Raw genomic sequence first — 113,792 nt, forward strand, 5'->3', positions numbered from 1 at the left:
TGCACCTGCCCACCTCCCAGACTTTCAGATAAGCCTGTCTTGCCGCTCTGAACAACGTGGTAAGGGGGCGGGGATCGGGGGAGTTGGATAAGGGGCAGGAGGTCCTGGGGGGCTGTCAGGGAGCAGTTGGATGGGGCAGAGGTTCGGGGGGGGGGGGTGGTCAGGAGACAGGGAGCGGGGGGTTGGATAGAGGAGGAGGTCCCGGGGGGGGGGGGGACAACAGTTGGGGCGGGGGGTCCCGGGAGGGGGCGGTCAGGGAACAAGGAACAGGGGAGTTGGAGGGGTAGGGGGTTCTGCGGGGGGCAGTCGGGGGCCAGGCTGTTTGCGGAGGCACAGCCTTCCCTACGCAGCCCACCATACCATTTCACAACCCCGATGTGGCCCCCGGGACAAAAGGTTTGCCCACCCCTGATCTAGGAAGAAAGACTGTAGGCCATACTTACGCAGTGAGGACTATTAATCTCTATCAGAAAGAATAGTACCAATGGTGCAGCAGCTTTGGTGGGAACTAGTGGTGTAAGTGCTAGTGTAAGGACCTTAAGACTGATCTACACTAGTACAATTGCACAGTTTCTGCCTATTGCTGTAATATAGGTACTGCGGTTTCTAGTGTAGGCACAGTTCAAAAACTAGGGAGTGAACTTAATGGATGCAGCTGTAATTGTTACTTGTGTGTGTGGTTTAATCCATATAAAGCCACTTTGTTAATAAAGGGACATTGTGGCTTTGGGAATGACTGGAGACCTAACAAAAATTGCCTTTGCTTTTTTAAATTTTCGGTTTTGGCCCCAGGTCATACAACGTCCTTGGGTATTTTCTTTTACAAATAGCTCCTCAAGTCTAGTCTAGGGCAGTCATCCTATTTCTCATCACTTAGCCCTGGCCTACACTACAAGTTTAGGTCGAATTTAGCAGCGTTAGATCGATTTAACCCTGCACCCATCCGCACAAAGAAGCCATTTTTGTCAACTTAATAGGCTCTTAAAATCGATTTCTGTACTCCTCCCTGATGAGGGGATTAGCGCTGAAATCGACATCGCTGGGTCGAATTTGGGTTAGTGTGGACGCAATTCAACGGTATTGGCCTCCGGGAGCTATCCCACAGTGCTCCATTGTGACCGCTCTGGACAGCACTCTGAACTCGGATGCACTGGCCAGGTAGACAGGAAAAGCCCCGCAAACTTTTGAATTTCATTTCCTGTTTGGCCAGTGTGGCAAGCTGATCAGCACAGGTGACCGTGCAGCTCTCATCAGCAGAGATGACCATGGAGTCCCAGAATTGCAAAAGAGCTCCAGCATGGACCGAACGGGAGGTAGTGGATCTGACCGTTGCATGGGGAGATGAATCCAAGCTATCAGAACTCAGTTCCAAAAGACGAAATGCCAAAATATTTGAAAAAATATCCATGAAGGTCAGAGGCTATCACAGGGACCCACAGCAGTGCCGTGTGAAACTTAAGGAGCTTAGGCAAGCCTACCAAAAAACCCAAGAGGTAAACGCCCGCTCGGGGTCAGAGCCCCGGACATGCCACATCTATGATGAGCTGCATGCAATTCTAGGGGGTGCCTCTACCACTGCCCCACCCCTGTACATTGACTCCTGCAAGGAGGGAGTCTCACACAACAAGGATGAGGATTTTGGGGACGAGGAAGATGATAGCGCACACCAGGCAAGCGGAAAAACCGTTCTCCCTGCTAGCCAGGAACTGTTTATCACCCTGGATCCAATACCCTCCCAACCCAGGCTCCTGGACCTTGAGGGCAGAGAAGGCGGCTCTGGTGAGTGTACCTTTGTAAATATAATACACGGTTTAAAAGCAAGCGTGTTTAATATTACTTTGCCCTGAAGATTTGGGATGCATTCACGGCCAGTACAGCTACTGGAAAAGCCTGTTAACGTGTCTTGGGATGGGACGGAAATCCTCCAGGGACATCTCCATGAAGCTCTCCTGGAGGTACTCCCAAAGTCTTTTGCAAAAGATTTCTGGGGAGGGCAGCCTTACTGCATCCTCCATGGTAGGACACTTTACCATGGCAGGCCAGTAGCATGTAGTCTGGAATCATTGCATAAGAAAGCATGGCAGCGTGTGGTCCCGGTGTTTGCTGGCATTCAAACAACATCTGTTCTTTATTTCTCTGTGTTGTCCTCAGGAGAGTGATATCAATCATGGTCACCTGGTTGAAAGAGGGGAATTTTATTCAGGGGACATTCAGAGGTGGCTGTTCCTGCTGGGCTGTTTGCGTGTGGCTGAAAAGAAATCATCCCTGCTGTTAGCCATGCGGTGGGGGGAGGGGTGAAGCGATCATCCCAGAGAATTGCGGGGGGGGGTTAGTTAGGTTTGTGCTGCACATTAACCCGAAAACATCAGCCCCTCCTTTTAAATGGCCAATGTGTCTTTTTCAATTTTAATCTCCCTTTTTTTCCTCCCGCAGCTGCAAATGTTTCAATGCTGCAACTAGCATCTCTGTCCTAGAGGCTAGCGCAGATAAGAAGGAGAAAAAAACACACTCGTGATGAAATGTTCTCTGAGCTCATGAAGTCCACCCAAACTGAAAGAGCCCAGCAGAATGCATGGAGGCAGTCAATGGCAGAGTCCAGGAAAGCACAAAATGAACGCGAGGACAGGAAGGACACACGAGAGGATAGATGGCTGGAGCAACAGAAGAGGTGGCAGTAGCATGATGAAAGGAGGCGGAATGCAATATTGAGGCTGCTGGAGGATCAAACGGATATGCTACGGCATATGGCTGAGGTGCAGGAAAGGCTCAGACCACCACTGCAGCCCCTGTGTAATCAACCGCCCTCCTCCCCGAGTTCCATAGCCTCCTCACCCAGATGCCCAAGAAGCCTCCGGGCACCCAACCACTCCACCCCAGAGGACTGCCCAAGCAGCAGAAGGCTGGCATTCAAGAAGTTTAGAAGTGCGGTGTGGCCTTCTCCTTCCCTCCTCCCCCACCCCACCAGGTGCTTCCCTCCTCCCCCCCCCCCCCGGGCTACCTTGGCAGTTATCCCCCTATTTGTGTGACGAATTAATAAAGAATGCATGAATTTGAAACAACAATGACTTTATTGCCTCTGCAAGCGGTGATGGAAGGGGGGAGGGGAGGGCGGTTGGCTTACAGGGAAGTAGAGTAACCAAGGGGGTGGGTTTTCATCAAGGAGAAACAAATAGAACTGTCACATCGTAGCCTGGTCAGCCATGAAACTGGTTTTCAAAGCTTCTCTGATTCTCAGCACGCCCTGCTGTGCTCTTCTAACCTGGTGTCTGGTTGCGTGTAATCAGCGGCCAGGCGATTTGCCTCAACTTCCCACCCCGCCATAAACGTCTTCCCCCTTACTCTCACAGATATTGTGGAGCACACAGCAAGCAGTAATAACAATTGGAATATTGGTTTCATTGAGGTCTAACCGAGTCAGTAAACTGCACCAGCGTGCTTTTAAATGTCCAAATGCACATTCTACCACCATTCTGCACTTGCTCAGCCTATAGTTGAACAGCTCCTGACTACTGTCCAGGCTGCCTGTGTACAGCTTCATGAGCCATGGCATTAAGGGGTAGGCTGGGTCCTCAAGGATAACTGTAGGCATTTCAACATCCCCAACGGTTATTTTCTGGTCTGGAAAGTAAGTCCCTTGCTGCAGCTGTTCAAACAGACCAGAGTTCCAGAAGATGCAGGTGTCATGTACCTTTCCCAGCCATCCCACGTTGATATTGGTGAAACGTCCCTTGTGATCCACCAATGCTTGCAGCACCATTGAAAAGTACCCCTTGCAGTTTATGTACTGGCTGCCTTGGTGGTCCGGTCCCAAGATAGGGATACGCATTCCGTCTATGGCCCCACCACAGTTAGGGAATCCCATTGCAGCAAAGCCATCCACTATGACCTGCACATTTCCCAGACTCACTACCCTTGATAGCAGCAGCTTAGTAATTACATTGATTAGTTGGATCACAGCAGCCCCCACAGTAGATTTGCCCACTCCAAATTGATTCCCGACTGACTGGTAGCTGTCTGGCTTTGCAAGCTTCCAGAGGGCTACCACCACTCGCTTGTGAACTGTGAGGGCTGCTCTCATCTTGGTATTCTTGTGCTTCAGGGCAGGGGAAAGCGAGTCACAAAGTTCTATGGAAGTGCCCTTACGCATGCGAAAGTTTCGCAGCCACTGGGAATCATCCCAGACCTACAACACTATGCTGTCGCACCAGTCTGTGCTTGTTTCACGGGCCCAGAATCGGTGTCCACGGCATAAGCCTGCCCCATTGCCACCAGGATGGCCAAATTGCCGGGGTCCATGCTTTGAGAGAAGTCTGTGTCTGTGTCCATGTCCTCATCATCTTGTCACCGCGCTGCCATCGTCTCCTCGCCTGCTTTTGCAGGTTCTGGTTATGCATATACTGCATGATAATGCACAAGATGTTTACAATGCTCATAACTGCCGTGGTGATCTGAGCGGGCTCCATGCTTGCTGTGGTATGGCGTCTGCAGGAGAGCAGAGTGGCAGCGGAAGCGGTCGTTCAGTAACGATGGTTTGGAGACCTACTGCACTGTCTGCTGCCAGGACACAACAGCTGAGTGGGCTGCACACTTGCCGTGTTATGGCGAGACAAGAGCAGCCGAGCAAAGTTGCAGCGGAAACGGCCCTGCAAGACCACTAGGAGAGCAGAGTGGCAGCGGAAGCGGTGGCTGATATCCAGCAAGGTGGATTCATGAGAGCAGGAGAGCAGAGTTGCAGCGGAAGCGGGCACCCATGAGAGACAACATGGAGAAATTCGCTATCGAGACAAGAGCAGAGTGGCAGCAGAAGCGATGGTTCAATGATGACGGTTAGCAGCCCTACTCCACTGTCTGCTGAAAGCAGTATGGCGCCTGCACGGAAAAGAGGCGCAAAACGATTGTCTGCCTTTGCTTTCATGGAGGGAGGGGTGACTGATGACACGTACCCAAAACCACCCGCGACAATGTTTTTGCCCCATCAGGCATTTGGAGCTTAACCCAGAAATCCAATGGGCGGCGGAGATTGCGGGAACTGTGGGATAGCTACCCACAGGGCAACTCTCCGAAAGTCAACACTAGCCTTGGTATGCACTCCGCCGACTTAATGCTCTTAGTGGGGACACACACAATCGACTGTATAAAATCGCTTTCTAAAAATCGACTTCTATAAATTCAACCTTCTTTCGTAGTGTAGACATACCCTTAGATTCCAAGGGTTGCTCTGACTGAGGTTCTGCTTCCCCTGGCAGCTCAGGAGCCTGTTTGCATTTGCAAAAACCCCTTGCTCTCTGTAGACTCTGTTGTAACCACCCTCCCAGCTTCTGTTACCTACCAACTGTGTCCTCTTCAACTGTGGTGTGAGAGCCTTCTTCTGTGCAGCGCCGGCCACTTTTAACAGTCTTCCCGTCTCCTCTCCATGTTCTTTTCATTTCAATTTTAAATCTCATCTGAGAACTTTCACTTCTCAGCCCCAATCCCTTCCCTTTATTACTTACTTTCTTTCTCCCTCTGCAGCTCTTTGTATCTGCACTGTACAGTTCATTTTAAGATACATTTGCACAGACAAAATGGAGCATAGGTATGTGCAAATGCTGAACAAAGTACAGTGAAACAAACCAGCAAGTTGGTAATAATGGGGTCATCTGGGCATCCCTGAATGTGCTGAGTTCCTCTTTATTCCCCGTTGTTGCTTGCTGAGGACGCAATCCTGGAAACACGTTGTCCTTGTGGCTTCTTGTCACCATGGAAAACGCATTATTTCTCATGCCCCTTTTTGAGTAGTGTGGCTATGTGACGGTGCAGGACAGCCCAGCTGGGGTTAGGGAAGAGCCAGCAACTCCCAGTCCCAGCTCGCTCCCTGTTAGTGTCTCAAGCTTGTCCTGACAAACACTCCCAAGTTGTCCTGTCTGTCTTCTGGTTGATTTGTTGAATGAAGTGGTAATTCTAACTAATACAATCAGGACTCTCTTGGGTAAGGGTAGCCTTGCACCTGTTTCATAGCCCCATCTGGAACTCCTGTGTCTTTGTGGGCTCAATTCCACGAGAGGGCTATGGGCTCTGCTGGCAGAATACTACTGAAGTCAGTGGAGTTACACCAGCAAAGAATCTGGCCTGGGATTTTCACAAATAGTAATATGTTCCATGAACTGTTCCATGTCTGTCAACAATGGTGGAGCCTGAAATGGGTCTTTGTGAGCTTATCTCTTCTAAGGGTGAAACTCTGCCCCATTGAAGTCAATGGAAGTTGTGCCTTGGACTGCAAATCTTGCTTCACTGAAATCGAAGAATTCAGTTAGGGCCAATCCAATACCCACTGATGGCACTATCAAGACTTCCATTGACATCTGTGGACATCGGCCGAGTCCTTAATGGTTAGAGCCTTTTATATGGGTTTTCAAGATTGCCTCCTTTAAAGAAAGTGGTCTCTTTCTATCAGTAACAGGTTGGCTTTTTCTTCCATTCTGCTGATGAAAGCAGATTGAGTCTTCCAAATGTCTTACCTTTTCCAAACGTGTATTGCTAATTGCTACTATTGCTTCTGCTTTTAAATATGGTGCAATTTCCTTGTTTTTGTCCCAGCCTACCAGGTATATCTTAACTGATGGATGTGTTGTGAAGTGCTTACCTCTTGGTGCTCTACAGTCTGTAATTCTGTTACGTTGTCACAGGTTATTTGGTAGTGGGGGGGAGGCTAGAATAGGTGACCTCTGCAGCATGCTGCTATGTTCACCTTGCCATGAATAGTCTTGCAGGGGACAGTTATTTCCTTTTACTGGTTTTGTTGTGTGTTAGGCAAAGGATGGAGATTATTTTGTTAAACTGATATTTTCCTATATCTTTATTGAATTAGTATGGAAAACTGTATATGTTCCATATCCCATTTTTGTTCTGTAAGGTGGTGTGGTCCAGATCTGGATGACTGTGTTGATCTAGGTCAGTGGTCTCCAAAGTGGGGTGCGCGCACCCGAGGGGGTGCACCGGAGGATCCCAGGGGGTGCGTGGCAGAAGGAGCGCCGCTGGACAGCACTCTGCCATTTTTTTTTTTTCTTCGGCGGCAGCTCTGCACGCCTGCAGCAGGTCTTCCCATCTTCTTTCTTTGGCGGCACCATGTGGGTGCGTGATCCAAAAACTTTGGAGACCACTGATCTAGATGATAGTGTGGTATCGACTTGTCAAATATTCAGCCGGCATTAGCAGTGGCTGTTGAAATGGGATTTGTCCGCCAAATTTGCAGATGAAAACTTCTAATTTGGCTCAGTTTCTCTTTCGTATGCAGAGCACCATAGAATAAATGGAATCCACTTAGCCTGCAGTGTGTGGTATCGTTAATCTCTGCACATACCAATGTTGAGGAAGAAGACATGCGACACTCAGAAACAGGATGTACACTGTGAAAGGAGATCTGAGACTGGAGTGCCCTGTAGATAATCTATAGGTGACAAATGTCTGTAAACAGCTAACTGGCAACAGTCTTCTTCTGGCACCATTTATCTCAATGGCTTGTATTAGGCTTCTTTAAGAAGCCCATTGGCATAGCTGAAAAGCGCAGCATACACAAGAAGGCAGCTCCTCTAGTAGCCAACTTTCCAAAAGGAGCAGTGGTTTCATGCATAACTAGGCTAATAAGAGCTTCATTTTCACACAAGTCTTCCCCCAAACTGGTTTATTTAAAAGAAAAAAAAATCCCAGAAGAAAGCAGGCTCCTCTGTAAAGAAAAGGTAAAATAACTTGAAGGTAATAGCTTACAGTACTTTAGAGTCTAGCCTTATAACACTTATGCGCGTGAGTAATCCTTATTCCTGCAAGTTCTCCTATTTGTCGTCTGTTGGACTACTTCCCTGAGTAAGAATTGAGCCCTTAAGCCTTCTTTACACAGGTGGTTATTTGTACACCCTTGTTCAAACCCTTGAATAAACTGGTAATTTGAGTTCTGAGCAGATTAGCCTGGAGGGCGGGGTGGAGGTAATTCAGTTGTGCATACACAATACAAATTATAACACACGGCAAACAGTCAAGTCGCAAAAGGCACAGGAGCAATTAAAAGCTCTCCAGCATGATCCAGGACCATAGAGGATCTAAACGTACTTTAGCATGGCACTTAAGATTACAAATATATTCCCTTCAAGTCACAACAGTTTATTAACCCTCTAAGCATAAAAATGCTTCAGAGAAAGTTAGGTGTTTGGCCTCTCCCCCTTTTTTTTTTTGGTCCTGGGATTTTGAGCTGGTGTGTGGGGCATACCAATTATGTCTGCTCAGTGCCATTGGTTACAGAGAGATAGCAGGGCTAATTGGAGGAAAGTTAATTGATTGCTGATTTTTGGACCAGATCCTCAGCTAGTATACATGGGCACAGCTCCATTGAACTTGAGACAGAAGCTACTGCAGTGAAGGTTGCAGCCAGCCTGGAAGGATGGCCCTAAGGAAGGAGGAGTGTGACAGTAGACATATCAGATAGCCGCCTCCATGTTGGTCACGCTCTACTTAACTTGTGGGGTTTCTGTGGACCTGAAAACAGACTATTCCAATTTGACCTCTTTGGATTTCTCTGCACAACAAACCTTCCTCGTGTTGATCTTTCTAGGAGGTTCTTCTTCAGAGATTTTCCTATCAAGGTAATTAGATGTAAAAGATGCTTTTGAACATCTAATACGTTCCCTTTATCAATGCAGGGATGGGCCTTGTTGTTACTGAATAGGGGAACATTACAACATATTGTCACCCTTCTCCCATAGCAGATTTGGGAGGAGAGAGGACTACTTCCAATATAGAAAAGTATTTTAATGAGAGAGAGAGAGAGAACAAATGAGACCTAGGACATCTATGGTAAGAAATGTTATGGAAGCGGTATATGTTACAGAATGCAGTGTTCCTGCCTGATAACATACAGTTGATGTCAGTTGATCTTATTCCTGTTTATTGTGCCTCTAGATACTAGTAAACAAATTACACACTATTGCCCTTATCTTAAAATACTGTGGTGAATAACTGCAGGTTTTCCTGTTTCAGGCCTGAGTCCACAGCAACAGAGGTGTAGTAATATGCAGAGCAAACATCAAGAAATGCTTTGGCTAAAATCATAAAGGTGACAGTTTTGCTTAGCGCCTATGCAAATAATTTCTGTTTACTTCTGCATGGCTGGTCCCAATGGCTTAGCAGCATTGAAGTCAGCTACCTAAACAGCAGGTGGAGATTTCTCACAATTTAAAAACAAAACAACTTTTCCACAGTAAACGCTTCAGGTAGTTTGGGGGGGGTTTTAAACCTGTTTTCCAAAAAGAGGGTGTTGGCAGTTTGTTTGTGGTGGGCTTTAACTTCCTTTTTTGACCTCCTATACCATAATGAAATAATTTACTAAAATACAATCTCCAGAGGGTAAAACAGGACACTTTAATTAGTAGATGCTTTGTTTATATATGTAGGTAATTTTTTGTTCGTAGTTTATTAGGTTGCTGAGTAAACGTGAGTCATTGCTGGAGAGATTCTCAAGTAATTTTGGCTGAAATTTCAGGTTTTGTTAAAAATTAAATAAAAGTTTTGACAAAATAAAGAGTAACAAATATTTCATGGTGCATTTTATTTGAACTTAAACATGTCCTGGAAATGTTGGTTAAACTCATCATTGTGATAGTGCATGAGAACCAGTAGGGGAAAGTGACTGGAAACAAACATGAAATTGCTCTGTGCAGTTTCATACCAAGCTGCTGATTAAATGTACATTTCATGCAGAAATGGTGAATTTTTTTTGAAGTATTTCTGTTTTAATCCTCTAAAGTGCTACTGGTAACACAGGTAAGAAAATATGATGTTGGTCAGACAAAAACGGTATTGGCAATCCCAAATATACATAAAACTTGAGTCAGCCCTCTTTCTCCCCCCTTCCCCTCCAAATTATGAGATTGAGTGTGGTTTTTTTAGGACAGGGAATTTTAAAAACTATACCTTTTTGAGTTCATTTTATGGCTTTTGAACCTTTACGTTTCTTTTTTTTTTTCTTCTCCCCAGGTTTTTCTTTCTAACCATGAGGGCTAGAAATCTTTTTTTTTTTTTTCCTTTTCTTTTAAATGACAGCTGAGTTGCTCCCATTAGCACCTGACTTCAAAAGCTGAGGCTTTAAGAAATGACAAATATCACAAAATTCATGATCAAATCGCAAGGGTTGGCAACACTGGGAAAAGTGCTCTTGTTCCATGTGGTTCTGTGAGCTGCCTGTTTAAATATAAAGCACGTTAAAGGACTAGAGTAGAAATCACCATATTCCATGGATAGACAGGTTTTTGTTTTTTTCATGTGTGCAAAGCAGGTGATTCTGTGCTGGAGGTAATATCCACCGAGCATCTTTCATCACTACCTGGAGACCACCTTTAACTTCCCTTACTGCTGCTTCATTGTGACCTTCCATTTGAAAGAACCTGGAGGTAACTCCCTCTACAGGTGATCAGGGACCTCTTTACCCTCAAATTGGCTAGAGCGTGGGGCACACTGTAACAGAGCAATATGTGATCTGCTCTCCCTCCCCACTTCTGTGCTCAGTGCCTGCTGGACCACAGAATGATTTAAGAATCCTACTGTTTGAATAGCAAATACAAATGCAGTGTAAGGAGACCTGCACACACATTACTAAATGAGCAGCATTAAAGTTCTTTTTGTAGATTAACCAGCGATAACAGTTAGCACTTACAAACCATTTTTTGGATCTCTTAAGTGTCTGACATTCACCTCCTTCTACAGGTGGGGAAATGGAGGTGATGTGAATTAATACCTTGCCTGTGTTTCTTACCTGTTCGTTTTAGAAGCAGTTTGCTAGGGAAGCTGTTTACCAGTACCCATGAAGCTGACTAAAATAAGCTTGTGTCATGGTTAGACTGATACCGTATCGAGAGCTGTCAGAGATGGGAAGAAAGACAGAACAGCTTGCTATGGGACTTGTGCTTAAGAACAAATAAACACCCCGAATGTACACATTCAGTCACCATATGTCATGTTTATCTATAAAGGCATCTCTGTGCTATTTCTTTGCAGGGACAATTGAACTGCTCTTGAGATGACTTCTATACTGAGGAGGACACATGCCAGAAGTTCTGGTGATTGATGTCTAATGTCGGAGTCGGTCCTTATCCCTTCTGAGGCAGCTAAAGCCAGTGGGAAGCTCTCATCTCTATATTTGGATATTTGATTGACTGTGTGTGAGGCAAAGGAAGGAACATAACTGTGGAGAGAGGTTTTGCGGGTTTTTTTTTCCCTTGGCACAAGCAGGCATTCTGTATAGAAAACCATGCCAGAGAACTGCTTAGTGCCTTGAAGTACGAGTCAAAATCTTAATGCAACTTCCCTCCAAGCCATGCTTTCAAGCTCTAATACTGTTTGGCACACTGAGCCCCTCTGCTCAGGGAGCTGCTGATGGCACCCTCACAATCGGCTCTCAAATAGGTTCTGGTCTGTCGGTGCTCCAGCTGGCTGGAGATCATTACAGAAAAGATGCTGGACCTAAGCTTTCTGACAGAAGAGGAGTATGAGAAGCTTATGAAGGTTCTGCAGAGAGATGCAGAGTTGAAGAAAAAAGACAGTGATCGTATCAGGTAAGAGAGCTTGAGTGCACACAAATGCTGATCTGTGAGGCTCATCAGCCTAGGATCTCCCCACCACCCCACTTCCCAGCAGTGTGCATGTGTGAGGACTGTAGGCTACAGTGGTTCTTTTTTCCCCCGTTCACTGTCAGAGCCTGAAGAATCCTTCTATTTCCCCTCTTGCCTTTTCTACCACGCTGCTGTGGCCACCAGAAGAGCTGGGCACAACTGTTTCTGATTCCGACAATAACTCTCACATGCTTGGAGTCATGTTTGAGTGATGGGAGTGAAAATACAGGAGCAGCAATTGAAGTGAGTCTTCCCCCTTGGAGTGTAGATGTTTCCTAGGATTTATTTAAATGGAAGTTTAAATCTCTATCTTGTTCACTTACAAGGCTTTTCCATGATGCTTCTCACTGTGGTACCTGAGTGCCAATGCACATTAATGACCACATCCTCCCAGCAGCCCTGTGAGGGAGGGCAATATACGATCTCTATTTTATAGACGGGGAGCTGAGGCAGAGAGGCTAAGTGATTTGTCCAAGGCTACACACAGAGCTGTGGCAGAACCAGGAAGAGACACCAGATCTGCAATGCCCTAACCAGAACACCATCCTTCTGCTGTTTTGATTTTTCATTTGCATTCTGGCTGGTTTGTTAGTTGTTGCTGCTGCCACTTCTAAAATACCAGCCATTAAGCTATTCTGACTGGCAATAAGCACAAGGCTTAAAAATTTGGGGCAACCAGCCTGGCTCTATGAAAGTCAATGGAATTATGCCAGTTTACACTAGTGATATGACCTTTTGATATTTTGCTGATGTCCTGCCCTCCAGCTAGAGGAAATTTGCTCCAGAGACCAGATAGTGGTGGGGTGGGAATGTCAGAAAGCATGACTGGAGTCCAGTCTAATCTTTTTCTAGCATAGCAATCTTGGCTAGGGTTGTGATTTTTGTTTTCACTGTGATTCTATACTGGCAGAAGCTCTAGTGTAGAGGCTGTTATACCAGCCTAGCATCATTTGTGCAGGGAACCAGTGTAAGCAATACCAAATGCAATTTTTTTCTGGCATAAGCTGCATCTGCGTGAGGAGAGTTGAAGGGAATATACTAACAAACCTTTTCTAGTGTAGACTAGGATTTAGGCAGAAAGAACATGTGACTGCAAAAGCCACGGTTGGCACTAATCCAAATTATGGTTTTAATATCATGATTGCCCTCCTAAAATGCAAAATAAATTGGCCATGTTGTTTAGTTTGTGGTATTCTTTCTTTCTTTGCTAAAATTTGGCAATGCTTCCATTTGCAGTGGTGGTGGGGTTTTTTTTATGCACATTTAAACTCCCAGTGCATAAGATCTTAGTTTGGAAAGGTTTCAGAGTAACAGCCATGTTAGTCTGTTTCCACGGTATGCATCCGATGAAGTGAGCTGTAGCTCACGAAAGCTCATGCTCAAATAAATTGGTTAGTCTCTAAGGTGCCACAAGTACTCCTTTAATTTGGAAAGAGTAACAGATTTTTAACTGTGGTGATATTCGTGGGCCTACTCTAATACAATTGACCTGGTTCAGTGCTTTTCTGTAGGGGATGTCCGTGGTTGATTTCACTGTCTGACCTGCTTTTGAGCAAAACTCTGGTGGTAGTTGGGAGAAGCTGAGTAAAGTCAGAGGCGATACGGTGGATTTCCACTACTGTCAGTGAATTCAAAATACATCTCCTAGTTTTTATGTACTATTACTTCTCTACTAGTCCTTGGTCCAAAATTTTCTCCATTGTACGTACCAAAGTGGGGGAGAAAAGGAATGGAAATTAGGCCACAAAATGCCCTAGATCCTAAGTGGGGGAGCGGTGGATTTAATATTGTGTGTTCTCCCAAGCATGCTACTCCATGTGTTCTGGGATCCACAGGCTTTCAGGGGACATATTAGCATTGAGTCCAGAGGATTCCACTCTCAATGGACTCTGCTTTATACTACAGGGTGGAGTGAGAGGCCAGCTAACTAAATGCAGGGCAAGGCCCTTCAGAGGGGTGATCTGGGCTGTTCTCTGAGTTTGTGGCCCTTGTCCCTCTCCTCCTACCTGATGGGAATTTTGGATGTGAGCTCCCAACTCTTCGAGTTTGGATAAAGCATTACCTTCCCTGGATTTGTTGCAGGAAAAGTAGCAATGTAGGAGAACCCAGGTATACCCCTAGTGCTGGGGAACTCTGCTAGCTGTGCTGGTGGTTAGGGGATAATAGGGAGTCTGTAATATTGACAGAAGCACTAAATTCTAATGACATTTTGTTAGGAAGCAACGTACTGCAGCAAGTAGGGTCTGCACCCTCTACCCACCACACCTGCTCTGAAACAAGAGGTCAAATTTGACCCTTCATATCTTTGTATCGGTATCCTCTGGGTTTTTAACACCCCCCGTTGTTGGTAATTTGATCTTGGTGGCTCTTTTTCCTCTGGCACCCTCAGCAATCTCCATAGGGTTGGAAAACCTTTTCCTTGAATTGTATTGAATACCGGGAGGTAGAGCCAGCTAACTCTGCAAAGTTTCTGTCCTGTAAATGTACAGGTTAGCAAACAAAAAACTTACTAGCTGGGGTGCCAAAAAAGTCAGCTGGGTGTGCCAGGGCCAGTTAAAGTACAGAGGAGTGCTCAGGAAGAACAGCTAAGTACTTGTATTCCAAAAATCTGCTTGGTGTGGTGGCCAGGAGAAAAAGAGCTGTCCAGAGAGGACGTTGAGGGGCCAAATTAATCCCTCGTGTGTAACTTCAACGGGGGATGCATTTGACTCAAGACGTTCCGGAGCTCATGAAAGATACTTGTGGGATTGACAGACAAAGGTAAAAGAAAAGTGCAGAGCCTGTAAAACCTACCCTAAACAGGCTCCCCCAAAGCAAACTGCCAAAATGCAGTGACCAGTGCCTCCAGCTTGGATTTGCATATGTGGAGACAGCTGAAGACCCATGTTCCCCATGTACCCTTCACTGTGATTTCCTGTCCAGTTAATGCATGAAGCTATCTTAATTTTCTTGCTGTTCTGACCTAACCTTTGTAGCACTAGGCAGGTAAATTGCCCACTCTGTGGGCAGGAAGTTATAAAAGTATCATGAAGAAGGACACAGGTGCTGTGATCTTTGTGTTTGGCATTCGTTGATATTATCCAAGTAGGAGTGCCTTTTACTAACTTTCCTCTTTCAGCTGTCAGGGGAATGGTTTCAAACTCCTGCCGCATGATTCGGCTACTTGCTGCATTAATAATGAGGGAGTGCAGCTGTTTGATACTGTAATGAACTGGCTAGTGCATATCCCTCAAAGCCTGCTAGTGGATGGGATCACAACTGCTCATCTGTGTGTCATGGGCACTATACTGTTAAGAGCTAAGGAGATTCTCCTTTATCTCAAGTCCTGGAGCAGGAAGATAAGGGTTTTTTCCCCATTGTCATCATGAAGTTCCCAATGGCCATGGTGTGCAACACTGATAACCATACAACTCTTGGGTGACCACAGGTTTGTTACAATACATAGGATTTTTATAGGGCCCTCAGTCTGAGTCAGAAACATTCATGGATTTAGCCTCACAGTGGCCCCATAAGGAAAATATTACGATGCCATTTTGCAGATAGGAACCAAGGCTCAGAGAGTTGAAAGAGTTTGCTCAAGTTCCTGAAGGATTTATTTGGGCAGAGCTTAAAGTAGATCCCAGTTCTTTGATCTCACTACAAGAGTTCACTCCCTCCTTCTTGTCTATGACCATCTATATTTGCATTTGAGTGGGGAAGGAACTGAAGTAGTCAATGGGGGAAGTACAATGCTGGGATTTTCTAACCTGAGCAGGGGAAATAGCCACTGGGTTTCCCTTAATTTTATTGGCAGCTCTGAAAATCTGAGGCCCATTGTCTGCTTTCTTCAGTCTCATGTTCTGAGCTATTTCCACTTAGACCAATATATACTGGGAGGATGTGACTGGCCATGCTGCATAGGAATGTTCAGTCACGGAACGTTTGCAATGCCTGGGAAGCATAGCAGCCCCATGGAGCATGCTCAGTCAGTCTCTCATCCAGTTCATACCATAGAATATTTGATAGTGAGAAAGAGCTTGGGTGAGCCAATCAATTCCTCAGAGAGCCCTTTTGAGAGGTAAATTGCAGCCCTAGCTCTTCGTACCAGCTCTTATCTCTGTGCACTTCAGAGTGTCGAAACTCATGGCGGGAAAGGCCTCACATATAATGTTCATCTATCAGGGGAGCTCACACGTTCATGGTGACTGCATCTCCCCTGGGACAAATACTCCTGTTTGCGTCTGACTTACCAGGCCAACCGACCAAGGTGATCCCCTCCCGCCCCCTTACTGCCTAGCTGACTGGCACAAATCAAGTGAGCTGTCCAGTTTCTTATAGTTGTGGCAGCTATTCATTAGCAGACATGAAAAGAGAGACTTGGCTAAGTCTTGGTTGAAAATTTGGGCCACTCAATGGAAAAGGATTGTCATACAGGGAGTTTGGATCTGCAGTGCCTTTCTGGGCCAGCTGTCACCATGCACTAGCTTGTCACATATGGTTGGAGCAGGGGCGGCTCATCAGCCCAGCAAGTGAGGCACAGCCTAACCAAGGATTCCCAGAAGTTACAAAATACATTTTACATAGTTTTTTTTTTTTTAATTTAACAGATAAATATATGCAGATTTGAGGACCAATTGTGATTTGATTTAAATGTCACAACTCTCACTTTCCGGTAGCAGAATACAACGTTAGAAAGTATGAAGAGTGTAGTGTTGCGTGAGGCTCAAATCTTGGTATAGCTAGTGCCTCGCAAAGCTGCCTTGTCACTATGGCAGCTCACCATGCCTAGGAGTCCCTTTATAAGGGCGTTGCTGTGGTTACCACTGTTTGATGAGGCCACTGCAGGATTGTAGCAGTTAGGCCCCATCCCTGCCCTCTGCAGCCCAGGCTTGTGCCCTCTGGCTCCCTCCCCATGGGGTGGGGCCACATGTATGTGCCTGAGGAACCAACACGGGTGGTTCCAGCTTCCAGGTCCACCTGCTGCTGCTTCACTGTAAATAAGGCAAGCTGTTCATAGCTATTAAATAATACATCGTGCAGCCGTGGAAATAACTATTTTTTTGTGATTTGTGCTTCCCTGGTCAAGGGTCACCATCCATCACTGGGCTGGAGATTTTTGTTTAAGGTGCGAAACTACAAAGTTGCTACACCATCCTTCACCCTCTTAGACATCTCCTAGGATAAAGAGAGTAGCTTCAGTTGACCGAAAGAGACCTCAAAGTTCTGCTGTTTGTTTAAGCCTTTATACCCCATCCCTTTGTGTCCGGAGGGTGTTTGCACCAAACACCATATTCAAACTCAATAGTGTTTCCATGCAGGGTCATGGCCTGTGTACCTAAGAGCAGGCACCTCCAGCCCTTTAGTGTTTGTTTAATAACATCTTAAATCTCATTCATAAATAGTCATTGTTGCTCATATTGTGAGCATCACACTTTGACTTTCTGTTTGTAACACAGTGATTTTTAGTCTTTGAAGGTAGTTATGCAGGCTTCCACAAAAGCAAGACAAAAGTATCAGATTTTTAGTCTGGTGTTTTGTTTATAAAAGTATAAAAGTATTTATTGTGTTTCTGTCCTCTTTCCAGTATTAAAGAAACTACCATAAGGAAACAGAGTTTCACTGTCGATTGTATTTTAAAAAATGGTGTGCAGAAGTGTCACCCAATATGGGTCCAGCTTCTGCCACCCTTGCTCTGCAGATAATCCTATTGAAATGAATGGGACAACTCAAGAAGTAAAGGTTTACTCACTGTGAGTACGAACGGCAACAGCTGGTCCATAATTGTTCTCCTGCTGCCTATGTATATAAGTTACCCTGCTGCCTACAAAGGTTTTATTAAAATATGCATTTCCTGATGGAAGGGATGGTAATCTTGGTCTTAACTAGTTATGGACAGGCACTACTGAATAGTCACCAGTTGGCTGGGCCAGACAGCTATAAAATTGGAGAGAGAGTAGATTACAGCGTGTTCCAGTGAGTAAAATACTGATTGGGTGAGTTTTAAACAGGAAACACAGAAGCCTACAGTATTAGAACATCTAAATGTGATGTACCTGCAGCTGTATTCCCTTGGGCTGTGATCTCAATTAATCCACAATTTAAGCAGGAATAGGGTGGGTCTGTAACTGAATGGGAGACCATCTAGGATAATGCACTTGCTGCAGAAAATGTTTTTGGTGATTCAGTGAATGGCACTCTTCCCTCTCGACCAGAACTGAACCAGTGCCCTGGCTAGGCAGGTGGAAGCAGCTGAGTTGTAAAACCAGGTTCCTGTCCCCTTGCAATCACGCATGATACTGTAGCACATTTAGTAAGAGCAGAGGTTTTTTTTAAGCCCAGTGTCTTTCCTGAATTCCCTCATAAATAATTATATTCAGCCCACCTAAATTCCCCTGCTTGTTCATCTGGGTGTGGTATTCTTCACCTCCTGTCCTTAATTTTTAAATCAGCTGCTGTGATCCATCCTCGCCACATTTCAGTGGGGTTGAAGTGATTTCTACCTCACAGGAAAGGTTTTTTTGGGGTGGGGTGCGGTGCGGTGGGAATAACGTTTGTAAAGGAGCCCTGGAGATCCTCCATATGGAAGGCGAAAAGTATTAGTATTATCAGCAGGTTTCCATTTTGGAAATATATTAAAAAAAATCCCATGTTAGGCTGGGTTTTAAATAAATTTAAAAAACCCTCTAAGAATATCTGACTTTCACATGCAGAGTGTTTTGGATACTGTGTGAGGTTTTGGATACTTTGTTGAGAAAAAAATTTTTTTTTTCTCCTGCTGATAATAGCTCATCTTAATTAATTAGCCTCTTACTCCACTTTTTCATGTTCTCTGTATGTATATATATATCTTCTTACTATATGTTCCATTCTATGCATCCGATGAAGTGGGCTGTAGCCCACGAAAGCTTATGTTCAAATAAATTTGTTAGTCTCTAAGGTGCCACAGTTACTCCTGTTCTTTTTGTGGATACAGACTAACACGGCTGCTGCTCTGAAACCGGTGTTGAGAATACTTTGTGAGGCTTTGTAAAGTCTCAGTGAGCTCAGTCGGCTGGAGTCAGGGTTCCTACATGACTTCTGGCCAGCATCAGTAAAATATTTGTAAATATAGTGTATTTTTAGTGCATCACTTGTTTGGGGGTTGTTTTTTTTTTTTTCTTTGTTTGATTTTTAGACGATTACAAGGCTCTCTCAAGGATGAAAAGAAGAAAAAGTTTGTGACTGGTGAATGGTTTAATGAAGTGAAGGCAAAACGTTTTCAAGAGGAATTAGAGGGGCCAGACCTGCTTCGAGCATCCATTAGAAAGAAAAAGGAGAAACCGGAAAGTAAGTACATTACTGCGCATCACTGTGCAATCTGCTGGTAACCAGAAAAAGGTGAGCCCCAGACACTGCATGGTGTGATTCCTAGGTGCCATGCCTTTGGGGTACTAGCCTTTGTATACTTGACATTTACATTCCAACAGGGGTTTTGTGAACTGTTTTCAGTACTAGGAAATACAACGATCTGCATTAGGGCTTACAGGTGAGATTTACGCTGCTGCAGAGATCAAGAGCACTTGATCCCTGTTTTGGGGAAGTAGCTAGGACTAAATGGTCCATAGTACCTGACTTGGATCCTCAGCACTGGGCTGCTGTTAATCATAAAAACGCAGCCTCAATAAACTGGGTCCAAAGGCCCCACAGGAAATCCATTTAGAAATGGCTTAGTTAGTGTGCCTTCTCCAGACACAGCTAGTGGGGACCAGAGGCAGGTGGCTTGTGCTGAAGACCTTCTGTTTTACCACAACCTGAAAATGTGCTTTACTGTTTCTGGTGTGATTTCACTTTGACTGAGTAGTGAGAATGGGAATAATGTACTGTATTCTGTTTGTTAGATAGACCGAGGAAACCCAAGATTAGTGGCATGGTTTCTCCACATCTCCCCACCTCACCATCCCTGCTTATTAAATTATAGATTTTTGTAAGGTATTTATTCCTCTAGTGGCATTTATGGGTCCCAGCTGAGATCAGGGCACCATAACACAATGCATATCAAGAGACAGTCCCTGCCCTGAAGAGTTTACAGTCTAAATCTACAGTTATGTATGCAGTAAATGTAATGTCAGTGTGAGTTAGGACCAGCTTATCCTCTCCACTTCCCCAAGTAGAGGGGACAGAGTCCTGGTGCTTCTCGGCTCAGTAGAGATGAGTGCTTCCTCCTTGGCATCATTCCTCTCTTTCCCTCAACCCTGAAGACACTCTGGTGCCCGGCAGGGCTCAGATGTGTGAGGGGTGGGCTGGAAGTGATGGCTGCTCTTCATGGCATTGTTCCCTCCCACTTCAGTCCCGTGGGACTCTACAGAGCACAGTAAGTCAGCACTGTGGCCATCACTATTACCTTGCTAAGGTTCCTCCTCCAGTTTGTGAACCATCCCTCAGAGGGATTTGTGGGGTTCAGATGGGAGGGAGCTGGAAGGGAGTTGCCTCAGGGCTTCCATATGGATGGCTGCCTCCTTCCTCGTGCTCTCTGCCACTTCTGCTGGAGGGAGAATCCTTGCCCCTCTAACAAGAGAATGACAAGGCAACTTTGCAGGTCTAGTCACTTACAAGGGAACAACAAAGTATGCTGAGGCAGTGCTGAAAATGTCTGACTAGCACCAAGGCAAGGGTGTGTCTGGGACCATGCACTAATTCCAAGATGCACTGTAGTTCATATGACACGCATGTATAACTTCATCATTGTATATGGAACAGAACAAATCTCCTATGACTGCTAAGGGCAGTGAAGAGAATAGTGTGGCCCTTTGTGAGATGGGTAGGGCTGTGCATTGAGTCCAAATATAACCAGCCTGCATTTGGCACTTTTTACTGAACACTTGTGGGAAAATAATACTGGGGATGATTCACATCCAGTTCTGATGAATATGAGCCAAGTAAGACTAGGCAGAAACGCTGTGGGACTGTATGCCAGTCTTGTGCAATCTGCAAATTTAATTATTTTGCTAGGGTGGGAAATCACAGATATACAGACATGCCTGATTAATTATTGGCTCCAGCAGATTCCAGGAAGCCATGGTCCTGATGGCAATCTTTGATTAGAGCTGTCAAGGTCTTCAGTGATATACTTGTGCTTTGCTCTTTTGCAGAACCCAGGTTGTCACCTTCCAATTTTTCGAAATTATCTATAGTGTTGCTCCATCTGACTTCATATCCACCTACTCTCCATACTGGGCTCCTTATGCATTTCCTTCTTGATACACTCCAGGAGAGGGGGTTGCTCTTTCCTTTGCACTATTCCAACATCCCTAGCACCAAGGATGTTTGGACCCCAAAGGAAAAGTGCCATAGACTACATATGTCTTGTATTTTTCCAAGTCGAGGTTCTCTCGTCTCACTTCATAACAATGCTCAGAGCTTTACAACAGGATTCAGAGCCCTAGACTCATGGAAGCATTGCACTAATCTTGTTAAATGAACACCTACCTCTTCCAATCAGACTTAAGAACTGACGGCAGGGTGAGCAGTTCTGATCTCCAGAGGCAAAGGATAAAGGTTGGCAAGACAGCAATTGAATGCCCTTATCTCACCGATTTCAGACTCCACAAAGGTTGTGTCTTTGCTTGTGTGTTTTGAGCAGTGTGATCAATATTTGTTTAAACAGGACATTGCAAATGCTGCTAAACTTTCATATTGTGTATTATTGTGGTTAGACTTTGCCCTTTCTTCCTTCTCCCATTTTCTTTCTTCCCCTTCCTCCTTGTTTCTCTTTCTAATCTGCGACTGATTTCAAATCACTGGAGCAGCATATGACTTTATTATTTCCAAATAGAATTTCTCCTATTAACCTTCCCACTGCCATTCTATAGGTTATGGGTCAGGCACTGGAGCCATTATTTCTACTAAAGGCTTCTTTTAGTAGTAGCCAGATGCTAAATTCCCCTCTCAGATTACTGTGTATTAATGTATTAGCCAATTGCTCTCAGCTGTAAGTGGCAAACAGTGATCTCACCAACACTGGTGTGATCCCGTTGTCGATGAAGTTACACCAGAATAACTCTGGTGTCATTGAGAGCAGAACCTGGCCCGTGCAAGTAAGTAGGACTAGACTTTCTCAGAATGGGACATACCCTACGGCTTATGTGGAGTCTGAAATCAGTGAGATAAGGGCATTCAATTGCTGTCTTGCCAACCTTTATTCTTCTCTCTGGAGATCAGAATTGTTCACCCTGCTGTCAGTTCTTAAGTCTGATTGGAAGAGGTAGGTGTTCATTTAACAAGATTAGTGCAATGCTTCTATGAGTCTAGGGCTCTGAATTCTGATTTAAAGCTCTGAGCATTGTTTATTAAGAGAGAACCTCTACTTGGAAAGGTCCTACCCAGCTGGACACTGAAGTCCCTTCTATCCTTAGCTGCTACCAAAGACTTTTTAAAGTCTAAAAAATTCCTAACAGCCCTACTACAAGCAGAGTTTGGACTCCAAAGGAAAAGTGCCAGAGACTCTCAGTATTACTGTTCGACATGGAAGATGCTCTGATACTGTGGTGATTGGCAGCAGCATAAAGCCCTAAAGGAGACAGACTATATATAGCTATATATATTATAGCTTGGCATTTAGTGAATTTCCCAGGTCCTGGAGATAACAACTAGTTTTTAAATCCTGGGAGGAATGTGATGGTAAGTGTGTGCCTACAGTCAGCTGTTTTAGCTTATTCTCAGACTAGGGAATTTCATTAATTTATTGATAATTTCTTTGTTCTTTATCCTGTGACAATCAATATATGACAAACAAACAAAACACCTACTTGAGCAGCCAGTTCTTTTCCCTGCCAATGCAGGATGGTTCCCTATAGTACAATTTCATCTTGTGTCAAATGCAGGTCTGTATTTTAACACAATAAGGAAAGGATAGCTGATGTAACAGTTGAAGCATTAGAGCCATATGATTAAGCCATACCTATGTATTTTTCTTTTAAAGAAATAGCTAGGCAAGCTAAACTGGTTGAACAACTGTTAATTCAGGGTGCAACTTGCCTCTCACTGTATCTGTTCTTAAAGTTACCAAGGCCACTTTACTGGCTTTCATGGGTTATAATACCCTAACAACCTGTTTGTAATTAAAAAAAAACAATTATGACTGTTGATTTGAGGGAGAAATCTAGATGGTCGGTATGAGAATACATGAAGACCTCAGAGTCCTCAGCTGGCAACAGTGCGAATATAATGCGATGGGTTTCATTGTGAGTTGCAAAATGAATGCAACTGTAGTTGTCGAGGCCTCTCATGGCTTGAATAGGCCAAGTATAAATGTGAGAGGTTTTTGTGTTTGCCCCCTCTCCTTCTGGTTCCAGAACAGTAACCTGTTTGTGTCTTGCTATCTCACGTGCAAGAATTTTAGGGTGGAGGAGGAGGAAGCTCTTGCTTCTGCCCATCGGCCTGGTTTTACATACACTGCTTGTCATTTGCCAGTTCTCAGCATGTGCCCAGCCAACAGGAGACTTCTTACCACGTCACAGCTCTGTGGCTTTTCTTGGTACATTTAAATGCTACTACTTGTGCCGTTCTCTGAAAAAAGATTATGTAAAAATGGAGAGACACGTTGGGTGAGGCTACACGGCACTGCATGTGTAAAAATGGCACATTCTTACCTACAGGGAGCAGGCCACTGAATGTGGGTTATATCTGCTCACGCCATTCCTGTAAGAATGGCAGAACCACATCCTCTCTAGGAAAGTTCTGGTTTGCACATCACCAACAGAACTGTTGTTTAAATTCCAATTGCGGGGGCCATATTCTGCCCTCATTTACACCTGTGCAACCCAGATGAAGACAACAGAGTTACATAGATGCAGGTGAGGATAGAATTTGGCCTGCAGAATCTTTGACATGTGATAATGCACAGATTTTTCAGATCTTAGGAATGTAGGTGTTGCCATATTGGCTTGGATAGTCATCTGCCTGGTCCAGTAATTGGTCTGACAGTGAACAGCACCAAATGCTTCCAAGGAAGGTGCAATAATCCCAGTGGATGCAGTAAGCAGCTGTATCATAACCTGTCCATAGAGAGTTTTTCTGCTGTTTGACCCATGTCTTTGCAAACCAATAGCTGAACAGCCAGGGATACCACATTTTGTAATGTGGTATATCGGGCCTTTGAACAGGAACCCTTGCATGGTCTGTTTCATACAATATAATCTAAAGAGTGCTGGCAGGTTTAGTAACAGGTACATTGTCTCTGTGCAATAGACCTTGCTGGCTGGTGAATAAATATATTAAGATACCAAGTAGCTTCTATTGCTCAGAACAAGTTGACTTTTTCATCCCTGTTTGAGAGTTTAACCCTTTTTGTTGTACAGTAGATATATTTGACAGTTGAGTTTCTAAGGCAGCTTTTGTACCCTGACATGTTGCTTTAAATGTTACTGTCTTCTCTTGTTTTTTTTCCTGTCGGTTGGTTCAGTAAAACTCAGAAGACACAGTTTAGCCCTGTGCCAGTACAAACAATAGGGATCTCCTTTTATTAACTCGATTGGCCGCCTCCTCTGTTTGCCAAGAACAGATGACTTTGAGTCAAAACAGGAAATAGCTGAATTCAAATCCTGGAATGGATTAACTTTATTGACCACCACTGCAGTGTCCTGTTAAGGTTTATAGCTGGTTTGACTGCTTCTGTCATTAGTAGAGTTGTTAGCCAGGTCTGTTTACGCTGACAAATCACAGGGGACTGGGACATGCTTTTGACAATGCTGCTTTTGAAAGGGGTGTGTGTGTGTGTGTGTGTCCACCCCCATTGAAACCGGCAGATCTTTTGAGCGAGAGTGTGGGAGTGGAGAGTGGGAGTGGAGAGCCGGCCAGCCTGCCTCTCTATCAATTACCCTGAGTTAATTTCACGGTTTAGCTCTGGTATGAATCATTTAACAAGTGTTTGCTTGCACCAAAATAAAACATAGCGGCTGTCACAGTTTTAATTAAATGTCATTTCCCAATCCCCTCTGTTATATAATAGATGAACCTAATGAACACATCCGGCAGAGCCTGGAAGGCAGAGCAGCTTCACTGCCATCAGACGCAACCAGTCCTCTCTTCCCTGAACTCACTCCTGACTTGGGAGCCGAGAGGTAACTGACAAAGGACAACAGTTTCAGTGCTGCATATTGGCTGCACAGACTTTCCATTATTGTTCATGAAAATTAAACGTAACAAGCAAGATCCCGGTTCTTTAACTGAACTTTTGGTTACTAAGGGATATCTTTAACAATTCTTTGAAAAGTATTTTGATATAACCTCCCTTAATAAATGTCTGGTAATGTGTTTATTCCATCAAGGCTTTTCCTGCATGATTTGATAGGGGGCCAGCAAAAAGGCAGCAATAGCCAATCTCAGAATATTATTGATAACTTTTCAGATAAATGGTGGTTTTATATTTGTTTAACTTTTTTCAGCTGAGCATCATTAACAAAAGAAGCTGTTTTGGGAACATTGCTCATTTCTTGGCAGTTCCTTGCCACCCCTTTTAACAATTCAGTATGCCTCATCGAAGCTTGATTGGGCAAAAATGCTCCATCAAAGTACAAGCAAAGTGGTGACTGCCTTTAGTATTAATAAACTCTGGATAAACATTAAAATATTTGCATTTCTGTTTGGTGCTCCCATCTCATTTGCATTTCGGTCAGCAAAATAAGAAATCATTCTCAGAAACAGGAAGGCAATGAATTGTTAAACATGTGGTACAACGATGCAGCCATGCTCAATTCAGTTTATCAGGGGGATTGTTTAATAAAGGACACAGTCTAAAAGCATTTCCTTGCAGAAGGATGTTCTCTGTGTACTTTCTTTGCCAGTACAGGAGTTCTTTAAATTTCATTTGGGCCAAATCCTCAGGGTTTTACTCTGTTTTTCCTGGTCCTCATTTGGGCAAAAGTCCCCTGGGAGTCAAACCTGAACACTGGAATTGCTGTATTGGATCTGACTAGCAGTCAGGAAGTTCACTGTGCTGTCTTTGATGTTGGCCAGAACTGTCCAAGAAAGGGGCAAGCAATCACATAGCCTGGTCATGGGGAAGCTTCTTCCTAACCTGCAGGCAGTTAGCAATTGACTTATTCCTTGAAGCATTTGTATTCCATAGGATTTGTTTTTATCCTGTCCAATATAATTGTGGCTGTTCCCATTGTCTGTATAAATGTCTAAACCCCACTAAGCTTTTGGACTGAAATGAGGAAGAGCTGGGGGCCCAATCATAGCCAGTGCCTCCCAGAACCAGGTCTAGAAGGGCCTCCCTCTCCTGTGCAGAAAAGGTCATCTGCCTCTCTGGCAGCATTATGTCTGGAGAGCCATGTCTGAGCAGCAGATTGCACTGGCTGGGCTGGGAAGGAGTGGGCATTGAGGGGTGGGAGGAAATACACATTGATGCATCCATTTAAGATGAGGTTTCAGGAAAGTTTTCAGCTAGGAAAGGCACGGCAGAGTGACTCCATTGAAGTCTCAGTGCCAGGTGGTAGGGAGGGACGGAGGGCTAGCTGACAAAGACCAGTGCAGTGGCATTAGGCCTTCTCACAGATGGCTCTGGTCTCCTGCGACTCCTTAGGACACAGCTAGGAAATATGAGGGTCTTAGGAGATGGACCCACCATCTGTTCTGCATCAGTGCCAATCCTACCCCTCCGATGGAACATATCGGGAAGGAGATTCCACTGGAGGAATCTCCATAATTTTTTATTCCCTCAGGTTTTCCTGCAGAAGGGGAAAATCTGAGCCCATGGAAACCTGGGGATTTGTCCCTCTATTTTTATTGAGAAACATCTCTAGAGGCCCTATTGACTGGAATGGGAGAGTTGTCAGTATAACCCAGAGTCGAGGGTCAGGCACCATGCACCAAGTCATTCCAAATGCTTATGAAGGAAATAAATGAAGCCACTGATTCTGGATAATCTGAGCAGAGAGGTGTCAGCATAAGCAGACACACTATGAAAGTAACAAAAGTAGCTCAACAGAACTGAGCAGGCGTGAAAGAAAGTTAGGTGACCCTGAAAAATCTCCCCACAAAATGTGCCTTCACATTAGGTGTTGGAATCTACATCTTTGCTAAGGCATTTCTCATCTTCTGCAGATCCAGTACAACTGCTTTGGATTCTTCAGAGGAACATAAAACCTGGCCAAAGCCAAAACCAAGACATGTCATACTGCCACCCTCATCAAATGAGGTAGTGTACACGCAACCTATATATTTTGCTTGATTATCCTTGGGGTCGGTACGTAGCCTATGCCAATTGCTACTGGCTTAGTGAGAGACCTGAAGGGCTCCGAAGGCTGCGTGGTGTTTATGCTGAGATACAAGACAATGTCTTTCCAGTTTTTATAGTGTTTAAGGCCAGAAGGGACCACCCAATCATCTAGTCTGACCTTGTATCACAAATTACTAAGCCGCACCCAGCTTTCCCTGTATTGAGCCCAATAACCTAGACTAGACTAAAGTATTAAAGCCCTCTGGAGACTAAACGATTATGTGCCATAAGCAGAGAACAGGATGTACTAAGGTGCACCAATGCCTGACCCCTCTACAATGGCAGAAAATTGATCTGGTGAGAGAGACCCAGATGTTTCGCCAGTTCATATACACTGATGGGGTTTATTTTCCCTGCAGAGATGGAGTGTAAATGATGTCTCGCCAGGAGAGAGCAACGCTGGAGTAAGTACAACAGACAACTGGCAGCTGTCTGAAAAAGGTAGGGTTTTTTGTTGTTTATTCAGCAATATGACTTTTATTATGCAGCATAGAAGGCATCTAGGTACAAAGCATTGTTTGGTATGTATGATGAAGGGCAGTTCTTACCTCAGCACCTAGGAAAGGGTTTCCTGAAACTCACAAACATTAACCCTCTAGCACATTATGTCAAAGACAGGAAGCAGGGAGAGAAACCCTATGACTAAATCTTCTTTTGGATCCCCCAATGTGTCATATGTTGTCTGTTTGGCTTGTAAACTCCTCAGGGTAAGGACCGGTCTTCTGTCTCTTGAACAGCACTAAGCACACTGTTAGGGCATCACAAATAGTGCATATGAATAATATGTAAATAGGGTCAAAGCTGTGATAGCAGTGCTGCTTACCTTGCCTCACGGGGACAAACTAGAGCTGGGTGGGTTTTTGAATATTTTTGTTTTTGAAACTTCAAAATTTGAGGGCAGGGGAAAGGGGGGGGAAGGAATGCTGGGCACTTCTCCAAAATTTTCTCCCTTTCTTTTTAATCAGCTGTAGCACAAACCTTCTGGTGAGGTTTTGTTCGAGCTCTTGGAATAGGCTGTGAATGTTTGTTTTTGTAGGTCATGATGTACCTCCATTGCCTGCCAAGCTCTCAGAAGAGGATATGGTTCAGTCCAGTTATTCTTCTGGGGTGGAGGTTCCTGATGTGCTCAGTGGCACCCCAGCAATGCAGAAAGCTCCCCCCATAGACACTAATATTGCCAGCAAGATACCAGTCAAGAGGAAAGCAAGCAAAGGCCCGTTCAGGTCAGAGACTCTTGTGAATCCCACAGAGCAGACTGAGGGCAGTCACGCAAAGAGAGAGTCACTTAAAAGCTCAAAATCTCTGTCTGGAGAGGAAGACAACAATCTGGTTCTGAAGCAAGGAGCCAACTATACCATCTTTTCCATGAGCCATAAAGATGAGGAAATCGGCCTAGATCATGAACATTTCAAGAACCTGAGGAACTTTTGGGAGAAAGGTGCTGATACCATAGTAGCAGGTAATGTTTCAGAGGAGTCCTTTGAAAAGCCCAGCGTGGTAGAGTCAAATGGGAGACCGTTCATATTGAGTCGCTCTCTCTCTGTACAGTCTAATCAAAGCCAAAATGGTGAAGAAAAGTCCAATGTCTCCATGAAAACCAGAATTCCCTACAAAAGAACAGTAACCTTCTCTTCTAGTGAAGATGAACCGTGCTACATAGCCCATTCAAGGAAGGTCTCGGCCTCTTCTATGGCCAGATCTACGTATGGCAAGAGCAAAGGGGCTGTGGTTGCTAGAAATAATTCATTGACTGAAAGTAATGGGAGGCAGGAGGAGGAGAGAAAGGTACAACGCTGCTTGAGGAGATCCAAACTGCCTGTGCGAGTGCCTTCAATCAAAATAGAATCGCCCACGAAAGAGGGGCCCAGCAGCACATTTGAACCAGAAACGCCTGCCGATGAGTATGTCATGCCTGAAGAAAGCAGGCGCAAAGTGGACTCATTGGCGAGTAGGATTCAGATATTAATAGAACCTGTACATTCAGACAGTGATAGTGATAGGGATAAAAGGTCTGATTTGGGCATTCAAGAAAACATGGAAACTAATGGAGAGCTGCCTGAGGCTAAGACACGTGAGCCTGCAGAAAACCTAATGTCCAAGGAACCAGCCACGGAGAGAGAAGCGATTCAAGGAACTGACTCAGCTGTATTCTCAGGTATTGAGAACTCCAACTACATCCCCAATGAACAAGTAGTTTTTTTCCTACTTCCCTGCATATTCTCTTCCTGAAGGCCCTTTTTCCCTCCCCCTTTACTTCCTGCATAAAGTTTTTGTGCTTATGAAATGTGCCAGGATAACAGCTTTGGAGACTCACAAGTCCTCTGTTTGGCCACAGGTTTGTTGTAGAATGGACAATAGTACTGAACAATTCCCTCACATCACCCCACCAATGGACCTAATCTCTGACTTGGAGTCACCTAATCTGTGGATGAGGACAGTTCAGTCTGTCTGCTCACTCCACTCCCTCTCTCTCTCTGGAGGCTGCCATTAGAGAGCTTTTACCCAGAGATTTCATGTTAATTCGGTACCCAGCGGGATGCATGTCCTTGTGTAAGGCCTTTGGGTTTATTACAGGAAACTTTTGTTCTTCCCATTGAAGTGTTGCTAGAAATATCAGACACCAGGCGCCTAATTTAATGCGGTGGTTATTTGGAGTTTTTGCTTTGGTGATATGGAGACCTCTCCATCAGGAATTGGATTGAGGCCACCAAAGAGTGTTCAGATGCTAATGACTTTTGGGCATTTCTCAGGCCTCCAAGATTTTATCCACAATTAAACTTGTGCACAAAATTGCAGCCACAACTAATTGCACTGCCATTCTTCATCTCTCTGGATTTTTATACCCTGCTCCTCCTCATGGTAATGTTGCTTTGCTATACCTAACTGCCTGAGGTGTGAGTTTGCCCCCCAGCAGCACCCATTGAGGCATGTAAGGAAAATGAATTGTGCCAGCGTGTAATGGAAGGTGGAAAAACAATACTTGAGCTGTTTTTCTTAAAACGTGGGCTGGCTTCCTATGGACAGAAGTGGAAGGCTCCCTAGCCACCTTCTACTTTTATCATGGCCTAGAACAGTACCAAGTTAGGATCTAGTTAAAAACATTTTCTTTAAACTTCACCTACCCTTATTTGCAAGTATTGTTGCTACGTCATGGCTTAGTCCCTATTTCTCCCAACATAGAAATACCAAATTGCACTTTCAGTTAATAGAAGTGTTCTATGTAGGTACCAGGCAATTTTTCAAAGATATATTTAAATTTCTTTGTCTACATGTTGTTGTCACAGGAATGAGCCTGCCAGGTGGTGTGAGTTGTGTGGGAAGCTTTGTGCCTTTGATGGTCTATTTTGGGGACTAGATTAATCTTTTATCGTTTGCCTTTTCCATGATGGAGATACATTTTTGTTTTGTTTTGGGGGAGATTTTTCAAAGGCACAAATGGCTGTTAGATGCCTGCCTCCCACTGAAAGTCAATGAGAGTCAGATGCCTAAACTGCCATGTGTGCTTTTCAATCTCCTCCTTTATTTGATCCAGTTAGTGTCCTAGTTATTTAATTAACATGCTGACGGTGAGACCCACAAGCCCTGGATCTATTTTTTATTTTTATTCATTTGCTTATTTTGGTGCTTTGGTGTTTAATTTTATTTCAGAAGAAGGCGGGGATCAATCCCCTGTTGCCATGGCTCTGGCACGAGCGAATAGCATTAATCTAGCCAAGAGCATGGTGAACATTTACACAACCAGTGAGAGTGAGTAATGTCTGTCTTTCCTCTTTTTTTTACGTTTTCATAAGCTCATACTTTCGGCCTGGATCTTGCAGCCATTGGGTTCTTGTACAGGGACTAAGCAAAGAATGTTTCATCATCAAATTAGAAAGCTGATTCACACCCAGTAAACTTCTAACCAAATTGATGTTTATCTTTGGCTTGTCATACATTCTTCTAGGTGAAACCTTGGGAGCTTCAGGGGGTTGGTGAAAAGGCCATAACTTGGCTGTCTGTGCACTGCAGTCCAGTCAGTTGCATAATGGGGTTGGGACTATGGCAGAATACGGATCTGCTGGCTGCAGTTTCTGTGTTGGGAGAGGCTGGAAGAGGTGATGCTGCAGTAGTGGTTCTAGACTGGCTGCACCAGGTCCCTACACGCTGCACAACTCAGTTATTTGGCCTTTGCACAGAGGATCAGGTTTTCAGCCTCTATTTTAAGATTGCTATGGAGTTTTGTTCAGAGCCATAAGCCCTGAAGGTAGCAAAACCAACTATGTAGTGTTGTTTTGATGTAATTTGTTTGCAAAATAATAAACCTGGAGGGAGGGTTGGAATCAGCAGCTTATTGTGTTTACTCCAGTTTAGAGGTAAAAATGACATGTAGGTTTCTATACTACTGAGAGGGTGCTTGGGCCCTTTGATCATTGTAGCTTGGTGGGGTGCATTGGCCTTCGTGACTGAAATGTTTTGTGTGAGTATAATCTTAAAATCAAGCCCATTGTTTTAGAAAGGGGTTAGTTATTGGAAAGAGAAGTTAAGGATCAAATGATTTTATTTAACTTGGTTGTTTAAATGCCTAACTCTCTTTTTAATGTGGTACATTTTTAAAACACAACAGGCTTCCCCCCGCCCCCCCTTGTTTGTTTAATTTTGGAGTTTGGATCTTCCCCATGAGATGTTGCCACATATTCTGAAAAACCAGCTAGTCAGTGCCAACGCTGTAACTGTGGGGGTTTTTTAATGTGAATAAGAATCTGTGCATACCATGTATTTGAAGACTGACCAAAATCTCAGGACCAAGTTTTGCTCCAAGTTACACCGATGTAAAGCAGGAGGAACTGAGTAAAGTCAGTGGAGTTTCCCTGATTTACACTCGTTGACTGGGAGCAGAACTTGTCGTTAGATGTTCGTGACCAACATCACTCTTCTTAACAATAATTAAGAAGTGAGATGACTTTTCCCCCATATCTCATGCAGCATCAAGATCAAATTAGATCATAATAATGAATTTGATAACTTATGATCTGATTCAAAGCCCACTGAAATCAATGGGATTCTTCCCATGGATTTCAGTGGGCTTTGGATCAGGTACCTACATAATTACAAAGAGAAAGCTGGATTCAAAATAAACATCTGTCTGTTTTTATCAAAAGTATTGGAAGGAGAGCGTATACAACTCCTAAATTGTAGGCACAAACACTTAGTGATTTTTTGCAAACCGTGAATACTGTATGCAATTCACTGAGATGAAAATATCAGTAATTTTGTTTTTGTGTTTATATTCTATCCTAAATTAACAAGGAGATAAACTGTTGTTGTTCAGACTGAAGACAGTAAGTGACACACAATTCTTTAGGCTAATATTTAAATTAAATTAGCCACTAGAGGGAGTTTACACACTCTCTGAAAAATATAATGAAAACTCATTGAAATACATTTTAGCTAACTTTTCTGAGCTATTTTCAGGGATACAATTCAATTTTATAGGGCTAAATTTAGATGTGAAGTAAGTGGGTAGAACTCCAGTGACTTCCAAGATCATTTCCCTGGGTCATCCCAAGCCCTATGTACAGTATATGCCACAGTTAATGGAAACTGGTTCTGTCTTCATTATGTTTTCCTGCCTCAGCCTATAGGACAACTTGTTGCCTTTTTTCCCCCATTTGTGCCTACAGCGTACAATAAGCCGCAAATGATAACTCATCAACTTCTTGAGCCCCAACGAACCAAAGAGCTGAGCAGATCTTCCCCCGTCCTTCTATCTGAGGTAGGGGTGTGTGTGTAACCCAAACTCCACCAACTTTAACATGACTAACATGTTTAACATCTCAGTAAAATACATGGTTGCAAATGCTCTCTTTAAGTGTTGATTGAACCATAAACTCTGGAGATGACATTGGAGCACTCCCAGGGCTGGCCTTAAGGGGCGCTGTGGTCCGTGGGGCACTGTGGTTGAGAAGCAAGGAGCAGGGCAGGCCCAGGGTGCGAGGCCTCAGAAGGAAGCTTGGGGCAACGGGGTGGGGAAGGCAGCGAGTGCCGGGTGGGGAGCCTGGGGAGGCAGTGAGGATAGGGGGTGAGGTGGGGTAGGGAGGCAGTGGGGGCTGGGGTTGGGGGGAGCCTGGGGAGGGAGTGGGGCCCTGGGATGACAAAATGCAAGTTTGCTCAGGGTGCCATTTTCCCTAAAGCCAGCCCTGAATAATCCTAAACTAGGCCTTAGGTTTGAGAGATTGAATCAAAAATCCTTTTTAACAGAACTAGTCCTGAAGGATACCCAGGACTTCTCCTTGGTCATTGTCCCCCAAGCCATAATGTTGTGGTGATCTCTTCAGCAAGGGAGATTGCATGCCGCTCCATTGGTCGTCAATTAATGATGATCTTTCAGTCGGACACAAGGAATATCCCTGAGGAGACTCCCTGCACTACATTCCTTTTAAATCTTCTTCTAACCTGCGTCTAATGGGAGTCTGCTGAGCTATTGGTTTTTGTGCATAGTGCTTCAGAGTGCTCGCACCGCAGTGTTTAAAGATGCCTGTTACTTTCTGCACAGACGGAATCGGACACTGCTTCAGAAATCAGCTTCCAGTTTAACAGACACAAAAAGACTCCTAGCATTGGCAGCCACTCCTCTGACATGGCATCAGTCTCTTCGGTAGGTACTTAATGGGCTCATCGTGCTAAAAAGCGGTTTTGCGGTAGGATGCAGTGACGCTGCATTTAGCTCTGGTGCTATGGCACCTGGAGTCTCCCATTATTTCTGGGCATTGTGTTACTGTGAAGAGGAGGATTACTATAGCGATTGTATTTTCTTTTTATTATTTATGCATGTATGTTATAGTTTGTGCCTAGAGGCCCCATCCAAGATCAAGAAGATCAAGGTCCCATTGTGCTAGGTGTTACGCAAACACAGAATAAGAAACAATCTCTGCTCCAAGCTATTTACAGTCTAAATAGAGAAAACTGACGATGTGGTGAGAAAGGAAGGATTATTACCCTGGTTTTATGGCTGGAGATCTGAGGCACAGATTAAGTGACTTGCTCATGGACACACAGGACATATGTGACAGAGCTGGGAACCAAACTCCGATCTCCTGAGTCCCAGTCCAGTGCCCCAACAGCAAGACCATCTTTCCATTGTCAACAAATTGAAGGGAGTTCAGAGAAGCACAATAAAAGTGGGACTAAGGGAACTGATCTGAGGGAAGATTACATGATCTAAATATATTTAGCTAGGTGAAGAGAGGAGTATGCGGAAGGTATGTTGGGTGGGATTTTTAAAAACTGACCAACTGAGTTCAGGAGCTTTCAACAGGTCTTGTGTGTCTAACTCACTAAGGTGCTTTAGAAAATCCAACTCTAAACTCTCTCCTGGGGTAAGCCAGTGCAGCACTTTATTAGGGCAGTGAATTTGGCTCCAAAAACTGAGAGGAAATATTTAGGGGATTCCTGAGGGGTAATGAAATGAAGTCAAGAAGGAAGAAAGGACAGGCTGAATAACAGGGAAAACTCCCTATAAAATGGGAGTGAAATATTGCCCAGGGGTGTTGGGAAGGTTAATGACTTGCTTTGTATCCTGAAATGCCATCAACATATGCCTTCAATGAATCGAAGTAATTGGTGTAATAGAACTTACACCTTTGCTTGTGTTTTATTTCTGCCTAATCACTTGCTCCTACTGAAGGCAATGGGATGGGCTGTGGGGGTTTTTTTGTTTGTTTTTTGTTTTTTAAATGGAGGCCCAAAGCCAGTGAGCATTTGCACAGCAGTGTTTGTGAGTGCAGAAGACTATGTAGGTGTCTAGCTATCCATTTCTCTGTGCAGATGCACAATTTGTACGTGCAGTCCTGGCAACCAGGCACACAAAGGAATGTATCTCATGGTACATCAGCTCCTCAGGGCAGGGGTTTTGTTTGCCTCTCTTTTGTACAGCACCATGCACATTGAGAGTGCTTCAACAATGTAATAACAATGGGGCTAATCCTGAGGTTCTTGCTCAGTTTTTCATCAGTCCTTACTCAGGTAGGGCATTCCCTGGCATCAGTGGGAATCAACCTGAATGAAAAACTGTATAACCGTTGAATAAGGAACTTTGGGATTTGGCCCAATAACTGTAGATTTACATGCAAGGAGTTCTGGTAGTCTCAGCTTATTTCTTTTCTGAAAAACCCAATTGTGATATTGGGTTAGAATAATAGACAGCTGTCCTGTTGTGTGCTGGGGTAAAATGGCTCATTCGGTCCGCCATGGTCAGGAGACCCAGCTACCCTCATTCTCACAGAGCGCTTTGAGGTCTCAGGAAGAAAAAAAATTCTGTGTCATTTGGTGAATTCAGACATCCAGTACTTAATAGCATGGCCCTGAAAGAGTATTCCCATCTGCACCTTGCCCGCACTCCACAAGGACTTGATCCCACAGCCCTTAGTCACATGAATTGGGCCAGTGTTATGTTGGTACCCAGGAGCCAGCTAAGATCAAGTACAGAGTTTTTACAGTGTGTTTTGCTGTGAAAGTACTTTAATTGTTGCTTTTCCCAGCATAATGAGGCTGCCTACCTTATTAGCACTAACCTTGTTCTTCTACCTGGACAGGTAAGTGGTAGCGTTCTCAGCGTCTACAGTGGTGATTTTGGGAGCGTGGATGCACAAGGGACTGTTCAGTTTGCTCTGGATTATGATGAGAAAAACCGAGAATTCCAGATTTATGTTTCCCAGTGCAAGGACCTGGCTGTTGTGGATGAGAAGAAAGGCAGATCTGACCCGTGAGTGAGGCTTATTTGTTCTGGTTTTATTTCTAAATTGCCTGATTATTTTCCCTAGGGGATTCTTGCTTTACCTGTTTAATGTTTTGTGTTTAGAAATGTATTGGTTTCCTCCCTCCCTCCTCCAGATTTCTCCCATTGGCTTGGCAGTACTGCCTTACTGGCTGCCAGCCCTGCACTCACTGGAATCGATACGGGATTTGCCACTGACTTAAATTTGAATGGGATTTTGAAACTTCAGGCCCTGGTCATGACCAGGGCCTGAGCACCTGGAATTCCTGTTGAAGACAATAGGGGATATGGGTGCCAAAGTTCCCTCTAATTTTTTACATCCATGTGCGGAATGAATTTTGCTATGTGCACCGATATGGTGGTGATGTGTGGGAGGGGTGGGGCTGAGGAGTTTGGAGTGTGGGAGGGGGCTCAGGGCTGTGGCAGAGGGTTGAGGTGCGGCAGGGGATGAGGGTTCCAGCTGGGAGTGTGGGCTCTGGGGTGGGGCCAGGGATAAGGTGTTTGGGGTGCAAGCTGCCCCAGGGCTGCGGCAGGGAGAGAGGACTCCCCCCAGCCCTCTCTCGCCGCAGCAGCTCTGAGGCTGGGTCTGGGGGAGAGGTGCCTCTCCTCACCTGCTTGATAGACTGTTGTGCAGCTTAGAGGGAACTTAGATGGGTGCATGATACTCCTTATGATCAGAATCTTGTTTATTTTGGCTCCTAGAGACCTTTGGCATGTAGTGGCAAAAACTCCATCACAACATTGCAAACACATATTTGTGGATGTCCGTGATGGTTCTCCATCATGTGAAGCTGAAAAGGATAATCTCCCTTTTAACCTTTATAGGACCTTCAGTGGATGTCTTCTGGATCTACAGCGTAGGACAAAACCCACAGTACAATTTTGGGGGAGGGGGAAATTTTAAGAAACACTTTTGGTGTGATGCACAAGTAATACTCTGCAGTAGCAAATTTTGAACCTAGTGTACGTTCCTTCTGGTGTAGAGGTGCCCCATACACTGAAAGGAAATCTATCTGCATATGTGGCCCCATTGCCATAGTATCTGAATGACTTGCAAACATTAATAAATTATCCTGTGAGGCAGGCAAGGATTATTAATCTCCATTTCACTGATGGGGAGCTGCGGCACAGAGTCGGAATGACTTCACCAGGAGTTTGAAGCAGAGCTGGGAATTGAACCCAAGTCCGTTAATCCAGTACCCTATCTGTGCAATCATCCTCTGTCACCCAAGCAATAATTTACAAATTTCCCTCACACCTATGTGCCTGACCTGGAGGTATTACTTCTGGGAGCAAAAGGGTAGTTCCTTTCTCAGGCAAATTCCAAACACTGTATTGGCATGACAAGCTAGACAGGCATTTCCAAAGCATAAAGCATTCAGAAGACCTTACATCCCTCACCTTAAGCCTGCTGGAGATCAATACAGATAATAGAGCATTTGTCTAGGATGGAACTTCACAGTATATTTGGGGTATATTCTCCTGTGTCCATTTTGTGCCTTATCAATCCTTGGCCTCTCTATGGAGAATCCCTAAAAAAGAGCACTTTGGTCCTAATTGTAATGGTGGTTCTTCTGAGGTGGATGCTTCTCCACTAGCAATTGGATGGTTTCAGACGGTGATAGCTTCTGATTACCACCAACACAGTTCGGACTCAAACATGGTGACAGGCTCAGTCCCCTTGAGACATCCCACCTCTCCTGCTCTCTTCTCTTATTTCACCCTTGCACAATGTCACTGCGATCTTGCACATACAGAAATCTTATGGTATGACAGCTGATCCACTACCCCATTTACTGTTACAGAAAATGGTCTTTAATGCTTTCTAAATGATTACCAGTTTTACATATTGGCTGGGGAGCCACCTTCTTCTGGTTTCATTAGAGTTCATCCATCTCCACTGAACGATTTATAACTTCATGCAGAAGCCAAGTTAATATTCTAACCGGTTTCTTAGTTTTGGTTCCAGATTGTCAACTACAGGTCTTTTGTTAGCATAAATTCCATGTAACCATTCAGAAATCTCCCGTTTGTTGGAGCATGGCAGTGTGGAATGTTACTCAGCTGGAGTTCTTTTTTTTCCAGGTATGTCAAAACTTACCTGCTCCCAGACAAAGCTAGAATGGGCAAGAGAAAAACCTCGGTGAAGAAGAGAACAGTGAATCCCATTTACAACGAAGTGTTAAGAGTAAGGACATTTTTGACGAGCTTTATTCTAGCACACCTGGATCTTGCTGGCAACACCAGGGTCTGATCCTTAGAAGTGCCAAGCACTTGCAAGCCCCTGTTGACTTCACTCAGAATTGTGGGTACTCCTAACCCCTTTGGATGTGGCCCTCAAGCTTGGTGTTCCCTGCAATGTCACCCAGCCCTGGTCTAAGCAGGCTATCTCCATTACTAGACTAGATGATCATAATGGTCCCTTCTGACCTTAGTATCTATGAATCTATGACTGAGAAGATAACCCAGCCACCATGCGCATTCATGCTTTGACCTCTAGGGTGAGGCTGCCAGCAAGGATACTATATTGGGTTTTGTGGTGTGGATAGATAACTAGAAGGCCTATACAGCTCACAAAAGCAACATTGGATAAAACTAACTCTCTGTGTGCATTCTGGTGAATGTTAGTTCTTTATAAACGGTAACTACTGAAGTGACACATCCACTTTTATGAGGTGGATAATTATTATTAAACCCTCATGGACTGAGGAAATTAAGACAGGTTAAGTGACTTGACCAAGACCACAGAGTGAGACCTGTCAAAACTGGGATGAGAACTCTAGTCATTAGCTGTCAGGCTTGTGTGTCCACTAGACCAGGCTATCAACAGCCCCTCCTCATCTCACCTAATCATTTCCCTGCTATTACAGGAGCCTCAGGCACTGGTGCACCTCGGTCCCTCCTATCCTCTGCTTGTGGCACGTAACAGACTAGTCTCCTGTGGGCTATCACATTTTGGTCTCATTGCAGTGGTTGGGTTTTGTGCGGGGGTGCTGGCTGGTGCTGTTGGCCTGTGATATACAGGAAAGCAGACTAGATCTGTTGGTTCCCTTCTGCTCTTAACACTGGCAGCTTAGCAAAGGACCCTGTTCATGCGTAGGTACTGGCCTGGAGGGAGCTTGTGGTAGTGACCTTTGTGCCATCAGTAATGTCCAGGGTGGCACTGTTCCCACTGCATAAATAGGTCTGGGATCCTCCAAAATTTCAAGGGACTTGTGCGTGAGTGTTTTACAGACTGCAAAGTCTGGGGAGGAGCGGGATAGGGAAGGAGAAGGGGTGGCTTGCAGATAACCTCAGATCTTTTGGAAAAATCAGTGGCCAGTATCGAGCCCCGTTGTTTGGGTTACACTTTCAAGGCTTTTTGCAAGAACAAGAGGCTACAAACTTACTTTAAACAAATGCAAAAAAAGTGGCAATTAGCTAAAACCTTTCTTAATCCCCAAAATCAGAGAATTGAGATGTTGCCAACCCTCACGACTTTATCATGAGACTCATGATAATTTGGTGGGTTTCTTAAAGCCACAGGTGCTGGAGGCCTGTGATAACACGAGAATCTCTGCTTTCTCTGAAAGGCAAAAAACTCTAGCTGGTTGCGAAGGAAAATTTGAAAATATAAAAGCAGAGGGCCAAGAAAAAGACCCCCAAATGTATATTCTCTCTACAAATCCCATGGCTTTTAAAGCTAATCTTATATTTATTGGGAGGGCTGACTCATGATTTTTGAATGTTTAGGGTTGGCAATACTGGGATTGGAAGAGGGAGTTTTAATGAGTTCTGAGAGCCCCTATGACCAGGCTGTGCCTGAGCTATGTATTTCCTCTACCCTGCACTGGCTACCATTCATAACGTAGGAATATGTGGCATTCACCACTATGATCTTACTGATGAGCGCTTGAAGGATTAATTAAAATAAAAAATGCTGTATAATAATTCTTGTAAATGTATTGGGGCATCCTTATAAAAACAGAAGTCATTGTTTCCCTGCTCCCAGAAAAAGGCATTAGCAATATCTGAATCAAGTATGAAGCAGCACAAAGCTAGGCTGACATGGGATTTATAATTTTCCAAAGAAGGGGGCCCAGTCCTTTGAAATAAGCATTGAGCGGGTGTCTTTTGGATTGTTTTCTATAGATTCTTTCTTTGGGCTGGACTGAGACAGGTTATTACTTTGCGTTTGCAATGATAAAAAACTAGGTCTATCTTAAAATTATATTTAACATTCAGACAAAAGCAAAATATTTTGAGCAGTCCAACCCTCTTTTTCTCCTCTCTAGTATAAAATAGAGAAAATGGTGTTGCTGATCCAAAAATTAAATCTTTCCGTGTGGCACAATGACCCACTAGGACGTAACAGCTTCTTGGGAGAGATAGAAATAGACCTAGCTAGCTGGGATTGGAGCAACAAGAAACTCAACTGGTACATGCTGAAGCCACGGGTAAGTATGTCTCAGCTGGTATCCTACTAATTTGTTAATTATGACAAAGCAAAAAGTGTCATTCCATTTCTCTGTTTTCTTCATATACTGCATGGAGGAGAAAGTTATTGGAACATCTCAAGGCTACAGCCTCTTCTATAACTAGGCATTGCAACACACCCTGACAGTCAGATAACTTGGATATCAAGTGACAATGGATTTGTTGGTGCCGCCATGTTGAGATGCCCAGTTTGAGATCCCTTTCAAGAGACCTGATTTTCAGAAAGTGATGAACACCTGCCCTCTGAAAAATCAAGCCCCTTTAGTGTGTCTCAAACTGGTTTAATAAAATCACAAACCAATTTTGGGCCTTTGGGTTCTCACACTCCAAGTGAGGAAGCAAAGCCTCAGAGTGAAGAGCCCTCCCCTGAGAACAGACTGCCCCAGCCATGAATACCTAGGACTATCTGTATGAACATCCCGACTGCTCTTAAATGCTGCAGTGTATTTTAGGCTAAACATGCGCTTGTATTAGCACATCTTGGATCTTTCTTTTTCAGACCCTCTCTGCCATTAATGGTGTGGATCATCGAGGCGTGATGAATCTGTCTATTAAATACGTCCCACCAGGAAGCTTAGGTAAAATATATTTTATACATTAAGAAGAAATATTGCCATGCCTACAGGGCATGCAGCTTGCAACCCAGTCTATTTCAGGCATGATTAAAGGATAATCTCATTAGAGCAAGAGATGGTCTTTGTGATTTGCGTGAATGAAGAGCCGCAGGTGCTGTGTACTTCAGTATGCAGGTTGTGTATGGTTTGTGCTCAGCTCCGGGTTAGACAGGAGCCTTGGTCTTACTCATCAGTGCACTCTGCCCACAGTTTTAAGACAGCCGTGCTGGCAAGCTCTGAATGGAGCCCAGTTTAGACTTCCTCCACCATGGGAGCTGGTCGCTGCAACGTGGGGTGTTATGGAGGGAAAGGGAACGGAAATCCTTCTGTGTTAGTTTTGGGTGGAGATGAACTCCCAGGAGAGGGGCGCTTGCAGACTGAAACATTGTACAGGGGCTCTGTAACAAAAGGAAACATTCATTAGCCAGGGGACTACAGTCTGCTTGGACCTCTGATAAGGTCCAAAGGAAATCTTTCTCTGATGTGGGAAGAAGCGGTGTGGGTGAGCACTAGGACAACAGCAGATTTAGGATGAAATGAGCAGAAAAGAGGATAGAACATACCCTTGTACTCTTTGCTATCTCCCCTCAATCAGGTGTCTCCTCTCTCTTCCATGCTGCAGAGAGCTTTTTAGTCCTGCCAGTGCCTCTGCCTCTGGCTGTGAGCACATACTGTCTCCACCTCCCAAGCTGCTACACAGCCAGACTGTCCTGATAAAATGGCTTTTCTGGGGGTGTAGCACCTTCTGTTGGCCCATGAGAGGAAGTGCTGTTTTAATGTCTCTAGTAGGAGTGTTTCATTGGGACTAACAAGCTGATAAGCGGCTGCACACCAGCAGAACTGGTATCTAGCTGTTCTGTGTTGTGGGAAGTAGGGGGCAGAGTTGGGCCCTGGATCCACCCCTTCACACTTTAGTGAAGGAAGCTGCTCCTCTGCTTGCTGACTACTATTAGGACTTGATTGAAAACAGTTCTATTTTCTGAAATGGCAGGTCCAAAGAATCCTTCATCTGGGGAAGTTCATATCTGGGTCAAAGACAGCAAGGACCTCCCACAGTTGCGCCCTTCTGGAATTGACTCCTTTGTGAAATGGTAATTGTATGAGCTTTTTCCCATATACACAAGTGGGGAAGAACTTAGTTTAGATGCAGGGCTCACACACACACCTTCCTGGAGACGTCTTTTTGGAGGCGTGTTTTCTTCTAACGGTCATACCTAGCAGTGCATCAGTTCTTTGCACTTATAAATAGCTGCACGCTATCTTAGGTGCAGTGCTCTGTTCTCTAGGATCATCTGGAGTGAATTGCCTTTTGTTGTTCACCATAGAGCATATCCAGAAGTCCCTACTCTGGCAAAATTCCCACTGAACTCAATGGGAGTTTTGCCTAAGTGAGGATTGAGTAAAAATGGAGGGAGGGCCTCTGGGTCTGACTTTGTGCGTTCAGGCGAAATTGAGAATTTTGTGTATCAAAGTGCACACACGCACACACACACACGGAGGTAAGGGAGGTTTGTCTTTGTATGCTCCTTTTTGTGTGAAAGATTGATATACTTAAACAGCGTGGCTGCACCACTCTAATCATCACATAAGCATGTAAAGTACAGAACCATAGTTTCAGTCTTGGTGTCAGCAAAACGTGTTCAAGTTTATAAAGGCAGCTGAGATGGGGATGAGTCAAGTGTTGTGTTTTCTCGGGGGGGGGGGGGGGCGGTCATGTTGGATAGTCAGCAGAACATGAGCTCTCAGTGCAGTTCTGTGGCCAAAAGGGCTAATGTGATCCTTGGATGTATAAACAAGAGAGTGTAGAGTCAGAGTAGAGAGGCTATATTTACCTCTGTATTTGGCACTGGTGCAATCTCTACTGGGATACTGCATCAGTTCTGGTGTCTACATTTTAAGAAGGATGTTGAAAAATTGGGGAGAGTTCAGAGAAGAGCCCTGATTAAAGAATTAGAAAACCTGCCTTATTGTGAAAGATTCAAGGAGCTCAATCTATTTAGCTTAATAAACAGAAGGTTAAGTGGTGACTTGATTACAGATTAGAAGTACTTCTATGGGGAACAGAAATTTGATAATAGAGGGCTTTTCAGTCTGTAATAAGATAGACAAATTTAGACTAGAAATAAATTGCAATTTTTAACAGTGAAGGTAACTAACCATTGGAACAACTTACCAAAGATTGTGGTGGGTTCTATGCCATTGGCAATTTTTAAATTAAGATGAGATGTTTTTCTAAAAGAATGCTCCATTTCAAACACAACTGTGGGACTTGAAACAGTAACTAATACAGGGAAGTTCTCTGCCTGTATTACATAGATGGCTAGACTAGATAATCACAGTGGTCCCCTCTGAGCTTAACAATCTACAGATCTATTAAATATGTCCAAAATATTGTCGGCTTTTCAAATTTTATCTGTTTTATGGAAAAAAGAGCATTTCTCAACATTTCCCTTCAAACTGTTCTGACAAGTCTATGGGCTAGGGTTACAGTTGGGGCCAGTTGTAGCCCAGGGATAGGTGAGTGTTGGGACATGTAGTGGGCCCCAGGTAAGGTTGGAGTTAGGACTAATAGTGGCCCTTAGGCCAGGGTTACAATTGGAACAAGTTGGAGTAGCCAGGGTAGTAGTTAAATGTGTTGTGACCAGTGCTGGCCTTGAGCTATAGGGTGAGAATTGGGGCCTGTAGAGTTCTCTGGACTAGGGTTAGGCCTGGAGCTGTTAGGTACCCAGGATTAGTGTTATGGGTGAATGGTTACCATGGGAACTGGTGGTGGTTGCTGGGTTGGGTTTGACTTGGGGCCTAATTCAAGACCCTGGGTAAGGGCAAAACTGGGGGGCTCAAGCTATGGTTTGAGTGTGGAGAGGTTAATGTTGTCATATAGGATTTCTGTCTCTGAACTGTGTTTAAGGTTGGAGCCTGTAAGTGGCCTTCAAGTAAGGTATGGGGTACTGTAGACAGTAGAGTTAGGGATAGGGCTGGTTGAGGACCACAGACTAGATTTAAGGTTTGAAATCATAAGTGTCATTCAACTAGGGGTTGGTCCCCTAGGTTCATGGTGGGTAGGGCACCTTGGATGTGGATGTGAGTTGCCATTAAGGGACTCTGGGGCAAGCGTTTGAGCTGATGTGGATTGGAGTGCTGCCAAAACACACAATTTTAAATGTTTTCTATAGAGCCCTAGCTCCTGAATAAAAGTGATTACACTGAATTTTACCTTGCTTTTTTCTTAATGAAAGATTTTTAGCCTGCTTGTTGGGGAGACAAGTGTGAACACATGAACGTTAAAATCCCAAACAAGATGACAAATAGAAAAAAACAAATATATATTTTTTAAATTTCATGAATTTAAGTCCAATGTCACAATTTTTCGAGCTTAAATAATGACTTTTGAATGGTTGAAGGGAGAGCTGATGGAATGGTAAGGATATGATCCCCAAATGGGGGTTAAAGTTGAGGAAAGGGATAGATTTGAGGGTCAGCAATGGGGCCAGCAGAGGGCCTCAGGCTAGGGTTAAGGTTAGGACTTGCAGGGCTCGCCCAGCTACAGTTAGGCCAGAAAAGGTTTCTCTATCCTAAACCTTCTTTAATGTTGGACAATGACAAGGTCCTTAACACCTTTGACCCTTTGGGCCCATATGTTCCATCTAAATTAATACAAGGCCCTGGGCTAGGATTAGGGGTGGGGCCTTTGACTGACTGCAACACAAACCCTGGCCTGGCTAGCCCTAATCACCCCAGCATAGGTTGAGGTTTGCAGCCAGTAGGATTCCCTAGGCTCAGGTTAGGGTTGGGGCCAGCAGAGGGCCCTGGGCTCACGTTACGGTTGGGGCTGGTAGGTCTTGCTAGTCTAAGGCCAGGGGTGCGGACTGTATGACTCACTGGGCCAGAGTTGGAGCTAGTAGGGCTTGCTGGCCTAGGTTTGGAGCTGGTAGGGCTTGCCAGGCTAGGATTAGAGTTTGGGGCTGGTTGGGCTCTCCGGGATATGGTTAGGGTTTGGATCGGTAGAGCTTTCCAGGCTGGGGTTTGGATTAGAGCCATTAGGATTGGGACTGGAAGAGATCTGTGATCTAAGGTTGTGGCTGGAACAGGGCCCAACCTCGGGTAGGGCTGTGGCCAATGGGGAACCTCTAACCATGGTACGTTTCACCATGCTAGGTGTAGGGTTGGGACCAGTAGGTGTTCATTTTGGGTTAAGGTCAATAATTGTACCAATGCTACCCTTGGGTGTATTTCTTGTAGGAATCTTTGGGTTTGTGTTAGGGTTGGATCCTGTAGGACTTTCAGTCTTGTTTAGAATTTGTGCTGAGATGTGGTCCAGAACTATTATTAGGATTGGTACTGGATTATTGTTAAGTATCACAGTAATTGGGTTCTTGTGCTAATGTCCGTTCAAGATATTGTTTATTTTAAAAAATCAAATTTATTTTTATAAATATAAACTGAAAATGAATAATTTTTATAAATGCTCACCAAATCTTTGCCAAAACCATCAAATTTTAAAATAGAGAAAACTCTTCATGAAAACTTTCACTTTTAAGATGGAATCTTATGACAAAAAATCTTTCATTTAAATCTTTTGACTATTCTAATGTCTCTAGAGACTAGTTGTTAAATTGAGACCAAATTTCCCCTAAGCTCACAATTGAGGAGTCTGTGGACCCAGAAATTTGGTTAAGATCCATCCTTTCCAAAAAACAAAACCAGAAAATAGTTTTAAAAATTGTTTAACTCTGCATTACATGATGATTTTTTTCTCCTCTCTAAGCTATGTGCTTCCAGACACCAGTAAGAAGAGTTACCAGAAGACCAGAGTTATTAAAAGAGACCCAAACCCTGTTTTTAATCACACTATTGTGTATGATGGGTTCCACACAGAAGATCTGAAAGATGCCTGTGTTGAGCTGACTGTGTGGGATCATGAAAAACTAACCAATCACTTCCTCGGAGGGATCAGGCTGGGCCTTGGGACAGGTAATTGGATCCTTATTTGAGTCAGGAGAATTTTTTTTTCTTTAAACTAAATTTTGTTCAATATTGTCGCCACATAGAACATGATGGGGCCGTCCAGGTCTGCTTCATGTTGGAGGAGATGTCAGTGACAAGGAGTGTGGGTGTATTCCAAGTGTAACTTGGATTTACATGCACACACCAGTCCTAGGTCAGAGGCGGTCACAAATGAAACCCTTCTTTCAGGAATCTCAGCCCAAACACCAATATCCCTCCCAATGTTCTCATGGGCTAAAGTGGGATGGACCTGCCCCCAGAGAGTGGGAGAGTTGCAGAGAGAGCTCATCCTGCCCTGATGCAGCAACTCCTGTCGTGAGGGGCTAGCTGGGCTCCGCTCCGACATTCTGAGCATGTGCCAGGCTCGGACAGGGGCCAGGAAAGGCCCATGGGGAGGCATACATGGTCTCAGAGCAAGGAGCACATTAGAGAGCACAGGAAGAGGAGAAGCAGGTTGCAATGCCTGGAGCAGGGAGTCAAACCCAGCCAGCCCTGCAAGCCAAGAGCCATTTCAACCAGGACAGGGGGTTTTATAGGTGAAAGCAGGACAGTCTTGCAAAACCTGGGACTGTTGGGAGGTCTGCACGAATACCTGGATCCTAGGAAGCAACTCCACCCCAAGAACTGGCTCTAGTTTGAGAAAGAGAGGAAACGCTCCTTCTGTTTGCAACCGCTCCCCCAAATAAAGTACAGCACTTCTTCATTGACTGAATAGTGCTTACACAAGTCCTTTTTCTTAATGTGCATCAGCACTACCGGGTAACTCCCTCTGAAACAATATATTGAAATTTACAAGACAGACCAATAATGAATACCTTACAATGGCGTTGGATGCATACTGGGTACTCATGGTGCACAGTCAGTTCTGAGATTATGGTAGCTAGAAATAAAGCACAAAATGGAAAAGTATAGTCTGCTGGACATAAATATTGTTAGATTTATTTTGATCACAGAAGTGCCGACAACCTCCCATTGAGATTGGCACCCCATTTTGCTTGGTGCTGTATAGACATATTAAGAGACAGTCAAAGTTTACAGTCTAAGGTCCCAATTCAGGCAAGCATTTACACATGTGCCCAACTTCAAGTGTGTTATTTCAGCAGGATTATGACCCTTAAGGTCAGGGATATGCTTATATATTCTGCCAGTGGGGCTCCTAAATAGACCAGATACCCACAGGGTGAGATATAGATGATGTCAGAGTTTCTGTAGCAAGATTTCTATATGGATGTCCATTAGAAATTGTGTTTTCTGACACACTGCTTCGATGCCCTTCACTTGGATAGTCATCCTTTGTTGCCTCTTTGCTTCTGTTCCAGTCTTACTTCCCCCAGCTCCTTTTTGAGGAGAGATCTTCACAGAATCTTAGACATGAATGGCTGGAAGGGACCTTGAGAGCCATCAGTCCAGCCTCCTGCTCTGAGGCAGGACCAAGTTGATCTAGACCATCCCTGACAGGTGTTTGTCCAACAGATTCTAAAAAACTTCCAGTGTTGGGGATTCTACAACCTCCCTTGGAAGTGCGTATTAGAGCTTAACTGCCCATACTGTTAGGTTTTTTCCCCCCCTCATATCCAACATAAATATCCCTTGTTGCAGATTAAGCCCATTTTACTTCTTGTCCTCCCTTCAATGGACATGGAGAATAACTGATCACTGTCTTCTGTATAACAGCCCTTCACATGTTTTGAAGACTCTGATCAGGTCACCCCCTCAGTCTTCTTTTCTCAAGACTAAATATGCCCAGATGTTTTTAATCTTTCCTCATAGGTCAGGTTTTCTAACCTATTATCATTTTTGTTGCTTTCTTCTGGATTCTGTCCAATCCCCCATCTTTCCTGAAGTGTGGTGCCCTGAACTGGGCACAGTACTCCAGCTGAGGCCTTGCCAGTGCCAAGTAGAGTTGCCTGTATCTTACATATGTCACTCCTGTTCATAGGCCCCAGAATGACATGAGCCTTTTTTGCAACTTTGTCACACTGTTGACTCGTATTCAATTTGTGATCCCCAGATCCTTTTTCAGCAGCACAGCCAGCTAGCAGTTAGTCCCCATTTTTTAATTGTGCATTTGTTTGCAGGGGGTTCCTTCCTAAGTGAAGTATTTTACACTTGTCTCTATTGAATTTATCCTGTTGATTTCAGACAGATTTTTCTAATCTGTCAAGGTCATTTTGAATTCCAATCCTGTTCTCCAAAGTGCGTATGGCTCCTCACAGCTTGGTGTCATCTGCATATTTTATAAGCACACTCTCCCCTCTATTATCCCAGTCCTCCTGCCTTTAATACAAATAGTTGACTTAAACAATGGTGCCTCCTAATGCAGAGATTATAATCAACATTGACACTAAAGAAATGAATTCCATTCTGCTGAAATCTGTTCTATGCCTCTTTCTGATGGTGCTCATTGTGAGTTAGCTTGCAGCATGTCCTACATTTAGGCATTGGCAGATTGTATTTTTCTACATGAAACTGTCTAAGTGCAACAAGTATAACTCAAATCTAAACTGCATTCATTTATGATTAGACCAGGAAATTGTTACAGGAGGCCTTGCTGAGAGGGAAGAGGCAGAGGAAGTCTCAATGGGTTATAATACAGGATGAACAGTCCCCAGGGGTTGTTTGGAAAACATTTGTAGCAGTTGAAAAGATCTTCCTCTCAGACGTACTTAACAGTGTGGGACTTGCCAGCACACCCTCTGTTTTCTGTCTCTTAACATGTCACCAAGAGAGTTATGAAGTTCCCAACTGTGAAATAGCAGCTCCAAGCAGCTAATAAACGAGATATAAAAATATCACATTCAGGCTTCATTGTTGCTAATATGATCTGGTCCAAATTCAGACATTTATCTGGTTGGCAGTGTTATAGAATATAGGACTGGAAGGGCTCTCAAGAGGCCATCTAGTCCATTTCAACCCCACCCCCATGCTGAGGCAGGACCAAGTATGTTTAGACCATCCCTGACAGTCATATGTCTAACTGTTTTTTTTAAAAACCTCTAGTGACAAGGACTCTACAGTCTCCCTTGATAACCTATTCCAGTACTTACCTATTCTTATAGTTAGAACATTTTTCTTATTATCTAACCTAAATCTCCCTTGCTGCAGATTAAGCCCATTCCATCATGTCCTACCTTCAGTGGACATGGAGAATAATTGTTCACCATCCTCTTTATAAACAGCCTTTGACATATTTGAAGACTGTTAATCAGGTCCCCTCTGAGGCTTGTCTCAGGACTAAACATACCAAGCTTTTTTAAACCTTTCCTCAGAGGTCAGGTTTTCTTAACATCTTATCACTTTTGTTGCCCTCTCTCCAGTTTGCCCACATCTCTCTCAAAGTATGGCACCAAGAACTGGACACTGTATTCCAGCTAAGGCTTCACATTTACCTCCATTAACCTTTTTTTGCACTTGTATTATGCTTATAAGAAGCTCATGGGATTTTTTTTGGGGGGTGGGGTGGGAGGGGTACACTGCATTTATTGAAGATACAACAATTAGCATATGCATTTAATTACATATACACATACTGTTCTGCTAGTTTGTTATAGTTATTGGTTTAGACTTGTAATCAACCTAGCTGGCCACTATTTTAATCCATGGTAGGAAGGAGCCAGGTTTTGTAGGTTGCAACATGATGCTTTGGGGAAGTCTTGGCAGGACAAACCCAAAGTTTTATGGCAAGGCACTTTATTCATATAATTTTTAAATTGGGACCAATGAGTTTTGCATTGTTATGCTGTAATAAGTTGGAGTGCTTGGGGTTTTTTATTAATTTTTAGGGAGTTATTTTATGCTTGGTTTTTATTGATAGATGCTTGTTTTATTTTTAGAGTTGTTAATTTGCCTTTTTTTAAATGCTTTAATAGGGGCACGTTAGAGCTTTTTGGCACTTTTGAGTTTGTTTTGGGGGGGTTGTATATTTATTTATATAAAAACAAATATTTTACACAACATTTTGAACAGGAAAATTAAATTGCAATGCAAAAGAAAATTATGGATTTTTTTAATACTTATGCTAAACCTACAAATAAATAATCCTCAAAAGTCTAGTACTGCTTTAAAAATCAATCCAGACAAATTCTGGCTAATATATTTTTACCCATTAGGCCATTCCTTTTTATTATTTAAGGAATAGCTAGCAAAAAATATCAAATCATACACCAGTACATTTAATACATGCTACATTTATTTTAATGTATATTAAATACAAACATAAAATGAAGGACTAGATTACATGCAAGAATTTAGTAGAAACCTCTTCTGCAGCTCTTGCTATGATCATGTCCTTGTTCTTTCCAAGGCACTAGCTACGGTATCTCTGTAGACTGGATGGACTCCACGCAGGAGGAAGTGGCCTTTTGGCAGGAAATGATGTCAGCCTCCAATGAATGGATTGAAGGATCACTGCCGCTGCGCTCACTGGCAGGGAGGAGGAAACTGAAATGAAACTTCTGTTGTACAATTAAAAGTATGAGCATATTCATTAGAATTGGGAAGCTCCCCATGAGCAGGGAATGAAGCCCCTCCCCTACCTGCACAGGTGTCTGGTTAATTAGATAATGATTGCATTGTGCTTTAAAGATGGCAGGTGCTAAGTGGTGTTAATCTCCCAGTAGAGGACTTAAAAGATGCTAAACTGATGCTATGCTTGATTTTAGCAAAAAGCCAAGAAAACACATTGGTTACTTTTGTTAATCATTTATATACTCTTAGATTTCATTAGAGTCTCAGTACATTGGCAGGGAAGAAGTGTAAATATTTTTTTTTAATACAGGGTTTATTTTGTTACTGGATTTTGTGCTGTTTTTCTGTGCAGTGAGACAGTTGTAATAAAGCTGCAGCTTAGCATTATCCATATTCCATTTCAAGTGGTACGCTTCATACTGGATGCAGCATTGAAAGCATCTCAAAATGGGACCTTGCCATCTGTCACTGATAATGTGGCTATGACTCAGGGGGAAAAAACAAAAAACTACACTTTAGATTGCTTTGAGATCCAAGGTGAACCTGCAGAAAGAGGACTGTTTGGAGCAGACAACGTAGCAACATGACTAAGCTATCCAAGAAGAATTCAACAAATTTAATTCCATACTACTTTTATTCGGAAGTGAAGAATGATGGTCTTGCAGCTAATGTACCAGCCCAGGACTCAGTAGATAAAGGTTCTATTCCCAGCCTTGCCACAAACTTCCTCTGTGACCTTGGGCAAGTCACTTACTTAAAGTGAAACTGCAGTGGAATATAAATTAGGTTGCACTCAGCCAAATACAAAATATGATTAAATCACTGCTGGGCCAAATCAGTTCTTTCAAATGCCTTGTGTATATAAAACATTAAGTATGAAATTATATGTAGCAAGCAGTCTGTGTGTCAGCCTGATGTGTATTGAGAGGTCAAAACTGCAGCCACAAAACGAGGAAAGGAGAGAGATTTTGGAACTGATGGGAAAGGTAAGTATTCCATGACCTTACTTTGGTTCAGTATGTACAAACAAGTTACATAGTAAAAAGAGCTGGCAAAGTCTCCCACTGCTCCTTGTACTTCTGGCTACTACTTTGATCTTCCTCTCTCTCAACTGATGTCAACAAGTTGTGATCTATGTTGGAGTTATCATTAAATAGTAGCTTTTGGGGATTTTGCATCTATCCAGTGCACATCAGTAGAGATTTTGCAACCATTTTAAATGCAGCTTTGTAATTTCCTCTTTAAATGTACATGTTCTGATTAAATAGAATGATTTCCCTCAGATACCAAATGATCTCCTTATACCTATCATTAGCATGGTCTGAGTAGCCATCTATACATACATATCCTGTAAGTTAGAGGCAATGCCGCACTAAAAAGAATCCTACTTGCTTAGTCTAGAGTGGTTACTCTTGGCGAAATTTCTTCTCTAGATATCTGACCTTTAAAAGCGATTTGCAAGGCTGAGTAGAGCTTGTTGAGAAATGTGGGGGGAATCATGAAAACATTTGAAGTTTGTTTTCCTTTTTGAAGAGTTCAAAAAGGATTTTTTGGGTTTTTGTGGCTCTTAATTTCCTTTTTTAAATTTGTTTACCAAAACACCCGTCTTAGATTACCACAGACGGTCAGCTTACCAAAAAAAAAGTGTAAGTGATAGACACTTTTTCCCAAACCCTGAAAAGTTAAGTTGATGTTGGTAGCTTTTTCCATTAAAAAATTCATTTTAGTAAAACAATCATTTTTTGACAGTGTTAGAAAAATGTTGGCCAACTGTAGTGTTGAAGCACTAAGAAATAGCTCATAGGAAAACAAGATCAAATGAAGAGATACACATTGTCTGAGTCCCAATCTGGTTCACTTTGCTCACACAGATTATCCCATTCACTGTCTCTGAAGTGTGAGCAAAAGGAGTAGATTGGCCCCACAGTGGCATTTGCTCAATTTAAAATCTTAAGGCTACTCACAGTAGTAAAGTTGTTGGTTTCAATGAAGTTTTCAGACTGGATTCAGATACTTTTACATGGAGTAATGCTTTACTCCATGGATAGTGCCATCAAAGTTGAGATGATCACTCCTTGGCTAAGGTGCTACTAAACCTGAGGACGGGTATGAAAATCTGGCCTATAACATACCGATTTTCTGCTTACATAGAGTAAGGTACTATTCAAATAGTAAGAGCATCAGAATCTGCTCCCGAGTCCCACAGTCAGTGGGACTACTGTCTGTGGAGTGAAGTGCTATTTATTGTGAATAAGGGGTATCAACATTTTGGGCCATAATGCAAATGCATATCTATTTTTTCCTTTCAGTGATTTAGTGTCTGTACATTTGTGGTGAATGTGCCAAAACTGCTGTTTACACACACAAAAAGTAATTTGAAAAGTTCAAGTATTTATTTCATATTAGCATTAGCGCCACACCTAAGATTCAGTTATTTCCTAATATGGTGCCAACAAAGTTAAATAATCATCGTTACAGGGCCAAGTTCATCCCTGGTGTTGAAGTTTGGCCCAAGGTATTGTGATCTGGATATTTTTGTTTTAAGGTTGCATTGGTTTTTGGTGGGTTTTTTTGGTAAATTAAGCCCTGATTAATTTCAGAAGCTTTTAGTATTTATTAGCGCATCAGAGTAAAAGATTACACTGCCAAGCATAATAAAGTGGTAGCATAGTCACGTGTTATGTAGGAGGTCATATCTGCTTCACTTAACAGAAAAAGCACTTTATCTGCAAAAATGCAAGGCACTTTGTCACATGTCAGTGTCATACATAGGAGTGGAGGAACCTGTAGCAAATAAAAAGTTAATGGCCTTTGGTATGTGTCTTACATTGACATTTGTAGTCTGTGAATGCTACCTGCAAGAGGTAAAAGTATCTAAATGTTATAGGCTGCTATAGCACAGGTCCATGTTAACATGTGCTGCAGATTAATTTGGAAACAACATACCAAAAGGATTCTGTTGTATTTATTATTTTTTGTATAATGGACTAAACAAACTCCCTTCACGAGACAGGGCTTTTCCTATATATAGTAAATATATTTAGGTCCATAACTCCCCTGGATATAAACATGCAACTTTGTTGAAGTCAGGTATGTCTTGGAGGGGAGGGACAGCTCAGTGGTTTGAGCATTGGCCTGCTAAACCCAGGGTTGTGAGTTCAATCCTTGAGGGGGCCATTTAGGGATCTGGGGCAAAAATTGCGGATTGGTCCTGCTTTGAGCAGGGAGTTGGACTAGATGACCTCCTGAGGTCCCTTCCAACTCTGATAGTCTATGATTCTATGTCTTTGTATGCAGCTGAAACCAAAATTATTGTCCTTAGGGCTAGATCCTGCAGCCACCAATTACTGGTGGGACACAAGTAATCCTATTGTCCGGAGTAGGCCTACCTGGGTTACAGGATCTGGCCTGTTTTTTAAATGGAAAAAGTTAGTGTGAGTAGAGCTGGGCAAATTCTGCAGGGAAAAGCTTCCCATGACCATTCTTCTGCACTCATGAGTGCATGTGCTTTCCTTGTGCTCATGCCCCTTTCATATCTGCTTTTTGCAGATATCTTGCGAGTGAATTTACAAGCAGGAGTGTTTTGCTCAAATAGCAAATTTCTAATTCACCAGTAGCAGGATGTGTATAAGAAGCCAGCTTATAAGAAGCTCTGCTCCTCCAGGCAGGAAACAGAAGCATACCATGTGACCTGTGTCTAATCAGACCTGCTCAGATTGTTCCAAGTAGTTGGTTAACAAACAGCTCGTGAACAATCTTTGGACAAATTATTCACCAAATTAATGTTGGTAATCTTGAAGAGTATCCATGGTTACTGTCTGTACTTGGAAAAGTCAACGTTGGTGAAGTAAAGTATCTATTACGATGTGTTTGTCCAGCTCTACTCTTGACCAAGACAGAGAGAAAAGCAAAACTGATCTTATTGTGAAACTCATAAGCTGCAGAGAGAAATATTAGTAGACCCCCCGTCACAGGACGCAGACTCACCGGCAGCACCTCCTGCTGGTCATCTGAGGAAATTAGCTCACCAGCCTCCAGAGCACCCTCTTCACGCTGGTGTCTCCCCTTGCTGCTGGCTCCTGTGTCCCTCCCAGAACCCCAGTGCCCCTTTCACTGGGTGCTGCCTCCTGACAGTACCCCACAGTTCTAGGTCTCCCCCTCCCAGGGGAACCCCCCACTCACTATCCCTACCTCACATCAGTCATAGGCTCCTGCCAGTCACCAGATAGCCCCTGTGCCCTGGGGCATACTGCAGTATGAGCCACTCATCACAGGCAAGGTTGGGTTTGGACCCACTGCCTCTGCCTACCCGTGGCTGCCCCGCAACCCCCATACCTAATAGGCTTTCTCAGGCCTGCAGCCTGGGGCTTTCCTAGGCCAGAGCTCTCTAGCTCCCTTGGCCTTTCCCCAGCCCTGCTCCCAACTAGGTCCTCTATTCCAGTCTCTACAGCCAGGTCCCTCCCTCTCAGAGCTAGAGAGAGAGTGTTCTTCTGTTCCTGGCTTCCCTGGCTTTTATAAGGCCTGCTGGGTCTGTTTGGGGTGTGGCCTGCAGCTGCGGCTGCTCTGCCAATCAGCCCAGCTCTTCCCCTGCCCCAGCCCTCTCCCAGGGCTATCTTAAACCCCTCTGGGCCCAAGCGGGTGTCCACCCAACAACATAAATCTATGTAATAAGATGTTCTTAAAGAAGAAATACTGTATTTTGTGAGCTGGTTAAATAAACCAAAAGGAATTTGTAAAACTGACCTGTGTGTAAGAAACAAAATCAATAAACCACACTTCAGTTTCTGATAAGTGTATATTCAGTGTAATTGTTCTTAGGGCTTGGCTACACTTGCGAGTTACAGCACAATAAAGGAGCCCCGGGTGCACTAGCTCACTCCCAATCCACACTGGCAAGGTACGTAGAGCACTCTGACTCTGCGACTACAGCGCTGCTGGTACTCCACTTCGGCGAGTGGAATAACGTTCGCTGTGCCCCAGCTGGAGCGCCATGGCGCCAGTGTGAACGAGGTGGTGCTTTACTGCGCTCTGATCAGCCTCCGGAAACATCCCATAATCCCCTCAAGTCAAGTGGCCACTCTTGTCATTGTTGTGAAATTGGCTACAGGAATGCGGAAATGCCCTTTCAAAGCTCAGTTTTGGAGAAGCCGGCTGCTTATCAGCTCCAAGAAAAAGCAAACATTTACTGTTCGCTTTGAGTGAATGGGGGGAGAAAGGGGGTCTGAACTTACAAGACAGCATGCTGACACACACTCAGCACCCCAAAAACCCACTCTCTCTCCCCCCACATACACACAACACACTCTCTGTCACACTCCACCCCCCATTTGAAAAGCACATTGCAGTCACTTGCATGCTGGGATAGCTGCCCATAATGCACCCCTCCCAACACCGCTGCAAGTGCCGCAAATGTGGCCGCCCTAGTGTGCTGTCAGCTGTCAGTGTGGCCAAACTGCAGTGCTTTCCCTACTGCGCGCTCCGAAGGTGGGTTTAACACACAGCGCTCTACAGCTGCAAGTGTAGCCACACCCTTAGTTACTAACTTCTCCCCTAGTTATTTACATTTTGGTATCTTAGTCATGTTTGGTTTTCCTGCCAATGTTCAGATACAGGGTTCTAACAGTGAGCCTGATTCTGGATCTTATGGCAAGTAGCTCCACTGACGTTTATACCAGCATAAAAGTGGTGTGAGATCAGGCCCAACACGTGAACGATTCCTGCTTCAAAAGTACCAAGAAGGCAAAAATCTTACTGAATGATGGAACCATTTCTGAAATGGAGATTGCATCTAGATGTGGTCTGGGCTCCTGCATGATGTGCTCTTATATGTCTAGAAAGCATCAGGCCTCAGGGCCCTTGCATGATGAAATTCATCCTAAAATACTTAAGGAATTAACTGAAGCAATCTTGGCACCATTAGCAATTATCTTTGAGAACTCTTGGGGAGTGCCAGAGGATTGGAGAAGGGCAAACAACGTACTTACCTTTAAAAAGGGGAACAAAGAGAACCCAGGAAATCATAGACCAGTAAGCCTAATTTCAATACCAGGAAAAGGTACTAGAGCAAATTATTGAACAACCAATTCCTAAGCACCTAGAGGATAATAAGGTTATAAGGACTAGCCAGCATGCCTTGATCAAAACCAAACCATGCTAAACCAACCTAATTTCCCTTTTTGACAAGGCTACTCGCTTAGTGGATGGGGAAAAGGAGTAGATGTAATAATCTTGATTTTTAGTAAGGTTTTGATACAATCCCACATGCCATTCCCCTAAGCAAACAAGGGAAATGTGGTCTAGGTTAAATTACTATAAAGTAGATGCACAATTTATTGAAAGATCGTACTCAAAGACCAGTTCTCAATTGTTCGCTCTCAAACTGGGAGGGTGTATATAGTGGGATCCTCAGAGGTCAGTCCTGGGTCTGCTATTTGTTCAATATGTTCGTTAATGACTTGAATAAGAGAGAGACGAGTATGCTTATAAAACTTGCAAATGACACCAAGCTGGGAGGGGTTGCAAGCACTGTGGAGAACAGGATTAGAACTCAAAACAACCTTAACAAATTGGAGAACTGGTCTGAAATCAACAAGATGAAATTCAATACAGACAAATTCCAAGAACTATGCTTAGGAAGGAAAAATCATATGCACAATTAGAAAATGGGGAATAACTGACTAGCAAAGAAGGATGGGGGGGTTAGAGTGGATCACAGATTGAATAGGAATCAACAATGTGATACAGCTGCAAAAAAGGATAATCTCATTGTGGGGGTGTATTAACAGGAGTGTTGCATGTAAGACATGGGATGTAATTGTCCCACCCTCCTCAGTACGGGGTGAGGCCTCAGCTGGCGTATTGTGTCTAATTCTGCATGCTACACTTTAGGAAAGATGTGGACAAAGAATGCAAAAAAGAGCAACAAAAATAATAAAAGGCTAGAAAACCTGATAGATGAGGAAAGGTTAAAAAAACTGGCTATGTTTAATCTTGGGAAAAGATGACTGAGGAGGAACCTGATAACAGTCGTCAAATATGCCAAAGGCTGTTATAAAGGGGATGGGGATCAACTGGTCTCCATGACCACTGCAGATAGGACAAGAAATTATGGGGTTAATCTGCAGCCAGGGAAATTTAGGGTAGACATTAGGAAAAACTTTTTAACATTAGGGTAGTTAAGCTGTGAAAGAGGCTCCTAAGGGAGGCTGTGGAATCCCCAACCCTGGAAGTTTTTCAGAACAGGTTGGACATACACCTGTCACGGATGGTTTAGGGTCACTTGGCTCTGCCACAGTGCAGGACCTTGGACTTGATGACTGTGCAAGGTCCCTTCGCATCCGCCATGTCTATGATTCCATATTGTGCACGCTCCCATAAACAATACAGCCAGATTCTTATTCCCCTCCTCACCTCACTCCACGAACAGTCCCCCTGAAGCCAGGGGACTGCTGGGGCATATGTGGTTAACCAATATTTAGGTATACGTAGCTGGCCCTTGGTAAATAGTAACAATTAATAATTGACCTGGGGAGAAGAGATGCCAGAGAGAGCTGCATACAGCTGACCTCTCAGCTTGGCTGCGCAGATCTTCTACAAGGTTTGTCACACTTCTCATTTTCCCTTTCAATCATCCTGATTATTCTCCCACGGCCAGCCCATAGTGGTATTGTAGCTCATGGATTTATCACAGCATTGCTAAAGCCAAGCCTGCTCCTCCACCCTTCCCCAGCACAAATGAATATTTACTGCTAGTCAGAGCCTCGGGATGAACACCAAACTAACCAGGGTGCTAGGCAGAACTGTATTCCTAGGGAGGAAAAATCACCTATGCAGGGTGGATATATGATCTCATTACGCTGCTGAGGGGCACAGGCCAGGCCTGGCAGAGCTCCTGAGGTGGCTGGTACAACAGACTTGTTTAATATCCCTGGGTCACAGCCTTTTTTGGCTTCTATTTAATGTTCATGCAGGTGAACTTCCCCCTGGATTCAATTGGTAAAATCTAACCAGGGTCTGGGTGGCAGGTGCCCAGCGAAGGTGAACATTTGGAATGAGACAAGCAGTGATTCTGCTGGGCACCCTCCCCTCCCACTGGCACCTCACAGACCCATGGGCTGAGGGCCTGAATCAGTCCACTGAGGCCAATGGGAGCTTTGCCATGGACTTTAGTGAGCAGTGGATCAGACTCTGAGCTTGGTTTAGCACTGTTGCACGTGCATCGGGAAGTTAGGAGACTGAACAATAAGCCAAGCAATAAGGGCCCTATCCAGGGAGGTGATGAATTTCTTCCCCTCCTAGTAAAGTCAGGATCAGGCCCTAAGGGGGGGGGGGGGTGTCAACATTTATTATTTGGTGCCCCTTCACGCTACCACAATACAATCAGGTTAATCAAAAATGTAACAAGGAGCCAGTGAAGGCTCATTTCTTTGCTGGCTTACTTAGCACATCTGCAATCTGTGGCACAGTCATTGAGCTAGGAAATGGGTTTAAATAAGCAGGCAAATATTTTCTTCTATTAAAATGGAAAATTGTGCAGCTGGATCTGCCACGCCTTTATGGCAATGAAATCCCTCTCATGGTTCAGAATTACGCCTGCCTGCTGTGTTTTAATGGCCTGTCCAAAGGCAAAAGGTGGGAGACCAAAGTACAAAGCTCTGCTGGCTATCCTCAGGGCATTTTTTTCAGGCCTTCTGTTGTAATTCATTATTTACAACACCATTTGTAAAATGGAAAAATATTAATAATACAGCCACAAAACCCCCAATACTGTGTCTAACCAAGTAGTTGAGCTTCCGATAAAAGTGTAGCTGATGGACTAGTCATGTGTTGTGTTTAGTCTCAGACCAGGATTTCAAAACACATGCTAGCTTCCTTGTCCCTTAGCCCATGGTAGGGCCTATTCACAGCTCATTGCAATACTGCCGTTGACTTCAGTAGAACAAAAGCAGACTCTGTATGTGCAGCATCCCTAAACCGACCTTGCAGGCTACCAGCAAGTCAAAGTCATGTTCCAGCTGTAAACAAGTGATCGATGGCAAGTCTCAAGGGGGGAAACCACAGAACCATTTTCTAACAATGGCAGTAGCTAAAGGCAGGCTGCATTGAGAAAAATTGCTACACCCTCCCGTCCCTTCATTATTAATTCTTCCTGATGTATGGGGCATGAAGAGATTCTGTGCTCTCACTGGAAAGACCTGTAGGGCTACAAGGGCATAAAGTTCCTGCTGGAGGATCTGCTCTTGGCTTTAATCTGAGTTTTGGCTGCTCAGCTGGAATGCTTGAATGGGAAAACTGCCATGTAGCCCAATCAGCCTGTGCCCTTTTGAAGTGTAGCATACTCTGAAATAAGGCCCCTGAGCACACACCTACAATACACTGAGCAATGGTTGTTAATTCATTTTCAGGGACACCAGTGTTTTGCTAGGGAGCCTGGGGCTCTTTCTGAGAAAACATACAACGAGTCCTTCCTTTATTTGACGAATGGGGCTAGACTAAAATGCAGGCTGCACTCGGTATGTCAGGGTGCCATACGATAAGTTACAGTACTAAAAAAGAGACAGGGCCAAACTGACACCTTGTGTAATGCTACCGCTGTCAATCGCGTTATACCTGTCCTGGGATGGTGTGAGCCCGTCAGGCTCCAGGGCCGTCACTCTGGCACCTTCAACCATCGTAAAATGCTCTTTAAAAAAAACAGTAAGTTTAGTGGAGTCTGTGGGCTCAATTCTCAGTTGCTTTAGGGCGCCATTGTACCTTTGTCTTCAGACTTGTCAGTAAAGGCCCTGCAAACTGCTGGTGTTGTCGAAATAATAATCCTCTTAACGTCTTCCTGCTGCTTCTGGCTTTCACAATAGTATGCAACAGTTAGAGCTTCTCGTATATGACCATTTGCAGTACTGTAATCGGTCTTGGATTCACAGCTGCCAGGACATGTCTAATTTAACAGGGGATTTACTTGTGTAACTAGCTAATAAATGGTCCATTGCATATAGTTAATTTTAATCAAATCCATCATGTTGATCTATTTGTCTATAATGCACCACCAGACGGTCAGTCATTATCTACATAGGGCCCGATTCTGCTGTGATTTGCACCAGTGTACACGAGGATGAAATCCCATAGAGTTTAGTGTAAGTGCAAGGAGCATCAGCGTCCAAATTCAGAGCCGGTGGAAGGTGCAGCTTGAGCAGCCTGACTGCTTAGTGGGTGTAATCCGAGTGGGTGTAACTGACTATCCCAGGCAGTGGAGAATAGAGGATAGCCTCACCACAGCTTTTCCCTGTAGGCCCGACTCTGAACTCTCAGCAGTGTGAATCAGCTGTAACTCCACGGATGGCAATGGCGTTACACTGGTGTAAAAGAGATCAAAATCAGGTCCTGTGTTTCCCGGTTGTGGAATCTGGTTATTCTATTCCTTAGACCATTGAAAGCAACATTGAATTATAAAGTTGGACTTTTCCAGGCGGCGTTGGGAGCAGAGGAGCAGGGTGCCGTGCTGTGAGGCTCATGCACAAACAGCGCTGCAGAAATGTATGCTTGATTGATTTTATTTTTTAGTATCCTTGGAAACCGAAAGGGCATTAAAATTGCATGGCGTGTACGGTGCTGAGCAGGGTTTTATGTATTCCTGTTGTAGTTCTACCATCAGACTGGAGATGGCTTAAATCTCCAGCTGCCAATTAGTGGGTGTAAAAAGCACTGGCTGTTTCTGAGGGCCATAAATCATGGCTCATTGGTACAATATTTGGAGCAAAGGGCCCTAGTAAATATCAGTGCTGGGGCCCTGGCTTTTAGCCATTGCTGCCCATGGTTCAGTAGCGCCTCCGCTTGCAGTGAAGGGGTTTTACCGCACTGCCACAATGCACCGTGCTGTAACGGAGTCAAAGAAAGTGGTTTCCTTCGAAAAGGAAACTCTCATTTCAAACGATCACAGTGCTAACAACAGTGCTCAGGGTGGCACTGCCCTTTCAGTGAGAGACGGGTTCTCATTACTCCAGAGGCCAAGCAAGCCACAACACCATAGGTACCACGAGGATATCATGGCCCCACTGGAGCAAAACTCTCCTTTCGGGGGAGCCAGGATTTCACTCCCAGCTTTTTGACCGGGGTGATTAAATTTGTGCGCCTCCCCCACAATGAAGCATGGCGCCTTCCCATCTCTGCTGTCAAAGGACCCAACCCACATACCTTTACTCACCTAAATGATCCCACTGGAGTAAGCACTAATCTCAGGAGCAGACTCCATGCACGCTCCTTGAGGGCTAACCCTGGGAAGATGCCCTCTCTCCGCCCCGGCATTCACTGGGGTCCAGACACCACCCTCACATGTTACTAGTGTAATTAACAAATTTAAAAGCAAACCGATGTAAAATAGTGCTCAGAAATGAGCTCCCTCACCCTTGCAGCTCTTTGCTGTGCCCCTCGTTTTCATAGACAGCCTAGCACAGGTCTGCCTAGAGTGTCTGATGTCAGTGTGACATCTCCCCGCATTCTTGTGTTTATGCTCAAATTTCTGCAAAAAAAATATAAAACCTGTTTTTCCAGTGCTCTTTTTAAAAAGTGTGTCATCAATCAAGTTTTGTCAATTTAGCAGCTGCAATTAATTATAACTCTGCCTTTTTATTAATCAACCTTTTAAATTAATTTTCAAATACCACTTCCAAATACTGTAAATGTTATTAAACAAAAGCATTAAACTCAGACATTAATAGTGTCTCAGCAGCATCATAAACTGATAGCAGATCTTGGGTTCTCAAGCTGGGAACTGTGACTCCCAGGGCACCACAAACAGGTTTTGGGGGGCAGGGAGAGGGGGGTCATGCGACCCTCCTATTCTCACTGGCTAGATGTTGTATTAGGTGTCGGGGGGGGGGTCACAAAATGGAAAAGCTTCAGAAACACAGTAGCTGCTCATGCCGTGAATCACAAGGTTCTGAGCCTGCAAAGCTCTACACACCTGTTTGTTTCTGCTCCCCGGAGTAGGCCCTTTGAAGACAATGGAACTACTCATGTGACCGAGGTATGCATGTGTGAAAGCATCCTATCCCTTGCTCTGCCTCACCTAGAGAAACCAGCTTCCTTTCAGAAAACGGGGGTTTCCCCTCAGCACTGGCCACAGGAAGAGTAGCACAGGCACCGATTCTGGCCATTGCCTGAGCTAACTTGCAGCTCAGCAGCCGCTGGGGAAGACACAGCACGTTATCTACAGAACGGTGGGGACACGCTTGCTGGACTCATTAACGTACGTACGGTGTTCCTAAATCGGAGAGAATTCTCCTTTGCCATAGGGCTGCGAGGGCTGAGGAGAACTGCTGCAGCACGGCTGCTTGCTCCCCTCACAGCGAGCCATCTGAGAGACAAGGTGGGTGAGGTCATATCTATTGGACCATCTGCTGTCGGTGAGAGAGACAGGCTTTCGAGCTTACACAGAGCTCTTCCTCTTCTGGAGACCTGAAGAAGAGCTCTGTGCGGCTTGAAAGCGCGTCTCTCTCTCATCAAAGGACGTTGGTCCAATAAATGCTATGACCTCACCCACCTTGTCTCCCTAATAACCGGGGCCCCGCACAGTAGCAGCAAGAGGCGTTCCGAATGGGCCTGTGTACAGTTTCAGCGCAAATACCTTCCCTGTAAACGAGTCCCCATCGTGCTCACCGTGTGCCATCTCCGCAGGGTAATCTGGCCTCTCCAGAGCACCTCTGCCAGCTGTTTGGCTCTCTGGAACGCTGGGAGTTGAGCGGTGGCATGCCACACTGGCACATGGCTGGACACTCGCAGGATGAGTGTGCTTAATGATGTGACAACAGCCAACCTTCCACTGCTGGGAGGTTGGGGGATTTATTTGGTTGCAATGAGAAATGTTCATTTGGGGTGCCGGGGGGCATTTTCATTTACAGGTGAGTAGTGGGCCCCCTTGTTATGCCCCATTTTGGTTCTTTCTTCTGAGCAGGAAATGTTCACTCCTTATTTACTTGTAAGATGTCTTCTTCAGCCGTGGTGCCCCAGACCTGCTCCTGCTCCCATGAAGGCCAAGGAGAGCAGGATTGGGACCTGAGTGGACAGGCAGATCTGGGATGGTCCCTGTGCCAAAAAGGAGCCCTCATTCCCTGTCCCCCGAGAGCAGTTTGAGACAAGCACTGCACCCCAGCTGCTCAAAGCTGCTCCTGAAATGGCCGAGCTGCGTGACCCTTGTTCGCTGCAAGAATACTGCAAGACAGCAAGTGTGCATTTTCCCCCGTTGCCTGTTTCATTTGGCTCAGCCCCTGCCCCTCTGCTGCACTGACCCATGCCCAGAGGCAACTGGGCTGGGTTTTCAGACAGGCTCGTTGTCTGTAGACCATCTAAAGACAACGTTACAAGAAGCGTAGCCTGAAGATGGCTGCAGGCGCCAGATGCAGGGTGGGACGTAGAGAAGCCTGCCCCTTCGTGACATCCTCTCTCAGGGCTACACTGAATAGCAATGCATAGCACTGCACCATCGTGGCCAGGTCTTTGCCCCAGAGCAATAGCAGGGCCAGCAACAAAGGAGCCATCCGCCAAGGAGCTCTGTGCAGCTACGTACCAACTGATCAAACGGTCCCACCACTACACTGAAATGAGCGGCAGAGTTGGATGAATTTTGAAATGGGAGGGAGACCAGCCCCAGGGGGGCAGGCTGGTCAATCAGCAGCGTGAGGGGCTTCCAGGCTGTTGGAGTGCATGGTCCAGGAGCTCCAGTTCATGCCTTGCAAAGCTGCCCAGTGAGCAGAGGGAAGAGCAGAAGCAACCCCCAGTGTTTGGTGTTTACCCCGTTGCATGGTCGAGGAGCGGAAAGGATGTACACGCACACACACACCCTTCAATGACTGGCTAGTTACTCACAATTCGCTTCTGCTATTTTCAGTCTTTGGGTGATTCAGCTCATTAGTGTTGAGCGAGGCAGAGGAAAGCTCACTCAGCTCTCAGGGCAGGAGTGATTCCCAATGTCCTACCTGCCTGCCATAGAGCGCAGGGGCTGTGTGTGTGTTGTGGGGGAACACAGAAAACTCTGTCAGGTTCACGTCACAGCGTTTCCTCTGCATGTGCCCCTCAGGGAGGGAGTTTGGGGCCCAGCGAGGAGCCTGAGCAGGCAGCCTCCAAACCCAATGCATGCCAGTCTTCGGCAGGAAAAAGGAATGATTCAGCCCTGCCGTGCACCAGCCCCTCTGCAGAGATGGCAGCTCATGCACAACTCCCTCAGCCCCGCTCCCGTGAAAAGACCCCTCCCCAAAGTCGGCACAGTGTTAGAGCTGCCTGGCACGGTGTTAATTCCCGTGGGGCTATCCATTGGGATCAGAGTAGAGCAGGCCCTGCCCCTGGAGCAGAGGGGCATGTGCAGGATCTGGGGGAAGGAGACTATAACATGGAACTACTGCTCCCCTCCCCTCTGTACCCCACACTCCGTTCCAAGGCACTAGGCGTGCAGGGCAGCTGGTAGACCCTACACAGGAAGGCAGACCTACCATACACACAGGTGTTAGCACTGTACAGACCGATGCAGAGTAATTCCTGCAAACTCCTGCCGGCAGGGACAACTTGCCCAGAAGATAGACAGCTTAGCCCTGCCACAATGGGGAAGAACAGATGACAGCACATCTTGCTGTAGGAGATACGGCAAGTCCTGCTACCGCACTCTGGCTTTATTTCCTTGTCTGCAACATGGGGATAATAAAGCAATCTATGCGTGAACAATGCAGTGTAAGAGTTAAGGATTAGGGCGGAAAGTTTCAGTGGTGCCTATGGGCTTTGGATGCACGCTTCCCATTGTAACTGACCTCATGTGTTTAAACTGGCTTTGAAACTAGCTCTCAGTGCTTCATTTCACTGAAGTGCAGCTGCCTCTGGAGTGGCACAGAGATTCAGTGCACAGCAACACTAGCCCAGCCCAGATTGGAAATGGGGCTAGAATTGTAAGAATTAAAATTAAAAAATTAAATTTTAGAATTAAAAGCCCTCCGCCTGCAAAATACTCTTAAAGCCTCAGCCATCGTATGACAATAACAGCAGTCATGCTGCAGCATAGACAGGAAAAGGGCCTCTCCTCAGGCCCTTGGATTTTCCTGCTTTAAAACAAGTTACTGACTAAGGCACGTCCTCTGTAGTCTAAAGTCACTAAACAAATGTATGCTTTAATGGCATCCAGGCCTACACTGACTACATAGCAAGCCCCATCCACCCGACAGAGAGGCCTTGAACTTAGGCTGCACTCCATAATTGTTCAGCTCTGCCAGCACTGGAGTGGCGCCTGCAAGGGGCTAACTGTCAGCCCAATTCCGAGGCTAACAGCAGTTAGTTCGAGCCAAATGCTGGCCTTGTTTCTACCCTTTGATTTCAGCGGGCTGCCAGGGCAAAAGTGAGGGACGGAGCTAGACCCTTGTTTGCCAACATGCTAAGCTCGTTTCAGGAATGTGGCTTAAGGCCATTTTCAAAGCTGGCGTGAGGCTTTCCAGGCTCGGGTTAAAGAGATAGCGTGTGGGACATGAAGGGCGCTAGCAAGGCAACCTGAATCACACTGGTGGTTAGCTTATTGCCAAAGGGTTCTCCAGGTGTGCTGAAGTGAATGGTGCCTCAGGGCAGCCTCGAAACTTTCTGCCATAGGCTGTCCCATGCAGTTCACCAATCTTCCGCTGACCTATAGAACAGGATTTTTTAAAAGAACTCCTTAAGTACTCTGTCATTACAGCAATGGGAAAGAGTCCTTAAGGGTTATTTTTAATCCACAGATCATTGATACGCTACGTGGCATTGTTAAGATCTCTCCTGTCCATTTATGCTCTCTGCAGATTACTGACCCGACTGCAAACGTTCACATCCTCTAGATAGCTCGTCGGAGTATGTATGTTGCATTAAATATAGGTTATGTTTCTTTTAGGCACCAGCTTTACCACATTCTAAAATTGCCACAGAACAAAATTTCTCGGAGGCTCTCATTGTCTTCTGCTTTCTCGGTTGCTACTAATTAACGTCTGGGCTGCCTAGTCATGCCGTTTATGGTCATCTATATTCATGTGTCTGAAGGAAATAAAAATAAGGATATTTCCTGTGACCCTATGGGTTCGTCTGGCCCTGATGCTCAGGGAATTCCTCGGGATTCAGTCCCACGGCGTCAAAGAAAGTCACACTGGAGCTCAGTGATCAGACTGTGAGCTCAGCCCTGGCTCACACCCCTGGGTCTTTTGCTGTCACCTGCCACACCCACGATATCAGGCCTGGGAACTCTTTGTTAGCTTCACCCACCTTCACAATTGTGCCTCTTTCTGCAGTGAGTCCACTAGTGGAGCATCCTCCCAGTCCCAGTTCGTGATGCCACCTCTTCCTTCTTCATAGCTCTCCTAGGTACATTTCTTCTTGTTTCACGTACAGGAAATAAGTTAATACAGGCACACCCTAGCAACCTTAGAGCTGTGCATTTGCTTGCAGCTGAGTAACCAAGTGGTTTTATTATTGTAACCCTTGCCCTAGCTCATCCCTTCTCGTTTGTTTGCCATGTCCTTCAACTGCTGTGTGCTAGGAATCCTGTAAGGACAGAGGCAAGGTCTTTGTCTTTTAGGACTGCTTTAACCTGGCTAATACACTGTGTAGTGCTCTACAATAATGACTAATAATAACTGTAACATTAGATTCACTAAAAGAAAAGGAGTACTTGTGGCACCTTAGAGACTAACCAATTTATTTGAGCATGAGCTTTCGTGAGCTACAGCTCACTTCATCGGATGCATACCGTGGAAACTGCAGCAGACTTTATATATACACAGAGAATATGAAACAATACCTCCTCCCACCCCACTGTCCGTTTATTATTATTATTATTTATTTATTATTAGCACTACAGTGCTAATAAACAATGGTCACATAAACACCACCCTATACCGGAAACCTACTGACCGCTATTCCTACCTGCATGCCTCCAGCTTTCACCCTGACCACACCACACGATCCATCGTCTACAGCCAAGCTCTGCGATACAACCGCATTTGCTCCAACCCCTCAGACAGAGACAAACACCTACAAGATCTCTGTCAAGCTTTCTTACAACTACAATACCCACCTGCAGAAGTAAAGAAACAGATTGATAGAGCCAGAAGAGTTCCCAGAAGTTACCTACTACAGGACAGGCCTAACAAAGAAAATAACAGAACGCCACTAGCCGTCACCTTCAGCCCCCAACTAAAACCCCTCCAACGCATTATTAAGGATCTACAACCTATCCTAAAGGATGACCCAACACTCTCACAAATCTTGGGAGACAGGCCAGTCCTTGCCTACAGACAGCCCCGCAACCTGAAGCAAATACTCACCAACAACCACATACCACACAACAGAACCACTAACCCAGGAACTTATCCTTGCAACAAAGCCCGTTGCCAATTGTGCCCACATATGTATTCAGGGGACACCATCACAGGGCCTAATAACATCAGCCACACTATCAGAGGCTCGTTCACCTGCACATCCACCAATGTGATATATGCCATCATGTGCCAGCAATGCCCCTCTGCCATGTACATTGGTCAAACTGGACAGTCTCTACGTAAAAGAATAAATGGACACAAATCAGATGTCAAGAATTATAACATTCATAAACCAGTCGGAGAACACTTCAATCTCTCTGGTCACGCAATCACAGACATGAAGGTCGCTATCTTAAAACAAAAAAACTTCAAATCCAGACTCCAGCGAGAAACTGCTGAATTGGAATTCATTTGCAAATTGGATACTATTAATTTAGGCTTAAATAGAGACTGGGAGTGGCTAAGTCATTATGCAAGGTAGCCTATTTCCTCTTGTTTTTTCCTACCCCCCCCCCCAGATGTTCTGGTTTAACTTGGATTTAAACTTGGAGAGTGGTCAGTTTGGATGAGCTATTACCAGCAGGAGAGTGAGTTTGTGTGTGTATGGGGGTGGGTTTTTGGAGGGGGGTGAGGGAGTGAGAGAACCTGGATTTGTGCAGGAAATGGCCTAACTTGATTATCATGCACATTGTGTAAAGAGTTGTCACTTTGGATGGGCCATCACCAGCAGGAGAGTGAATTTGTGTGTGGGGGTGGAGGGTGAGAAAACCTGGATTTGTGCTGGAAATGGCCTAACCTGATGATTACTTTAGATAAGCTATTACCAGCAGGACAGTGGGGTGGGAGGAGGTATTGTTTCATATTCTCTGTGTATATATAAAGTCTGCTGCAGTTTCCACGGTATGCATCCGATGAAGTGAGCTGTAGCTCACGAAAGCTCATGCTCAAATAAATTGGTTAGTCTCTAAGGTGCCACAAGTACTCCTTTTCTTTTTGCGAATACAGACTAACACGGCTGTTACTCTGAAACCTGTCATTAGATTCACTAGCCTTCTGTAATGTCCAAATGAAAGACGAGCATGGCGGGGGGGTGGGAGTGTGAAAAACCAGTGATAAACAGCAAGCTCTGTTGTGAGCCTTAATTCACATTTGCAAAATGCTTTGAAATTGTTGGGTAAAATACAATTGATATGTGCCGAGTATTACTGTTAACAATGCTCTGGTTAATTTAAAGCTAACTTTGATGAATGTTTTTAATATCTCTCTGTTGCCCTATTTCTGTAGCTACTTGAAGCATCCTTTCCCCCATTCCCAAGATATTACTGAAATGAGAACTTCCTGGGTAAATATTTCAAATTAATAAATTATATTCTAAAGTCCATTAAAAATCGCTTGACATTTTTCACAGGAATAAAAACACTAAAGTAAGTATCCTGGTAAAATTTCAAGTTAGGAAATTCACTTCTGCCAAAATAAATGCCCTTGCAGTGTCACGTGGATATAGTTGTTCTTCCCTTATCATTATTTATTACCTGGTCAGTGTTAGAGTTAGTAGGAATTTTTTGAACACAAGTACTCCTTTTCTTTTTGCAAATACAGACTAACACGGCTGCTACTCTGAAACTTGAACAAAAAGAAATCTTTTTGTCAAAAAAGTCCCTTTTTCTTTGTCAAAACTATTCACCAATTGTCTATACTTTCAAAATTTGATTTTTTTATGATTTGCTACATTAAAAATTTCAATCAACATTTTTGTTGTCATTTTCAGTACACTGTTTTTCCATTTTAAAGGGTTCAGTCAAGCTCAACGTGCCATTGTACTAGGTACAAACACCGGAGTTAACGATAGTCTCCGCCCTGAGTTTATAATCTAATTAGCTTGTCCTAAGTGGCTCTGATGTATGATGCAGTTATGAGGTGTTAAAGAGCTGCCATGTTCCACTCCAGAGATGGCTGCATTGCAAGTGATGGGTGGATCTACTTCTAAATGTGTAAAATGCTGTGTGCAACTTCAGGATGAAAGCTATGAGATACAATGTAAGATGCTTGTTTCTGTAGTTTTGTTTGGACAGCATTAAGCACGCTGATGTTGCTCAAAAGAGTATTGTTTGTTGCTTCTAGGGCCTCACTATGCTCAGCACTGTGTAACAGACAGGAATGCTCATTCAAAACATTGCTAAAATAAAAGTGGTCACATTTAATCAATGAGTTGGCTAAGTTTTGTGATATTTAAATGTTTTTCATTAGCCACTTGGTTTAGGGGTGAACATTTGCAAAGATAGACCTGTATAGCTATTTTATTTCAAGTACAAAGTGTTCCATTAGTCACCCAGTTAAAATCATCATTATCCAGATTGTGAGCTCTTTGGGCCAGGGACAGTGGCTTCTACACGAGGACAGCCCCTAGCACATTATGGGCATTCCCAAGACAGAAATAATAAATCATGATACCGTTAGATGTTCACTGCCAGCATTTCTAGGTGGCTGAGCCTTGCACAACGTGTCTCCTTATTTTACCAGGTTGATCCATTTGCTAATTTCCTTTGTGTTCAGCTAAAATCTGGATCTTTGCTGTGTTCGGGTTGGGTTTGTTTGTTTGTTTGTTTTGTTTTTTTGGGTGAGTAGCTTCTTTTCTAGTCAATGTGGTAGAGTAAGACAGAAGGCGGTTGCTCCTCTATCCTGGGGATTACAGTAGCTGCTGATGCCAATGATGAGTCAGAGTGTTTGGTGCTGATGTTGCTGCCATTTCATCAGCTCTGTGATCCCCAGCATCCCCTATTCGCCAGCTCTCCATCTTTACAACCCTGGGCATCTCTGCGACTAAAGTCCACACTGGAGGAAGGGCTACAATTCTTCTGGCTGCAGGGAAATGAAACCTCTTCTCTGGAGCTAGTCAGGTGCCCTTGAGGACCATCCCCTTGGTAATGCCTGCTTGGAGGCACAGAATAATAGAGCCTAGGAAGCCTTCTAGCATCGGGTTGTTTTTTTGTTTTAATCAAGATCGGACTTCCTGAGCCTGGAGGCTTTGATCTTCCTGTATGCAGGGTGGAGTCTGTTTTGGTGAGGGGTAACGAAGGGGGGGATCAGAGCCTTTTCTTGGCGTCCTTCGTTGCTGACCTGGATTTAGGCTGCTGAGTTATAGCTCTAGATATTTGTGTAAACACTGCGGGGGGAGCGGGGGGGGGGGGAAGGTTGGAGCCCTTGAATGAGAGCTGGAAATTCAATCCAACCCCTTTTCTGCTTTTGTATCTAGGCCAGCCACTGCCAAGTTCTTTTCAGTGAATTACAAACGCATTTCTCTGCAGTTGCAAAAGGAAATACGGATCAGTAGCAAAATGCATGTCGGATCCTGATTTAAAAAGCAAAACAACAAGCTGGCGAAGGGGGAAATCTAGACTGGCTTGGGGCAAAATGGAGACCATCTGACCTTTGCATTTCCAGCAGAGACATCTTGCATGTGTGTTGCAGAACTGGAGGCAGAGGGAGGGGGAGGGGGTGCATTCCTGCCACCCGCCTCTCCCCCAAGAAGATTTCCCAGCAGCCAGAAACCATGACTGGACAGGGGAAGACGGATCCCATGCATTCTGAAGGCATCCCTGATCTCCACCTTCCACGCAGACCTGCCCTTGCAGCGCTTGTATTTCTCTCCTAAATCAGAGCTCCAGAACCCAGCAGCAGCGGTGAGACTGGGCCGCCCTCTGGTGGGCAGTGCGGGCGAGGCAGCGCGCCCTCTGGTGGGCAGCGTCCCTCCAGCGCCCTCTGCTGGGTGCCTCCCTTGGAGCCGGCTGCAGGACTGGGAGCAGAACCGCGGGGCACCTGCTGGCCGCAGAGCCTCCATCGCATCCGCTCCGGGCTCGGCATGGGCTGTGAGGTGCGTGCCTTGTGCTAGGCGCTTGGCAGAGGCTGCATTGCACCGGGCGAGGCCAGAGCGGGGCGAGCCGCGGGGGGAAGCATGGAAGCGATTTGGCTCTACCAGTTCCGCCTGATCGTGATCGGAGACTCCACTGTGGGCAAATCCTGCCTGATCCGCCGCTTCACCGAGGGGCGCTTCGCCCAGGTCTCGGACCCCACGGTGGGCGTGGATTTCTTCTCGCGGCTGGTGGAGATCGAGCCGGGGAAGAGGATCAAGCTGCAGATCTGGGACACGGCCGGGCAGGAGCGATTCAGGTGAGAGGAGCGGGAGGGAAGGAGGGAGGGCCGGTGGGATCTGGTCGGCAGCCCGCCCGCCGGGAACCAGCCTGCAGATCTGCCGAGGGAAGCCCCGCCAGCCAGCGCCGCCTCCTTGCTCTGCCCTGGCCGGGCGGCGGAGCCTGGCCGCGGGGTGCACGGGCGGCCCGGGGGAGAGCAGCCGGCCCGCGCCAGGCGAGACCGCAAAGCTGGAGCCCACCCGCGGGCCTGGCTCAGGGCCCTTCGCCGCACCCTGGCCGCGGCCTCCGTGGGGCTGAGCTGGAGGGGATGGAAGCAGCTAGCCTGGGAGCCACCAGCGCCTGTGGGCAAGGCAGCGCCCACAAATGCAGGGGCCGCATCCCAGGCCTCCCTCTTTCCCTGTGACCCTAGGCGGGCCTGGGCAACCCTCTGACACTGGAGCAGGGAAGGCCGCAAGCCCCGCCCGGGCTAGAGCAAATCTAACTGGCCTGGCTGCCCCAGGGCTCGCCCCTAACGCAACCCTCGGACACCTGGACACTCGGAGAAAATGCTGGTCCCTGGTTGTTGGGCCGGAGACCAGAGCTGGCTTTTTAGGTGGAGGGAATCTGTAGATTTTCCCCTTTGGCCGGGGGCTTGCCCAGCCCAGAGGGAATGAAATTAGCTAGCAGCTGTTCACCTTTTTCTACGAGGCCTTTGCCTTTTGCACAAAGAACTGGGTGGGTTTCCATTCAGTGAGCCTGCTCTGGTTTTTGACGCAACAGAACAATACGTTCAAACCTCAGGGGTGGAATGAATGAAATAGAAAGAGTTAGTACAATTCCGATTAGAAAAGCCAGCATTGTTCATATGTGAGGGGTGAGAAATCAGGCCCTTGGAAGCCAGGAAATGCAGTTAATGCCTCTGCCTTGAAATATGGTCCCTTGGTGTCATTATGAATTATTTGTCCATTGATACTATTTTATGCAAACTGGAATTCTTAAACAGTATATCCAGCAGCAAGATGTAGCACCGAACATACCATCTTCAGACTTGATTTGTAAGTATCTGTGCAATATACTGAGCAAGCCAAAATTATAAATTGTAACACAGAGACTCAGATGTAGTTCCATTTAGAGCCAAATCCTGCTTGCTTTGTTCACGTCTGACTCCCACTGAAGTCAATGGCACAGAGAAGGTTTCGTCTTTAATTTTCTGCTGAGCCCAAAAAGATGTAGTGGGCAAAATACGCATTCTGAGCGTGTATTAACGTTTGCCCAAGTTATACAGAAGCATGCAGCCTCTCTCTGTACTGCGGAGGATGAATGGAAGATTTTGAAACATAACAAGGCTTGTTTGCCTCCACTGGCCCAAGTGAAAATAAATCAAAACAGATCTCTGCATGTTAGCTATGGGAACAGACATAAATGTTCACCAAGCACAGAAAGTCAAGGCAAATTCAGTGCAGATTGTTACCTTCTTCACATCAAAAACGCAGTTTAAGCAGGAAGGTGAAGGAAGAACATGGAACAGGCTGGTGTAAAGAAACAGCAGCCAAGCGTTTCTAACATGGTTGCCTAAAGTTAGGTTCCTATGGCCTTAGCTGAGGCATCTAAATATGCAACTGGATTGTCAAAAGTGCAGCAGCTCCAGTGAAGGCTCTAGACTATGGGATGGAGATCAACCAGGCCAGTTCAAGGATTTTAGGCTGACTGTGAGTAACAGTTTCCTTCCTACATTTAGGGAGAGTACTGTGGTAGCATGCCTTGCAGCCTCGAGCACTGAATACTGAATGGGGACTAGTAATTTAAGAGACTAATTGGTAGCAAATGTGACTTCATTAGCAAAGAAAAGAACTATATGGGGGGATATCCACGGGATTCACTGCAGAACCATATGGTAAATTGCAGCCATGTGATAACTGTATTTATCATACCTCTTTCAACTGCACTCTGCTCACTCATCCAACTTCCTGTGGGCCACTTCCAGCCTCCCAGACCTCTGAGCAGCTTCAAAAAGCTGCCGTTTTTTGTTAACCTGACTCAAACATTTCAGTGGCTGAATCCCTCCCTCCATTTGCTTACATGACACTGGTTGTGGCCCGGGATAGACAATGTTCAGTCCTTAGCAAGTGACATGTTTAAGGTCTGATACCTTGCATCCATTCAGGGCTAGAAACACCAGATTTATACCATTGGGAGAGGGCAGTTCCCAGCCTTCAGTTGATACAGACTCTGTCCTTACAGCTTGGAATGTAAAGGTGACCTGTTAAGGAATTTTTTAAAAATGAGCTTATGCCACTGCCCCCCCCCACCCCCCACGCTGCATAAAGAAGGCTTGAAAGATTTTCCCCCTACAATAATTTTTCCTTGCTTTAAAACCTTAGAAATAGTGGGAATACTGAGGCTGCTTACCCTTTGTTTTATGCACAACTCGAATGCTAAATGGGGGCAAATTACACCACTCAGCTACTTGTCCCCTAGCCCATTTACAGCTACTGCTGTTCTAGCCCATTTACAGCTACTGCTGATTCACCCATTTGGCCCACCGATTCTTGAATCTTGATTAGCTTCTCTGCCTGTTCTGCTCTACACCTGAGCAGGAGACTCCCAGCTGGAGGCCATCGCTGATTGAAGCTTTCCCGTCTCCTGTAAGTGGCTGGAAGGCTACCTGATGGAATTAGACAGCTGGGCTGCAGATGGCCGCACAAATCTTCACATAACACAGGTTGCAAAGTCTTTTGTTCTTGTTAATGGTACACAATCGCTTAGCCTTCAACAATACCTTCAAGGCAAAAAGACATGAAATCACAGAATTACAGACATTTGGGCTAGCAAACCAGCTAGGTCCACGCTGGGTAAGACTTCTCCACAGCATATTGTGCATCTCAAAAGTTGGCCCCATACGGCTTTCCAAGCAGCCAGCCTGAGTCAGTGCTTTCCCACAGACCATGTTGTTTTGGGCCCTGATTTAGCAAAGCACTCAAGCATGTGCTTAACTTTGACTGAGCCACTGACTTCAGTGGAGTTGCTCCTGATTTACACCAGAATAACTGAGATCAGAATCAGGTCCAGGAAGAGCATTCCAGGATGCTGGAAGTATCCCTAACTCTAACCCTAATCCAGGTCCATGAGCAGCACAGCTACAAAACCAGAGGAAATAACCCAGCAGCCATAGCCATGAGATCAGAATGATCTTATTTTCACCTGTGTCTTTAATACTACCCTAAAAATTACTTTTCCCACGTATGCAAACAATGGAGTTGCTGTAGCGAAGACATGGAAGCTGGGGTTGGCAGGGGGTGTGTCCATGAAAGGGAATCTGAGCCAGAGACTTGAGAGGGCATTGATTATCTATAGCATAGGCAAGAAATCCTCCTTCTTCTCAGTTCTCTTCTCTCTCTGCCCCTGTGGCTCTTCTCCCATCACGCTACAGCAGTGCTGCTTGCTGTTGATAAAGCAAAACTTGGAAGCCCCAAATAGTCATTTGTGGGGTAGTTTCTCTGGATACACGAAGATTTTGCAGGACCCACTGACTCCTCACTATGATTCTGGTTGCTCTAGATTAAGAAATCAGTGCCTGTCCCACGATAAAAGAGCAGCAATACGTTCCGTCATGAAATAGGACGATCCCACAAAGGAAAGAGCGTTCAGGAGCATGACCTTCTCCAGGGAGAAGTGTATACTTGCTTCCTGATTGACAGCGGATCCCTTAATCTGCACAGAAAGCAGCAGTCAGCAATCATTCTACAGCTTCTTTGGCATTTACTCAAGTTTAGTTGTCATCAAAATGTAAATCTGCTCGGGCTAAATTTCACGGGCTGGTTTTGTAGTAGTTCCGTTTACAGCATGAATACTACACAGATTGGCTTGCTCTCACGTCACAGTTCTAGCTGCACGTGCAGTTGCCCTGACTCACAAAGCTCTTGTAAGGTGCCTCACGGTTCCCAGCATGTTGTTTTTTGCAGCAGTGAGAACAGAGAACCTGTGAATGGTCAGACCTCAGGCATGTAAGGACACAAGTCCATTGGCATTTGATATTTTCCACTAGATGCCTAATAGCAAAAGCACTGAAGCAAAAGCAGGTGCTCGACTGAATTGGGGCCTAAATCAGTAGAAGGTTCAAGTACCTATGCCGTAATTCAGTGGAGCTGGAAACAAAAGTAAGAGGCCTAATGCCAATCAAAGTGCCCTTCTTACACTTCGTTGTAAGCTTGGGCTTGTTCCATCAGGCAAATCAGCCCACATGAGTGTTAATGTAGGAGCCATTCTTTGTGGGACTGCCTGAGCCAAGTTCTTTTGAAGGCAATGGAGAGGCTCCTATTTGACAGGAAAGGGAGTTGGGTCAGACTCTTGTATGCCATATATTGTACAGAAAAGAAAAACAACACATTTTAGTAATGCCTGGGGATTGTAAAACATTTATAGGGGCCTTCATTTTTCATCCTCCACCTGAAAATCCAGGTGCTTCAGTTACCATGGGCCAGATCCACACAGGGGACTTAGGCTTAGCATTGCAATGCCTAACTTTAGGTGCCCTGCTGCCCACTGGAGTCCTCAGTCCCCAAGCTCCCTAGACAATGCAGATGGAGAGTCAGGAGCCTAAGAATGGGAGCCAGAAGCCAACACGCTGAGCAGGGAGCCACCTAAGCTACCCAATAGGAGGAGGCCTAAGCCCTGCCCCGACAAAGGTGGCTAGATGCCTCCCTCCACTCAGGATTCACAGCCAGGAACCCTCTCCTGCAGTAGGTGCTTAAAGCAGGTTAGTCCTTTCTCATGAACATGTGAGGGGAAGAAAGTGACCCCCTTTTACCCTACAGTCCACTAGTTAGAGCACTCAGCCAGGGTGTGGGAAACCCTGCTTCTGCCCCCACTCTGTCTGATCAAGAGCAGGGACCTGACCCCAGGTGAGTGCCCTAATCACCAGGCTAAAGTATTCTGGGGGGCGGTTGTCCCACTTCAGGGCAACTCCATCTCTATTTCCCCATCATGGTGCACCAAGGGCACCCACTGTAGGCTTCCAGCTCCTCAGCCATCACCTCTCTTGGGCAGAGACCACATCTCTGACTATGGCCCTCCTGACTGGGATTTTTCCAGGCTGCACAGTTCCCTATCTGCCCTGTGATATCACCAGACTGCTTAACCAGACCAACATCTGCACATTCCATTGTCTTCAAAGCCCATGAACGGCTGTAATGGTCAACAGTTACAAGTTACCCCATAGCTCTTTCTAAGCAAGCACATTTATTCTTAAGGTAAAAGCATTACAGAGAAAACATTAACAACAATACAGTTTATTAGCATGCTTGTAGGTTCTTTATTAACAATCACTACCCCAGTGCCAACAAGGGCTCTGGTAGGTGCCAGTCCTTCCAAACCCATCAAGGGGTTTTTCTTTGGTTACAAGTTCATAACCACCTTAGCTCAGAACCAGAACAACCATGAATAGTTCCAGCATTCCTGTGTCCAGCTTGGCCCTTTGATCTGGGAACATGTAATCAGCAGACAACAGTCCTCTCCTCAGGGCAGAGCTTCAAACGGCTGGGTTTTTGCATAACTGGACCTGGGGACTTTGCCTTCTCTTCCCCCTAGTGATTCCCCAGGAAATCCATGTCATACCTATTGTCTCAAAAGCCTATTCTTGTCTGCCACATTGTTCAATGTAGCCCCGAATAATATTCACCTTTGCATGTAATACAATGGACTCCAAAGACACAAACTTAATTCAATAAGGTTTGCTGAGGATATTGCAGGAAGGGGCCATACACATCAGACATCTCTTCTGTTGAAACTGTTCCGCGTTGTATAAAATACCTAGCTAGTCCTTGGAGCAGGGGACTGGAACCTGGGGCTAGGGGGAGAATGCACCAACCCCACGGCTATAGAGTCATTCATTCTCTGGCCCAATGACTATTTAAGTATTTTATACAAAGTGAAACAGCTGCAACACAAAAGATCGAGTGAGCCCACCCCAGAATACCCGACAGCCCTGTGGTTCGGGCACTCGCTCCCCCCTTAGGCAGACTGAGGATTTTTATTCGGGTCTTCCACCTCCCAGGTGAGTGTTCTAATCACTCCATCTCTGTCAGCAGTGGCAGAGCTTCGATGGATTTGCATATGCCTACGGGCAGAGACTTTAGCAGTGGAAACTTGGGTGCCCAGGAACTTGGGCTGCCTCAAGGGTTAGGCAACAACTGAGCAGGGGGTTGAGGGGCTACATTTTGAACTTAGGTGCCAAAAGTGGCAGTTAGGAGCGTAAAGTCTTCTGTGGCTCTAGCCCCGGGAGTTCAAGTCTTGCAGGGCAACAAAAATTATAACGAACAAATAGTGCTGGTACCAGTATACGGAAAAAATTAACATTTTTGACCAAAAAAAAAGTGGAATTTGTTCCCCATATTTTCAACCAGCATTATTATTAAACTGTATCATTGCTAACAATCAATAATATCCCTGTCCCCAAGTTGCTTCAAGTAGATGTGGCCCCAGAGAGCGGCTTGAATGTTCCTTAGCAATGTGTTGGCGCTTATAGCAGCCGTAAGAGGACAAAAGCGTGCCTGTGCGTGCAGATGATGCCTCTGATTTTTCACAATGTTTCTAGGCTCCAGCTTCCAAGTCTACTGCAGGCCATTGAAAACGCCCTCTTTGCCTTACAAAAAGCTAAAACCTGCTGAGTGCTTGGTTCCAAGACGACCCCTTTTAGGGAAGGTACATGGTGTATGGTACAGTGTCTCTTAACATGAAGTGACTTGATCGTGGAGTAGCTGGGGAAAAGACTTCTGAGATGGCAGACAAAGGCACAGCAGGAGCCAATGACTGAAAGCTGAAGCTAGACAAATTCAGAGGAGAAATAAGGCAGTAATTTTAACGGTGAGGGAGACTAATCATTGGAACAACCTATCAAAGGAAGTGGTGCATTCTCTGTCATTTGAAGTCTTTAAGTCAAGATGGGCTGTCTTTCTAAAAGAGATGCTATAGCTCAAACAGAAGTTGTGGGTTTGAAGCAGAAATTATCAGGTGAAATTCTTTGGCCTGTTATGCAGGAGGTCAGACTACATGATCATAATGACCCCTTTTTCACTATAAATCTTCAAACCCGACTACCTGCTAACAAATAGAGCTGGTCAAAAACGTTTGGGAAAAGGAAAATTTCAGCCACCACCAACAAAAGGACAAAACTTGCCCCCAGAATGTTCAACTTCTAAAATGATCTTTACTTTCTTGTTGGGCGGGGGGGTTCTTTTTCAGATCCATCACCAGAGCCTACTACAGAAACTCAGTAGGCGGGCTCCTCTTATTTGACATTACAAACCGCAGGTCCTTCCAGAACGTCCATGAGTGGCTCGAAGAGACAAAGGTGCACGTCCAGCCATACCAGATTGTCTTTGTTTTGGTAGGTCACAAATGCGACCTTGACACACAGCGGCAAGTCACTAGACACGAGGCTGAGAAACTAGCTGCTGCATACGGCATGAAGTACATTGAGACATCTGCTCGGGATGCCATTAACGTGGAGAAGGCCTTCACCGACCTGACTCGAGATATATATGAGCTTGTTAAAAGGGGGGAAATTTCGATCCAGGAAGGCTGGGAAGGGGTAAAGAGTGGGTTTGTACCGAACGTAGTGCACTCTTCAGAAGAGGTGGTGAAATCAGATAGGAGATGCTTGTGCTAATCACTTCTAGTGAGAAAAGCTATGATGAACTCTACTAATCAAACATACTCTACTAAGTGAACTCAGTGTGACGGAAAGGGATTGTAACTCTAGCATGGTGAATGGCCTCACACGTTGTTTTGGACACCAGAGGAACAGAACCAGGAAAGCAATGGTTCGTTCCAAATAACCTCTTTCAGAATTGGGGGGCTACAAACCTATGTGAGAATGAACAAAGGTGCATGTTTATGTTGTAGGAGACAGGAGGCATAAGAACAAGAGAGGATCTGAATGAGCTGGTACAGAACAGGGAATTTTACATGTACTGTTTTTGTGTGCCATGTGTTGAAGCCACAGTCTGAAAAGTCTATTAATACAATACACATGAGAGGAGAGAGAAAATCTTGGTTTGCATCAACAATTTATTTCCAGGAAGATTAGAATATAGCATGGTTGCCATTCATGAATGTTACTTCCAGGGTTAACTCAAAAGAAATATATTTTACAGATATGGCACGCACACTTTTGGGGCTTCATGTTCTTGTACCTCGTTAAAACATAGACTAAGACTATAGTATGGTACTTTAACAGGAAAATAAGGGTTATTTTATTGATAACTAAAACTTAACCATCACCATCCCCCTAAAGAGGGGTGTTTTCCTTGCCCTGCCTAGCTGAGACTAAGGGCTAAGTCCAGCATGAGAGCTCCAATTATAATTATCAGATGACTTTATAAATACTTATCTCTCTCCATGATTTTAGTAGAAGTACCTCGACTATATGGATTTCCAATATAATTAACAGATCATGAGTATAAAGCTTCCTAAGTGTATCCTCACATCCAGTATCTCACAGCTGGGTCAAGGTAACCAGTGATTAGCAGCCAGGTGGGGAATGCAGATATTTCTGTCTTACTGTCAGAAGTAGGGTGATGTTGGCAGCATTTCAGTGTAAACTTACATTGCTCCTTAGGAAAAAAGGAAAGAACAAAAGAAAACTAAAAAGATTTAAAGCAAGAGCATCATACATCCCTGAAGGTGGAGTTTTCTTTTAAAGAACAAGGGAAAGAGCTGGGTCCAGTACTGAAAGCAGGGGCTAGGGGCAGCAGTCTCTGCTCTTATTGTGTTGCTTTCTTTACTGGCATCTGGGGAAGAAGAGAAATAGGAAGTGGAAGGAGGGTTATAGAGCTAAAGTGTCTGAGAGGGTGAAAAGGGAAGAAGAGAAAAGCATAGGAGAAAAAGTCTTCTCTTTGTTTTATTTATATTCTACCCAAGATGGGGCCTACACTGGGCAGGTAGCTGACTTTAAAAGGCTATAATTAAGTGTCTGTTTTCTGGGAACACCATCTACCATTTCAGCTTTGCTTCGTGTAAGTACTGTATTAACTAAAGCTTTTGGAATGCAGAAGGGTAACAATGCGCCTGCATTGTGCCGAGGAGGATCAACATGTTAGCAAAACGTAAAGTGACATTTATTCAAGTTTGTGAGTTTTACAAGCCAAACTGTTAATTTGGTTATGAGGGATTAGGCAAACCACATAAGAGATCCAGCATTTGAATACAGGCCTCCAGGTAGACAAGAATAAAGTACTTCTAATTGCTCCTCTAAAGGTACCATGTTCCATAAGAGTATGATTTCTGACAAGTTGAATCTGTCTCTCTTCAGATCCGTTCTTGTAGTTTGTACCATTTGAGCCCAATAGTATAATAAAAATAACAAGACCACTGCTTAAGTATAAAAGCTGTAAACAAATTAAAATGAATAATATTTTACCTTTAAATTTTCTAGTAACATTTGCAATCCTTGAGCTCAGCAGGTGAGAGCCAACATGGTATGCCACTGTGAATTCATAGGCAGCGAACGTAGATCTAGAGGATATTGAAATGGGGGTTGGCTGCGGGAAATGATACAGCCTTTTACTTCTGAATACCAATGGTCAATCTTGATTAGGTCATAACTGTACTCAGTTTGCTGACCTAACTCTAAGACCCCCATTCAACTTCCACTGAAGTCCATGGAAGCCTTTCCAATGATTTCAAGAGAAGGTAGATCTGGCCCTCAGTCTGCAGCGTGCATTACAAAACCTCTTTCTTGAATGGTCCAGTTTGGCATGATTGGGAGTCTTGGCTCAGGAGAGACCTACAACAACATGGGTATTGCAGGCTATCCCCTCCTCAGCTTGCACTGATGTCAGCGAGAACTGAGGGGCATTGGTGGAGCATGGTGAGGCACATACAGCATTTACCCAGAGTGGTCAGGCTCTCACATGCACGAACAAGAGCAGACATATTTCAACGGGTCCAATGTATTTATGTACCTTTATTTACTGAATGGAAAATATGCCAAGCTACCATTTTAGCCTTTCAAGGCAGAGTCAGCTCTAAAGTGGTCTCAGATTTTCTAGTTTAAACAACAATCTGTCTTAAATATAGAGACTTTGGTTTAATCAAGTAATACTCTGTGAACATCGAAGGAAGTAAAACTTTTGGGGCCTATCATGTTTCCTGTATCAAAGTCTCATGAGCCAGCATAGCAGGATCTCACTAATGGGGAAAATGATTGAGCTTTTCACTGCATTTCCTTTTCTTTTTTTTTTTAAATGATAAAAAAAATCTACATTTCGGTAAGTGGGGTTGGGTTTTTAGTATTTAAATATAAAATTTAGAAAAGTCATAAAAAAGCTTGTCCAGGCTTTGAGTAAGCCTTGAATTTGTATTGTAAGTATAGTTCAAAAAAGGTACAGTCTGAGGACAAAAATCTGTGCTATCTGAAACTAACTACTTAAAAATAAAGAAACAAAAGGAAATGGTTAATATTGAATAAAAGAGCATTGTGTTCACCTGTTTTCTAATTCCTTGCATTTTCTAGGCAGCTTATAAAAACAATAGACAACGTAATACAGTCATGTGTACAAGTCTGGGCTGTTTTTTCTTTTTCTGAAATGAAAAACCTTATAGGCTTTGATAAACATTCTTTTCTAACAACTGGTTTTAGTGCTTTGACTACTGCAAGAGGCATTAGAGAAATCAGATGGTGGTATCATTCAAAAAAAACATCCAGGAGTTTTTACTCTAGGACAAAGGAAAACAAAAACTTTTTGTGGCACAGGTCACAGATTTAAAACAATCTGCATGTTGGACTGGAATTTCGCAGAACCTCCAGAATAAAGTATACTGTACACTTTTCCTTGCTTTCTGTTATGCACTGTAATGAAATGTGGAAAAAAAACCCTCGCTGTATTTAGCTGTATGTGAATGAAACATGCTTGTATTTAGCAAAATTGTTAATGTGATTATGTGAAATTCAAATCTTGTAAAGAAAAACTTGTGTTTTTTTCCTTCCCCCGCACTCCCATTCTTCATCAGTAAGCCATCTAGTAACTCCGTACTTCTACACGGCAACCAGGACTGAAAATCCAATACAAAATAATAAACAACATGCACTCTGTTTACAACAAATCTACCATGCATTTTCTCTTAACAATGTGTCTTTCGGTAGCCAATATTTAAGATGCGCTCATTGTCCTTGTGGAAAAAAAAGTCCATAGGGGTCTATCAAAAGTCAATACAGCTCTACAGGATTTATTAAAAAAAATCCATTGGGTTTTTATAATTCATTGGTTCACAGCCAGTGACAGTTACAGTAGTTATCCACAATATTAAAGCACCATATGCCAGGTCCTCAGCTGGTGTAACTTGTCCTAGCTCCCCTGACTTCAGTGAAGCTAGAACACATTCTACCAGCTGCTGATTTGTCCCCATATAAAGCAAAGAAAACTTGACTATAAATATAAGAATGAGACTAAATAGCCAGAATCTGCAGTGTTAGACCATCTGTAGGTATTTTCCTTCAAAGCACCATTATTTAATATCTAGGATTTGCAATCAAATCCTAAAGAACAGTTTAAAAACAAAAAACAGAGCAACGTTATCATTGTCTGTAGGCTGTATGCATAAGGATATATTCCACCGTTCAGAGACCAGTTAGCCTGGAATGGGGAGCAGTTCAGAAACCCCTTAGCAGGTCTATGTTTAGTGGAGAGACATTTTATAAGTTTACGTAAAGGTTTCAATCTCTTTTCAGGGTGGCCCCCACTGCTTGCACCATGAACAGAATGGCTCTGCTTGCTCCTTATGCTTAAAACAAATTCTCAGGATTGTGTGTTAGGTGCAACCGGTGGGGATACTGTTTGGGTTTTATTGCTGATCCCTCTCTACTCCAAAGCACTAGCTAATAATAGGTTTGCTGGCTTGTAAATGTTTAGCTTGACTTTTTACTGGGCATGGTGGAGAAGTGCAATCACTGCCTTGAAGCCATCCAAAAAGAGAGCAGCTTTACAAGAGGCAGAAATTCCCGATGTGAGACTCATACTAATCCACTGTGTGGGAGAGGATGCTGGGGCAGAACAGTGGAAAACTGCATGGGCCTGCAGTTGCCCCTCACTTCACCAGAAACATCATGTGATTCCTTCTCATCTTTTGGGCCGTTCCACTACCTATGGCTGCCAGCTTAAGCAAGAATCCACTAACCCCTTTCTTGTCTACTGCTGCATTCAGCATAGAGAAGGAGCAAACAGTCTGGCACAGAGAGATGAGCCAAGCCTGAGCATGCTGCAGCTGGCAGTGACTGGGGGCAATGGGGCTAGGAAAGCAGAACAAACAGCAGAAGCTTCCTAATCCCATTAGCGATAATTACCCCATTCCAATGGCCAACACACTCCCACTCTGCGTACTCACTTCCTCTCTTGCATCTCTTAGCTTCTTAAAGCTAGAGGTAGGCAACTAATTCCTAGCAAAAAGAAAAGGAGTCCTTGTGGCACAAGGACTCCTTTTCTTTTTGCGAATACAGACTAACACGGCTGTTACTCTGAAACCTCTAATTCCTAGCAGTTTATCCAATGAATTTTGCCCCATCTCTGCTAATTAGATCACCATGCCCCAACAGACATAGTCTGCAAATGCTGTGCACCAAATTCCTGCAGGTAATTCTTGGGAGATGGCTTGTAGGGGACCAGCCTGGCACAAGCGTTCACAAGTCACGCTAGGAGGGTAGTTCTGAATGGACATGTATATAAAATCCATCTGGGGAGAGAGTCAAGGAGGGTGGGTAAACCACAAGATTCCTTCCCCCGGCTCCCAGCCCCTGAAGAGGCAGTCACTTACTAGGAGGTTGGAGTCAGGAAGCAGAGTGAGGGCAGTGGCACCTAAGCTGTCTGCACCATTTGGCATCACGTGCTCTTCTCCAGGATCACATAGGTAGTGCAGACCACCACAAAATCCTTGCTACTGTGTCCCTGTCCCAGTGCCACCGCTGATACGGATCTCCCTGGTAAGTACAAGGGAGAAATGCTAAGCAGAATAGCCACCAGTACTCCCGGTTTGACTGCCAGCTTTTGAACCCAAGCCAAGAAACTGCTGCCCCTGGCCTAGACAGCAAGCTAATCAGCAACTTCCTGCCCCCAGGGCATGGGCTGCTTCTCTCCATCAGAGGCAGTTTGCTCCCAACTCTGGTCCTCTGCGGATTGTTCTAGAGCCACACTCCGGCTACTCAGCTTATCAGCAGCCTGAAGCTGGGAGCACTGGAGAAAGTTAATTAGCAGTCAGCAGAGAAGCCTGCATTCTGGGGACAAATATCAGCCAACATGATGGGCCAAGCATGACAGAGGAAGCTGGGGGGAAGAGGAACACCAAGGGAGAAACGAGAGCCAAAGGTTAACTGAAGAAAGGGAAGGAGTGGAGAGAATTAGGAGGGAGCTGGAAGAGAAATGAGAAACTGCTTCCTTTACAGTACAGAAGGAAGTCAGCTGAGGTGAAGCAAAAAACATCAGGTACAGAGAAAAGAAAAAAAGGACAAGAAACAGGTAAGATGCAACAACTGCAATAGCTATGGCATGCCCAGGTACAGATCATAAATATGGGTCTTGATCTCAGAAAGGTTAGGAACTAGTAGATAATTTAAATCAGACTCTCACTGGAAACCCTGGGTATATATATTTAACTTTTGTGCTCTTTTAGTAAGAAAGTAGGATCTCTTATCAGTGACCTAGAGAGTGTCACTTCTTTGTTAAGATTGCAGTCTACTTGCCTATCCTCATCTCCTTGTGGATGGTCCACTGATTTGTTGAAATGTGATAAACACTGAACTCTTCACTTGCTTCTCCTAATCTGTCTCCCCAGCTCTCAAACTTGAGATCATGGAATTAGCTTGGACTACTCCCAATCAGGAGACTGCCAAATTGTAGCTGGGGCCTCTAACATTAATACCTATCCCTTCTACATATTCAGTCCTCAAATCCTGCTTCCCACCATGGAAGTGTCTCCTCGGGGCTACAAGTAACCTCCTCCTGTTGGGGGGAGGGATAGCTCAGTGGTTTGAGCATTGGCCTGCTAAACCCAGGGTTGTGAGTTCAATCCTTGAGAGGGCCATCTAGGGATCTGGGGCACAAAATTGGGGATTGGTCCTGTTTTGAGCAGGGGGTTGGACTAGATGACCTCCTGAGGTCCCTTCCAATCCTGGTATTCTATGATTCTATGACACATCTCTCCCCTCTTCAGTCTAGCCAATTTCTTTACCTGTTGCTTCACCCAAGTTTCTCTTCCCCCTCCAAGGGACTGAAGAGTTATACGAGTTTAGGTGCAAGACTTGTAATCTTACACTGAAAAAGAAAGATTCACAGAAGAGATGTTTGCCACAAGTGTTTAGTTTCACTATTTTAATATCATGAAATAAAAGTACAAAAACTTTACAGGTATATTGTTTATTACATGAAGATAGAACAGTTAACATTTGCATTTATTTTCTAGCAAAACCTGTATTACCAGTCACTCAGCAGTGTAAATACTAACCACTAATTTCACCACCATGTGTGCATTTTGTTTTAGGAGGAAACTGCAGAGGTAAAGGCAACAATCTTGTGAGGCTTCATTATAACTGAAAAAAATATTCAGCCTGTTTACAACAGAAGCTGTGCTCAAACAGACCGTCCATATTTAATACAGGTTTCACCTAGGAGGCTTTGCAAAAGTGTTAAGACATTTGAACTAGTCATCTTGTCTCAGGGCTGTAAGTGGGGATTTTCTTGTATTATAGGATATTAGCATTTTGAAGTCCTAGTTCTATATATTTGCAAAGATAAACAGTGTGCGTGTATGTGAACGGGGCCTGGGGTGAGACGATGTGCAGTCTTGACATAGCTTGTGCTGTTTATTGAATGAAATCCATGAATTGTTCTCGTCTGAAGACAGATCATGAACTGTTGTATGTAAAGTGCAGAAAATTCAGTAGCTATCAGTTGGCTAACCCAAACGTGATTAAAATCAAGTTTATCCAAAGTGGATCTCTGGGAATGCTTATAGGTTGATGTTGCCAAAGCAGTAGTTGACTAAGAAACAAAACCCAGGATTTCACTGTATTTTCTCTGTTTGCTAAAATATCAGCCACATGTCTTCCCCACCCTCAAGTTATTTTTAACCTCATCAAGTGTATACAACACATCAGCAAACATGAAACAAGTAAACCCTTACATTACAATAACCTTATAAAATGTCCTAAACTCAATTTCATACATGCACCTCACATTTTTAGACAAACCTTCAGGTAAAGAATTTACTTATGACAAACAGATTGAACTGGTCAAAAATGCTATGTCCCTTGTTGGATCATGTGGTTTCCTTTCAAATAATTCATAATTTCATGAAGCATGCATGAAACCAAATTGTGAGTTTACAAATAAATAAAATGGCGCTCACCATTATTACTGATTTTATATATTTTATCATTTATCGAAATGATTAACTTAACTCAGTCCCTTAAGGATGAATTTTGGGGGTGTTTAAAATAAAAGTATTTGGAAATCGTAAGCACATTTAAAATTGTTAGAACTATGCTTTGTTTTTGGAAGGGTCATCCTTGTTTCTTCTCTTTACGTCCCAATTATAAACTCTAGCCATATCTGAGGGTATAGTTAAGGAAGCTGCTATAATGCAAAAAGAGATAACTAATTGCAGAACCACCCATGTATGTTCAATCCAAGTTAATCTTGCTTGTTTCACTGACGCATGACAGACAATATAGAAACCGATTAACAGAACAGTTGACTGTAGTGCAGAACCTTGATGCTGTGGAAATTGTGACAACTGACAGGGCAGCTATACATGGTCACTACTCATGGTCACTCCCCTGTTCAGAGGATCTACATGCTAACAATTACATATTTTTTGCACATACATTTCTCCCTTCATATTTACTTCCACTCCTATGTGCCAAAGCTAAAACTGCTTCCAGTTACAACTTATCCCTTTTTGGTTGCAACGTTTACCTATTTCAGCCATTCATGACTTTATTCAGCACTGAATGTCCTTTAACATTGGCAACATTTGAAACCCTAATAGCTCCCCTCCAGTACTAATAAATAGCTAAAGTATCAGTCTTCAACTAGGTAAATAATCTGTGCTCATTGCTAAAGGCAGGTTTGAAGCAGACAATCCAAAAACATAATGCAAAATGAATGTGATACTATCAAGACTCCCCAGAAAGGTTCGTTAACATGGTTCCAGCACTGGCTTTCTTGCTCACAAGAGCATCAAGGTGGCAGCTGAATTAGGTATTCTGCTGGTGGAGAACACAAAGAACACCACTTGTGTACTATCCAGAGTCGTGCCAAGGAACCATTTTGCTCTGAAGCGTCAATAAATCCAATTGGCTACCAACTCTAAGTACTAGTCTATGTCCTCAAGTTACCCACTTAGAACTGCAGTGCCCATCACAACAAGTTGCATTCGTAGCCCATTTTCCAGCTCTGTCTGTTAAGAGATGGAATTCCAACAGGGACTAGCTGTGTTACATTAAACTGTCCCTTCCCTTGCTCAGAATTTGAGACACAAAGTCCACCGTTACCATTCAAGACAGCTACTTGCTAATCCTCCATCCACTACTCTGGTTAGGGAAAGCAAATAAACAGAGCTGAATAATGCATTTCTCTTTCTAAAAATATATTTATCTGTGGAAAGGTGAGAAAAATTTGTACCAGTGTTTAAATTAAAAGTTTTTTTTTTCCTCCAAAAGGATATTAACTTCTGTGGTGGTGAACTGATCTCTAAGAAAATCCAGGTCTTCCTCTAGAGACTCAAGATTTCTTGTGGCTGTAGACAAATTCTTTTCTAACAGAGCCTGGGCTTCATCAATATCATATTCAAGCATCACATTGGCCTAAAAGAAAAGATATTTAATTTTAATATAGCTTTTACTCTAGGTTGAGCATCTTAAGGAAAACATTAACTCTTTCCAAGGGGAATGTTACAAACGTTTCAGACTGATTCTAACCTACTACGTAGACAGACACTCACAGATATACACCGAAGCTAGCTATGTAAACAAAAAGGAAGTGCAATGCAGGGACCTATGTGTGGCCTTTATCACCTCAGTATTTAAGTAAAACCCACAAAAGGCTTGCAAATATTTCTCCCCATGTCATTTTAAGCAACAAATGGATGCTTGCTGCATTTGTGGACAGCAGTCAAAAACAAAAGCAAGACTTTAGTGTTTTCAGAATTACATACATTTTAATTAACACAATTCTAACATTTCTTTTCAAAATGGAAGAGGGCTCCCTCAGCAAGTGTTTCTCCAAAATATCTTTAAAATGTTAAAAATATACTACTTTTAATAAAGTCTTCTGGAAACATCCAGATGCAACAGCAGAATGCTCTTACCCTAGTATCCCCAACAACAAATCAACAAAACCATCTGATGCAATTTAGGACAAAATTCTTTTTTGACATATACATGGCAGATCTTATCACTAATAAGTTGTTCTCTCGGTGCATGAGTTCCCATGTCGAAAGACCAACAATGTCAAGTGAAAGTGCTGAAGACCCCAGAGAAGTTTTGTCCTTTGTGAGTACTGAGTAAGAGTTATATACAGTTTGTCAACATTATTTTCTTTATTTGGAGATCGGTGCTTACAATTTCACATCTATGTAGCAACTAGCATCAGTCGTCAAGTGCATTGTCATTCAGTGGAATTTCACAGAATCAGAGTTAGAGATATAACAGAGCTCTTCTATCTTCCAGACTATTAAATTAGTTCTGGGAGTGATTTTCAAAGGCATAAATGGCAGGTTGGCACTTAATAGTGGAAGACAACATTAACATACATTCTTGAAGGATTATGGGGCAAAAAAAGGAACCACCAACATTGAGCAAACATTCCACAGAAAAACATGTCAGCATTGGTTTGGATCAGTGTATGTTACTTCTTATGACTCTGGAATAAGAACTCCTACAGGTAGCCTCCATGAGACCGAGGATGCACTATATTAGTAATTATTTTTTCCTTGACAAAGAAAGCCTTAACTTTTCATGAAAGCAATTAGAAATAGAGCATACACAGCCCAATACAAACCAATATATGCTGTAAGCCATGAGGAGGCAGTAAGGTCAAGACATGCCCACAAACTGCATAAAACCTGTCATAAAATGCATTGTTAGCATGACTAATTTTTTGTGGCAGGTTTATTTTTGTGTGAATACAAGTTAATGGCAACAAATATTCAATGCAAAAAAGCCACTGGCCCCATATTTTGACAGTTGTAAATGAATGTGAATACACCACACCCAAAAGCCCGCAACAGCTTTCATGGAGCCAAAGCTATATGAATTCTGCAGGCAGGCTCTTACACTGATGGGGACCAGGGAGAAATCCTTCAGAAAAGCTGACATTTAATAAAGGATGCTCAGGTTGGAATGAAGTTCTAAACGTTTCCAAAACTTCCGTACTTCAAGCCCTCACTAAGTGCTTGTCTTCATAAGGATAAAGCCTAAAATAGCTAGTGTGCACTAACTGCCCCCGTGGACACTCTTATTCCATACTAAGAGTGCCTTTGTGCAGATAACTTGAGTAAGAGAGCATCATATAGCTCTGTGTGCAGACCATGTTTTTGTCCTAACCAAGAGACTCAGCTCTGGCATGGGGAGTTCAGGGACTTAGTGGTCTCAAAATAAACATTAGTAAGTTAGTTATCTTTGCAGTTAAGGAAAGGTATGAACACAGAATATCCCTGCTTGATACCGCTTAAGTACTTAGAGGTCTCTTTTGTTTAAAACCTTTGACCCAGCCAACCCGTTATCTGGGCTTAGATACAAAGTTGATAAGTGCCCTATAAATATGTAAGATACAAGACAAATCCTTTCCTCATTTGAAATACAATGTAGATACTTCGTGAATAGGGTAGTAAGAGGCTATATATGGCTAAACATACAGAAGACAAATAGAAAAATATTAACAGACCTAATTGTCAAAACAAACTGTTTTACTGGGCATGTGCCTTCAAGGCAGTGGTGGAGTGGTATTCTGAACCACAGTGCAATAATGAAATACCTATAATCAATCATTCTGATTAATTTAATCTTAAAGAAAAGCCAGATTGGAATTTATGGCTCATCAGAAAAAAGTGTGAGCGTTAAATAAAACAGATTAAATTAAGTCCCTAACATGTTGAAATTGCCCTGTAAGGTTTACTTCACAGACAAAGCAGTTTTTATTGTTGCAAGCAGCAGAGTCAATGTAAACTGCAGACTAGCTACATCATGTTCTGCTGCAAACATAATCAACAAGATTGCGAGATAAATATTCACAGCTCCGAATTTATTGACAGTTGTTGGTCATTATACATAAAGTAAGAAAAAGCAAACTGAAAATGTACAATTATGGTTAGAAAAAGTCACCATATAAAAATGCCAGCTTCTTCCTTAACAGTTTTAGCCCATTTGACTTTACCTCTCGAAAAAGTGTGTCACTACTTGGGACTCCCGTTACCCCTGCAGAGCCAACAGCTAGGGAGGAGAGAGAGTTGGAGTCTGTTCTGGTTTGTGCTTTGACATACCAGTCGGCCCTCCACCTGGAACTTAGCTAAGCTGTGCCAAGTCAAAGACAATGGGGCTGCACAGGGGTAGCTGAAGAATCTTAATTACTGATGCAAAAGCCAAAAAGAATACAGCTTGATTTTCAGACCCAAAGTTGAATCTAAAGGGTTCTCTCAGATATTTTTAAAATGTCTATTACTGCAGTATTAATTTGTATTACCATAGTGACTATGAGCCCCAGTCATGAACCAAAACCCCATTGAGCTAGATGCTGTATAAACACAGAACAAAAAACCTGTCCATACTCCAAAGAGCTTACAAGTGGTAAGGCATAAGTTAGAAATGGAAGAGATGGGAAAAGAAACAAAGACACTGCTTTTCAAAAACAAACACCACAGTGTCTCCCTTCAGCGTATAACTGCATAAATTATTGCACTAAAAATTTTACAGCATTTTCTTAGCCTTGTGGTGTCTTGTAAATTAAGACTATAGTTATGCAAGTTACTTGTCCAGAATCTAGTACCTACTATTCCATGAAGACCTTTTTGCACTGAACTCCCACTGGAGGCTGGAGTAGGGACCAATTACTTGATCACCTAAATGTGCTGTTTTTCTAGTTTTGACCATAATTATACTTTTAGAAATTACACCAGGTACTTAACTTTCCTTATACTTCATACAATTCCATTAAACTCAATGATTGCACAGAATTTTGTCCTTCTGAGTGGTAGAGATAAACAATTATTTAAAAATATTTTAGAGGCATTCTGTAGTTACTTACCCCCAACCACAAACAGACTTTATCCGTAGGAGGAACTGATGCTTTACAGTAGAGGTTATCTGCCAATAAAAATCTGGTCTCCATTGGGTTTGTGGATTCCTTAAGATAGATCACAGAACTTGAAGTTGCTACTTGCATTGCAAATGGTTAAGACAGCATACAGAAACTAGAGTAAAGAACACACTTTTCAGCTTTTTTTTTTTTTAAAGTAATATGTGACTATTAAACTTTCGGGGGTCTACTGTAAACTTTTACTTCAAAATAGAAGTTAAAACCCCAAATTTGAGGACAGCGTGTTATAAGGTGGTGATTTTATACACAAATTAGAAATGGCTACAAAGACTAACAGTCCATGGAGCCCAAGCTTAGTGCATCATTTGCAGCTATTAAAAGTGAAGTTTACAGCGGGAATGTTAACTTTCTGAAAGCTAGTAAATAAAGTTATATGCCTTAAGAATAATTCCACTGTAACTTATAGAAGTGAATTATGTATGCTCTCCAAAACATTTATTGAAATGTTTTCTGCTAGTATGGAAAAGCTGTTAGCTTTATTTATTCATACCCCATTAAATAATCAAAATAGTTTACCTTTTTCTTCTGCATATATTTTAAAATGTCTAATGTCTGTTTAATTTCAGGAATCTGACTTTTTAGCCTGTGAATTAACAAGAATCATAATTTAGTATTTTGCACATACAGATAAGATTCCCCAAACAATTAGCTATTATATAATCCAACCTTTTCTTTTTAATTTTAGAAACTCAAGTTCTACAGACCTTCTCTATTCATTTGAATCAGCTGTTAAAGTCATAATTAGGCCTAGAATTTAACACAAATACTTCACTTCTAAATATATAAGATATCTAGCAAGTACACTTAACTAGGGAGGCTGGATGTACCTGGCATGTTCCAACATTCTAATCAATACAATGAATACAAGGCAAATTCTGATGGAACAAGCATGTTACTCTGAGCGAAGAATTAAAATTAGAGCTGGTCAGAAATTCTCATGGAACATTCATCAGAAAATGCTGATTAATCAAAATTGAAAAGTTCTGCGGGAATGTGGCAATTTAGGCAAATCCTTTAATAGAAACTTGCTTGGTTTACTGCCAGCTCCCCCACTCGTGCCTCCATCTCTTTGGCAACCCAGACTCCACAGCAGCTTGCCAGGTTGGCTGCAAAGGCAGGCAGTGGAGTTATTCATAGATAAGGATCCCCCTCAATAAAAGCAAGCCCCAGTTTCTGCCTCTGTTATTGCTCACAGCTTTCTCCAAAAGTAGCAGCTGAGTAAAATTAATAAAGCCTGGTCAGTTCACAGTGCTATTCAGTGGTAGGGAGCAGTGGATCTGACAATCATTTCAATTTCAGTCAACTCTTTAGGTTCACAAGCAACTGGGCAGCCAAGCAGGCAAGCTGCCACAATGCAGTTCCCAGATCCTAGGGCATCTTATTTCATTTTAGTAACACCAAAAAGTTGTGAAAGTATTTAAATCAAGACTTGATGTCTTTCTAAAAAGATAACTTGCTAAAGCAGAAGTTATGGGTTTTCACACATTCTCTATACCTGTCAAAAAATGCATGTGTTCTGAAACACCATAGTCAGTGCGCTCTCAAAAACAAAGTGATGCTCTCTTTCTTTCTCCAAGCTTATGAATTTTAAGGGTGCTGGATGAGTTGGTACTACCAGTTAACATTAAGAAATGGACTGCAGTAACTATTTTAGTGGCCACAAGACTTATTTTGAAAAAATGGGAAATCTGCAATTCCTCCCTCATATACAGACTGGTATAGGGAACACTCTACTATTGTATTAATGGAAAAAATGACTGTAATAGAAACACTTGGAAAAATTGAGGATGTCTGATCATACATGAAACTATTGCATACTTTTGCAGTTTAGTATATGCTAGTCCCAACACTTGTAGGTTATGTTCTCACTTATCTATTTAGTGACTTTAATAACTGATGCCTGGCATGACCTCTGCAGGTTTGGGGTTTTTTCTTTGCTTTTTCCAGGTTTTGCAAACAATGAATGTTAAATTTTGTTATATTTATGCTATTTCTATCTTGAGCCTATATTTATATATGTTTTGTTTTATTATGTGTTTATATTTTATATAAAAATAAAAAGTAAACAAAAGTTACTAGCTTGGTGTAAAAGTGCCTTGGTGAAATTTTATGACCTGTGTTATACAGGCGGTCAGACTAGACAATCACAGTAGTCATTTCTGGCCTTAAAGTCTATCAAGCTATAAGCTCAGGCTTACTGACACTGCTGATCAGTCTGTGGGGAAAAAAAACGTGGAGTTGCACCTTTCTAAATTTATTGCATTATTGGCACTGCTAATACTTCCTGTCACTTCTTAAGGCAGTTGGAAATACTAAACAAAATATAACCTTTTTTTGAAGTCTTATTTTCAATTTCAAAACTTTGAAAAAAAAATTTAACTCACCTCCTTTTCTTCTGAGCAAGGTTAAGTTCCATAAATTTATATTTCTGATATTGTTCATCCAGCTTCTTAAGCACTACATCTGCAGTTTCATTTCCAGGCTGTTTCATAAAAGAATCTACATCCTCCTTTAAGAAAAAGATAAAATTAAGAATTTTACAGAAACCCAAGATCTAATTATGTGATCAGAAAGATTAGGTAGACAAAAGTTATTTTGCACTAAAAGTGATTTTATACCTTCAATCGTTATTTTCCCTTGACACATCACTCAGATCTTTGCTTGCCTAGAACCTAGATCATGTCCAGTGGACACAGAAGCTATTTCACAATGCTAGAGTTGTTGGTGCATATACCTTACAGTTTCAGCCACATGCAACATGAAATTGTATCTTCTTTTCCATTCGAAAGTGTAGTATCACCTAACCTCTTTGTATTTCAGTTTCCCCATCTATAAAATAGAGATCATACTTCCTTTTCACACTCTTTGGCTATTCAAGTTGTAAGCTCTTTGGGACAGAGACCATCTTACTATACATAAATAAAGTGCCTAGGGCAAAAGGGCCATGATCTTTGTTGGGACTTCTACGCACTTTTGCAATACAAAGAATTAATCTTTCTAGGGCCACTACTTTTAGATTTCTTATTGAGTATTTTGTCAGGAAAGTAGTGACATTCATGTTAAAGAAATGTGATTACAGTTCATTCACAAGCTATTGGTTTGACAGAGTTTGTTTATACATATATCCTGCTACATGACCAAAAAAAAAGGCCCTTTCTCAATTTACTCTTTTATATCTAGAGGCTTCCATTTTTTACTAATGCAAAAAAACCCCAACAATTCCATTAATATAGACTGTGTATGTTTATGGCGCTTTATTGCAGTGATATTTATTTAAATAGGCAGGTTGGTTTTATTATAGTTTACTATGCCACTGACAGCATAAATCCCCTTGGGCTATGGAGACTCACTGTGCACTTGCCCAAATAGGCAAGTGCAGTCAACCTGCTTTCTCAGCATAGAGCCAACAACCAAACGTGAATTCCAAGCTTCATCTGAAGTAGGAGTTCACATTGCTGCCTCCTGATACATAATCTACAAAGTCTCATGGACAAGACACTAGACTGGGAGTCAAGAGACTGCATTTCAAAGACTCTATTTATGTAGCACCTTTTGGATGCAAGGCACCATATAAGCATGATCTATAATCACAAAAACTTCATCTTCCCAGACTAATTCCTTAACTAATTCCTTAACTTAACTAATTCCTTCGTGCCTCTGGAAGACAGCTTGCAAAAGTGTATTAGGACCAACTTGTAAAACTGTTTCACAAAACCCCACAACAGACTTCAAGCAGCTTTCTCAGGTAAATAGTTTACAAAGAGATTCCAGCTGTGGCACCCAACTCATGGGGCTGCATTAACTGTGCTAGTTCTTACTCTTACTTTCACTTGCGAATTTCAGCAGCTCACTAAAGGCATCTTACCTTCTCCTTCTGGAGATGACAAAATATGATCATCGTTTTTCCAGTTGTCAAACAATCCCCTACTGTGTTACAATTTGGCTCTCTGATGGTCTTTTAATTGGCAATGAGGTGTTATACATTCAGTCAAGTCAAAAAGCGTGTGCATTTATCATCATTACCAACATATCTATTGAACAGGAGTGCCATACTCCATACTGAATCAATCTCTTTTTAGACACGGATTCATACACAACATTCTCAACAGTGTACAAAGTCACCAACACCTTCATTAACACTTTTCAATCAACCGACACATCAGAGAATTGGTTGCCTACATGAGATGGTCTTCCAGACACTGCAGACGCATCAATAATTTCAAGGCACTTCAAGAATATATCATTAGAAGAAGAATTCACAATAAGAATAGCCATAAAACAGGAAAGACTCAAGACGGCACCCCCAATGGAACACCATTAAAAACTACTTGTAATACAATGAGACTTGACACCTCATTCATTTGAAAAAATATCTCCAGATCCCTTCTGTACCAAGTTAATATCAATTTCCAAGTACTGTAGCAAGACACTGTAAGTAGGAGCGGTTCTGTAGGCGTATGTGAAAAGGTCAGTTTCCCACACTGAGAAACATAACTTTTTAATCTTTGTAAAACCTAATCACTACTTTTGATCTGGTACACAAAGCCAGAAATCAAAATAGAAGCAAAGAATTAAGAGACTACATAGCAATATCTACCTTGACTACTCTTCAAGTAATAAAAAGGAGACTCTTTCAGAGACTGAAGTGTCAAAAGAGAATGAGCTGAACAAATTATACAGCAACTAGTCAATAGGATCAATAGCACTCATTCAGGAGTTCTGAAGGAACTCAAGAAGGAGGTGGAAAAGTTACTAACAAAATATGCAATCTCTCATTAAGATCAGCTACTGTGCCAGAGGACTAGACACTAGCAAGCTGCAAGAATGATCCTGGATATTGCAAACCTTACTTTACTGCTAAGTTAGCACCTTACTTTACTGCCAAGTGAATTGATGGCAATAATGCGAATTATAAAACACCTAAATTCACATAATATAATAGTCAGATCAGCATGGCTTCTGTAGAGGAAAAAGTCATGATTCTTCAGTCTCCTAGAGTTCTCTGGTGAAGCAACAAGATATTGGGGGAAAGAGCCGATGAACATAATGGATTTGGACTTTCAAGAAGTCTTTCACAAAATCCCTCACCAAGAAGTAGTAAGGATTAAAGGAACCTAAACTAAGTAATCATGGCATAGAGGTCGTTCTGTCATATATTTGAAAGTGACTAATGAAATCATTGGGAGTTTGGTGCATAGGTACTTTTGAAAATCCCATTAGGCACTTATCTACATCTCTAGGAGCCTAAATACCCTTGAAAATGTGTGGAAGAGACTAAAAGCAAAGAGTGGAAAATAAACGGTAACTTTTTATTGTAGCAAAAGCTGTATAATGAAATATACCCTAAGGGTCCATACTGGGGTGTTTAATATTCTCATTAATATTGGAATGGGAGACAAGAGAAAGAGCAACATGGTTTAAGGTTTTCCAATGACATTGTTTAGGACATAAGAAATACAAGATAGGCAAGGTAATATCTTTTTATTGGACCAATTTCTGTTGGTGGAAGGGACAAGCTTTCGAGCTTCCTGGAGCTCTTCCTTAGGTCTGAAAAAAGCTCTGTGAATCTCAGAAGCTTGTCTCTTCTTAAATGCTAGATAGTTGAATAGATAATGGCAAATGAAATTTATTGCTAGAAAACGCAAGGCAATAACATGGGGGAAAATAACTTAAAATATATATACACATTCTGGGTTTCAAATTAACTACAGCACTCAAGAAGAGATCTAGAGGTCATCACCGACAGCTCAATAAAAACTTCTGTTCAACGTGCAGTAGCAGTCAAAACACCAAAATGATAAGCTATAGAAAGGTTTCAGAGTAGCAGCTGTGTTAGTCTGTATTGGCAAAAAGAAAAGGAGGACTTGTGGCACTTTAGAGACTAACCAATTTATTTGAGCATAAGCTTTCGTGAGCTACAGCTCATGCATCCGATGAAGTGAGCTGTAGCTCACGAAAGCTTATGCTCAAGCTATAGAAAGAACTAGTTCGTGAAATAATTCTGAAATTGTATTGCCTTTATACAAGTTGATGGACTACCTTCTCTTGAATAACAGCCAACAATTTTTAAACTGTTGAGTGATTGTGCACCCAACTTCTCAGCACTTTCTGAAAATCAAGTCACACTTAAGAAGTGTCAAACCGAGCACCTAAAGTCACCTCTGAAAATCCTGACCAGTGTTCAGTTCTGCCCATGCTGCAAAATGTATAAAAAAAAATCGAAGGGGTGAGGAAAATGATTAGAGGCATGGGAAGAGCTCTATATGAGGAGAGATGGAAAAGAGCTCACTGCTTACTTTAAAAAGGATGTGAATAAGAAGGAACATGACTTAATTTAATGAATGGTAAAGAAGGTCATTCAGGCATTCCTCTTAATAAACAAAGTTTCTCAAAACACAAGAATGAGGGGACAGCCAATTAATTTGAAAGGTAAGTTTAAAACTTAAAAATAAAATGCATGTGAATCTTTTTGCCAATATCAAACTCAGTCTTAGGCGTCAAAAAGGATTAGCCATTTGTATGGATACAAAGGACATTCATAGTAAAATTATACAGAACTAGGAAAGTTATGATAAATATAAACCCTCATGCTTTGGGTCGCAAGTATTAACTGACTAGAAGCTTCCCAAATAAGTAGATTATTCTGTAAATAAATATCCGTTACAGGGATTCTAGCAATTTTCTGTGAAACATTTAGTAGTGGCCACTCTTGAAGACTAGACACCAAACTAGACAGCATGCTTCTCGGAGCCATTAATGCAACTTCTTTCTTCCTAAAATGATTTTAAATATTAAAAAATGTCCTATAACAACATCACAATACACAATATTCAGTCCTTCCAGTAAGGTTTTTCAAATTCACTTTTCCTTTTTTAAATACCGGGTTGCCTTTACAAGTTCGTTAGTATACTGACTAAACAACATATAGTCAGTGGTCATGTCAGTTTTCAGTCTAAACTCTGTCATCAAGGCAAGTTGATCATAGTGCAGATTTATTTTCCCCCCCTCAGACTTTTGAAGGAAATTCAATATAGCAAAAAAGCACACTTTGTTTCAAAGATACGTGATGCTGTTTAATTTTCCGAGAGGAAAAAAAGATGGCTCACCACCTTAGAGTCAAATTAATTTCTCTGTACAGGACAACACCAGTTTTCCCGAAGAGCTCTGGAGATATCAAGGCACCTTAAGGGAAAGCAAGGTTTCAGATAGATAAAGACAGAGCATTTCGCACCGAGTATTGTTGCTTTGGATGCAGATGACAATAGGCTAACCAGGGATCACTGAGTTGTACGATACAAGACTCTAGTCTGCTCAGTTTGACCTCACAGAACTTTACACAAAAGAAAACCTCAGATTTCGGATACCGACCCGCTCCCTAAACGCACACTCACATCCACCATAAACTGCACCAGTATCCGAGTCTGGGGCACACAGATGACACGACCTAGGTTGCGACAGCGCTGAATCCAGAACTGCATCCACGAGGGTTACCTCCCAGCCCCGCAAAGCGCCCCCCACCACTGCGGTTGTGAGTCACAGCAGCCCAGCCCGCTATCAGCGCAGCCGGGGGAGCAGGACCCGCGCCCTGACCAAGGCCCGCGCCGAGCGGGCGGCTCCAGCAGGAGCGACCCTCCCGACCCCGCCGAGCGCAGCCTCCCTGCTCATCACCAACCCCTACCCCCGCCGCACGCAAACGGGGCCCAGCAGCGCCCCAGCGGAAAAGAACCCGCGAGCCCGGGGGAGCTGCGGGCCACCCCCAGGACCCCCCGTCCCGAGCCGCAGGTGGGGGGAGAGCCAACCACGCCCTGGCAGGGACCCCGGGGCGTGGCCGAAGGGATGGGCGAGGTGCCGCCTTCCCACCCCGGGACCCCAGCGCCAGGACCGGACCCGGGCCCATCTCCCTCACGACGGCGCCGCCGGCTCGGCGCCGCCCGCTGCCCCCCTAGCGGGCCGGGAGCGGCTCTCACCACGAACACGGCCTCGGGGATGCCCAGGTGGCCCCGTTTTCCGCCCGCGGGCGCCTCGCCGCAACAAATCTCGCCGCTGGTGGCCGCCGCCATCTTGGGGAACCGACGGCGCTGCGTGCCCTGCGTCCGCGCGGCCTCCCTCCGCCGCGCCACACGATTCCTACGTCACTGCGTCAGCGTGAAACCCACCTCCCCTTCGCGCCCATTGGCTGCAGCGCTTTGACTGACAGGGGAGGGTGGGACCGGAGAGGGGTGGGGCTTAGCTGAGTGGGCGGGGTAGGTGCGTGTTAGTGGGCGTGGCGCAGCGGTGGGCTGGGAGAGTGCGAGGAGTCGGAGTTGGGGGCGCTGTCGCTGCAGGGGGCTGCAGAGGGAACGCGGGGAGCGGTTTGATCCCAGCCGCCTGCTGTCTCCTTGCTCCCCCACTGCTGGGTTGCCAGCCAGGGAGGGGCTTTCTCCCTGCCTGTGCGGCCTCCATGGAAAATATGGTACAGAGCAGAGCCCTGCACAGGACTGTGTCTCCTTCCTAGCCACCTCGGACACCGAAATGTTGGAACAACTCGCTTTACGTTGCCGAACTCATATGTATGACAGACTGGCGAGAGAGAGAGTGTTTCCCCACTAATTTGGGGGTTGGACTGGATGACCTCCTGAGGTCCCTTCCAACCTGGATATTCTGTGATTTAATTATTGCACTCTGGGGCATAGGCGCCAACTCTGGGGGTGCTCTGGGGCTGGAGCACCCGCAGGGAAAAAGTGGGTGCTGAGCACTCATCAGCAACCCCCACATCAGTTCCCCTCTTCCCGACAGCGCCTCCCACCCGCCGGCCCTGCCAATCCGACCTTCCCCTCTCCCCACGACTCCTGCCATCAGCTGTTTCATCGCATGCAGGGATAGGAGGGGGGAGGAGTGAGGGCACGGCCCACTCGGGGTAAGTAGCAGAACAGGGTGGGAAGAGGTGGGGTGGGGGCAGGGCCCTGGGGGAAGGGGGGGGTGGGGGCAGGGCCTGCTGCGGAGCCAGGGATTGAGCACCCCCTGCACACTGGTAAGTCAGCACCTGTGGTCTGGGGTTTTTTTGCCCACCCAATTCCACCTGCAACAAATTGCATTTTACCTCCCCCATACCCCACTATTATGGTAACAGGTCCTGTAGGTTCACAGGCCTGCTGCAGGGCTCTAGTACAGGGCTCTGTAAGGAGCATCAAGGGCTCTGCTGATGGTGCCATTGAACTCCTCTCTCCCGACTTCCACCTCCCATCTCTCCTGGGTGCTCATCTCTCTGCTGTTCTCCTCCATTACCATCTTTTGGATTATTATTGCTGGGTTCAGGTGGGAAAGGGGAAATGTGTCAAGTAAAGTGCTTCCCACATCACCAGCCTTCAGGGTTGTAGATGCTTGACAACCTATCTGAGGTTTGATGACTGTGACCATAGACTGTTGTATTAATTCTTGGGATAATTCTTCTTTAACATAGCTGTACCTCCAGCGGATATGCATTACTATATTTTGTTAACAGGCCCAGCCCAGCTACTCTTTAAAGGCTGGTTTTTTTTTTTTTGTGTGTGTGCTGTGAACCTTGTTTTGAATAAGGAGCATGAGGAACTGAGGACCTTAATGAAGAAGATTTGCATTATGTGTTGGCTCTCTAAAATAAATAACTGGACCTCTTTCCACAAAGTGCTTCTTCATCCATGTTGGAAGAAGGATCTCCAGTTTTTTATGAAAAGGATTGCGGAACTGGATGCTGCTACAACCTTTAGACCCTTAGCATTGACATGACTTCACAAAACAAATGTGAGTGTACTTATGGTCCTATTAGGATAACAATGTTTACATTTTTTCATGTTCTCTGTGTGTATATATATATCTTCCTACTGTATTTTCCACTGCATGCATCCAGTGAAGGGGGTTTTAGCCCACAAAAGCTTGTGCCCAAATAAATTTGTTAGTCTCCAAGGTGCCACAAGTACTCCTTGTTCTTTTTACAGGAATGTCACTCCTTGCAAAACAAGGCTTCAGGGCTTAAATTAGCATTGTTAATCATATCCAGCATGTACATTTTATCTGTCTATGATAGGGTTTTATACTGCTGCCCATCACCATAGATTAGAGATCTTGAGCGCCTTCCATTAGGGATGTAAAATAATAAATGGTTAACCGGTAAGCATTAGTCTTAACTGCCCCTAACAGTTAACCCCCAAACCCGGGTCCAGCCAGAGCAACCCTAGCCAGCCACTCAGAGCAGCCCCAGCTGCACTGACCCCAGCCAGCCGGAGCAGCCCTAGCCCATCGATCCCAACCCCTCTCCCTTTAATTGGTTAACAGATTAAACTATTACAATTATATTGTTTAAACAGTTAACTTTTAAAATGGATATTTACATCCCTACCTTCCATGTGAAATCAATAGCAAAAGTCAGTGGAATTCATGGGGTTTCTGGCATTTTTCCCTCTCTGGGAATCAAAACTCTACTTGGAAGTGGTAGGAGTTTGGGAATAAAGGGGGTGTTTGTATTGTGAGTGTCACTTATGGTGGCGAGGCTCTCTCAAAGAGAAAGTTTGCAGTGTTTCACACAAGTGGTCAGACTCTAGCTTCCCGTGATCTCCTCTGGGAGATTATTCCATAACCAGATCCCTTCAACTGAGAATGCTTTATCTGCAGCTCCCAGAAGCTTCATCTGGGTTTTGTGATCTGCACTGCCTAAGGTGGCACAGCTGTCACAGTTGTTCATAGATCAAAATTTGATCTTTGATGTAGCTGGGGCTTTGATCCATTATTGTATCTATTTTCAACCAGTCAAGAAATAGCAGAAATTTGAGGTAGTAACTAATGCATACTACTTGCTGAGTACTATAACTCTTTCTCTGCATTGACTCTAACGTACTGCACCCATAATTTATTTTTATACTTCAAAATTATAAAAATTTGTTCCAATTGTAATTGTTAGGTGGACTTGAAGCTCCAGTCAAGCTAAAATTTGTCATTTTTTAAAAAAAATTAGAGCTCACTTTATTTTTTGTGCTCTTCTGTAATAAATAATTGAAAACCACATGTTATTTGACCTTTATATTTCAATTCTAGGAACCCCCTCGTGGGGAGATTGCTAGACAAAAAGGAATTCTGACAGTCTGGCAATTACTGGGAATGCCAGGATACAATTTTAAAAAGCCTCTCCCCTCCCTCCCAAAAAAACCCCACATTTTTATAATCAGTAGCTAGTCAAGTCCCTATAAAGAGGTTGTTAAGGTTCCTTCCCCACTCTGAACTCAAGGTTACAGATGTGGGGACCCCCAGGAAAGACCCCCTAAGCTTATTCTTACCAACTTAGGTTAAAAAACTTCCCCAAGGTACAAACTTTGCCTTGTCGGTTACCCCTCCCTTTATATTTATGACAGAGGTAAATTTGGATTAAAGCATAATCATATTTTATATATAAAAATACAGTTATGCTTTAATCCAAATTTACCTCTTTGTCAAGATGCTACTTAAGACTTCAGTAATTCCATAAAAATGATTATTTCCTTGCCTGCAACTTGCCCTTTTGTCTATAGATGTGTTTTTCTGCATCAGCACCCCACTCCCCCCAGGAAGTTGCTCAGTGAGTTCTCCACATGGCTGCCCTCACAGGAGACATTGGGAGGAACCTCCTTTGGAATTCAGGATTGCAGGAAACATGATTCAATTGCCATACTAGTAGTGTTGGCAGTGGTATGGGGCAGAAAGCACCATTTCTGGGTGCCACATGATGGCAGCTCACTATTCCAGTACCACTTAAGTGGTTCAGGAGGCCTGAGCTTTGGAAGCTACACACATGGAGAATATACCCATCAAAAAGAGTTCCTAAATCCCATAGAAGTGATATTCCTCTACTGCAATGTGACAGGGCTCCATTCATCACACTAGCACAACCTGCTGGTCATCTTAGGGATCAGGTTGATACACCCTCTCCCAGAGGTGTCTTGTCCACCACCACTTCTGCTCCTGGATCCACATCACTAAGGATTGCAGCATCCTCTTCATGACACAGCCCTCCAGCTGTGCCACAATCTGTGCTCCCCACTTCTGGAGGCCAGCACTACAGTCTAACTGTTCAGCCACTTCCTACTCCAGATCCCAGCCTAGGGACCCTGTAGATAACAGCCACATACTGCATCCCCTTCAACTTCTCAGTGCATTTCCCCAGACCACTTCCCTACAATTCCAGCATCTTCTTCACCCTTACCTCAGGACCTCAGCATACTAGGCTTAGCAACCAGCAGCTCTCTCTCACACACCCCAACACTGCTCTGTCCAGAGTGCTAACTTTCTTCTGCCTGAAAAGCAGCCAGTCCTCCCTCCTTGAGCTCCAGGGAGCTACTGAATCTGCTCTGCCCAGCAGCTCTTCTTATATGGTCCTGCTAGGCCCTGATTGGCTGCTCCTCACAGCTCCTCTCCTATTGGCTGCTTTTCTTGCAGCCTCCTTAGGGCTTTATTAACCCCTTAAAGGCCAGTGTGGGGTGGATACCAATTACATACAAGTAACATCCACTAATTCAGTTGTAAACACTGGGGGCAAATCTGCTCTCCCCAACCAGAGAGCATAGAACAACCCATATGGTCTTACATGGGAGGTCTGAACATGGAGGCAAAAAAGCCTGGTGCCCTACTATGCTATTGCAGTTGAACTTTGCAAGTACTCTCGGACAGGGTGCATGCACAGGAAATTTGAAAGTGATTGGCAACAGTGCTGATTGGCTAATACTTCCCATAGAAAGGGCGGGGACTAATTAGGGTCCCTCATATTGGCCGTGACACTTGGTTGGGTGGATCCTGGCTGCAGTTGCTTGCAGAGCAATTGTTCTTAACATAGCACATGGTGGGCTGTGGGGAAAGAATTCTCTCACTCTTCCCATGACCCCTGCAGAACTTCCCTGCATTCAGCTAATTCTCACTGGATGCAAAGTTTTATTGATCAAATGTTGGTTTTGCTCTTTGATGTTAGGTAGGGAGCTGAAACCTGACAAATTTGTTTTCTACTCATTGCAAAAGAAATTAAAAAGATTGAATAAAAAGTCAACCATATTGTTGCTATTAAGAGCCATAATAGCATTACAGAGGTACAGTTCTGCTACTATTATATGGCTGGGTTTATTATTTATATTGCTTAAGAGTCTGTCTTGAACCAGGACCCCACTGTGCTAGGTGCTGTACAAACAAAGAACCAAAAGACAGTCCCTGTTCCAGCATGCAGCAAATGAGTTTACAGTTGACTAACTGGTTTTGCTTGCTAAGGTAAGCTCATGCATCAGTTGAAAGCCTGTTAGGAGATGCAGCTTTGATATCAAAGTGATGACCAACTAACAGCTCATACAGATTTAATGGGGCCTTATCAAACCTGCCAAAAATAGGGCCACTAATGTTGGAAACAGTGGAAGCTGAATATAGGTAGAACTCAGGCCTTTTAATACTATTTCTATATGACTTAAATGTCAAATTTGAACGTGAAATCAAACATGTTTGTTCATTATTATGGCACACCATACCCAGTATTAAATGTACCTAAATATGCCAGTGAAAGGGAGAAAGGTTAAGATAGAGGGTGAAATCTAAAGGCCCTGGGCTTGATAAACTTGAGTCCAATCTGTTATTTCATTGGGAAATTTTGCATTTATCACATTCTGTTGGACATAATCACAGCAATGTTATGATGCTCTTAACTCCAAACTGTACTTGCACAAGGCCCTGAACAGTCTCCTCACAGCTTTGAGTAGACTCATCACTTCCATTAGCTTTGTGCTTTCTCCACATTTTATTTCCTTTGCAATTACTTGTTTGAGGATTAACTAACCTATCAGGCTTATGAAAATGATACTGTTATCTCTTCATACTACTTTGAGAGGGGGGAAGGGAACAGTCAGAGATTGCTGTAGCTTGATTAGTATTCCCATAATAGTTCTCTCCTTAGCCAGGACCTTCCCCACCACACGCGCACACCAAAAAACCCCCTCAGTCCCTAATAATGCTCATTAGCAATTTTTAAGTCAGTATTTTTATTTCTTGTTATCAAATCATGGATACTTGGGCACTTCCTTTTATTAATTACACTCAGAAGTGTAGGTCTGAAAGTTGGTTCCAAAATTCCATGCCCTCTTATGCCATCCTGTTATCACTTATGCTTTCCATTGCTTAATCATGGGAGTCTGAGCCCTTACTGCCCAGGCATTTGTTTTGCACACTGAATGTTTCTGTTGTTATACATAAGTATGCTCCATAGCTGGTGCCCTTCCTTTTTAGTTTCCATAGCGACATGCATCTTCCTTTGTGATGTACAAGGGAGGTAGCCGGGTTCCTTTGCATCAATGAACATCAGTTAGCCAGGAATTGTTCCCAACAGAATGGTAGTGAATTGCTTTGTCTCACTGGGTGGCATGCAGCTATGCAAGCCAGATCAAGAGGGTGTCTTTTTCTCTGACTCCTCAGGTTAATGGATGGATTAATAAGGGTAACCTAGAACATCCGAAGCAGCCTCACAATGCAGAGGGACTAGAGTGTATTTTAGCAAGCAGAGGATGAGATAGATTGAAAGAAGCCACAGATAAGGCAAAACACAAATGGGGCTGCGGTGGGTAAAGGCAGAGATACAGACTGTCATAAATATAAAGGGAAGGGTAAACCCCTTTGAAATCCCTCCTGGCCAAGGGAAAACTCCTCTCACTTGTAAAGGGTTAAGAAGCTAAAGGTAACGTCGCTGGCACCTGACCAAAATGACCAATGAGGAGACAAGATACTTTCAAAAGCTGGGAGGAGGGAGAGAAACAAAGGGTCTGTGGGTCTGTCTTTATGCTGTCTTTGCCGGGGATAGACCAGGAATGGAGTCTTAGAACTTTTAGTAAGTAATCTAGCTAGGTATGCGTTAGATTATGATTTCTTTAAATGGCTGAGAAAAGAATTGTGCTGAATAGAATAACTATTTCTGTCTATGTATCTTTTTTGTAACTTAAGGTTTTTGCCTAGAGGGGTTCTCTATGTTTTGACTCTAATTACCCTGTAAGGTATTTACCATCCTGATTTTACAGAGGTGATTTCTTTACTTCTATTTACTTCTATTTCTATTAAAAGTCTTCTTGTAAGAAAACTGAATGCTTTTTCATTGTTCTCAGGTCCAAGGGTTTGGGTCTGTAGTCACCTATGCAAATTGGTGAGGCTTTTTATCCAACATTTCCCAGGAAAGGGGGGGTGCAAGTGTTGGGAGGATTGTTCATTGTTCTTAAGATCCAAGGGTCTGGGTCTGTAGTCACCTAGGCAAATTGGTGAGGCTTTTTACCAAACCTTGTCCAGGAAGTGGAGTGCAAGGTTTTGGGAAGTATTTTGGGGGGAAAGACGTTTCCAAACAGCTCTTCCCCAGTAACCAGTATTTGTTTGGTGGTGGTAGCGGCCAATCCACGGACAAAGGGTGGAATATTTTGTACCTCGGGGAAGTTTTGACCTAAGCTGGTAAAGATAAGCTTAGGAGGTTTTTCATGCAGGTCCCCACATCTGTACCCTAGCATTCAGAGTGGGGAAGGAACCCTGACACAGACACATTTGTGAAGGAGAAGCAACATGAACAGTATGAAGAAAAGTGGGAGAGATTAAAACAAGCGAGAAGAAAATTTAAAAAGTGAGGCTCCTACATCTATATTTAGGTATGTAGATTTGCAAAGATACTGCACCCTTCTGGCTCAGAATTCCTCAAAAGTCAGGCTACTTCTATAGATACTTAAACATGAGCAGAAGACAAGAAGACTTGCAGCCAAAAAGAACAGAAGGGGGAAGGCCAGAGAATCACACAAACCCTGGGAAGAGGAAGGTCTATGTGCTGGAGACCCCCTATAAGAACAGACCGGCCTGTCACCAGAGCTGACCCAGGCTATGTCTACGTGACACAGCCTTTAGCGACATGGCTGCGTCGCCAAAGACGTGCTGCTAAAAGTTGTGCAGTGTAGCCGCTGTTTATTGGCTCTCTTGCCGACAAAAAACCTCCACCCCCAACAAGTGGCATTTGCATTGTCCGCAGGAGAGCTCTCCTGTTCACACTAGCGCTTGTTGTGGCAAAACTTTTGTCTTTCAGGGTTTTTTGTTTTGTTTGTTTTGTTTGTTTTTTAAACACCTCTGAAAGACAAAAGTTTTGTCGTTCAATTGCCAGTGTAGACATAGCCCCAGAGAACAGAAGGGTCTGCTGGAAGCGAAGATACACAGTGTAGACCGAAGGCTGAAGAGGATCCTCATGGGAGCAGGAAAGAATCCAGATTGCCCTTCACATGGGGACAAATTATAACTGCTAGATTCTTGTTGGGATGCACCAAGGAAGGCTACACCAGGCTAGGGAAGATGCTTAAATAAAAATGGAGGCTCAGGTGATCTTCAGTGGGATTCTACCTAGTGGAGGATAATGAAGGCAAGACAAGATCAACAGATGACTCAGGCAAAGGATGCTCTAAAGAGGGCTTTGGGATGTTCAACTCCTGGGAGACATTCATGGACAGAGAACTGTTCTCGTGAGATGGGACTCCACATGAGCAGGGAGGGCAATAGACGTCTGGGATAGAAGTTGGCACAACTGATTAAAAGAGCTTTAAGCTAGGAATTTGGGGGGGACAGTTGGGAGATGCACATTCAATCTCCACACCTGATTCTAATAGAGAGAAGGAGGAAAAATAAAGTAAGAGAGGACACAGCAATGGAGAAAGGAACAATGGAGTGTAAGAGAATGGACAACTAGAAGATAGTGCCAATCCCAATGACAGTAACAGGCGATACTGGCAGATAAATGACTGTACCTAATCAGGAAAGGAATCTAGGTGAAACCAAGAAGAAACAACTAAGATGTCTGTGCACCAGTGCAAGGAGCATAGGTAGCAAAATGAAGGAACTAGAACTACTGGTTCAGGCGGGATAGTAGGGATAACAGGGTCATGGTGGAATGGTAGTCATGACTGCAATACAAGTATTGAAGGGTATATGCTGTTCAGGAAAGACAAGTAAAAGGTGGAGTAGTAGTATTGTATTGTAATGACAAGGTAGATTGTAAAGAACTTAGAAATGATGGAGTGGATAAAACAGAATTTCTTGTGATTAAAATCACTTTGGGGAAGAAAGGCAACAGAGGTTATCTTTATAACCACTAGTATAGTGCTTGGGGTCTGCTGTAGACCCTGAGGAGCCTATCTGGATATGGATAGAGAATATTTTTGATGAAATAAATAGTAGTGGGAATGTGATGATGGGAGATTTCCCAGATACAGATTGGAGAACAAGTGCTACTAATAATGGTAGGGCCAGATGTTCCTGGACGTGATAGTTGACAGATTTCTTCACCAGTCACCGAATCAACGAGAGGTAATGCCATTTTAGATTTAGTATTGGTAAGTAGTGAGGATCTCGTAGAAGAACTGGTTGTAAAGGATAACCATAGTTTATGTGATCATGAGTTAATTTAGTTTAAACTAAATGGAAGGATAAACAGAAATAGGTCTGCAACTAAGGTTCTTGATTTCAAAATACATGCTTTAAAAAGTTAAGAGAATTTGTTAGAGAAGTGGACTGGATTGAAGAACTCAAGGATCTCAATGTGGAGGAGGCTTGGAATTGCTTTAAGTCAAAGAGGCAGAAACTATCTGAAGCCTGCCACCCAAGTGTGACGTTGCACTCTATATGATTTTATTAAAGTATGCTGATGAGTGTGAATATAATGTAACTAAAATATGCTTCATGCAAAAGGTCTCTTGTAAGGTATCATTACAAAGCTTATAATCTACTGAGTGTGGTCATCCTATTTATATAAATGTATCACTCTTGTGTTTGAAACTAGAAATATTAAATATAACTCTGAGGGCCTATTGTAATTATGCAAAGTGTAGGCCATTAATGGTGGTTTGGAATCTTGATGGCTCCCATCAACCAGGACAATTGACTGTGGATGGCTGTTTGCAGGCAGGCCTTCCTGTGAGTCTGGCTGGGAGTCTCACAGGACATGTGATCATGTCACCTGAACTGGAATCCATCTTTAACCTGGTGCTTTTCCACTGAGGAGGAGGGGTGGGAACCCAGAGGGACAAAGGACTCCCGCCTTATGCAAAAGATATATATAAGTGGGTGGAACAGAACAAGAGAGGCAGCCATCATGAGGAAAACCCTAGCTATCACCTGAGGTGGAACAAGGGCTGGACCAGGGGAAAGGATTGTGCCCAGACTAGGAAGGTGTCCAGCTCCAGTCTGTGAAAGAAACTTATTGAAACATCTCTAAGGGTGAGATTTTATCTGTATTCAGTTTTTATTACTGTACTAGACTCAGACTGGCGTGTTTTATTTTATTTTGCTTGGTAATTCACTTTGTTCTGTCTGTTACTACTTGGAACCACTTAAATTCCACTTTCGGTATTTAATAAAATCACTTTTTACTTATTAATTAACTCTGAGTATATATACTCAGAGTAACTCAGAGTATGTATTAATACTTGGGGGGGGGGCAAACAGCTGTGCATATCTATCAGTGTTATAGAGGGCGAACAATTTATGAGTTTACCCTGTATAAAGCTAAAACAGATATATTTGGGGTTTGGACCCCATTGGGAGTTGGGCATCTGAGTGTTAAAGAGAGGCACACTTTTGTAAGCTGCTTTCAGTTAAGCCTACAGCTGTTAGGGGACATAGTTCAGACTTGGGTCTGGGTTTGCAGCAGGCTAGCGGGTCTGGCTCAAACCAGGCAGGGCACTGACGTCCTAAGCTGTCTGGGCAGGAAAGCAGGGGCAGAAGTAGTCTTGGCACATCAGGTGGCAGCTCCCAGGGGGTTTCTGTGATCCAACCTGTCACACCAAGCAAGGGGGAAAAATTCATAGGGAAGGGTTGCAGACCAAGCTGGATGAACAAGCATCTCAAACAAGTTATTAAGAGAAAGCAGAAAGCCTACAAGGAATGGAAGAAAGGATGGATCAGCAAGAAACTTTCCTCTTGGAGGTTAAAGTGTAGGGGGAAAGTGAGAACTGCCAAAAGCCAAGCAGAGCTGGACCTTGCAAAGGAAATTAAAATAAATAATAAAAGGTTCTTTAGTCATACAAATAAAAAGAAAACAGGGGGAAATGAAGTGGGACCGCTAAGCACTCAGGATGGAAGGGAGATTAAAGATAACCTTGGTGTGGCCCAACACCTAAACAAATACTTTGCCTATGTTTTCAATGAAAAGGTTGGGGGCAGTGGCAGGGTGGAAGTAGGAATGACATATCCAAGGTGGAAGTCAAACTCAAACAACTTAATGGGACCAAATCGGGAGGCCCATACAATATCCATCCAAGGATATTAAAGGAACTGGCACATGAAATTGAAAGCCCGATAGCAAGGATTTTTAATGAATCCATACAATTAGGGGTTGTACCCTCTGACTGGAGAATTGCTAATATGGTATCTATATTTAAGAAAGGACAAAAAGGTGATCTGGGAACCAACAGGCCCATTAGTTTGACCTCAATTGTACACAAGGACTTAGAACAAGTTTTGAAAGAGAGAGTAGTTACTGGCAGAGGTAAACTGTAACTGGGATAAAATATGACATGGTTTTACCAGAGGTAGATAGTGCCTGACCAACCTGATCTCTTTCTTCGAGAAGATACTTGATTTTCTGGACAAAGGAAATGCAGTAGATTTAACCTACCTGGACTTCAGTAAAGCATTTGATACAGTTCCACATGGGAAATTAGTTAAATTGGAGAAGATGAGATTAATATGAGAATTGAAAAGGAGGGTAAGGAACTGTTTGAAAGGGAGACTACAATGGGTCATGCTGAAAGGTGGTTACTGGAGTTCCACAGGGATCCATCTTGGGACCAATTTTATTTGTAATAGAAATGGGATGAAATTTAATAGTGCAAAGTCATGCACGTTGGGGCTAACAGCAAGAATATTTGCTATAAGTTGGGCACATATCAGTTGGAAGGTACAGAGGAGGAGAAAGATCAGGGTGTACTGGTTGATCACAGGGTGATTATGAGCCAGCAATGTGACATGGCTGTGAAAAAGGCTAATGCAATCCTAAGTGTGTCAGGCAAGGTATTTCCAATAGAGAGAAGGATGAGGTATTGCCATTATACAAGGTGAGACCTCATCTGGAATACTTTGTGCAATTCTGGTCTCCCATGTTTTCATTAAGAAATATGAATTCAAACTGGAACTGATGCAGAGAAGGGCTACCAGGATGATCAGAGGAATGGAGAACCTACCTTACAAGAGGAGACTTAAGGAGCTTGGCTTGTTTAGCCTAACCAAATGAAGGATGAAGGGCGATATGATTGCTCTCTATAAATACATTGGAGATAAACACTAGGGAGGGAGAGTAGTTATTTAAGTTAAAGGCCAGTGCTGGCATAAGAACAAGTGGATATAAACTGGCCATCAATAAGTTCAGGCATGAAATTAGACAAAGATTTTTTACCATCAGAGGAGTGAAGTTCTGGAACAGCCTTCCAAGGGGAACAGTGGGAGCAAAAAACTTAATTTGTCTTAAGAATGAACTTGATAAGTTTATGGGGGGATGGTATGATGAGGTTGCCTACAATGGCAAGTGGCCCATATGGGACTGCTATTAGCAAATATCTCCAATGGCCATGGGTCACTTGTTGGTTTGAATTGGAGTAAATGGTGGATTCTCTGTAAGACTTTAAATCAAGATTTGGGGACTTCATTATTTAGCCAGAGGTTATGAGCCTATTACAGCAGGGAGTGGGTGAGGTTTGTAGTGTGCAATGTGCAGGAGATCAGACTAGATGATCCCTTCTGGCCTTGAGTCTATCAATTCTGGGGCCTAACTTTGTGCTCCTATTTTTGAATGTCTTTGCCAAAGGCTGTTTAGCAGCTGCAATTTCAGAGAAGAGTGCAGTGATGGAGCCAAGCTATTACGAGCACACCAACTGAGTAGGAAGAAAAGAGAGAGGAAAGTATAAATTAGTTGCAAAGTCCCTCTAGAGATTTATGGACTGCATTTCAAGGATATCTCTGCCAAACAGATGCTGCTCAAGTACAATATACAATTTTTGAAAACTATTTTGCTTTTTTAAGAAGAGTGGCCTTGTACCTTCTGCCAGCACAACTACTGCTGTTAATCCTGGATACAATTTAATTTACTCTTTCCAAAGATTAATCTCATGACAGATGATAAGTGTTCTGTACTTCCACAACTGTCAGTCTGGATTTGGATACCTGCGCAATTAGGAACAAGAGACTAGGACAGATGTGTTTTCCAATTCACTAATTATTCCATTTGAGGGCAACAGAAACCCTGACTTAACTTCTGAGATGGCGCAGGCCATGTGGTAAGAAAAAATAATGATGCCAGATGAGGAAAAATTAATTTCTCACTTAGTTGCTAAGCTTTTGAAATACTTACATTTTTCCTCCTTTCAAAAGAAAGTGAAAGAACCTACATAAGAAGATTCCAGAAGCGTCACTGTGTGTCACTCTGAAGCCTAGCATGGCTGTTGAGTCAGTGTGAAATGATGGAAACAGCTACAGGAATGGCTGAGAACTCTGTTTAAATGATCAGCAGATTCAATCATCACTGAGATTCATGGTCTGTTACCAGCCAACATTTTAAATCCTCAGCCATTTTGATTTAACGAATTACACCTTTGTGGTGTACAGCTTCAGCCAGGCATAGGTCTACCCTCACATCAGACGTAACTCAATCACCACGCTTACTCTACAGCTAATATGCATGCAACACTTTCATTGGTTGTATGAAAGACTGCACAGATGGTTGATTGCTTGGCTCAACCGCCACACCCATCTGACAGCATGGGCTTTCAGCTCCTCGTACAACAATACAGTATAACAAGATATGGACA

At 43.8% G+C, this 113,792-nt stretch overlaps 3 protein-coding genes across 4 annotated transcripts; 2 read left to right on the forward strand and 1 right to left on the reverse strand.

The window, feature by feature from the left end:
* The first annotated feature begins 11,229 nt into the window (after positions 1-11,229).
* On the forward strand, positions 11,230-50,943 carry LOC144269991 (synaptotagmin-like protein 2). Its single transcript, XM_077826137.1, has 16 exons — positions 11,230-11,576; positions 18,787-18,938; positions 24,598-24,709; positions 26,697-26,790; positions 27,231-27,312; positions 27,908-29,026; positions 30,520-30,618; positions 32,532-32,623; positions 33,404-33,505; positions 35,442-35,611; positions 37,709-37,811; positions 39,898-40,059; positions 40,599-40,677; positions 41,705-41,804; positions 45,479-45,684; positions 50,021-50,943. The coding sequence occupies exons 1-16, from the start codon at positions 11,476-11,478 to the stop codon at positions 50,164-50,166; spliced, it is 2,919 nt and encodes a 972-aa protein (XP_077682263.1). The 5' UTR covers positions 11,230-11,475; the 3' UTR covers positions 50,167-50,943.
* Positions 50,944-71,249: 20,306 nt separating this feature from the next.
* Positions 71,250-79,283, forward strand: RAB39B (RAB39B, member RAS oncogene family). The gene is made up of 2 exons (XM_077826608.1): positions 71,250-71,657; positions 78,857-79,283. Exons 1-2 carry the CDS (start codon positions 71,443-71,445, stop codon positions 79,281-79,283), a joined length of 642 nt encoding a protein of 213 aa, XP_077682734.1. The 5' UTR covers positions 71,250-71,442.
* A 6,661-nt stretch (positions 79,284-85,944) lies between these two features.
* Positions 85,945-100,087, reverse strand: VBP1 (VHL binding protein 1). Of its 2 annotated transcripts, none has more exons than XM_077826489.1 (6): positions 99,945-100,087; positions 94,362-94,486; positions 92,494-92,560; positions 91,906-92,004; positions 88,327-88,469; positions 85,945-87,209 (listed from the first exon to the last, which is right to left on the reverse strand). In XM_077826489.1, the coding sequence occupies exons 1-6, from the start codon at positions 100,035-100,037 to the stop codon at positions 87,143-87,145; spliced, it is 594 nt and encodes a 197-aa protein (XP_077682615.1). In that variant the 5' UTR covers positions 100,038-100,087; the 3' UTR covers positions 85,945-87,142. The 2 variants fall into 2 exon arrangements, with proteins under 2 accessions (XP_077682615.1, XP_077682616.1); XM_077826490.1 differs by lacking the exon at positions 99,945-100,087 and adding an exon at positions 95,843-96,585.
* Between the last annotated feature and the right edge of the window lie 13,705 nt (positions 100,088-113,792).

This window comes from Eretmochelys imbricata, chromosome 9, assembly GCF_965152235.1.
Source record: "Eretmochelys imbricata isolate rEreImb1 chromosome 9, rEreImb1.hap1, whole genome shotgun sequence".
NCBI classification, from domain to species: Eukaryota; Metazoa; Chordata; order Testudines; family Cheloniidae; genus Eretmochelys; species Eretmochelys imbricata.

Excerpts from the sequence above, each read along its gene's own strand:
- LOC144269991 (XM_077826137.1), top strand. The coding sequence starts at position 11,476 with ATGCTGGACCTAAGCTTTCTGACAGAAGAGGAGTATGAGAAGCTTATG. Across the intron at positions 35,612-37,708 it reads AAGAAAGGCAGATCTGACCC|GTATGTCAAAACTTACCTGC; the intron begins GTGAGTGAGGCT and ends TTTTTTTTCCAG. Across the intron at positions 40,060-40,598 it reads GGTACATGCTGAAGCCACGG|ACCCTCTCTGCCATTAATGG; the intron begins GTAAGTATGTCT and ends TTTCTTTTTCAG.
- RAB39B (XM_077826608.1), top strand. The coding sequence starts at position 71,443 with ATGGAAGCGATTTGGCTCTACCAGTTCCGCCTGATCGTGATCGGAGAC. Across the intron at positions 71,658-78,856 it reads GCCGGGCAGGAGCGATTCAG|ATCCATCACCAGAGCCTACT; the intron begins GTGAGAGGAGCG and ends GTTCTTTTTCAG.
- VBP1 (XM_077826489.1), bottom strand. The coding sequence starts at position 100,037 with ATGGCGGCGGCCACCAGCGGCGAGATTTGTTGCGGCGAGGCGCCCGCG. Across the intron at positions 94,487-99,944 it reads TCCCCGAGGCCGTGTTCGTG|GAGGATGTAGATTCTTTTAT; the intron begins GTGAGAGCCGCT and ends TTTTTCTTAAAG. Across the intron at positions 88,470-91,905 it reads AAGTCTGTTTGTGGTTGGGG|GCCAATGTGATGCTTGAATA; the intron begins GTAAGTAACTAC and ends CTTTTCTTTTAG.